The sequence below is a fragment of the Tauraco erythrolophus genome, chromosome 10 (assembly GCF_009769465.1).
Source record: "Tauraco erythrolophus isolate bTauEry1 chromosome 10, bTauEry1.pri, whole genome shotgun sequence".
Taxonomy (NCBI): Eukaryota; Metazoa; Chordata; class Aves; order Musophagiformes; family Musophagidae; genus Tauraco; species Tauraco erythrolophus.
Window position 1 is genome coordinate 17,125,791 of NC_141474.1, and position 135,336 is coordinate 17,261,126.

Sequence of the window (135,336 nt, forward strand, 5' to 3'; positions counted from 1 at the left end):
TGAAGGTATCAGATATACTGTTTTTTAGAACAGGAGCAGCATTCTACCATCTTCTCTGAAGTCATGCACTATGCCATTAAAAATATTTACTTAAATATGTGCATTTCCAAGAAAGAAACTGCTCTTCCTGTAGCACAGATCCTATGAAGTCTTATATTTAAAGGAAAGACAATTTAAAAAATTTATTGGAAACTTCTAAACAAAACAAACCAAAAATACAAAAACCAAATCTGGTAGAAACAGATGAAACAAGCTGCTGATATTAATAAGGCCCAAGGCAGGTTCATATTGAAATGTTTTCTTTGAACATAAGCTTATGTCTCTGTTATTTAAAGCAGCATTGGCACACATGACCTTTTGACACAACCATTCTGAATCTTTATTGTTGTAAAATGAAGTCACCATATAGAGGGGGAAAAAAGGAGGGGAATAGCTCTACTAATTGTGCAGTCATCTTTAAATTCTTGCTCAATGAGAATATTAAATGTCAGAAAGGAAGATAAAAGAGAGGGTGAAAACCAAGATTTTTCTTTCATGTCATCTAATTTTTCTAACAATTCTAGAAAATACATGCTCAAAGTTCATTTTTAGAAAAGACGTACATTAAGTATTGAAAAATTATTGTACTTGTGATTAAGTCTAGATTATAAATTAACATATTTACCTCATTATATCAGAAAGATTGCCTCAGTATCAAGAATTGCTTGTTCTTGACTGATGCAGTATTTCATTATTGTATGGAAACAACTCATCAAAAATAGATTTGGGGAATGGGTTGGAGTTCAGTTGCAAACATTTGATCACCTTAATGATGGGTTTCCAGTTCAAGAATTGTCCATTCCCCTTGAGGGGACGAACAGTCTTCTGATGAAAAGCTTGCCACTGTAATGCTTGCTGAAGAGTCATCAAGTGGAGACATTAGTTCAGTCCACCTACTGAATGTGTCAACTTGTGATGTACCCTGAGGATTCGAACCATCTCGAGCCAGAAACAGTGTCTGATTGATAAGACATTGTGCTAAGTTAAGGTCTTCAGGAACAGAGTTTTTGAAACCTATAGTTGAGTCCTGCTCAGATAACAATTGCCTGAGAAGAGTCCAGTCCTGTTCTGCAAACTGCTGATCTTCAAAATCCACATCTAGAACTGCTGTTTCTGAATCCATCCTCTGCTCAATTGCTTCTCCAACATCCATCTCATATATTGGAGAAAGGGTTTTTGAAGGCCGGTGCTCATATATGCAGGTTTGTGCCATTGTGTCATAATCATCTATGTCTCCTGAAATAATTCACAATACTGTACAATGTAAAAATTGCAGATGATCCTCCCCTCAGGGCTGTGTAGAGCAAAATTTTAACTCATTCAGGAAGGGTAATCCAACCAGGTTAAAAAAGGGGGGATGGAGGGTTATACAAAATTGACAAAATTTGAGGCATTTATTTCCTATATAAAAACCAAAGTATGATTTATAAATTAAGTTAAAGCAGCAATCACCACTGGTAATTAACAATAACCTCCATAATTAAGTTTCTGATACAGAAAATGACAATGTAAATATACACTTAATGCACATGAAATTTCTCATTTACTACATAAATTAAATTTAGACCAGGGGGTGCATGGAGGGAATTAATAGAGAATGATTACTGAATGGTGACTTAAGCTATGTCAGCTTAGAAGAGAATTAAAACCAAAATTGTTTATCCACAGGCTTATTTCTACACTGCACATGCAAGGGCAGCTGCAGGCAAGGGCAAGCAAACTTAAAAAAAATAGTACAACTTTTAATGTCTTCTTGTTCTGTGCTCTGGCTGAACATAGATCATCGTCAGCATTTCATTACTCTTGAATACACAATAGCTGTAATCAGCACTATTGTATATTTTTGATGGGATAAACAGACTGAATTATTGGTATAAAGAAGACAAAACACAAAACTAGACAAGTATTCATCTAGCTACATGAAACAAGTTAGAACTTTTCTGTATATAAGCATTAGTTCTAAGTATAATCTCTCTTTTAGGAAATAAGCTTCTACTGGTAAAATTTAGAATTTTAGACATCTCATAAGCTCTAAATCAGAGTTCAAACCTGCTCCCACTGATGTATATGGCAAATATTCAGTTATATTCAGTGGGAGAAGGATCCAAATTTGTATATAATATATAAATAAATAAATTACAACAATAATGCATATAGCTGTTCAGGTAAACAGTTCAGTGCGCTTTAGTTAAGGTTATTACCATAATTATTGCACATCCCATTCAAACATACTATATGTTGTCAAGCAGACAAAACAAATACTAAGGTTCCATCAAAAGCTGATGCTGTCTATGTTAGATTGGATCAAAAATAACTGAAATACAGACAACTGCATCCAATCTTTCTTTTAGCATTACATAAAATATCTTCTCTTGTAGTCGAGTTTCTCATTGAACAGCAGGGTATTAATGGATATTTCGAACAGACAAGCATTCTCTACCCAAGTGAAATACTTAAAAATAATTAAATTTAATATAATTTCAGCTAAAATTACTTCAGTTCCAGATTCAATCCCAGACAAATTGCCAAAGCTTTCCCTATTAATGTGTTTTTGAATGACTGAATGTTTCTATTTCTGTACATTACCTGGAAGTAAATCAGTATTAGCGCATTCAGTAGTTGCTGGTTGACTGTCTCTCACTTGACTTTCCCGAGTCAGTATCTGATTGTTAATGGCTTCTACAGGTTTTGCAGAGCTGCTCTTTTGCACATCAGAATTAGTTTCTCTCTGATGAAGATCCAAATGACATGGTCTTTCTTGAGATTTTGCATCATTGTCTAAGTATTTATTGCACTGGTGAAATTCACTAGCCACCTCATTCTTCGTATTTACTTTTTGTTTTTCTCCTGGACACGGACTAGCTGCTGAATGCACTTTCTCTGGGCAATTTTGTTCGGTCATTGAAGCACCTTGATTCTCCTTCCCTGGGGTTTCAGTGACATGAAGATGCAGGAGAGAACTTTCACTTTTATCTGATCTGTTGTCTCTATCCTTACGCTGTTTGCAATCCAGGAATCCGTCTTCAATTTCCAGTGAGTATCTTGAATAGAAAGTCTTTCCATGGTGCTCTTGAGAAACACTGTCAAATACTTCTGAAGGAGTAAGAGAATCTATTGAATGCTGACGTGAAGTATGAGTTTCCACTCTATCATCCGATCCCAATTCTTCGCATTCGTCTACTGAAAGTAAAACAGATCGTTTGAAATTCTTAGTTTTAGAAAACTCTTGACTTGCAGTGTCATTTTCTGTTGCATCTTCAAAAGCTAAATTATCAATTCCTTGGAACTGTTGAGTAGGAACATTTGATGGAGGAAAGTTTTCTGCAACATTCTCTGCTTCAGATCTGTCATCTTCTGTTTCATCAGCAGAAGAAGAAACTGGGTCTGCTTCCTGAGTAAATTGCGCATTGCCAAAAGTAGAACTTTTGCTTTCTCTAGTATTGGTCCTTGCACTGCCTTGATGGGACCAAATTTCAGGTCTTTTTCGTGGTATTTCATCATCACTTGTTGAATTAACACGAAAGAGATCAGAACCCTCTTTTTTCATTTTCACTTCTATTCTTAGGCTGCTGTCATACATTTTTAATTCCTCAGGTGTACTTGTGTCACTGCTGCTTCTTCCAAGAAAATCGTGGCATAACATAGTGCTGCATTTAGAAATGCCTCTTTCATTGGATCCTTCATCATCCTGAGAGCCTCCAGCATCATAATCTTCTGATCTTGGTTTTATGTCATCAGAGGATGTGGTTGCACTGCCAGTATCTGATTCAGGACTCTCTTTTGGATCTAATGCACCAGTACTCCAGTGGTCCACAAAGGGAGTATCTGCATTTTCATGGTTTTCTGGCATTTCTGCAGGATCTATTGGCTCTGTGTAACTAAGTGAACATTTTTCTGTTATCTGTTCTGTGGAACATTCTGAAACATCATCTAAATCTGCTGTAACTGATTTGTATTCAGTCAAGGCTGACACATCACACAGCTCATCAGCTGTAAGAAATCCTTCCATATCAATCTGAGGAGATGATGTCTCATGTTCTTTATTGGTTATTGCTCCAGAAAAGCTTGGTAAAGCATTTTCACTGTAGTTAAGACCTGTTTCAGAGTTTAATTTCTCACTTTGTTCAGTACAGGCTTTTGTTGCTTTTGAATGTTTCACCAGTTCTCCTGAAGCAGTAGCTTTTTGATTGGTTTCCTTGGAAAAGTCTGAGTATCCATCACTGGAAGACTGTGTATGACCCTGAAATTCATCTGTATTACCATCTTTCTCTCTGCCTTCAGTCTGTTTAATTCCAGTCTGATCTCCACAGATTTGTCTTGTTTCCATTTCATTTTGCAGTGAAACATGCAGTTTAGAAATAGTTTCTTTTGTAATTAGAGCAGGAGAAGATTCAGATTGTATTTTGTACTCCGTATTTTCAGAAGGATCTGATAATTTTGGTTTATTAGGTTGACAGGACACCAGCGGTTTATCTTCGCTGCTACTTTCCACCACAGATTTTAAAGATTTACTTTGCTTGCTAGAATTGCATTCATTATTGTCACGAAGATGACCTGCCATAGCATCAGCCATGTTTTTTTCAAGTTTCTGTCCTGAGCTTCTGTGCTCAGAGGTGTGCACATTCTTTGGGACAACAGGAGATTCACTCCTTGAATGTTTTTGGGCTGAGGACTGAGATTTCAATACAGATTGTCCAGCTGGTTTTGGTTTTAGGTCTTTATTATTTATAGTCTCAGCATGCTTTGATGGGGACGGAGTTTTAGATGTTGTTTTTGCAGTGGCTTTTGCTACAGGTGTTGGCAGCTGCTTAACACTCTTCTTCTTGGCTGAAGGATGTTTTTCCATGAGTGTTGTCTGAACCAGATGTTGTAACACATTTTTGTCTTCGTTATGTTTTGGAGACATTCCTGATTTCAGTGAATGTGGTGATTCCCCCTGAGGTCCTAACAAACAGTGAAAAAAAGACTATAAAGACTGTATATGCCAAAGTGTATTCACCAATTTATCTTAGTGTTTATGTTGAGAAGCAAGTTACTCAACTTTTTACGTAACTAAAGGATTTAAGGCTTGTTTAATAATTAAGATCTTAAACAAACACTAGACAAAAATACCATCTTGCATTTACATGCCATCTTTAAAGCACTTTGTAGATTATACATAAACGAATTGCTTCAACCTGTAACTGAAGCAGTCATCAGCTAATAGTGCAGAAACACTGCACAGCAGCTTAGCACAGGAAGCCATGAGTACTTTATTCAATTTATATTGTAGAGGAAATGAAAGTAGGCAGAAAATAATCACATTAGTTATAATGTGATTAGAATACCAGAATTAATATCCCTACTCACTCAGAAAATACTACAAGATCTTTAATGACCACAAATTGACAGGACCTGTGTTTTCTATATCATAATGCATTTAAGATAATATATCTTGAATATTCTTTCCCCCCTCAGTAAGTGCCAAGTCCAAATGAGATTAAAAATTGCTCCATCCTTAATGCTTTGTATCTTTATAAAGCAGGGTTTCCTCCCTGTGGTCTACAGTGTCATCTCCCACACTTGATACAAATAGCTGTTGAAGTCGAGTACTCGTTTGTGGCTAGGTCAGTATCAGTAGTGCTGCCCCTAGGGGGGACAACGAAAATAGGGAGGCATAAACTAACAGTTTGTAAAGCAAGTCTGCAGTCCAGATCTTTGATGCATATTATAAATGCTTGACCTACAGAAATTTCTGTTGAACTCATGTCATGGTTCCAAGTGCAGAAGTGCAGGGGGTCAGCAAAAAAAGACTCTGCAAAGCAGATTAAACAATCAGAGAAAACACCAATTGGCAGTGAAGACCATCTTTTAAATATTTTGAAAGTGACACACGTTCATTTGCATTTTACAGTTTATGATTGTCACCAAAAGTGAAATATGGAAAACAAACAGAATTGTTCAGGAGATTTTGCCAAATGCTTGCACACTAAAAAAACCATAAACCACAAAGCTTTTCATAATAATGGTAGACCATTTCATTGCTGTATGAAACTTTACCTTGGTTCTTGGGAGAACAGGTAGGTGTGATTTGAGCCTTTTGCTGTGCTGCAGAATTGCTACTCACATTCCCTTTTTTCTTTAGAACAGCTTGTACATTTTGTTCATTACACCCTTTTCCAGTTGATTTTTTTGTCAGACTGCAAAGAAATTATTACATCCATTATTTCCAAGCTTAAGATCCAGCAATGTTTAATTATATTTAATCAAACAATATGTGTTGTAATATGCACATATATATAAACATTGAAAACGCAACCTAAAAGGTATACTTTTTGAAAAAAACCTTTATATGTGTGTATATATATTTTTTATATATACACATATATATAAATGACCCATTTCACAATTTCACAGTTCCAGCTGTCTTCCTGTCCAGTTTAGTCTAAGCTATCCCAGAAATGATAAGTTCACAACACCTTGTGTAGTCATTAACTGTTCCAGTGTGCAGAATTCTGAATGACCTAAAACAACTTTAAAACGATTAGCATGGAACAATCCAACACAAAAGCCAAACTAATTTTATCTTTACAGCAACATTTTCAATAGCTAACTCAAATTGTTTTGCTAATAACATGCAATAGAGAACCATTCTCAGATTAAAAAGAACATGTTGAATTAACACTAAGTTTAATAGTTCACTTGCAACTTTTTCACAAACATACACACATATATATGTGTGTGTGCATATTGATTTGTAACATACCTGCTTGTTGTGATGTTAGCCTCAAGCTCAGTCTTTTTTTTTTTGTTGGTGACTCCATTTGGTGTCTTCACAGATGATATTGATTTCACTATTGTAAAGTACATTCAAAGTTAATTTTAGAGGGAAATGCATTGCATATAAGTACTGAAAAAAATCTAATATATGAAGATCAGCTATTGAAAACAGCATAGATGCTAAACTTGTAAAACTTTTACTATTTTATATGGCTATTGGTTGATCATGAAGTCAGTTAATAGAGGAGAAATTTAATATTCTTATCTCAAGTTAATAGTAATTTACAGGGGAAAAAGATGACTTTTATCAATCTATAGTAGATTTTTTTAAAGCTTCCCGGGCTGGTTTTCAATTTATGACCAGCCTGGGACAAAACAAAAGATAACTTTAAAAAACTAAAATAAAAAAAAATTACCGGTCTGTTTTTTCCCTTCCTCTACCAATTTATCCTCTTTGGGTTCCTCTGTCTGTTCGCTGGCAGTCTGGATATCTATGCTTGAGTTTGCTGACTTGATGGAAGTTCCTGCGACAATCACTAAGGAGGGAGATTCCTTCCCTGTGGTTTTTTTCAATGGTTTTGTTTTGATCTGCACACTTGAGGTTACTGTCAGCACTTTAGGTCTGGCACCTGCAACTTTTCCTTCATGGTTCTTTAGTCCTTTGCCACTTCCTGAATTTTTTTGTCCACTTGCAGATGATGTCTTTTCTGTGTCTTGCTTGGTAAGCATGCTCTCAGCCTTCACATTTCCATTATTTTCTATTTTTGTCTTTATAACAGCTCTAGCCTTTGGTGAAGCAGCTTTTTCCCCAGGCTTTGAATCTTTAGTAATCTTGGAAACTATTTTTTTGCCATCTTTTCCCTTTACATCCTCATGCTTTGTAGGCTTATTAACAGTGTTTCTATTGGTGCTTGATGTATGTCCAGATGCTCCTAATCCATCAGATTTCATTTTATCCTGATTAGTGGAAGAATCTCCCCAGCAATCTTTCTTGCCGTGTTCTGTCCAGGAAGTATTCCTTATACCAACAGATTCAGTAATAGATTTGTTTAGCTAGAAAAAAAAGCATCAGGGAAAAAAAAAAAAGCCAGAAGACATTTATAACACCAAACTATCCATAATCTTTCATTTCTAGAACACAGCTACTTTTAAAGTAGTACGTGAATCTAAAGCAACAAGATTCAGCATAGGAACAATACAAAAAATATATATTTTAGCTCAGATTTCTGGCTTTCAAAGATATAAAAGAACCAGAAATAACTAGTGCGCCTAGTAAATCTCATGTGAAATACTGCTCTATACAGAGGACAGAAATATCTAAGTAGAGTTTCACTTTTACTTAGGACAAATTACTCTGTAATATTTATTTATATTATTAGTGTCTGCTGATGTAAAAAACTTTTTTTGAGTTACATGTGCATATTTTCCAAAGATGAATAAAGACTATGAATTATTACAAACATAAACACAAAACTTAATTTATAATACATGTGATGTTTTCAACCATTGTCAACAGTGTATCCACCAGATAAGTGACAATATTCATTCTCTCTCTCTTGGGTAAAGATATATACTGAAACATGGAGAATTAAGTGCATGACATTGAATCTTTGTGGTATCAGTGTCATTGCAATGTATCCGAGACTGTCAAATCATGTGAAAACCATACTATTTTTCTACCAAATAGTAATGTAGTTTTGAGTGTGAGTGTCAATAGAAGAGCAGTTGAGGGTACTAAAAAATATTTTTTCAGGGCAGGGAGTGTTAACAGACTGGGTGCTGTGGTGGCTTGTGATAATAGCAGAGATTCATTAGCTCAGTAGCAAACCATTTGCTCTGGGAAACAGATCAGTTTCATTACATAGCAACAGGGGAATGTGAGATTCTGAAAACAAATTCCTGTCTTTTATTTGAGCTTATCTGTTTGAAAATGTAGGACTCGACTTCTGCTCTGCTAAGATGAACATCACTGATTCTGCAGAAATAACAGTTCACCAAAAACCAGAAATTTTTCAGAAGCAAGTTCCATTAAATAATATGGCAAATTGATACTGAATTTAAAACACATGATGAAAATGGTTTTGTTTGCAAGCTTCTGAGTATTTCTAATGTTTGGATATAAATGTTTACCTGAGAACTAGTGAATACAGGTTTTTTGCCAAGTCTTCGGTCATCACCCTTGTCAAATGCAGCTGTAAAAGGAACAGTAGATTTTTACTATTTAGCAGGAAAAAAGAGAGACAGAAAACAATCCAGCCTACTCAATTAACGTTATCTGAAATCTGAAAGCAGTTCTTTGGGTCGAGTAATTATTCCAGGAAGGCTTATTTTGGTGACATGGCAAATGTTAAGTGGAAATACATGGTTTTATGTTCAGAACAAAAAATGTGGTATCTGTATGAGGTCATATGGCCGTAAGCAAGTTGTCTAACTCTTCTGTTTCCCCATTTCTACAGTAAGATACACTTTTGTTTATCCAAGCTTAGCTTGCTCAAAGCTTGCAGTGCACTGAGACCTTTGAAAGTGTACACAATTTACAAAAAAGAGGGACCTTCAAATTTAGAGTACTAATGACTTTTAAGTGATGTACTGTATGTAATTTATAGAATATTTATTTATACTATTTAAAGAAGAGGTTAATTCCATTAAAGTAAATTATATTAGTTTTCAAAAGTGGTAAAGTCAAAATATCTAAATGTACACAGTAAGATCATAGTGCCTCTTTAAATAGCATGCAGCATAATGTCATGAGAGTTATCCCTGTGATTGTCATGTGGAATTTTCAGGCAGTGAATGCCCCCTTTTTTTTTTTTTAAACTGGTCTACTCTGGGAGGGAAGCATTTTTCAATAAAGCCTTTAAATCAATTGTGCTTGTAGAGTACAAAAAGGATATTTATAGACACTGTACAGACCCAGAAACGATAAGGTTTTTTTTTTTTTGTATTAAATGTTTCAGCTGAAAAAGGTTTTGCAAAACCTATTAAAAATATAAGCATTCAGTGCCTCATGTTCTGACATATTATTTATGCATACAAAAAATGTATCCATGTATAATGCAAACAAAAATTCTGCTCAATTCTTCTTAAAGATAGTAAAAATAATTTTTATATAGGTCTGTGAAAATCACACAAAAGGTATGCTGAAAATGGCACCCCAGGGATCTAATCCTTTTTCTAGCAATGACTCTGCACATTCATACATACCAAAATATTAAGAAAAAATCCATATAAACTTATGCCTAAGAAAACACAAGACATGTTGTGAATGAAAAAACCCACAATATTATCTGTCTTCTTTTGGCATTTTTCCTCCTCTATTATAGCCTTGTAATTCTATATGGGTTAAATCTCTAGAAGATAAATGACTACCAGAAATCTTGAAGATTAAAGTTGATTTAAGTTATCCTAGACATATTTCACCTGAAGATTAAAATTTGTCTACTGGTACTGTGTGATCGCTTTGCCTGTCATGAAAAACAGATAATTTATGCAAACATTTCAGCCTGTTTACATATAAAATGTGTGCTAGCTCTGATTATAATTTAATCTAAAAGAAACCAAAACAATTTCTGGCAAGATGGAGTTCGGACAACTAAGGCACACCTCAGACTTAAATATTTTTTTGTACTGAAAGTACTAATGCAAAGCAGCCTAAACGTTATTTACAGTAAGGACATGATCATCCTAAAAAATAAAACACTCCAAAACAAAAAAACCACCCTTGTTTCTGAAGCCAGTTCCTCACCTTCTGAAGGATTTTATAATGCAGAAAGAAATAATAAACCTGTTTATTATTAATACAGTAGCAGTGAGATGTTATTTGACTATATCCCGAAATCGTGCTTAGAAAGACTGTCACTGCATCTATCTCTCAGCATATAATTGTATAGTAAAATTTTTATCTATCTATAGGCATAAACAATTTTATAACTATCATATCCTAGTTACTAATGTCTTTAACAAAAAGGACACTAAAATGTTTATTTCTCCTTTGAATCAAAAGTGATTTGATGTTAGAGAAGTCTTCAACACATTCTTTTCTTTTATAACACTGTACTGTCCAAGCTAATATTCAGCCATAACCTGAACTCCATCATCAGTTCTGCACCCTCGGAATACTTGTGTACTTCAAAACAAAGAACCGTTCAGAACAAAAACTCCTTTTTGTTGGAAGTGCAGCCTGTTAAAATTTTGAGAGAACACTATGCAGCTCCTTAGGGGCTCTCTGCAGTAGCACACACAATATCACAATACCAATCGACTGTGAAGTCAAGCTATCAGCATTTACTCACAGTGCATGAGATAAGCATTATGCAAGAGACAAGCAATATTTATACATTATGTAGAAAACAATAAAGCACAGAATCGAATTCAGAGAACGGATAATCTGCTTTGTGCAAATTTAATTCATCCACAGTGCTTATCTCCTTAAAAATGAGACAGATAATGTTTTTAATCCTACTGCAGTATTTTCAGTAATTTAGAGTAGGTGTAAATAAGAATAGAATCAATCGACATGGTTTTGGTTCCTATTATGTACACTCTTAAAAAGAAAAGCAGGGACTTTTCACAGCAAATGACTTACTGATTTCTGTGTTTGAAACTAGCTAAGCACGCTGTTATGCTTCTATTCTAAAATACCACTTCAGAAACCTAGAGCATCACAATTTAGCTTTAATTTGTATCTCGCTCCACAATACTACCTGTATTTTACCTACTAAACAAACTGCTAAAAAAAAATCTAATGCCATTTGATGTCAGACGTACCTGCTTGTATTTTCTGTTGATGGTCTGGCCTCATCAGCTTCCAGCTTTCTGTGTGACGAACAGCATAAAAAGACTGTACCAGGAAGACCCAGAGCTTATCACGCAGAGCCTGGATCTTGCACGTAAAACCCTGTGTTCAAGTAACAAATCAGCAGCTGGCGAGGGGCATATTGCCATAGCAACCAGTCATTATTCCTTTCAGAATCTACTTACTCCCTAAGCTAGATCAATGATGTCATCACTTATATTTTATAATGGCCTGGTAGATGAAGATGCTGTTTTTGAAGGATTATTGCCCACCACAGTAATTTTTACAATACTTTAAAACCAAGTCACTCCAAGGCATACTACAGCACTAGAAACCACCACATTGCTCTTTTTTTCCCCTGCATTTTCTTTCTTTCTTTTTTTTTTTTTTTAAATGAACCCTTTCACAGCTCTTTACTGTCAGCTGTGTCACAACAAGGTCAAATACTCTAGGGAAAAATAATGTATCTGATTAAATTTTCATTGCTTTTACCAAGGAGATGTACAATAGCACCAGATTGCAGTAATTCATTCTGCATTTATTTTTCATTCTTTGCTTGTAGCATCATTCTGGATTTTAATCAGTGTGTCCTATTATTCATGAACTATTCTCGACACTATAGTCAACCACAGCTAAATATCATTGTTTAGATTGTACGAATATACACAGCGTATTACACACATGGAGACTGACACCTGCACCCAATCCAAAAAACACACACTGGATTAGGAGGCAGTCCTTGCTACAGAGGACAGTCTTAAACAAAAGCAAATGCATCTGTGACTTTTACAAAAAGGGAGGAAAAGATACATAGAGAGAAAAAGAATAAGCTCTCTTCCCCTGTAAGTTTAAGGTAATGCAAGATTTTGATAAGTTTTTTCTCATCATAAATTTAAAGTGATAGTAGAGAACAACAGAGCAGTGGTGCCCATGGGACTTACATTCTCAGTAATACACAATGATTTTTTTTTTAATTATTGTTATAGATAAGGTTTCTCTTTAAAAGAAAAAAGTGTTACTATGCAGTAAACAAATGCTAAAGTTTTCTGCACTTCCAACAGGACCTTGCAGAAGCTTTTCTGTGTAACCCCAGCTGCAGGAGTGAGCCACCTGAGCTCACACCACAATGGTTCTGATTTGAACCATTACATGAAACAATACCAGAACAGTTTTTCCTAAAACACTGCACATCGAAAAACCTACCATCTCTTTCACATTTGTGGAGTCCAACAACGTATCCACAGCTACAAGAAGAAAGCAGCTATTTTCATTATTAATACTTTTTTCAATTGCATTAAAAATTAGTTCTAGAAGGTCAGGTTTGCTGCTCATTGCCTGTGCCTGAGGAAAAAACAAAAGGCAGCCGTTTAAAACAAAAGAGTGTACTTTGTATGCGAAAGCATTACTGAGCAGAGAGGATGTGCTATCTCGCTGTGCAGGAGGTATTCCAAAGCTGAGCATCTTCCTTTGTATCCGTTCTGTAACCCCACCCCTCTCAAGGCCTCTCGCAAATCATCCTGAGGCCTCTCACTAACCCAAATTTTAGGAACAAGCACACTGTGATGAATTTACAGCCATAATGCAACTCTTGATTCAAAGACAGACTGTTTTAACATCTCCTTATTTATTTTTTTAATCCTCTATACATATTTTAAAAAATATTTAATGGGAGAAATGAACCAGCTAGATGATGAGATACGTTCTCAGCAGGACCTGCAGCATTGCCACATTCCTGCAACTCGCAACAAAAATCAGTAGAAGTTTGAGTATACTCCTAATACTCATAATCATTCTTGTAAGTACATGTTGTCGTACTTACAGTATAGGGGTCTGAAAGCTTTTTGAAGCTTATGAATATACTTACCTCTTTGCAACACAGAAACTGTCCCACTAAATTCATTGGAACTTTTGCTTAATTGAGACACATAACCTGAACACAGTATCAACCCTGCATATTGAAGTATTAATAGGCTTTAAAACAACACTGAAAAAAACCCCACCCCCCAAAAAAACCTTAACACTGCCTAATTTTTTAAAATTTTCCATAGAATTGTACTTTAAAACAAAGGTTGAAACTACTTTGATTATTTAGCAGCCTGAGCTATGAAAAGTGTGATATAATTCAATTTATTTGAAAGCATACAATAACTTGAGGGCACTGTTACCTGCAACAAAATAGAGAAGCCTTCACTTTGTACTACGTGCAGGAAGTTTGCCACAATAAATGTTACGCATTCTTCTTGTAGCCTAGATGCCAAGGCCACAGCTGTCTCCGTCCATTTCACTTGGGGAAGACTATTGATCAGCCGGTCACTCTCCATCAGAAGGAAAGCAGCATTCTTGTGGTTCTGAAAATAAAAACAGAAATTAGCCTGTTGCCAAGTAATCACCTAAAGAATTGCTGCTCATAAAATAATTTCTGTTCAGTTACTGAACACTTACACAAGGATCGAGCCATGTATTAATTTCCCTTATTTAAATAAATTTGGATGTTGATAGTTCTGAGCATTATACCTACCTTTGAAACTAAAGCAGAAAAAGAAAAATCTACTGCTCCTGTTTCGCCTGCTGAAGATAGGCAGTTAAGTTTTGAGTAAGTTTTATTGTATTTTTTCAACTGTCATTACATACTGCAGTCCTGAACAAAATAAAGCAAATGTTAACTGGAGAAACTGAATAGAGAAAAACCTTTTAGGTCACTGAAAGATGTAAAATGGGTAAGTACAATTTTTAGATGTGTGGATGGCCTAGCATCTGGGATACATAGATACCCAAGCATTTTCATAGTTATGAATCCTTTTGCTTTATTTAAGGGAGTCAGACATCAATATTTGTCTTCCCAGATGGAGTTTTAACTGAACTTACCCTCTTTGTTGTCTAACATTTTTCTAAGAAACATAACTCTTACGTTTCTAGTTACATCTAAAATGAGCAAAAAGATTTTCTTATATTTATTGCCCTGGTTTGTGCCTTTATTTCTTTCGTACTTGTCTACGTATTTGCATTATCTCATCAGCACTGTACCTGAGGGTAACTGGCTAACACATCACTTAAAAAGAACTTGCAATTTATTGTTATCCACATTAGAATGGATTGAAAGCTCTACTCCACATGACCTAGCAGGTCACTGATAAATTATGCAGTAAGATCATAACACTGCAGAAAGCAACAATTCAGATAAATATTTGACACAAAAAGCCTTACTGTAAATTCAGATTATAATCATGTTTGTCCAATGCAAAGTAGAAAGCAGGGAGGATTTTCTTCATGCATAGTGTAGTTAAAACATAAAATCTGGCCAGTCATTGTTTAACTAGATATTTTTAAAATTATTTTATGTGGGCAAAACCAGTTTGCTTCTATGCATATAAGGTAAATTAAGGATTAAGTATATGCTTATGGTTTGATCTTGCTCCCACTGGACTCAGTTACAAGCTTTTTGAATTGTCCCACTCAGAAGGCAATAAGCATTTACTTCCATTAGACACTTCCCCTGAAATATAAAATGCATTCATTGACTTCTAATTAAATCAGCACTTTGTAGGAGTGGCTGTAACTGAATTTTATTTCTCTTGTTATATTTTTTCCTAACCATTCTAAAGTGGAGTCCACTTTACTTATGTAAAAAAATGGCAATTTTGTTGCATGTAGTTGAGACACCAGGGATAAGTACCTGAGCGGTGTTTTAAACTGCACTCTCATTTTAATGTTTGTGTTCATCATTGTGGCTTCCCAGATATTTTTCCGATCAGCAATTTCCTTTTTGTTGTTGTTGTTGTTTTTTGGTTTGTTTTGTTTTTCTTGGAAATTGTACATTTCCAAGATTGGTAAATCAAAGGATCAGTACAGTCATACTATTTAAACTGAGTGTTAACTGTTAAAAAGTTTTACAGCATAGAACTGTAGCAGCAGAGACTTTTTATTTTTTCTCCCTCGAGCAGCCTTAAGCATATTTACAGATTGTGAAAAACTCCACTGGGAATTCCACAAGTGTTTGGACTGGGTGTCTTTAAGAGCTCAGAGTTCACCGGTCACTCACCAGAACTGTTCTGTGGGCAGAACAGGTTTATGCTTTATTTTTCAATTTTGCAACTCTAAAAGCTTTCTAGGCTTCGGTCTATAAAATAACAGTGAATCTTGCAAAGACTCACCAACACAAATTTTAAATCAGTAAAATGGGAACTGAAACACGCTTTAGTCCAGACTGCAAAAATCTTCCAGAGAATCTGGGTTCACAGCTGGAGCAGTGCCAGGTACTGCAGTGCCATGACTGTTCTGCAAATGCTCGTAGCTTAAAGATAGCTCATGTATTTCAACACAAACTGTAACCACAGCGTCTTGATATAATAGGAACAGAGAGGAAGGAAGGCCTGAAATGGCTAGAAATGACACTAAAGGTGTCCTGGAGGGAGGCCTAGAACTGCGTCTACATACGCTCTTGTCTACACTACACACCTGAGCTAGCCTGGAGATGGGTGGTGGTGTAACTACAAACACCTGTAGATCAGAACAACCTTATCTATAATCCTGAAAACCTTAGTTAAAACTTCTCAAATATTTACACAATGTATGACTTAGAAAGCTATGTATATATTCTAGGAACAACTGAGTATACTGACCTAATATAATGATAGAACACCTAGTATCTTAAGAGCTATAGCTACTATCTTTATTCTGTTAGAAATTACGCATCCTCCTAGCAGGACTGTTGATGTTTTATTACTCTGAATACTCTCAAGCTTCTCCTGATACAGCCACATAGTTCTGAAATCTCTTGTTTTTCAGGCTTTCACCAGAATATGCAGTAGCAGCTGCCACTCACAGCTGACCTGCTGGCCTCAGCACTTGGTGGGGTAAGTACTCCATTAAAGAAGTCCTGAGAAAAAACAGTCTCAAAAAGCCTTCACAGCCTTTTCAGCGAGGGGACAGCTCTTGGCCAGAACCAGTTAATAATGCATCTCTTGAACTAGGGGCATGTTGGGCAGTGTAGGTAGCCAAACCTGAGCTATTTAGATTGGATAACAACAGTAACGGAGACAAGGACTTCAGCATGAGATACAAGAGACATCACATACTTACGTATTATACAAACTGTCTGGTATGTGCTAGAAGCAAAATCGTCCTGTGAATGCTACCTGAGCTAGCTAATCTTTTTGCATGCCAATCCACAGTACAGCCACACACACATACAGTCATGCTTGGCAGCAGTTGTACAGGTTTACCTTTAGCTCCTCTACCTACTCTTCATATCTGTTACAGTTCCGTGTATTTATTGCTAATTACTGGACCAAATTTCTGTTAACAGGTCTAGTTCAAATCAGTTACTTTTCAGTCAGTTCTGGGACTAGTTTTATACAGAAACACAAATAGAAAGTATTTAAGTTTAGGCAGATAAAAATTGGAACAATGTAAACACATGCGACAAAAAACGAATGCTAAGCTTTGAGGGGACCAATTCAGTGCTGTTATCTGAGAAGCAGAAGATACCTATACTGCACTGTTACTTTGTTTTTGAAAAGTCAGCTTGGCTGTAAACAAATGGCTTGTGATCACTGATAGCTAGTGATCACCTGAAGTCTGAAAAAAAAAGTACATTTTTTCGGAATTCAGATACAGGCAAAGAGGAAAAGGCCATCACAAATGATGTGTGCTGCCACCTAACATAGAAATTGACACAGCAATTTGCTGTTTTTTACTATCTGAATACATAATGCTGTGCTATGATGTTACAGCTGTGGTTCATAAACTTATTTTACATTATTATGCTGGACTTGGATGTGATTGTCACTAGACCGTGTGCCGTGAAGCAGAACAATGACATCTGCACATCAAAATCTGTTTTTAAATTGTTATTTTAATGGCAACTTTTATATAGTATAAGTGTACTATAAGTGTACTACAGATTTAAAATACTGTATATATTATTTCTTAAATTACATTGCACAGCTTAAATAAGGAAAAAAATTTACATTGCTCTATTTTTATATAAAGCATACTATATACTACTTACCAAAGAGTTAATCAACATAACAAGACAGTTGTTCTGAAGTTCAGTAGGTAAACTGGCAAAGCTTCTCTCTGACAAACATTTTGCAAAATGTTTTCCTACCCATCTGTTGAAAAAAGAGCCTTTCTTAGGTAAGGAAGATGAAAAATATTCTATTTTCATTTGTTACCATCAGTGATACTTCTAAAGTATTGGGAAGAAAAAAACGTTTAAAATGTGAACATTTTACATGCCAAAATAAACCCAATCTTGCAAAGTAAAATAATTTCAACAGAAAGCAGAGAAATGAAAAACATAAATCATAGTTTATTTTATTTTACTTACTTCATACAAGCAGCATATAGGTTTTCCACTCCCAATGAATGAGCAATAGCCATGCATTCTAGTACAGGTTGCTGTTTTCCAGGAACAGGCTAGAGTTGTTAGCAAATTATCACAATTATTGTACATTCTGACTTACAGAAAGGGTACAGAAGTAAAAAAACTTCAGTTGAAACAGAAGTACTGTTAGCCACTATGATATTTAAGTTTTTTTGCCTTTATACATAATAGGGAAGTTATTTCCTTCCACTCATATCAATAAAGTAGTATTCAACCCAGTGAGCCCAATGCATGAAAATGCTCAACTCTGAGCAGTTGTTCGTTTTAAAACTGGTTTTAATCGAACAGAAATATTTTCTAAATACATGACAATGAAATGTGATATTCGAATATATATAGTATTTCCATATTCCTACTAAAAACAATTACACATACAATGGAATGCATTAAATTATACTCCATGTATATATTGAATTGATCATGTGGAATACTGCTTTTCATTAGTTGTGGTTTACAAGTGTCTATAAATAGGTGGATGATGTCACAGGCCTTACTCCCATCATCAATCTCAGTGAATTTTGACCACACAGTTGTTAAATATCTCATCAATATGACATGTAAGTAACAGAATGAAAATTCTTAGACTTCACAGTTCACAAAGTAGCACGAGAACTGACATACCTTTTGGAAAAAATTGCAGTAATCTCTTTTCAAAATGTAGATAGCTACTTCTTTCAGCCCATCTAGCCCATACATATCTGCAATGCCCAACATGCGACTAAAGAGAAAGCAGTAGCAACAGGAATCAAAAATCATTTTCATCTATGCATTTTGCTTACAAGACAATTTACATGCTAATTTCACCTCTTTGTTCAGTCAGAATTTACTGCAGAAATAGATTGATAACCAAGTGTGAAACTTGCCAAAGAATAATCTTCAAACAGGAACGGGTATTGACCTGATAATAATCTCCCAACAACCAAGTCCAGTCTATATAAAAGCAAGCCTCAGCCACTGGCTGAGAAACTGTTTAGAAGATGCTCAGTTTTCTATTTTAAGGGTAGAAAGTGAAAATTATACTTGTGCCAGCAGAGTTTTGGCATTTTGTAGGTTTTTACCAAGGATTGCATAAAATGTTATTGATGATGTTGTATCTGAGAATCCTGTCCCTTCCAAATACTAAAAAGCACAGTGATTAAACTATTAATTATTTTACATGATAATCAATGTCATAGTTTTATTTTCTGTTATCAATTCATTATCTAAACACTGACATTGGGACATATTATAAACAATTCTGTATTTTTATTGTAGCTAGATAAGCTTTGAACAACAATTTCTAACATGAAATTGTAGTGGTTTAATATTTAGTGGCAGAGCTCAACAGCTAATATATAAATGGTTTCAAGGAATAACTCACACATTTCAGAACTTACTTCACTAATACAGGATTATATATAAAACTGTGATTAAAAACTATCCTAGAAGAAAATGCCAACATTTACCTTGGTTGCTATGTATCATCTTTTATGGATCTAAGACTAACTACTTAGCCTTCACATCAACTCAAATGATTATTTAAAAATAAATTCCAAATATTAACTATTATATATTATCACACATTGTACATATTATTCTGAAAACTTAAAGGAAAGTACAGGCAAATTGGGAATTATTTTGGTATAAAACATCCTCCTGTTTTTCACTCTGCTTATGTAATATTCCAAAAATGTCTGGCCCACCTTTTGCAGTAGCTGCCAAATAAACAAGATTTCTTCAATAGCTTTATTTTTGAAATTTCCTCGAGTATGTTTAGGTGTAGTGATCATTATATTTGACATCTTTGTCTTATTTATACTACATGAAGAATTTTCCTTTTGACTTCTAATGGAGGAAATACAGAAACAAGGACAAACTACAACTAAAAATAATAAAAGCTGACATATACCCAACATCAACTTTGTCTGGAAAGTCCAGAATACCTCCATATATGAAATGCAAGATGACACTCATTTCTACATGGCTTATGCTGCAAAAAAGAAAGACAAAAAGTACAAATAAAGACATGTCCAGAATAAAACCCACCACATTTCTTAGGCAAAGAAGTTATTGAAAAGGCTGATATATCATCCAGCCATTCTGTGAATGGAAGGTAAACGGTCTGATAAAATTTAAGCTATTTTCAAATTACTGCAATGTAAAAATATCTATATGGACTATATTTTGGGTGAATTTTGCTACTCAGTATTCTTGCTGAAACTCTGTAATACTTCAAATCTTTGAAATTAAGTCATAAGCAGACTAATACCAGTATCTAGATTATTTACACTGATAATATGTAGAAGGCATTTTTTCATCACCTCCAAGCTCTGTATTACTAATAAGTCAACTATTAAGAAACTACATAGTTAAAAATTGTTTTAGAATAATTATTTTTAATTCTTGATCTTAGGAATATATTTAAGCTTTTCTCACAATAAAAATACATTTAATAGTTTTACTATTAAAAAAGTAATTAAAATAGTTTTACTATTAAAAAAGTGGGAATGTTGCCTCTCAAAATGTTTAGAAAGAGTCTTTATGCCTAGATTCAGATTAAGAAATATGGAATTTCTACAGAGTTGTGTTTGCATCCTTGCATTGTCCCAGCACCATAACAGGGAAAGGCACAGAATATCTATTTTAAATGATGGACATGATGTCCTGAACATGTTATTGTACTTATGTATGTATGTCTCAGTGTGCAGTCTTCAGAACCCACACGTGCTGTGTACATTAGTATAAATGGAATATAGTTATGCAGATTGAGCTAAGACCTTTTAAAACATTTGACACGTTTAAGCAACAGATACTGATGACTAAAAACAAAAGGAAGAATCAGGTTGTGACATGGTAAAAACCAAAATCAACACAGTTCTCTCTCTATGTATTAGTATACATGATAGCCATAAAATCAGAAAGAAAGAGTTTCCCCACAGTCTTGACAGCTGTTCTCTTAGGTAGAATTTTCATTATTTCAGAATAAGCCATATGTACTTTATTTATAAGTGTTTAAAAAGAGAGCACGGAAATATTACCAAGCAGAAAACTGAACTAGAAAAGGTAAAATAAATAGATAGGATTCTTAATAACATAAATTATGAGACATTGGCATGAGAATATACTCTATATATAAAGATTAAGTACTTCTCAGGAGAAAGCCTCTACTGAAAAATAGAGATAAAACTTTCTTAGCCATATAGAAATCAATTACAGGGAGAGAAGTGTGAATATCAGAGTAATTGTTGACTATCAGCCTCTAAAACATACTATTGTATAGCATAAAAGCTAAGGAATTAATTAAATTAAAAGTGTATTGTTTTACAAGGATTAGGAAGTTATAACCAAATCAACAGATAACCTTCCTGATTTTGCACCATTATTACACTGACAGAAAATTAAAATTATGAAAATATGAGAAAGTATCCTTGGCCAAGCAATTTTATATTAACATAAAGCAATTATATTTTGCAACACTAAGGTACACAGTTCTTTCTGGAGAAAGCTGAGTCTGCCAACATCATGCCTGAATTAAAAAGGCTAACATGTACAAGTATCAGTATCAGTTTGCCGTTAAAGAAAAGTTAATTTCAATTGATTTTTCTGATACTGAAAAGAACTAACCTGGCAGTCCTCAGCTTATCTCAAAGTCTTAAGTATTCATCCTACACTGACAGCTCCATTATTTTTCAGCTCTCACACAGAAAGCAATTGCAAACAAGCACACTAGTCAAAATTGGTTTAGTGTCTGATGCTGAAATATCATTAAACTATTTAAGAAATGTAATTGTTTGTCTTTACATTGTAAATATACTCCTATTGTACAAATAGGTGTGAAAATAAATTACACTGTTCAGACATTCATAATACTTTTCATGACATGTACAACTCAAAGTGAGAGAAAAGAACTGTAAAATAGACCATGCGTACTAAAGCATACTCTACAAAAAAGGATTAGTACTCTTCTGCTGATCAAAAAGATTTCTTCCCTGAACCATCTGACAACATTAACAAATACACTACACACCTTGTTTCATATGGAAGTCAAAACAGTACTCAGGCAATGTATCAGGTTGAAGAAAAGAGTCAAGGCAGATTAATCTTCAGTGCTCTGCAGACAGCACAGTTGCTACATATTTGCAGTGATGTTAAATTGCCTGCCTTTGCTCCCACACGACTTGCAAAGACAACACTTACCCTTGAAGAGTGATGTGCTCTTGGGAGCTTTCAGCCCAACTTCCACTCAGCATAGCAGCAAAATAACTAGATCTGGCACATAAAATGGCCCTGAGAGACAAAAAGTAAACATTATTCAGCTAGATACAAATATTTATTATGAGACTCTCTGCTAACATTGACTTAAATCTTTGGCCTTTATGCATTAAGGTGTCACCTGTATACTGCATATATATACTGCCTTTTTTTTCCAGTATGTTTGGAATTTCAAAACATGCTAAATGAAAAAACAAACAGTACTCTAAATTTCTCAGTTAAAGCTTCTTTCTAGTATAACTTTGACATAACACAGAGGAAATTATTATCACAAGCATTTTCCTTTTATATAATACAAAAATGCAAATTTATTTCTTCTGTTTTATTTAGCAAATAACTTTGTTTATACAACCCCATTTTAGCCAAATAATTACCTCCCAAATATCTTAAATTCTTTTTATACTACAAAACGTATAATTATTGAAATGAAAAGACAGTATAAAACTTCTCTTACTTGAAATTGGCTGGCCACCTACCAGCATATCCTAAAAGTCAAACAGACTTGATACTGACATATGATACAACAATATGATGTGCGTTTCCAGCACTGTTTGAGAAGAGCTGTCAATTACTTCTGTTTAGACTTACTACCCTTGTATATTTAAAAGGCCTAACTGGCCATAAAGGAGCTAATTCGATTTACTACTACTTCATCAGAGACAATATCCAGACCAGTAGTCTGTAGCTCAGTATTTCCACCAGTATCACAGTCTTGAAAAAAACAGATGAGAAGAGCTTTGCAACAGGAGCTGCTTAAGGTGGAAATGGAAGGGCAAAAAGGAAGAGAAGACAGTGGATGAAAACTGCTTTGTGGTTTCAGTCTTCCAGATTTTTACCAGTTATAGCGTTAGCCTTTATATATCTTATCTGGGCTACTGCAGCTGTATATAATATTGTCATACATACAATTTTTTCTGACATTTACTAAGCTTCCTATTATTTATAAATTACTTTATTTCATGTATTTCCTGTGGCAGAAAAAGCAAAGTGTTCTATTAAGCTTGAGAATCCTTTCTTTTACATGTATTTGTTGGCTCCTAAAATGTTTCAGAGCACTCTAAATTTTGTTTAGGAAGAAGTAAGAATGCTATTTATGGTCTCTTTTCTAGGCATTATATATTGTGGAATCTCTCATCTCTCTTCTCTCCTCCTGCTTCAGAAGGAAATTAGGAACTTCTTGCACATTCCTCCTGTGATTCATCCAGCGATAATAATTAAGAAGCTTTTACAAAATGTTTCATATCTCAGTGAAATATGTCCACATGTAAATGGGTACTACATCACAACTTTGAATATGTGAATAAACACAAGATCTTGTTCTTACAAGATAAAGTTCAACAATATCATGGAGATATGAAATACACTATCTCCAATTTTGTCTTCTTCCAAATAAATATTAGTAATGAATAGGGCTAGATGAACTGCAAGGACAGAGTTGAAGTAGGTATTTCAAAGACTCATTTTAAATAAGACAGCTACTCCGTAGAATATGGACAAGACTCAGGGAACTACAGGCCAGTCAGTCTCACGTCTGTGCCTGGCAAGATCATGGAGCAGATCCTCCTGGAAACTATGCTGAGGCGCATGGAAAATAAAGAGGTGATTGGTGACAGCCAACATGGCTTCACTAAGGACAAATTGTGCCTGACAAATTTGGTGGCCTTCTATGACGGAGTTACAGCATTAGTAGATAAGGGAAGAGCAACTGATGTCATCTACCTGGAGTTGTGCAAAGCATTTGACACTGTCCCACACAACATCCTTGTCTCTAAATTGGAGAGACATGGATTACATGGATTCGATGGATGGACCACTCAGTGGATAAGGAAATGGCTGGATGGTCACATGCAAAGAGCTGCGGTCAACAACTCAGTGTCCAAGTGGAGACCAGTGAGGAGTGGCGTTCCTTAGGGATCAGTATTGGGGCTGGCATTGTGTAATGTCCTTTGTTGGCAACATGAACAGTGAGATCACGTGCACCCTCAGCAAGTTTGCAGATGACACCAAGCTGCCATGGTATGTTCGACACGCTGGAGGGAAGTGATGCCTTCCAGAAGGACCTTGGACAGGCTTGAGAGGTGGGCCTGTGTGAACCTCATGAAGTTCAACAAAGCCAAGTGCAAGGTCCTGCACATCAATCGGGACAATCCCAAGCACAAGTACAGCTGGCAGAGAATTGATTTGGAGCAGCCCTGAGGACAAGGACTTGAGGGTGTTGGTTGATAAGAAGGTCAACATGACCCAGAAATGTGCCTTGCAGCTCAGAAAGCCAACCATATCCTGGACTGCATCCAAAGAAGCGTGGCAGCAGGTCAAGGGAGGTGATTCTGCCCCTCTACTCTGCTCTTGTGAGACCCCACTTGGAGTGCTGCGTTCAGCTCTGGGGCTTCAACACAAGGAGGACACGGAGCTGTTGGAGTGAGTCCAGAGGAAGACCATGAAGATGATCCGAGGGCTGGAGCACCTCTGCTATGAAGACAGGCGGAGAGAGTTGGGGCTGTTCAGCCTGGAGAAGTCTCTGGGGAGACCTTCTAGCAGCTTCCCAGTACTTAAAGGGGGCCTACAAGAAAGCTGGAGAGGAACTTTTTAAAAGAGCATGTAAGGATAGGACAAGGGGCATTGGCTTTGAACTGAAAGAGGGTAGATTTAGATTAGATATAAGGAAGAAATTCTTCACTCAGAGGGTGGTGAGGCACTGGAACAGGTTTCCCTGAGAAGCTGTGGATGGCCCATCCCTATAAGCGTTCAAGGCCAGGTTGGATGAGGTTTTGAGCAACCTGGTGTAGTGGAAGGTGTCCATGCCCATAGCAGAGGGGTTGGAACTAGGTGATCTTTAAAGTCTCTTCCAACCCAAAACATTCTATGATTCTATGAAGTATCTATTACCTAAATATACATTTTATAAAATTCTAACTTATAAAATACATGGAGATACCAAATGAATTTGAGGTAAATTTATCTGTGCTTTTCTGTTATCGTGGTTTGTGCCACAAGTTTATTACTGAACAAACTGACTTGCTCCACTCAGAGCTCTGTAAGAATACAGCACAGCAGCAGGAAGACATAACTTGGAGCACTGCTGCTCACACTGCGAAGTCTATTGGAAGTTCATAGGACTTCATGAGAAAGTAAGGAATACTGAAGATAAGAGGGTGGGAGAAGGTGGGGGCTTAAACTGTCTCCTGTTTGAGAATGTCAGATAACCCCTTAATATAAAGAAATCATACAAGTGCTCCCACCACAATTATACCTCAAGTTAAATTTCCCTTATTCGCTCCTACTGTTCACATGATGCACTACTAAAACAAGCAAATCTTGTGCCTATTTCAGAACATCCTTGTTTTCTCTGTGATTTACTGCCATATTTTTTGATGCTGGTTAGACTAGACACATTGCTCCAAGCAGTAAATGGCCTAAATTAAAGAATCTCTGCTGATGGAATCTTTTGTTGACTTTCCTTTTGCGTTAAATTATTTGTTTCACAAAGTTATGAACCTGAGAACATATCATCTTATAGTGTATACTAGAAGAAAAAAGCATGCCTAACTACACTACATTCTGGAAATGTAGCATATATCCTAATTCTGTTATTTTAAAAAATAAAATACACCCCCCCCACCACTATTATGACATCTTTTGTAAAGATATTTGTAATGTCAGTAATATAAACCCCTCTGCTGGTTTCGTGTTGAGAAAATACTAAAAATAGCAGAAGTTTTTTTATAGTATCTCTCAGTTATTTATGCACTCAAAGGGAACAAAATACAATCTATCTAGTTTGCTATCTCAAGTGCAAACAGATTTATAAAAAAGGTACAAGGAATGGTACTGACACTTTAATTTGCTTTCCCAAGCTACAGAGGTCCAATAAGCCAAAATTCTTAAATGGTCTTGGACTTCAGAGCTAAAAAAGGCTGCTGACAATCTTTACATCTACATGACTGAAGTAATGAAATTAAAATCAGATTCTATATGCACAGATTCTGAAGAGCAGGAAACAAAAAATAATTACTACTCCAAAAATTTTCTACCTGTATGCTAATTTTATTCAGCATTAATAGCTGAATAGTTTATTAATAGATTTTTCATTTTCTTCAGATAGCAGAGATTATTTTAAAAAGGTTAGCAAAGAAAACCTATGCAGTATTTAAACATGAGTATAAACTCATTATATGAGTTTACAATGTCAATCTTAGGAGTGCTAAAAACACAATTGTTTTCACAATAGTTGCTGTTAATGAGATAAGTAATTTTCATTAGTATCAAAGTACAGCCAGTTCTCACATAAGACTGAAAAACTGTAATGGTTCACAGCTAGATAACTGCACCAGCAATAACTTACTATAGCTATACAGTACCAGCAGCATTTTATACTAAAAGGATTTCGGTTGAAAAACTTTACAGTAAATATTTAGGTACCTGTGAACTTGAAAATTTTTGCCTTCTATGCAAATACTAGTGTCTGGACAACAGTACTTCTTGTAGAGCATCATTAAGTCTTCTCCTAACACAGATGCAGTTTCTAACTTGGAATTACCTGCAGATAGAGAGAAATAGGTTTTTTCACTTTGTTCGGTCTAGACTAGACAATTGACCGTACACAGACAACTTAAAATATCTGAAAATAAGAATCTGACATAATGAAAAGTTTTAATATTGCATATTCAAGCTAGAATTTTCCTTGAAAGGTTTTCCAGACCTTGCGTTTTACTTCTCATTTTGACTTGAGATATTGGATATTTGACCAATGCTTCATATTTGATATCTACAGAAGTGCTATAGTTACTCTTTCATAAGATTTTGTAGCTAGTTCATTTTTTCTACAGAGCTCTGGTACCTCTGCAATAAAGAAAAGTAGACTCTGAAGAAGTTCAGAGTCAGGTAGTACTACAAGCTTCTGCCTGAACAGATTTGTTGCTTGATCCTATCTTACTGACACAGCTGTAGCAGCCAACATCTCTGGTGCTGATGCAGTTACACATTTCCTTGTATTACTTATTTCATGCACAGTTGTAGTGGAATCTTCTGAAAAGAGTCCAAAATCCTCATGAAACAACAGCGGAACTAGTGTGATTTACTAGCAAAGGAAAGGAACAGAGAGATTCTGCTCTGTGGAAGTCCCATGTGGTGAGGACTCAAGTTTGCTGTATTATAGAGAAAAGATGGGACACAATGCTGATGAGCATACCCGATGCCTGGCAAGTCATCTCAGATTTAATACGCTACACATTGGCTGGGAACAGCTCCCGCCAAACTTCTGCAGCAATTCATTTTTTTAAAGTGTGAGAGAATGAGGTAGACCAGAGCAAAGAATATCCATCTAAGCTGTGTACAATAGCTTTAATCTTTGCCTGCATTTTTACATCTGTATATGTCTTTAGATAATTATTTAAAAGAAAAAAACCCACAAAAATAAACAAACAAAAGTAGAATTCCAAACCTACCTGCAGTGGCTTGGTTGCTTTCTGCATCAACAGCTACTTCTGGAATTTCCTCTTCAATACAAGATGAACAAGCAGCTTCTTTCTGCACAGCTCCACTTGGAGTATTCTGATCAACAGGTGTTCTTTTGCCATCTCCAAGACAATTTACATTTGTTTGAGTGTTCTGAGGAGTAGCAGTGTTGTTTTCTTGTATTAATTTGGGTTCCAATACTTTTTTCATCATAGCCAGCTCCTCAGCTTCTTTAAGATTTTTATCAGATGAATATACAAGCCTAGAAGGTGACACTGAGTTTACTCTTGTAATTTTTAATAGGTCAAACCAAACAAATAATAAATGCTTTTTTTTTTTTTTGTCTGACAGAGTTCACAACCAGAAAACAAAAGCTGGACTCGACAGTGCTCAATAAATACTGCCCCCCACCCCTTTAAAAACTGTATCTCTGGAAAGCTTATTTCTGCAATGCTTGAAAAAGCATAAACAAGCATTACCAGTAAAATGCAATATCAGGTTAAAATGAACAAAGGTTTCTCCCCCTTAGTTTGTGTTTTAATTAAAGAAACTTTTGCCTGCTCTGCTCTTCATAGCTCATCTTCTATAATAATCTACTAGCAAAAGCAGAAGCAAGCTGTATCTGTAATGATAGATGACTGATTTATAAATGTCAGTATGGCCAATAAAAGGCATTTGATTGTCCTTTAATATCATCAAATTCACAAACCCAAAAATATAAAAACCTTCTAACATCGTTTACAAGTACAAAACCATAAGAATGGTAGAGATATTAGTGAATCGTATTAGAGATACAAATTTTAATTTCAAAGGAAGTGCTTGAAAGCATGAAAATTTGCAGTTAAGATTCCCCAAGTGCTTTCACTTTGCCCATGTAGTAATTCCAGCTTCCCCCTTTCCCATCTGTTTCACCAGCTTATTTTTGGCTCAAGATCTGGAAAGGCTAACAAAGCCCGCAGTCTGTGACAGGAAAGATCTCATATTTATAGAAAGATTCTGCACTCCAGCAACTTAACGGAGCCTTAAAAAGTCAATGTGAACAGATAACATGCTTTATCAGTGGTTTCATACCATATAGATGAAGTTAGCAAAGTTTAACAGAAGAGTTACAGTTACTTTGGATTTAGCAGACATGTACTTACAGATCTGCACTTAGTCACTCATTCCATGGCAAAGAGACTTTATTGTTAATACTGGAAGCATAGTAATTTCAGTATGTAATTTGAACACTGTCTTCTAAAAGGGCAGAGAAAACATACAAAGAAATCATCTTCCTTCTTAAGTCCTGTATTTAAAGGATTGAGTTAGGTAGAATTTTTTTTGTCTATGTGATACAGGTTCTCACCAAGAGAGAGTGACAAGAAATGAGAATGTAGGGAATAAGAATTTTATTATTTTATTAGATTTTGAGAGCAAGGGCCAGGAAAATGTGATGACGGAATAATAAAAGTCCACATTGAAAGAGTAACATGGTTGAGCCTCTTAACATGGGTTTTTTAAGGTTGTCGTAACTGTATGTGCTTTCATAACTCCTAACCTGATGACTTGGCCTGACCTATTCCTTCTCATATTTACAGTGCTGTTCCAACCCAGACGAACATAACATGAGGCATGGGGGAGAGACAAGTAATAACATGTCTATTACCATGAACAGGACATTTTCTCTGTTCACTATGCTTCTCAGTACTTGACATCTGTGTTTTACAGCTCTATGACAGTAGGACTCCAGAACAGAAATTCAGAGTAGAAACCAAATTAACCTAGAGATTTCAAAATTCCATAGAAGTATTCTGAACTTTGGTCTTCAAGGTGTTTCTCCACATTAGATCTTTCAAAAGATGTCACTTAAAGACACATCGACAATGCCACTACTAGACAAAAATGCAGTCATATCCCATGTCAGCAGATGTGAGCAAATACCACACTTACAGAAGTAAACTGGTAACATATACTCAATGTGAAAAACTGCAGGAAGATCGCTAGTAACGGTTTATTGAAAGAAATTGCCATTCATAACATGTTAGGTTAAATTTGCAACTGGAACTTTACTCAGTCACCTTTCTGTTGCTGTGGAGCTATTGCATATGCAACATGTAGACAGTACAATTGACTTTGAGGGAGAAAGAAACTTAGCAGCAACAGATACACTACTTTGTCATAAATTAATTATTTTAATATACTCGCTTACTTTCCTGCCAGTAACTGAAAAACATAATTCCATAGGGAATCTGATAAGATAGGCAATAAGGCATCAATCTCCTGGGAATCCTCAGAGTGTTTTTCAGATAATCTACATAAGAAACCTCAGGAATGCAATTCTATTATCATTAGGACTTAAGTCAATTAAAATGGCACCCTTACCACAACTGGGAACTCTGTAAATAAAACAAGTGGCATGTTGTTAAACCAGAACTACGTAATTGGTTTCTAGGAACCTTGATTATTTCAGTTAATGTTTAAAACCCACAGTCCTGAATTCATTATTTCCAGAAACTCAACAGAGTATCTGTATATTAGAGTCCTGCTTAATACAGACTGTAAATTTACAAGGAAGGCATCCATTATTCTGCTTCACAGACAGCACTGATGTTTTAGCACATCTTTTAGAAGTTTTTCTTTATCTCTGTAAAATCCCACTAGATGTTCTTTCCAGAATGGAAGATTCTGCAGTTTTCCTAAAATTTGTTATAGAAAACTTTGCTTCGCACCACCCTTTATTTTATAGGCGCGTTTCTAAAGGCAGAGTGAAGTTTTCAGGAATGTCTTCTACAGAGTATCAAATGGCACCCTCCTGCATAAATAAAAGCTAGGGAAATCTTTCATCCACAGCAAACGTATAGCTCAGACGTTTTAGTGATAATGTAAAACCATCGCTTTAAAACACAGTTGCTGTAAGAAACCAGGACCCTTACTGAAGAATTATGATATGAATAGTTTTTACTGTTCCAAACCTCCTGAGTAGGCATCATTCAGTATGACACCTTAGTTTCATAAGCTGAAGTGCAGAAGACTACAATTCTATAAAGTTAGAAATTTCTTCTTTAAATTAGATAGAGGTATCATCAGGAGGTCTAAGAGCTTGACCAGTTTTGAAACTGAGTTCAAAAGAAAGTAGTTTTCATAGTCATCTAAACAATCTAAGAAGGCATAAATATGTTCCAATTCTTCCACCATCCCTAACGATGATCAGCAAAGGACTAGAATGTACTCACTGTAACCAAACAGCTTCCTAAACCATATGAAAAGTATGAAGTTATTTTGGTTTTATAACAACACACAGCCTACATAGACATCTCAAAATGCTCTTTGAAGAAAAGTACGTACTTTGTGGGTAGTTTGCAAAGCACTAAAAAAATGCTAAGTAGCCCAACCAAACTTACTTTTGAGCATCTAAAGATTTCATTCACGGTTCTGATTTTAAAGGTGTCCTGAAGTTATATCTCCTCTCATTCCAAATCACTTAGGCTAAATTCTTTGGAAAGATTCTCAGCCTTAGAGCTCTCTTTAAGGCTCACCTGTCATTTGCAGATGCAGGACTTCACAGTCTTGAGAACCATACAGTCTCATTAGAAGAACAATCACGCAATTCTGTTCTCAGAACAGCCAGAAAGCCAATATTGATTAGAATCAGTAAGACATTATGCTTACTAAAAATATATTAAACAGGATCATAAAAAAAATCCTCAGATAATATTTGGGTCAAAAAAGAATTTTGAGTTATGATCCACTTCTGTAGTCCTTTAAGAGGTACCTTTGCTTACTGTGGGCCACACTCACTTGTCTGCAAGACTAACAAAATTCCAAACAGAAACATTGTATGTCACTGATGATCATGGAGACAACACAAATAAGAAGGGAAGTGAGAAAAGGCAGGTTTTCTTTTAATTAATACCATACTTAACAGCATGAGGAACCCATTTTTGTTGTTATTTCTGAGAACATCAGAAGTCACTGAAATTAACACCATCATGACCAAACTATACTGAAAGCTGTTAGGACAGCCTCTCCTAGTATCCCAAAGTAGTTGTTAACCAAATAAATAAATAAATAAATTCTCAACAAATTAGAAATCCACCTTGGAGAAGACAGTTACTCTTCTCCTTACCCACGTTCTCCTTAAAGTTATACACGTACACACACGTATCGATGTCACTAGAGAGGTGCTTTTGAGTTCTTAGACACTAGCTATTTTAACAGACAGGATTTTGTACATGTTGTTATGGATATGTTGTGTTTATGCCCAGATTTGCAAAGCATTAGTAAAGAGATCACAAAATAAAAGCCACTAAGGCCAGAGGAGAAGATTTTTTTTTTCTGTCTTGATGTTTTGTTTTGTTTTTTTCTATCAGCTAGCAATAGAGACTGACCGTTAATGCTGAAGTCTATCAGAAAATCAGAAACTTCACCATCATAAATATTACGGATGGCACGAAGCTGTCAGCAGAAAAGTCTGACATGAGTGAAAAGGGGAAATTCTGCTGTTTGGCAGTGCATCAGTTTAATTGCCCTGAAAAAATGATACTATGGTAACTTTAGAATAGATGTACAAGTACAGATGTCCAAAACAGGATACTTACTTGGTAGTGTAGGGGATAATACAATTAATGAAAACAGACAAAACAAATTATGTTTTTCTTTTATTTACAAGTTGTACAGATGCCACGTGTTGTTTTCAATAGCAACTTGGTATAGCACATACCAGAACTTCACATAGTAACAAGATTAGCACTGAAATATCTTCTGCACACATGTAAAATACCATATTATACAGTTTTACTTAAAGCTGTGTATTATCACAATTAAATGCCAAAATAAAAACAAGCTCTATTAACTTTTGTTAATAAAAATAGCACTGAGAATGTAGGAAGTCTCTGAACCACTCCCTGCCCATAGTTTTAATGCACTGATGTCTTTAGCAAACCCAGCTACACCAAATACTCTCATGCACTGCATTTAATCTTGCAAAATTATTTCAGCAGTACACCTATGGCAGCGAATCTTTGTTAGTGCAAGTTAGGCATGTCATGCGCACAACTTCAACATACCTTAATCACTTACAATTCTTCCATTTCCCTTTAGATTTGCTAAAAGAATTGTCTGCTTGATTTCTGCAGCTAAGACTGTTATTTTAACTTAATTGATTTACTGAGATAAGTGTTTCAGTAAATTTCTTCTCATGAGATGCAACATCAAACTGCTTTGCTGCCTCACACAGATGGTGATTAAGTCTTCCAATTTCTTGTGAAAGCTAAGCATTTCAGCAGAAGAATCTAGCCCTTTAGCAGTCATGGTGCCAGTGAGAGGTTTCTGCCCATTTCTCACATATTTTTTTTTTTTCTTGAGGCATAGACCCATGGCATTAAGATACTATGTTTTCCAAAGCAAGATGTTAATATCACACACATACTGCATATACTGCAACTTGACAGTTTAGCTTCTCAACTTCCTCTGAGAAATTGAGATTAGATATAAACATGGATCAAAAAAGAAAAAATCCAATAAGAAAAAGTCAAACTTATTTTTTCTGTGTATGTGGAAAAGAGATAAGGTTGCCCTTGTTTGGCATGTGTTTAAAGCCTTTTTGCATCAAAAGAAACAAGTCACCATGTCTTCCCTCAACAGGATATATCATAAAATCTAAACTACAAGATTCATGTAGTATCTTACTTATTTCCATCTCTCTCCCCTTTCTTGTTTAGCAAAGTATAATTATTCTTGATGATTAGCTTAGCTTGTATTTATAACCACAACAAACTGACTTGGTGCTGTAGTAACAAACTTAGACCAGAGAATATGGTTGTATGAACAAAAACCATTAAGTTAGAACACTTTAGCTATTCAGAGGAGAAAATTCCTTAATCCCGTAACTTGGAGATAAACACTTTGGTTCACGGTAATTTGTTCTCACTTTCTCAGCTTTCACTGTTCACTGGAGATAAGCCTTTACAGAGCATTTTAACTTCCACAATTCATAGAATCATAGAATGGTTAGAGTTGGAAGGGACCTCAAAGATCATCTCGTTCTAACCCCCCTGCCATGGGCAGGGACACCTTCCACTACACCAGGTTGCTCAAAGCCTCATCCAACCTGGCCTTGAACACTTCCAGGGATGGGGCATCCACAACTTCTCTAGACAACCTGTTCCAGTGCCTCACCACCCTCAGAGTGAAGAATTTCTGCCTTATATCTAATCTAAATCTACCTTCTTTCAGTTTAAAGCCATTGCCCCTTGTCCTATCACTACATGCCCTAAATTCAGGATTTATTGTTTGACAAGTTTAGGACAGTCACATTAAATTTCCCATGTTGTCTATATTTATAGGGTGGGGGTTGTTAATTCCATTTTTTGGGGGAGGGACAATTTTTTCAGCTGTATTGCTAATTCCCTTATATCTTAATGCGAGGGAAATAATAGTTGTTGTGTCATAAAATGCACCTGCAAGCGCCACAGAAAGCTCTTTTTGCAGTTAGCTTGTTTTCAAGTTACATCAATCAGTCACTCAGAGAAGATGCTCCTTGCATGGTAGGGTACACCACATCAACAGGCATGAGTGGTAAGAGGATAAAAGGGAAGGATCATATCAGAGTAAACTGTATAACCCAGAAAATTTCGAGATCATGGGAGGCATGCTATTCTTCTGAAATAGAGTGGTCTGCATTCGTAACCCACTAGAGGGTAATGCAGAAGACTAGACATAAGAGTAAGACTGCTGAGGCATAAGCATAAAGTCACATTTTTTTCCTCCAAAATAGCCAGTATCCAATGGGGACTATGATAATGTAGCAATTACTAAGAATAATCTCATGCACAAGTTGTTTAAAGAAAATATTGCCCTTTTTCACCACTTTGTAATCCTGTGTTACAGAACCGTAACTGGGAATCGTATTTAAAGAGCAATATTCAAAAGCAAGTTGTGTTGTATTTGGTGCAGCTACTTCATGAAAACCTCACATGCAAGAGAAAGTCAAGCTGAAAATAGAGCTAAGCCATCACCTTCTGTAGTGTCAGTCTGATGTCACGTAACTTTAACAGGTCCCCCACCTTCTGGCTTTTTTTCCCTGCACACAGGAAAGTTCTGGCAGACATGAGCAACGACATTGCAAGAGGTGTGACTAAGTGACAAGTGAAACTGGAACAATGCTATAGGGTATCTGTTATATTAATAGCAGTTGCTATAGCCTGCAATTTACTCTACAAAGGAAAGGTGTACATAGAGTCTACAAAAAGAAGTTACTGTCATCATGCTGTCCAGGAGTTTACCTTCAAGAATGCTTTTGTCTGCACTTAAGCTAGATGTAGCATCATTCTGCTGCCTGGTATAGAACTATACAAACATAACACGGTCGAAGCCTTGGATGGTCTACTTTACATCGACTGCTGGTGCTGCAGATTAACCCCCGTGGCAGTTAAACATCACAATGACAATTGTATTCCTTTGTATTCAATCTGTATTTATTGCTTTTTAACTGGAACTGACTGTCATTAGGTCCTTCTCTATCCTTCCTTAAGTCAGATCCCTTTAACACAAATATCAGGCGACAATGAGAATGGTACTGGAGTTTTATTTCTAAAGCTATATTTTTTCAACTGAAATGGTAAAAGCAGTTTGCCTCTCAAAAGACAAGATATTAATGATCTGAGACAGACTATTGTCCTTCAGGGATGCTAAGTTGCTTGCTTCTCGAGGCAGATTGCAGAACCCTGCTTGAGCAGTCATCTCCTGCCATGGACATACTTGCAATTGTTGACCCTCTTCTAGTTGTGTTACGAAGAGTGACATAAGGTTATTGGAGGGCAGAGTCTATATTACATTAGATTCATTGGGAAAAAATGTAGGGTGAATAGTGTTTACAACATGGATGCTGCCTTCCTGGTGACCACCAGTTTCTCTCTGGTGTCCCCAGAAAGTGCAAGTATAGGGAGGAAAACAAAGTAGTGCTCAGTCCTCTATTTCGTGCTGAGGCTATGCAGCAAGATCAGCATGAAGTTCACCATGTCCTCCGTCCTGCTCAAAAACGCTCAGAAGTTTGGCAAGAGGAGCTGCTCAGTCTTCAGCACACAAGTGACACGTAGCCTACATCTCTCCTGATTAAGAAAAACAGAGGCCCAGAGGAAGTATGTCTCACTGAGATGCACGCCAGATACAGCTCGTGAGAAAAAAAAATCCCTAAATCCCCAAGGAAAGACCATTTTTACTTGGGAAGCTAAAATAAAAGCTGAACACAAACAGGAAGAGGAATGAGATTTCGTTAGAGCTTTGATGAACACTTCAATACTACACTAGTATTCTACTTCTGATCTACAGAGTAACAGTATTTATAAGCAGAAAACTTAGAACTTTTGTAGAAGACTACAACTTTCTCTTGGGAGCTAAACTGCAGCAACAGGTCTTTGTAATAACTCATCATGGTGATTCAAGTGCTCCAAGAACTAGGCTAGCTTTCAGGCAACCTCAAGCTGTAATTTAAAGCACTTGTTTTGGATTTGCAAAGATCTAACTCATTTGCATCTTAGCAGTAAGAAACCACTGAGATTCAGTAGTCACTGACATGAGCAGAAGTCATCAGTCCAACAATGAATTAGGCTCTTTTCAACCAAAGCTGTTTCCTTTCCTCACAGTGATCAAACTCCAGTGCATCCTGTGATACATTTTCACAAAATATGTTACTTAGATGATTCAAAAGCTGAAGTATCAAACAGCTCTGATGGCTAAGTTAAGAAGAACCAACCATCTTGCAAAATGCTCTTCATACACAGCTTAGAATATATGAGGAGGTGTGGAGAATCTAAACTCACAGTGAAAAGACAAAAGGTTTATAATTAGTTGAGCCGTTTGGAGTCTTAAGGTGTTTTTCAATTCCATGCTTTTTGGAGAATGTGCAGGACTGTTGGGATTATTACTTGTCTTCCTGCACAGACCAAATTGAAATCAAGTATCAATGAACTGTAGGCATATTAAGTGCTTACGTTAGGAAAATAAAGGAATGATATAATAGATAAATAATTAATTATTCCCTAAAATTATTTCCCAATTCCAAATTAAAATAAAATGAAATTTTTAAAATTTGCATTATCATGCTTTTATACGAAAGTCTTTTGTACCACCACTTACGCGAATGCGAAGCAAATTAATGAAACTGAAGTAATAACGGAGTTAAGAAAAACACCAGACAGAACCCATAGATTTCATAGATTTTCTAGGTTGGAAAAGACCTTAGAGATCATCCGGTCCAACTGTCCCTAATCTCCCATTAAACCATATCCCTAAGTAGTTCAGCCACACTTTTCTTAAACACATCCAGTGATGGAGACTCAACCACCTCCCTGGGCAGCCTATTCCAGTGGCTGACAACCCTTTCAGAAAAGGAATTCTTTCTAACATCCAACCTGAACCTCCCCTGACTAAGCTCATACCCATTTCCTCTTGTCCTATCACCCATCACTAATGTAAAGTGCCCTTCCTCCACCTCCCCACCATCCCTTCTCAAGTATTTATAGGCTGTAATCAGGTCTCCCCTCAGCCTCCTCTTCTCCAGGCTAAACAGCCCCAACTCCCTCAGCCGCTCCCCATAAGTTGTATTTTCCAGCCCTTGACCAGTTTAGGCGCCCTTCTCTGGACCCGCTCCAGGAGACAGGACCCGCTCTATGCTGTTTTGTTTCTTCCCGCTTGTTTTGCTAATGCTCCTGCCAGACCTTGACAGTAACCTCACAAATGCCAGTTCATCGGCCTGTTCCAGTACAAAGAGTCTGTGTTTTAGCTATTACTTCAGTTCAAAAAGGTTTCTTTCATACATTATAACGTTAGTACCCTGAATACATATTTTTAGCCGTTTGCTGCCTTACTTACAAGTTTAAGGAGAGAACGTGCGAAACCAACAGGGCGAGGTCAGCCTAGGTTATATTTTAGGCACTAAACTTCAAACTGCAATACCTCCCCCTTCCTCTTGCCAACACTCTCAAGAGGTTGCAAGTGCATACATTTTCTAGGCACATCCTGAATTCATCTGAAATCCCAGAGTGCCTACCTACCACTCTGCTCCTGCGCAGGCCCAGAGTGCTGATCGGCTCCAACATCAACTCTGTTTTTTACAGATGTAGGTGGCACCACCACAGCTTTGTAAGAGAAAAGCACTCGCTGCTCACTTCTTTGAAAGAAGGATTAGAGGCACTTACAGGAAAGGAGGATTGCATGGTCTGGTGGCAGCACAAGCCAACGCCCCTGATGTACTCAGTGAAGCTTTTGAGCAAGACAAGCGAGATTCCAGATACATGGTGATAGTTGGCAATGGGAAAACACGCTAGCCTTTGCACCAGTCCCTGGGGAGCACCCAGCCCACGCACTGCACTGATGGTGTGGCACACCTTGCTCTGGGATCCCCGTTCAGTGGGAAAGCTGTCCTGTGTTTGGCCTAGCCCACGGATCACTTAAGACTTCAGTGATTGATAACCACACAGTTTCTGACTTGATGCATGCTCTTGATGCATCTTCATCCAACTTGATGAAGTCCTCCTAGGCTTCCAAATCCATAACTTTTTTCCTTCTAACATGACACTAGAGTGGTTTTTCTTGTTGTTTTCTATTAGGTAATCTTAACAACAAGGATATTAGCAGGCACAGACAATTTTAAAGGATACATTAAGGGGTTTTGCTGCTTCTTCTCTTGTCCTATTACAAAGCCTTTACATACTTACATACTGTACAAAACACTTTATGGCGGAGGGTACGTATAATTCGTGTGCTGTCAGCAGAGGAACGAAGGCAGAGGAAATAAGGAAGTTACAAGAAAATCCCCTGCAAACGCTGCAGGGAGGCTGTGAAGATACTGCTTTGAATGGGAACGCTTTAAAACAGGTGTTAATAGCTGAAAAGAGAAGCGGAAGGACACAAGCTGCCGCCAGCCCACCAGCCCGAGGGGCACGGCCGGTGCCCGCTGCTCCCGCCCGCCGCGGCCGCGCACTCACCGCAGGAAGCGCCGGACCTCGGCGGGCCCCACGCCGTCCAGCTGCAGCACCTCTCGGGGCGGCCGCCCCCCCTCCAGCCCGGCGAAGAGCCGCGGCGCCCGCGCCAGCAGCACCGCCCGGTGCGCCCGCAGCGCCGCGTCGCCTACACGGATGGTCACGTCGGAGCACGTCCCCTCCGCCAGCAGCCTGCGGGAGCGTACCGTTAACACCGTCTCCCCGCTCGGCTCGGCCCGTCCCGTCCCACCGCCCCGCCTGCAGCCGTCCCGCCGCGCCCCCTCCGGCCCCGCGGTTACCTGCCGAGGTCCTGCCGGAGCTGCTCGGCCAGCGCCTCTTTCAGCCGCTGCCGCTCCACCGCCGCCGGGCCGGGGCCCTTCGGCGCCGCGCCGCCACCGCAGCGCGCCATGTGCCAGCAGCCGTTCTGCTCCGCTCCGCGCCCGGCACGGCGGCAGGAACGCGGGGCGGCGATGGACAGACGGTCCCTTCGCGACACCGCCGAAGGGGCGGCCCGCCGTATTCCCGAAAACAACCCGCGACAGCGCTCGTCGCCGCGGGTGGCGTCTTCCTTCCCGCCAACGCCAGCCCCGCCGGGAGCCGAGGGACCGCCTCGCGACGCGACGCGGGAGCCCCGCGGTGCGGGCTGCTGCCCCTTCCCCGCTCCAGCTCAGTGGGCCGTGGCTAGCAGTGGCGTCCGCCAATGAGGGCTAGCGGCGCTCCGCCGGGCCCCGCCCTTCCCCGCGGCCCCCGGGGGGGTGGGAAGGCGCGGCCCTCCCCGCCTCCCTCCCCTGCGGGGGGCGGCACCGCCGTGCGGGGGGCGGCACCGCCGTGCGGGGGGCGGCACCGCCGTGCGGGGGGCGGCACCGCCGTGCGGGGGGCGGCACCGCCGTGCGGGGGGCGGCACCGCCGTGCGGGGGGCGGCACCGCCGTGCGGGGGGCGGCACCGCCGTGCGGGGGGCGGCACCGCCGTGCGGGGGGCGGCACCGCCGTGCGGGGGGCGGCACCGCCGTGCGGGGGGCGGCACCGCCGTGCGGGGGGCGGGGCGGGGCCAGCGGGAGGGGTCTTCCGGTCCGGCCCCGCCGAGCCCCGGCTGCCGCAGGCAGGGAGCCCTCTGCTGGCCGCCGCCCTGCGCCTCGTAAAGACTCATCTTTCCCTTTCCGAAGAGTAACGGGATCGTCGGTAATCGCTGCTGTTTTACAGACAGTCTGGTTTGCTGTTATTGCCTGTTACACGTCCACCCTGCTGCACTCCTCAGCAGAGAACAGGAGCCCCCGCCCGCAGGCCGGAGCTCCTGTGGGCAGCTCTCCATGGCTGGGCTGGCACCAGCAGGTCCCAACGATCAGGGAAAAACGTACTCCCCAGTGATAGCTTTCTTGCCGAGAAATTAAACTGCTGTGTAGATGACGCTCTACAGCACCCTCTGAGCCAAGGAAGAACCTTTCCAACCTTAAAACTTGAGAAGCATGTAACGATTTCAGTCAGTGAGTGCTGAAAATACTTGGGGGAAAAACATCCTTGAAAGACAGGTACCAGCCATGGATGGAAAAGGCGAGATCAATACTGTTATCACAATATTGAGAGGCCTCTTCCTCAGATTTTGTGAGCTGCATTCCAGGAAGCGGATTGGCAGCCACCAGCTAATACTTGGCTGACAGCACCCCTTGGTCCGCTTTCTTGTGAGGATTATGTCGAGTGAGATGTCACCAGGGGCTGTGCCAAGTACCTGTACGGGACACAGTGGCTCGAAAGAGATGACACATGCAGCAGCATGGAACTTGTTGGGACTCCTTATTAATGGTCAGCTGTCTTTGATGTGGACAGCTGGTTCAAGCCCACCTGGCTCCGATGCCTCCTCTGATGGGTCCTTGTTGATCCCTGCCTGTACCCAGGGCACTGCACTTGCTCTGCAGCTGGAGGGGGACTTTGAAAATCATACAGGTAGGTGACTCACCTCTTCTGGGGACTTGCGTTTTGTGTTGCTTTTTTCTTTGTAGTTATCATCCAGTTTCTTCTCCCTTGCAATCACATGCAAGTTAATTCTACCCTCTGCTTCCGTCATCACTGTGTCTCTTCCTATAAACACAGGAACTTGGCAGCAGTTCTTGGAGACAAGAACAGTAGTTGCTAACATAGGAAGGATAATGCCAACAAAGAGGCATTATTTTCAAGAAAATACAACAATCATAGCATGAGGAAGGCTGCACAGTGGACAGATGCTTCAGCTATTCAAACCTAATTCTTAGCTTCAGTAAGAAATCTCCCCATAGGAAGTCAGATAAAGGGAGTAGTGTCAGTTACATTTTATTAGACAGAGGTGGATTTGATACATGTTATATCTTAATTTTCCATTCTTCTTGTTCAGACATGTCAAGTGTACAAGTTTCCCATTTTTTAGTCAAGAAAGAAAAACACATCACACAAAGCAGCTGCATTCAACAATACAAGAAGATCATTATTCACTTGAAGACTAGAAATGCGCCCAGAAATTTTTCAGTCATTCAGTATGCTAAAATATAGATAATAAAAAGAGTTAGTTACTGTTTAATGGTAAAATACATTAAAAAAATTCAGGTGATTCTAGAATGAAAGCTCATGACTTCCTTCAGTATGGCACCACTCTATTTCTTCGTTATAAATTTGTAAAAGGCACCACACATTAAAACTATAAAGCAAGGGAGAAAACAAAACCAAGCAACTTTCCATGATTTTTTTTCTGTACAAATACATATATATCTTAAGGCAGGTGTTTTTATGTGCAAAATACAAGTATACAGGTAAAACCAATGTTGGTATCATATATTCTCATACTCACTTCTTTTAGCAGTAACATTGGTGTCCAAATGTACAGTACATTGAAAACACTTTTCTCTAACAGAGCTCAAAATAGAAGGCAGGCTGGAAATATGGCCCTGATAACAATTAGTTTTTAAATCTGAAGAGCTTTTATGTAGACCCCTTAAAACATATACAAACAGTCATTCTCTTTTTCTTATTGTCTCTTCCTTTAGAAAGGTCCATATCAACTTGTTGACTATGTCAGGTTGATCCTGCTGGAGCCAATGACTGGCTTCAGACAAAATAGTTAATCTGAAATGATTTTTAACATAAATCCGTGTAATTTCTGCCATCTCAACTTCCATAAATGCATCTCTTTCTCCCCATAATAGCAGGGTTGGCATGATGACTTCACGGTGCTGCAGAGGTAGGCAGCTTTAAAAATAAAACACACTTAGTTAGGTCTTTTTTTACAAAAATCACCAAGACAGGTTTCAGTCAACTTAGCTTTTGAAATCAACACAGTGAATCTCATTGCAAGCTTTCTGGGTTCCAAGATACCTTCTACAATACCAAGAAAATGCTCCTGAGACTCAGAGTCCTTTAATTGTATTTAAGAATGGTAAAATTGTTAGAAGATACTTTTCCTGTACTGTGTCTGTAATCAGCAGCTGATTGCAACAGAGGTCTTATTTTTGGAACATGACTGATGCTTCAGCATGGTGCACAGCTCAGGAGCCCCATGATCTCTGTAAAAGGGAATATGGAACAACACGGCCAGAATTTTGTAGGTCAGTGGCTTTCGCTTGTTTGATGAATGCCATGGCACATTTCTGAACCTGCATTATTTACTGCAAGGAGGTTTTGATGAAACATGATGCTTTGAATCACATTTAGACTACGGTGTTCAAGGCATCCAGTTATCTGAGTAGCCAAACCGCTTTATGAGAAATGGTTGTCCAGGAAATGGCAGGCTGCCATTTTTGGACACTATGGAAGAGACCAGCTAGAGTGTTTCAGACCCACTCAAAAATTAAATATCATGTAGTACAGCTAAAAATAAATGTATCTGTAGAGGAAGATATTCTATAGAACACTGATGTCTGAAATGGTGAAGTCAGTTACATTCACTCATCTATGAAATTCATGCTAACATTCAACGTATATCAGAGTTCCCTTTACAAAAAGCTACAGTATGTTTTTGAAGGCCTCGTACTTACATACCTATTTCTGTTTGCAGTGAAAGAAAACTGTTCCTTAAAAATTTGCCTTTCATGGAGTCATAGTCTCTTTAAAACTACAACATCACAGCCCAGAGCTTTGGCAGACTAGAAAGCGTTTAAATATAGGACATTTTACTGATACTTTGAAGAAAAGCCCTTAGAAAATAAAATGTCAATAAAAGTTGAACCACCACAATGACCTATTTAAACTTTCAGTAAAAAATTACTATTTTTTCTTAATAAAATTATTTTAAATGGAATATTTTATAAATGTTTCCTCACATTAAAGGTAGACATTAGAAAAGATACAGGTTGCTAGGAATGAAAGACTATTTCAACATAAACTATATTAACCCACCAGTATTTATTCCAGTTCATCTGTTTCAGAGATGCTGAAAAATTTATCTAATTTCTGCTTGAATTGCTTAATCTTAGCCACATATTGTAACAGACCAGCTGTGACAATCCAAAACAGATTCCATCTGATCAGATACAAATCTGTATTATACTAATGCTCAAACATGATTATTTTAAACCAGTAACGTGTAAAGATTTTCTGACCAAACTTTTATGCTAGGTTGAAACTTAGGAGTTAATTAATGCTCTGTAAAAAGGTAAAGACAAGAAGACGGCATGCATTAGTTTCGGATAAGGCAAAGAAATGGAGACTTTGAAGACATTCCTCCTTTCTACTGATACATAATGTCAAGAACTATTAATAAAAAGTCACTTTAAATAATAATTTCATTTTGATTGATGAATTAGGAAAATTCTTAAAATGGCTTTTGTAGCAGTGGCTTTAAAATCTCATTTTTCAAACAAACTAACCTAACTCACCAAACCATAGTTTATTCATAGTAATAGTTTTAAAAATTGATAATACGATGATCTGATTCAGTTCATTTAGACTAATCTCATTACATTTTAAATCCAGTATCCTGGATCTCTTCACTATTTATATGTGTATTTTTTTCACTACTGTAGGGTTTACCATTTCTCTTTTGTGGCTAAGTGCCATGCAAGATTTGTAGCCTCACTTAGGAAAACTCTACTGGGCTTTTTACACACACTGCATAGATAAAGAAGCTGACATTTTTCATTGCCTATTAGCTACACTGTATTTCTTTTCAGTCTGGAATATGGCACATTATATCGTGCTTGAAGTTTCTAGAGATCTCCTTTAACAAGGATTAACTCGCAGATTTCACATTTAGAAAGGGAAATTCCACTTGTGACATTTAAGTCTTTGAAAAGCAGACTCAAACCTTCATACAGCACTGTTAGTTGACCAGCAGTTTTTCTGTAAACAAATACTGAAGTACTTCTTAACTGCTATGAGAGAAGTAATCCCATTTTCTAAAAAATGGCATATCAGAAGAATTTCGAGCTTCGGCTGCTTACCTATCTCTCTCAATCAAGCATAATACAAAAAGCTTTATGATTTTTATTACAAAAGTGTTTGTAATCTAAAGTATAGTGAACAGCTGCTGTGCTATTTATACAAGGATGTGTTGGTGATGGATGGAAGTAGGTGATTTCAATTATCTCTTTGGAAATAACTTTCCAGAAAAATTATGTTCTGAAGAATGAAACTCTAGGTGGATAGTAATGAGTTGGAAACCTTTAACACGTAGGTCACCAGTGCCAACCCACTGGGAGTTATGGTGAATACAGTTCATTAGCATCTAAGTTCTCTTCAATGGCTTATATGAGAGGAAGTGAAAATTTCAATCCAGTTTTAATATTTAATGATTCACATCCCATAAGGTGTGACCATCAGAATGGGTGACAAGAACTGAATGAGCAGAAGACCAGTCTTTTCCTTCCAGTCCAAAGCCTGCTGCATTGTGGCTGATGGCACCTATAATAACATTTTCTAAATTCAGTACAGGTATACTTTCACATGCAGAGAGGAATTAATAACTCTGAAGATACTTTCTGATTAATAACTGATACTAAGTTTTTTTTGAGCCTGAAAAGGTCTGAAACAATAATTTAAATATATGCAACTCCTACGTTCGTCTCACCTGAATCCCACAGCAGTTCAGCTATCAGCTATCACAGATATTTCACTGTTATTGTCAGAGAAGCATCTGGTTAATGTGCATGCTCACTGATGTGAGGTGCTGTGGCAAATGTAATGAACGAGGCTCAAGGTGCTCATGCCTCTCCAGCTCCTCATTAGCCCTACCCTGGGGGCTCCTGCAGTACAGTTGCAGGGCCAGGGAGCCACCGTGCAGCCACACAGCTTCATCACACTTGGGCATCCCAGCTGATGGCATCACTGCTCTCTGCACAGCTTTAAATAAGTATACTGTTACCAGCAGCCATCTCATTTATTCCCTATTGGTGTGTGGGCTTAGCGTTACCTCGTTTAGAAGAAAACATACCATCTCTCTACTTCCTTGTTCCAGTTTTGTCTCTTAGCCTGTACAAGACAGCAGCTAGCTCAGATCTCCACCTTCCTCCCAGTGTTTCCCTGCTGACTGCTCTCCTGACAGTGACAGCATGAAAGGTGCAGAAAGAGCAGTAAAGTTAGCACTAAATTTGGACCAGGGAAAATGAAAAGTTTATTAATCTACGTCAAACATCTACTGTCTGAGTTTAGGGAAAGAAGAGAATTGTCACTTTTAAAGAACATTGGGAAGCTGGTCCTGTGTTAGAGAAGCATGCAGGAGATTTAGCACTGTTGAAGACTTGAGGTAGTAAAGGAAAAAAGAGTTCAATCCCATTCTTCTTAGTATAGTCCTACAAGTTAGGGCTATAAGTCATAAGTAGAGTACATGCAGAGTTAAAAGACCTTCTGCCTGTTCAATTTTTTGGTAGGTAAAAAGAGGGTGTCATTCTGTAAGGCCAAGCCAACTCCTTCCAGGAAAGTTAAAATCATTAGAAAACTGCTTGAGAAAATAAAATAAATTTTAAGCTTGCAAAAATATTTCATATTATGATGCTATCTCTCAGTTTTAATCTATGCATGCTCCCTGCTGTATGTGCTTACTGCTGCCAGTGAGTCTGCTGAGACCAGTGCAGGAACAAAAAGAAAAAATAAATTAGCGTTAGTTTTAGGCTTAGTCACAAAAAACCCTACCCTACCTTTTTATAAAAAAACCAGCTCAAACACAATAAAATTCAAGTCAGATATGGTTTTGTAAAGTTACAAGAAGTGAGGGTAACTTACTTGGATGCCATGTTATCTAGTAGTATTATCGAATAATAAGCTCTTTGTACAGCTTATTATGAGATAATATGAACTGTAATGCAAACAATTAATTGACGTTAATTTTGTAAGTGTTATTTAGAGATGGATTTTTATGACTGCCATGGTTCTGTGAATGAGGAAGGGTCTTTTGCTTTCTTAAGATTTAGAAAGAAAGATTTTCCTTATCTGCACTCTGGTTGTTTTGCTGCTTTGTGTGTGGGTCTCTCTTACAATTCACTTTGCGTCATATTGCTTGATGCTGAATGCATTTGTTACCTGCTGAGACTTCCAAAACAGATTTGCCTTTTTTTCCTTCTGCTTTAGTGACAGAAGATGCAATAAAATTTTTGGCCTCCAAGGGACTCTACAATATTCTACCTTGATTCAGAATGTTCTACTCACCTGAAAATATTTCTGTAATGGTTAATGGGTCCACTTAGTGCTCCAGGTTGTGAAAAGACATAGAGATAAGCTTCAATATCCTCTGCCGTTAATCTGCAGCCTTTCCTTCCAATTCCAGTGGCCTGGCTGGTGAATAAGCTTTTCAGAACCTAGGAAAGGAAGAATAAAAAGCCACCACATAAGACAGCTAGAAAATGTGATTTCTCTCCTTCAATAGGACACATCTTTCTAAAATCTATTTATACATTATTTAGAGTATAATGAATGGTTTAAATGGTTTTTTTAGAGAGTTATGTGTAAAGCACACAGTAAACTTATTTCTGGTATAACTCACTTCAGAATAAACACAAACGAGCCAATACCAGTATGACCAAGTTACTCAGTTCTGCGCCCTGATGTGCCACCCGTGATAGGCAACGGCAAGCACAGGCACATACTTTTCTTTGGGATGGACCCCAGCAGCCAAGAGGGTGGGAGGGAGAATGGCTCAGGACCTCCGCGGCTTGCTGTGCCCTGTGCGCCTGCAGCACCTGGAGCTCTATCCTGGGCTGTATGTGCATGTAGGAGGATGCATGCCTGCAGCTGCTTTTTCCCTTTCTTTATGCTTGTACAGATTTTTTTAAGGTTATACAAGGTGTTGGCCTTGTTGGTTCCTCAGGCAGAATTAATCACCTGGCTGAATCTGATGCCCAGACTCCCAGGCTGCCTGCCCTGTAGCAGACTCTGAGGGATAAGAGGATGTCCCACTGCACACAGGAGCTTCATCTAAGTCAGCAGGAGCTCCCCAGGCACCAAATGTGTCCCACTGGCATGGGCACAAGTAAAACCAGCTGACTGTCTAGGTAGAGTAATGCACAGTAGTGCTGGAAGTTAAAAGTATGTACCTGAATGCCTCCCAGAAATGCAAAAGCAAGAGACTCTATGTACTTATATCCTACTTTATATAAATACATAAAGTTAAGAAGAAAAATCAGTAAGCTCTGTATTTTTTCCAGTAATTACAACTATGCCAGAAGGGATCAGCGTAGGTGGCAATTCTTCTCTCACTCACAGTTAAATATATAAACAAGAGCACTCATTTTGCTCACCTTGAAATCATTTACTGTAAACATGAATTCAGGAAACCATGGCATTTGGAAAAAGAAGTAGTAACCAGATTTAATCAATTGTGATGGATGTCGTAGAATGTATTCTGAAACAAAAATGCCCATGAATTAAAAATGAAAACTGATGACTCAAACAAAATTACTGTTAATCTTACTATTTTTTAAACTTAAAGGAATGTTTTAAAAATATTACGTTAGAGCATGCTATGTGACAGAAGATGATTATTGTTTCAGGAGTAAGTAGATGATGTGGCCATTAAAACATACTTCTTTTAGACGTGTTAATAGGAACAGTCAGCCAACTGGAAGCCTGCTAAAGATTAGGTGAGGGCAGTGACATTGAAGAGTTTAATCGCATGATAGTTTTTCACTTAAAGATCTATTTGTGCAGCTAGTTCAAAGCATTTTTTTCAGCTGTGGAACAAGAGGCATAAATACAAGTCTTTAAGCATTTCTCTCATCAAAGATGCGATGCACAGAAATCTGTAGATGATAATCCACTTACGTTCTAAAGACAACATCAATCCTGTTCATGAAAATACAGAATTTTTCCAACAGTTGTCTTCTTGGCAATTTCAACAACCATAATCAAGATTATATAGCGTCACTTTTTAAAGACATTGGAGCATATATAACAAAATAAAATGACATAGCTAAATTTGCATATTTTTTTAATTGTAATTTTGTGTCTCCAATGAGTTGCAAGAGCCAACACTGACATTCAAATATCGAACTTCCTCGAAGCAACCACAGAGTGTATGCAAGGAAGTCTATAACCTATCCTTTACAGATGCAAATTCGGAAAGGCAAAATTGCACTCCCAACATAGGAGATATCTCTGAAATATTAATTCTGACAGTGAATAAAAATGGGTTTTAAAACAAAGTAAATTGAAGTGTCAGCTGTCTTCTACGCTTTCATATCTCACACATTCTTAAATTGCATCACCCATTATATTTTTTCTTGATGGACCATCATCAACACTGCTCACTTTACTGTTCTACACAATTTATGAACTGTGTATTTTCATTTAATCCACAGTAGAAGAAATTTGTTCCAGGGAGACTTAATCAAGCTACAGAACAGATTTTGTACTTTAACAAATATGCTAACAAATACTAAGAAATACTATAATAAAATGTATTTGTGTTCTATACAGCCTGGCTCCTGCTCTCAGTGAAAATACTGCAAAAATCTCCTACTTGCTCAGGTGGTGACGAACAGACCTTTCCTTGGGTAAGTGAGCCTTAACTACCTGGCAAAATGTTACTTAATATCTTTGAAAGGTCCCCAAGAACACTGTGAATTCACCAACATGCGTGAATGGTTCTGGTTCCACGGTGGTGTAAAGTCAGATATACATTCAACTGAAACGAAAATTAAAGCTGCACTAAATATTCCTAAGTATTTCTGGGGAAATGGAGTAACTTTTAAAATGGAAATAGGGTAAGGTTGGCAATTGAAGAAATTAAAAATAGTGAGATACTACTTTCATTTTAATTACTGAATGTTGATTTAATCCCTATGAAATGTTCTGTAATTATTCGTAGTAGACCAGCTCAAAGCCTGTCACATAACAAATTTTGCTAGTGCACCTAAATCCTTGTTTCAGCTAGTTACTAGTACATTCCTGAGCCTTTAGTAAGTAGCCTGCAAAGGCTGTTTTGTTCCAATTAATATTGTACAAGATCATAAATTGTCACTTACCACCTAAATCAAGATTAAATTCTAATGTCTGTTTCACATTTATACAATGGCTGTTTCATGCAGATTTAATAATGCAGTGAGGCCTTAACCTAGATGTAATGTAATATACATTCTTGTTCAGGGAATTTTATCCTGCCAAAGGGGTATAAAACAGATTAATGTATATGAAAATTATGTTTGTGGACCTTCGAGGATTAAGAAAAACATCAGTAAGTTTGGCTGCAAGCACTCCTGCTTCCTACAATACCTTATTTCTGAAAGTCAAATACTTGATACCTTACTGCTTCATAAAATACAGTCCAGATTATGAGAGGCACTGAGTACTGGCAACTTATCTACTGAACATCTGAAGAGGCAAGTAGCTGGTTCTTCTTTAGCAACCTCAAAGCAAACACAATATTAATGAAAATGCAGATACTCAAGATTAACAAAAAACTACTATAAAACTCACCTGTAAACACAGAAGGATGAGGGAAATTAACCACAATCAGCTTAGTCACCATTTCAGGGTAACATATAGCCACTAACCAAGCGATCATTCCTCCCCAGTCATGGCCAATCAACACACACTTGTTGTATCCTACCACATAAACACAGATTTGTGGTTTTATTTCAGTGGAATTCACATCCATACAAATTATCACATACAATAAAATAACTATTGGGCAAAAAAGGTGGTCCAGCACATTTTTTAATGTAACTATTTAATACGGCACTGCTTCCATTACTAATGGCCAGAAAAAAATAGTGCACTATTATACTTTAAAAATTAACAAATAATTGAAATTATTTAAGAGGACTTCAATTACCCTTTAGCAGTACTACCTCAAAGTCAAACTAAAGTCAAACTAAATGTCAAACAATGTCAAACTAAAGTACCCAAATGGCCACCCTGTTCACATCTTGGCCGATTTTGGGTCAGATACACAATTCAACTTGTAGTCATTATAATGCATGTACATTTGTCATGTTAAGGGAGTTCGGAGTTTGAAACTACAGACAGAAAGACTGAGCAATCTCCTGAGCCCCTCCTGAACAAAATTAATCCTAACGAATTTCTCTGAATTTGGGAGGTTATCTAAACACTGAACATCATCATTATGCAAAAAGTGGGCATTATATTTAATAGCCATATATATATAGAGAGTGCATATATATATATACACATATAAATACACATATTTATATACTTGTTAGGTCTGTAGCTTTACTCCATATGTTGTGGCAATTTTTAAAGTTCTCGGCATTCACGTACTTATTCTTGCATCAACAAAAATGGTAATTTAACAGCAATAAAAGGGGGGAGAAAAATCGTGACTGTTTTTGAAAGCCTAACCCTTCCTCCTTTAACCACTGCTGGCATACATACTACAGTGTCAGATACCATCACACTCCTCCATTGAGGATTATAATGCTGAGCACATACACTACAAATGAAATGTATAAAAGCCAAACTGTTTAGAATTCTGACATAAATTTGGACACAGTTGTCAAAGCACCTTACAACTGCTTGAATAGAAACTTTCTGGAGCACTTTTGATATAATCAAGTTCTCAAAAATAATTTAACTTGGGGTTAGAACAAACAAAGACAACAAGCCTCAGAAATACTTCTTCCAGAAAATTTTGAATTCTTATGAAATAGAATTATGATGAGAGCACTTCACAAGTGTATAACCATGGCATTACCATGGAGATTAACACAACCAGCAAAGGCTGGAAAATGTAAACACAGTGTGGGGATTGCCTACCCAATCTTTTGACAATATTCAAACATCACAAGCAAAGCAATTCCTAAATTCAAACCTCAGAATTGGAATCACTGCTTTATTATTTCTTCATGTGAAATGCAAGAAGTTCTTTCACTATCCCTGGAGTATCCAGGGAATTAAAATGATTCAGAGAAGGACGGTCTACGGTCTAATCCCTAGTCTTGCTATTGGTATGGAAGGGAAATACCCTTCACTAGGTGTTACAATTTATCGCTGGAACAGCTATGCTTCAGATTGAACTGGAGGGACAAATTTTGCAGACGAGCTTCAGCTCTAGACTGTTCGTTACACTGCATATTTGCTACAGGGACCAACGTGTCCCTTGTTCTCCCTTCTGTTCTCACTGTTGTGTAAGACAGAGTGATTCAGCTCTAGAGGACTGACTACTGTGCAGAAGTAGTATTTTGGGATTTTTTTTTCAAATACAGCAGATGTACTGTCATCATCTTTATACAGCACATAATATTTATTCTGTCTTGTTTGTGCAAGAAAACATCACCTGGTTTAAATTCTTTGGTCTGCAAGTGCTATTAGACTCTAATTCATAACATTATCCATTAAGTGCAACAGCTGGGATTAGGCAAAGATGTTCTTAGGGAAAAAGACCATAGGTTTGTATGCTGGATTTCACAGCACATTGGGATGATTTTTTTGAACTCAACGATGGAAAATCATCTTTACATATTGTTTATAGTGACATACAAATCATAATTAGAAAACAAACTTTTTCATTAATATTGATAATAGTCCATTAAATATGAGTATCCTTAGCTTAATATCTACACATATCTGTAATGTGTATATATTAAAGAGAATGTAGTTTTTAAAAAAAATAGTGCTAGATCTTTATGGTTTTTTTCCCAGAAAATCAAGTCATCTATGAGCTGAGTAGTTTGTCTTCTACTAACGCACCTAGAGATTCCAAAATATCCTTTATATCTGTTATCAAGCAATCTAACTTGTAATTTTCTTTGTGAGAAGGAGCATCTGTTTCTCCATAACCTCTCAAATCCAGGGCCACCACTCGATATTCACTTTTAAATTCCCGCAATTGATGGCGCCAAGAATACCTAACAAAGGGGAGAAAAAAGTTGGAGTTATAAGGTCAAGCAGTATGATACCAAAATGAACTCAATGATTTTGCTCCCACATAGTTGAGGGTAAATTAACACGGTTTGTTTGCAATGAGATTCTTTTTTCTTTCTGTGGTACGCTGATGGTCCTTTGTGGCTACAGTAGTTTTGTGCTCCCTTCTTGAATTCCCCGGTAAGGAAGTGCAGCTGCCAGAAAGGGGGCATGGCCAGAGCCTGGGTGTTTCAACAGTTCCTGAACTCTGGCACAGTCCTTTGCTGCAAAGGAAGCAGGCATAAACCACAGCACACAGAGGACTGTTCTGTTTTATCCTTGGAGCCACAGTATTGTCAAAAAAGTAAGGTCTGAAAAGCTTTATCTTCTTCCTGGATTGCTCACACACATTTTGATGTAGTAGGGAAACATTCCTCAAGGCACGTTTTGTGGTTGGTTGTTTTTTTTTTCTTTTTAGAAAAGGAATGTCAGATAACTCATACACTAAAGAAACCAAAGAAAGAAATACAATGAATAACAAATGAACTTGGTGAAGTTTATATTTCTATTGTGTACACTTTAATCTGTGTCTATACTGCCAGAATTGTTCCAGAAAAATCTCTCAATGTGTTGGTACTACACACAGTATTTCATTGCTTGTGTTTCTATGGAAAAAAAGTGATAACATTACACACACGAAAAGACATACAAAATCAAGAACTCAGGCAAAGGCCTGGGCTATTCCTCATTCTGTAACAGTATATAGTGACTATATGTGTGTTGGGAAACAAAATAACAAGAAAATGGTGGGCCTCATCCTGTAAGAGCTGCCTGTCCCTTCAACCGTTACTGAACCAAACAAATTTCAGAACAGCCAGTACCAAGACAGACATGGCCTTATCTTATACTGTAACAGATACATAAGAAACGTGATCCTTCTAGGCATATATAATAATGGCTGCATCCCTCAGCGCTAGGATCTAGCTTTTACTTCTGCTCTTGCTTCAACAATCTTAGATAAATGATACGTAACGTTTGGATCATCGGCGATCAGAAGTGATGCACAGAATTCTACCTTAAATCAAACAGTGTCTATATCAGACCATTGGCTCTTCCACTTTAGCTCTGTCTCGAGCCTATTAGGGATTTGAACATAAGTAATATTACAGTAACTCATTAATTATAGAAATTTGTATTCCTATAAACAGAACAGTCAGAACCTTTTCATTTCAGTGCCATATAATGCAAATACAGGATTTAGCTGAGCTCTCCAGGAATTAAATTTTTAAAGGCATTATACAATGACTTAGGAGCTGAATTTGCCATGGTAACTGTTGTAGCTATCCTATATACTTCACTAAGAAGAAACAATGATACCTAAACTATTTTGTTTTCAGAAAACGTTTACTTGCTATCCTCATCTTCCGTTTTCACAACAGTCCATCAATCACCAAATGTCTGACCTACCAAATGGGTACGCTTTATATTCAAAGAAATCCTTTTACCACATACAGAATGTAACTATTGGGCAACTGTTTTGCAAGCAGAATTTGGAAATGTTGGTGAATGCTTTCATATTCATAAGGCTGAATAATGAAAAATATTTTGTGACTTTCTGATGACATTATTTCTGAAAGGCAACTTGTATAAAATTTAGCAGCTCACATGTGTCTTACAGGTACCCAGCTGTTTCAATACATTATGCCCAATTTAAAATATTTTATTATTGTCTTTGCACAACATTAGTATTGACTTTCAAGTTTTTATGCATTTAAAACTTTTAATGGCTCTGGTCCATTATATTCTTAAATGATCTATCATCTTCAGATATTTTCAATCACTCACTAAGATCAGTATTGTCTGGTTATAGTTGTCCTATTTATAACCTTGAGACATTTGAAGGCAGACAATTTGTTACAATTCAGAATTGTAACTGTGAATCATATGTGTTTTGTTTTGTTTTGTTTTTTCTAGCTAAAAGACACAAATTTGATGCTGCTTTAAATATCTCTTAAATTATGATTATTTTATCTCGTGCTCTCACAACAATCTGTATTCTTGGATTAAAAATTCATCACTGATTGAATTAACAAACCAACATCAGTACTGGTAGTGCGACTACTTTATACAACATTGAGATGTATTCTTTTTAAAAACAGTTATATAAACTATGCTACTGGTGGTCCCAGTGACCTATATATCAGTTTCTTATTCATTCCTTTTGAATGGTCAGATAATACAATATATTAACTGTCACTTAAAGCATGACTCACCATTCTAAACTGTAAGAATGGCTTTCTGCTTTATGAAAATAATATACCAGATCTCAGTAGAACATGTATATAAAATGCTAAATTTTGCATTATAATTATCGCTGTAGGTGAAATTAGCTGTAGTCTCAGCTGTCTTACTGTGTTAGAATACGCATTATGCAAACTATGCATACTATTTGCATAAAGTATGCAAACCCCCAATCTAACTGTATTTTTAATCAAAGTTTACAGTTTTGATTCTTTTAGATAGCAATTTATTATTAGAACAATCCACTTCTTTGAAAACTATTTTAAAATAATACGACTTTATACCGTAATCCTCGAGGCTGTTAGTATCTATAGAAAACTGCTAAGGGAAAAGAACTGACTGCTGGTTTACCTGGCACAATTTATCATGGTATGACCTGAGTCCATCTTGAAAGACCACGGTTCCAACAGTGGAGCCTAGCTCCATATCTGAGTTTGGAAAGGAAAAGGACCGTTTAACTCGCTGAATTACTGGCATCACTACTTCCCCTATTCCCTTATGATTTTTTTGGTGCAAGTTTTGTAAGCCGTGCTCCACTAGTTAAACCTGGCAATGACAGCCTGAGCAATTTGGTTAAATCATTAGACATGACTGCTTTTCATTGTTACAAACAAACATTTAGGATTGGGTTTGATTCATCATTCATCTTATGATGAACTAATAATAGAACCTTTTTCCCTGAGTAGCATTCTGAAATTAGACTGCACAATAGTCTATAGAACTCATAGTTCTTCTTCCCCTCCCCAAGTTAAAAATTATCATATAGTATTTTTAACAAATGCAGCAATCCATATTGCACTTAACATATAATGGATCCTCATTTTAACACTCTCTGCTATAATTCATAAGTTTACCCATATTAGTACAAATGTTATCCAAACAGGAAATTAATTAAAAATGAGCAGTTCCTCCCCAAAGTTTAAAGACAAGGGGAAAAATGGATTCATGATGCAAAAAAGATGGTTGGTTTGTATCAGCCTGCAGGAATTTTTTGTGGATGCTGCAGTTAAAAGAAGTTTCAATGGTTTGTCCTCTACTAAAACTTCATGTCATTAGTTATTACTCACGGATACATAAACCAGATCATATTAGTTATACTTAAGCTGAGATGATCACTCTTGGGTCTCTTAAGCTGCCTCTTTATACAAGAAAAGTGCGTAGGGAGTTTTACCAGAATTCTGGAAAGCCATGAAGCAGCAGCATGAGTGGTTTACCCCTTTCTCCGGCAGCCACATAGTGAAATCTTAACCCTGAATCCTAAAACAAGAGAAAAAAGAAGTGTGTTTTTTATTGCTCCATAGAACTGCTATACTGGGATTTGAGAATGAGTACAGTTTCAGACAATATTCTAAGAAACAATGTATTGCCCTGAAAAAAAATATCAACTTGTCAGTTCTTGAAACTGAAATCTTCTTCTGTGATTCTGCGATCAGGTATCTGCTATGCCCTGGCAATGCTGAGTACCCCACACCCCGTCTGCCACAGCTTCTTCCAGGAAGGCCCATCTTTAATAGATGTCAGGCTACGTTGCCTGTGTGCTGGTTCAGCCATGAGCATGGTAACCTTTCTGAAAAAGAGCACTGCCTGGCACAGTGACTAGGAATGCATATTATTTTCGCAGCTAGCACCTTGCTTTCACATGGACACCAGTCATGTGCTTTATGGAAAGACTTCAAGACAGAACGCTTTAAACACACTTGCAATCTTTCAGTTAGTTTCTAAGATTATGCAACTATTTTAAAACCGTCGCATTGGATTCTGGCACAGTAAAGGACTGCATGGATTTTATCTTAAAACCCAAAAGCAATCAAAAATAAGTAATCAGAAGGCAAGCGGTTTCTCCTTGTTTTTATTGTTCAAAGTTTCAGATTAATATCAGAAAAGAAAGCCTTCGTGCAATCATCTTCTTTCTCCCCTATCTGTAGTCACTATTTCTGATGCACCGTTGAAGAAAATAGGTCTTATGAGAATTACCAGCAGGCAAGTTACTGATTGTTAGCAGTGCAGAGGCTGAACGTTGAAATGCCACTGCAATGAATGGATGTACACAAGCGTACATTAACTCAAGGTCAAATCCAGTAGAATCTAAATAAGCTGAAACTATTACCTATAGGGTTTACTGAATTCTGTCACAGAAGTAGATACAGAAGTCAGGAAAGAGTTAGCTCAAAATACAACATGCTGTTTAGGAGTCATGTGAAGGAAACTGCAGGAAGAAAGGTTGTAGGGCTCCTGAACAAATGTCAGAACCTGCACTGCCTCTGCTATTTTAAAAAGGGAGAAAAACCCCATGCCTTTTCTGTACATCAAGAGCTTATATCATGCCAAGAATCACAAATGCATAGAAAAGTTTTTCTTGCCAGAGATGCTTCAAATTCTCTGAGCTACCTTTGCACTCATAAGTAAGTCACCAACCAGCTACAAAACCATTAACTTACATCTTGAGTCTTGAAAGGGCTCCACAAAGGGAACATCCGGGGGTTTTATACTCAGTATGGATACAACAGGGACTTTTGCTCTGTTTGGCCCAAAATTGCATTGATGTTTCTCCTCTGGGATGCCAATGAAGTCCCTAGAGGTAAAAGTATCTATACATTTCTAAGTACTTAATGGTCTCTTCCTAGTAAATTTTAGGGCCGTTACATCATCTTCATCATTCTCTATATTACTCTGCCTTTGACCCTTTTAAATTGAAAAAAGTCAAAGTTTCTCAAGTTTCTTTCACAGTTTCTCTTGTCAATTTAGTGAGCAGTGGGTAAGCCTTCCTCCATCTCACTTCTTTCAGTTAGTGTCCTCTAGGGATTTACCTTCAATATTTTCATTTTAATCTATTTATTGCTTTTAAGGACATCCCCTTTACTCATACAAATTCCATCACCATCCAGAACCATCCAGCAGCAGTTTAAATGTCACACGCCCCAAACTGAGCCCATCCTCTACCTTTTTAGTTGCTCCTTTCTGTCTTTTTTTCTGCCCCCCAAAACAGCCATAGGCTGTTGACGCCTTTCTGAAACACACTTTTTCTTTTTTCTTTTTTATTAATCTGTACAGATCTGTAGGATACATGTATTTGGAAAGTAACACATTAGCCTGCTGTTATCCAACAGCAAGAGGGTTTCATATTTCCTGGAACGAGTGACAGACTGTCATATTGACAGCAATTCGATTTGCTCCCACACGCTTTTTTATTACTGTCACCCCTCTGACTTCCTCAGCAGCCCATTCATTTACGGCCTGGCGCTATAGGAAAAAAGAACGCGGCATACAAGTGAAAAAGCACACACATGCCTCCAAACGACAGAAAAAAAGCCCCAAGCAAATCATGAGAAACTGGGAGGCTCAATAATTTACATTAGTACTGCCTGGCACAAAACCATCTGCACAGATCCCTGAGAACTGAGATCTTTGTGCTCATTTTATTAAAAATAACACTTGACAAAACTCACAGTGCGTTCTTTGCTCACCTCTAACTACCAAAGAAACCAAGCCGATACAACTTCGTCTAGAGCGTTTAGTGGAAGAGCAAATCACAGGTAGAGAGATCTGAGACGAGCCTAAGAATTGACCGGTGGCTTTAAATACACAGTCGCAGAGGCAGGGCTCATCTCTGTACGTTCTCCCTGCGACCCCGACACACGAAAGGGGCTCCCGGGTGCAACGGGACAACCCGTACCCAACAGGGAGCGCACGGCACAGGAGGCTGCGGGGCGCGACGGGGCACGGGCCCGCACACGGGTCGCGACACACCCGGGGCCGGCGAGCGCCTCTCCCACTCCCCGAGCCCCCCGCCGCCGGCCCCGCACCCCGGCCGCCCGGGCACCGCTTCCCCCCACGGCGGCCGGGCCGGGCCCGGCCTGCGGCCCCTCCCGGCAGCGCCCGAACGAGCCCGGCCGGGCACGGCGCGGCTGCCCCGGGGCAGCAGAGGCGGGCGCGTCCATGCGCGCGGGTGCGCGAGCATGCACGGGGGGCATGCACAGGTGCCCATGCAGAGAGGAGCATGCACGGCGGAGCATGCACAGGTGCCCGTGCAGAGAGGAGCATGCATTGCTCCGTGCACACGCACGCACAGGAGGGCGGGCGGGCACGGGTGCCATGCAGGGCAGGGGCGCGCGCAGCGGTGCGTGTGCGCGCGGCGGGGCCCGCTCCTCGCGCCCGAGCCCTCACCTTGATCCGGACGTAGCAGTGGGTGCCCAGGGAGGGGTCATTGAGGCAGGCGGGGGGGTTCTCCCGCACCACCCAGCGGAAGGTCTCGCCCGGCCGCCGGCCGATGCTCCAGAGCAGCCGCAGCCCGGCGATGCAGGCGCACACCCCGCAGTAGCTGTACACCAGCGCCCAGAAGAGCAGCGCCCGGGCGGCCACCATCACCCGGCGGGCGGGCGGCGGGCACGCAGCGCCGGGTCTCGCCATCGGGCCCCGCCGCCGTCCTCGCCGGCCGGGAGGGGCTCGCAGCGCCGCCGCCGCCGCCAGGAGCCGCCCGAGCGGAGGCACCGGGAGCGGCGGCGCGCCCGCCCCGCCGCCCCCCGCGGCCCTCGCCCCTGCCGGGCACAGCGCCGCGCCGACCGGCTGCCGCCGCCCCGGCGGCGGGTGTGTCCCAGCGGCGGCCTGGGCTCGCCGGCCCCGGGCGGCGACGGCGCTCGTGGACGCGGGTGCGCCCACCAGCCCGGCCACGGAGGGCTCTTCCTCCCCAGTGTTTCGTAGTGAACGGAGGAGAGACCGTCCCTGGCGCGAAGGAGCGGTGCTGTCAGCTGCGCGCTCTGACAGAACTGCCAAATACACCAAAACTCCCTCGAAATGTCATTGCGAAAAGCGCGTCCGGGGCACGCGGACAGCAGCCTCCCGGCGGGGCGGCCGGAGGTGCCGGAGGCGCGGGCTGTGCCTGCCCTCACACGTGCTTGGTCCTGCTCACCTTACTGGCGTGGGGAAGGGGGGATGTAGGAATGGGGCTGCGTGGCTGCGATTTAGCGTTTTTACGACTGCACGTTCTTTCTCTGCTGTTTCACCGTTACCCATTTAAAGGTGATGTTGTACGTGTATTACAATTTTAGTTATTATATGCTACTACTTTGAATATTTCTTAAAAAGAATTTTGAGCTCCAGCACCAAAATTTGTAGTTTTTAACACTTATTCTAATAGGGAAATGCGCTAGTAGATGCAGTGGGATCATCATTACTAACTCTGTTCCAACAGAGTTAATTTAGTCCTGAGATCTCAGCCACCCAAGGCTGACGTTAGAAGCTGAACAGATCCTACACCTGTCCATTAGTTGCAAATGGCTACCTGCGCAAGCCAAGGAGTCGCAGAGTCACATATGAGGCCACAGATGCTAGGGTAAGAAGAAAGGCTCCTGTCAGCACCTATCTGGTATTAACCTACTGACACGCAGGGTAAAGGGTAATTTAGAATGGTTCATGTAACATTGATTGTAAGAAAAAGCATAACAATACTAAGCAATTGATTTTACAGGTTATAAAAACGTGGGCTATGAAAAATTAGTTTATTAGTTCTGGGAGATAACGAAACATGTACAGAGTAGTTGCTAACTACAAGAAAAGTAGAATTGAGCTTGCGTGTCAAATCTTGACAAGTCCTGATCCAGCTCACTGCACAGCCTGCCCACCTTTACTCCTTGATCTAAAAGTCTTGCTTCCCAGACTAGAGGCTACACGCAGGTTCCAGACTTGTAGAGGCCATGTGAGAGTCACAGCTAATAATGTAGGCCTGTGAGCAACTGCTTGCCTTTGTGAGAGGGCAGATGTTTGCCAAATTTTACTTTAATTCGACGAAGACCAGAATTTGTTCTTGGTCCAGGTGAGCTTGGAGGATTAGAACTTAGATTCCAATAATTTTTCTTTGCTCTGTCCAGTAGTGCACGTAGAAGCTGGTACAAAGACACCATGCATCTGTTGACTCTACGATATGTAATTTAATGAGCTATTTTAAAAAAACAAAATGGTTAAGCATGTATACAGACAATATGTATCATTTTTCCACTATGCGTGGAACACAACTTGTAGACAGTTTTTATCTGTAACATACCAAATGCTTTCTCCTACTTGTTCTAAATTCAGACTTACAAATATAGACACTGATGTTGAATCCTAGTCCTGTTGAAGGCGGTAACAGAATTAATGCTGTTTCAACCAGTTCAAATTTTTTCTTTTTTAAAAAATCAAATAAAAAACTTCAGCAGCAGAAAGGATTGTTATAAAGAATTGCCCATTACTGCATTTTCATGCATTTAAAAGTTTACATAAGATGCAAAAGCATTATCTGGATTTATTTTTGAATACTAAAGGTAACATCTTCAAGTAGCTGTAAAAAGCTGCCTAGCTTCCTCTTATCAATAACACAAATGAAATACCAGTAACTGACATCAGCTGGCAACGCTGAATCATGCTGTTCGCCATCCCTGCTCATTGTCTGAATGTGAGCCCTACAAACTGAAAGTCAGGAGCTTCATCAGGCTGCTGGGGAAAAAGGTGCTGGGCTGTTTAAGGCTCCTTCCTTCTTTTGGGCAAAAGGAGAAGGAACAACATCAGAAGCTGATGATTCAGTTAAGACACTAACCTCTGCAGGCTCCAGTAGGATTATGAATCATGCCTACCAAGCCTGAGCCTTCCGCTCATGCTCAGATTACTCATGCCGCCGACCCTAGGATTAGCATACAGCTATTTTTTTATGCATCAGACTTTGTGCTAATAGCCCTTTTTGAAGGGAAGAAGCCTGCGCAGCTTCTCAATATCGGAGTAGCTGCAGCAGGATTTTCCCTGAAGTGCACCTCAGTAAAACGGTGACCCAGTTAGGGAAGTTAGAAACTTTGGCAGGAACAAAGCAACCAATGTTGTTGTTTATACCACAGTAGTCATCAAATTCCTTAATAAACCAGTAATCAGAGTGAGTTGGTAGAAAACATCCCCTAAGAAAAATTGAAAAACCAAGGTTGGAAATCCCACTTACCTCTAAAGAAAGGTGGATGAAAGCCCAGTGACAGGTTAGACATAGCATTCATGAAATGATAGTAGCCATCTAAAATATAAGAAGGATCAAAGATGGAACCTTTATTGACATGCCTTATTATAAGCAGGTATTTGGCCAAGCTATGCAACATTTCTTGTACAAACTCCAGAGCTATTTTTCCACATTAATAGAACTAAGTCTATTTTTAGTTTATACCTCACTAACTACCTAGGTAGTTTTATGTCAAACTTCTAAATTATGCAAACCTTCTGCCCGTGGAGTTTAGCTATGTCATCTTCAGATATTAGATACGGATCCAGTATCAGAGCTGGGAAGAAGATAGTGCTGGGGACCTAGCAGTTTCCAGTGGCTTTTGCACCATGAAATTGGTGCATGCCCTTCTGCATGCCCTTCAGCACATGCTGGCTCAGCATTCATGGGCATCTCCAGCTGCACTACCTTAGCTGTCTTGTTTGCCAGGGAAGCAATAGAATTCCTCTTTTATTGAGGAACAGTATCTTTGTACTCCAGGACCACACTGTCTACATATGTGTGGCAAACTTGTTTATTCAAGGCAAATGCCTTCCACACGTTTCCCAGCACTTCACAGAAGAAAGCTTAGAATTTTCTATATATCTCATATGAATAAGAAGAATCGAGAACTGCAACAATTATTTTTTGTCTTCCTTATATTTGATTTTCTCATTTTCTGCTCTAAATTGTTGTTCTAATGGGTGCCAAGCCAAACCAACCCCAGGGCAGATTGTCTTACGAGCTTTGACAATGTGCTTTGCCCTCCGTGGCGTGCCATCTGCCTGCTAATCTTTTGTCAGTTCAACTAATCCTGTTTCTCTGAGAGACAAAAGAGGACAACTTTGCACGTCACTGACTCTACCTCTGGCCTGACCAGCTCATAGTTGATAGTAAAAAAATTAACATATTCTGTTTATTAGTGACAGAAGAACTTTTAAAAGCTTTTAACTATCTTATCCTTTGTTTATGTGTAGATACAATCTACTAGTGTAGACACAAAGAAATTATCAAGGTAGCTTAATGATGTAACAGAACTTAGTACACATTTTAACTGTTAGGTAACCAACAATACTTACTCTGTTTAAGCAGCTTTTTGTTTGCAGGCCGTATCTGCACAAATGGTGTTCCTGCTTGCTTGAGTGTGGTGACAGCTTTGGGCAAACACAGCCATTGCAGGCTTGCTACTCACGTTTGGAGGCATCTCCCTTTCCTCTGAACTCAGCCTTCTGTCTGGAGGTAGGAACTGATTATCCTCTTTAACTGACTTGTAGGTTGCATATAAAGAGTTTATCAGATTAGTGTTAGCAGCACTGACATTGTGACTTTAAGTCATCGTGATGATAGAGAGTCACGGAAGCTGGAATTAGTTTTTGAAGAGGCAGGAGTACCAGCTCATACTGCTAGAAATGCACATATGGTTACATAGAATGGATGTGTCATGGTTTGATGTGGAGCGGGGGGTGGTTCTGGTGGCAGGAGAGGGGTTTTGGTCCCTGTGACCTCCCCGGTCTTGGAACCGGGTTAGGCTTAGTTCTGGCCACCAGATCAGACTGCCATCCCCCTCGGGATTGAGCCAATAGGGCGCCTCTGCGAATTGCCCTATTTAAGTCAGGACAAGGGAACCGGAAAAGGTGCTTCGCCCGGGATCGAGCAGAGAAGGGAGGAGGGCACTGCCCCCGCTCCCTGGCTCCTGGCCGGGCAGCTGCCTGCGTCGGGCTGGCGCCACCCACGGAGGATGGCAGCGGCGGAGCCAGCTGGGGAACTCGGGGGCACCCCACTCCCGGGGTGCCCACTGGGCTGAGTTCACCTGGAGAGGACTGAGACCTGAGAGAAACAGCCGCATCGACAGCAGGTCAGTGAGGATGGAGCGGGAGGAGGTGTGCCGGAGCCGAGTTTCCCCTGCGGCTGATGGTGAGATAGCAGGCTGCCCCCCTGCAACCAGGACGGCCTCGGTGGAGCAGAGACCCACTCGCAGCCCGTGGGGAGAAGATACCTGAGCCTGAGGATGGTCGTGTTGGGGTGCACAACACGGCAGAGAGGCATCTGGAGTCTGCATGATGACCCACGCCGGAGCGAGTGGCTACAGCTCCCTAAGTACCCGAGACTGTGGTATAGCCCACACCGGAGCAATCTGTGGGGAAGGATTGTTTCCAGTGGGCTGGACTCACGCTGGAGAAGTTTGTGGATTTTTCCTCGTGGGTAGGGGATCCATTGGAGCAGGGGAAAAGGGTGTAAGGACTCCTTCTCCTTTAAGAAAGAAGCAGCAGTAACAGCATGGAATGAACTGACCTGTACTCCCCCAGTCCCTGCCCCCTGTGCTGCTGGGGGGAGGAGGTAGAGCCGGGAGGAAAAGGAAGGGGGGGGGGAAGGTGTCGGTTTTAAGATCTGGTTTTGTTTCTTTCTGTCCTCTCAAGTAATCGGTTTTTGTTTCCCTTTATCCTTCTAAGTAATCATTAATAAACTGTTTTGCTTTGAGAAAAGCTCTGCCTGTTTTGCCCAGGACCATGGTTGGTGGGTGCTCCCTCTGTTCTTGTCTCAACCCTCAGTCCCTTTGTTTTTTTTTTTCCTCTCCTCTCTACTTTACTGGAGAAGGAGAGACTGTGTGAGTTTTAGTTGCTGGATCAGCCTAAAACCACGACAGGATGAAATACAGGGAATAAATTCTTGCCCTTCCCTCCATCACCTACTGTTTCCAAAGCAAGAGATCTTAAGCTTGCATTAACCCAGTCAGAAACTATGTCCAGATGACGGCAAGATAGTCCTGAATGTGAACTGTAATATTTTATTGCAGGACAAAGCACTATTAATGATGTATAAACTACAAATGAAGGCAAGCCTAAATCACTTTTGATGTGGACGTGATACAAGACATCCTAAGAGCACCGCTTTATATTACAACCCATCTTTCATCCCAGATCTCCTTCCCTAGCCAAGTTCTCAAATCTCCCAAACAGCATGCACTTGAGCATGCATCCAGGCAAGGCTCATGTAAGAGGACTTCCGTAGACGTTTCAAGGGGTGATACCCCAATCTGAGCATTTGGCAATATATGCTCTTTCTGCTATTGAGTGAAATACTACCATTCCAGCAATGGCGGAAGTAGAAGGTGCAGAGCATTATTTTATGGCAGAATAGGTGTTTTCGAACTAGGACTAGCTCATCAACCTGCTACCTGTATGACTAGGCTACCATTTTTAGGCATGCTTTAGCCGTCATTTGTGATTTTAAATGCAGTTTATTTCCTTTACCTGAAAATTCAGTTATTTATAGAAAGTCTTGTCCACTTAGTTTACCTGGGTGGTGGTCTGTGGCAGAATCTCACCACAGCACTGGCAGCGTTACCTTCATTTTCAATTTTGATCCAGGGACTTGACAGACCAGAGAGGGGGAGGTTCAACTATATCAGTGGTCTCCAAAGTGGATTGTAGGAAGAAAATATTTAATACAAACCACTTTTTAAAAAATTACAAAAGAAACGTAACTAAGCAAAATATACATGTATATTTATTCATTTATAAATTATATACATACTGATGTGGTGCTTGATGAAAAAGGTTTGGAGACCACTGAACTAGATAATGTCGAGGGGCCCCTTCCACCCAAAATTTCTGTAATAGACATTGTGTTTTGGTATTAATTCTATAAAACAATGTTTTAATAGTCCTGTACTTAATTTGAGATAGCTATATGTAATCAACAAGAACGTAAGGTTTTTACACTCTAGTTTCTACTTCAGACAAGTATCCCAACATTAATAAAATCTTGCATTAATCAGAAAGCCTTTCAAACTGGAGCCAGAAGTGGAATGTTTTGGATGATTTCTTTCTGTGAAGAACCAGAACCATTTAGCAAACATGCTTTCACCCATATCCAAATGTTGCGTTAACATAAAATACATTAAACAGAAGATCAACATGTCTGGGCCTTAATAGACATGCAAATATACAGGATTTGCTGCTGAAATTACAAAGTTCCTGGAAGCGGGTTTTTTACGATGACAAATAACGCTACGCACCCTTTAGAAGTTATGACTATTAGAGACATCTTTTGTCACAGCCCAAATTCTGTGCAAGCATGTCATAGTAAAATGATTGTATTAAGTCATGATATACTAAATATGCACCTATAGAATCTACTTTAAACCAAGGTCTTGTCAATGACTGCTATTAAAACAAACACAAGAATTTGGCTATGCTCAGTATAACAGATACTCAAATGTTTCTGAAAAAAATTGATTTTGAAAAAGCGAGGAAAAAAATCCAGAAGCTGATATTTTCTCATATATATATATCATATAAAACTAATCAAAAGAACAACTACATTCTACTGTGTAGCAGACTAGATTACATATGTTGTAAAAAAGCAGCAAAAAGATCTCACAATGCTTCAAGCGTCAATAAAAAAAGCTTTTAATATTAAGCATTTTAGAGGAGCTTACATGCTCTTTAAAGCAAATGTAAAGACTTAACAATTAAGCTTGTACCTAGTACATTTTCGAAGTTGTATAGTTTGTAATAGTGATGAAGTTGACTTCTATATTAGCTACAGCTTTCACTCAAGATATTCTTCGAAAGATGCCATAATGTCACTCTGCTGATTAATATCAAATGCCATCTGCAAGAAAGCAAATTAGTATATTTTCAGAGCAGTTGGACATTAGTTAATACTATGCAGGTTGAATATTTCATAAAGATTCAAGAAAAACTACAAAGCCTCTTAAAACGTGTATGCTTCCTCTGTTATTACAGGATTGAGTGTGCATGTTAAAGTCTTCTCTGAAAAGAGCTGAACAGGATGAAAGCTTCAATAGACCTTATTCTGAATCTAGCATGATCTCACATTGCAGTTCTTAAGTTCCATTGTACAATATTATGATTTTTTAAAAAATTAATCTAAAAAAATAGAAGCAATTAAAAAAAATTTGTTACCTACACCAATAAAACCAGTAAGTTAGTTTTAAAAAGGATCAGTTCTGGTATTTCAGACCAGAACAGTATGACTAGCGCTTTTGTTGACATGGAATACGTTAAAAAGGATAGACAGCTTGCAAGACTTGAGGTTTGAAGTTATTCTAGGCTTATGGGGGTAATGGACTAAGCAGGTAGTTTCCCATGTTCGACCACTTGAAGACCTACTTTGAGTTTCCTATTTAATGTTCTGGACTAACTCTTCAGGTAGCATAGTTCTGTTGTTTTCAGTCATTCATGTGTTTTAAAATAAGGACCTGAGCTAAATTTTTTTTTATTCTCTTTTAAAGTTGAAACAAAATTAACTGGCAAGAGTCAGCAACTTACTGCTTCCCTCCTCCTGCGTTCTTGTTCCATTTTTCTAGCCAAGTTACGGTCTTGAACAAGAGCATGTTGTTGAGCTTGGGGCAGTTGTTCGCTCCTTTGCTCTTTTTGGGGCTCACAGTCTGTGTCTGCCATGGCACCCAAGCCTGGGTCTTCATGGCCCCTTTAAAGAAAGCAGAAGAGATTAGTAAAGGATAAAAGTCGTTTCTTCTTTTTCTTCATAACAAGCCTTTGCACCCGAAGAGAATTCTGCAAATAATTTAAAACAGTGCATAGCATTCAAACCACGGTTCTGTTTTACATGTTGATTCATAGTAATTTCCCCTCCCAAGAGGTATGTGCATGCAATTGTTAGGCTGTGGTAGGATAAGGTTTCCCATGTTTCATTCCCAATTGATACTACACAGGATTTATTATGCATGCTACATAAAGCTTACATGCCCTTTCTTTGACAGACACACACACTTAGATTTCTGTTACTTTCTTAGCCTGTGATGCTTCGGTTCTACCTTCTTCCTCTTTGACTAGTTATTTGAGTTAGATTTCACAAACTTCTGGCAAGCATCTGTCATGTCTTATCTATAGAGCTACATGAGCTACATGCCCAGTTTCCTTCTCATGGAAACCTGTATTAGCTGAAGGTGCTTGGACTGTTTATTATACGTTCTGAACAAGGACTTGACTCTTAAGTCTCTCAGATGATCTGTTTATTAAAATGATACACTCCAAACAAATGACCTGTTCTAACACAGCCAGCAAGAGGCAGGAGCAGGAGAATTTAAGAACAGGCTCAGACTTATCTTTTATAGAGTCAAGCAAACAAGAAAAAAATCAAGATTACTGAAGAGAGAAATATTACAGAAAGCAGAGTTTGAAAGAGATGGCAAACAGCAATCTAAGATATTACTGCAATGCAGTAATTAGTAGGCAGTCACTTATCCCACTCAGTGTAATAATAGACCTCAGACTGGGACACATATGTGGGCACTCACTAAAACTGGCTGCAAACAACTAGGGAAGAATGCTACAGCAGTAGCTTATTGAATATGTTTCTCTACAGTAATTCAAAGAATTCTCCTGTCTGAAGTGGTGCACACTGGAACTCCTTTAGCTGCGTTAACATCAAGTCCTTGAAGACTAGATTATCCTGCTTCCCCTTAGGATAGCAACAAGATGGGGATTTTCCTGGCTACAGCTATAGAAAAGTAAGATACTGAGGACAAATGTGAATTCTGGTCATGACCAGAGGAATTGAGTGCTCTAGGGGACCAAAAAAAAGAAGTTTCTTTGACTGCTGAAATGATATTGATTTGTGAGGGAGAAAGCTGCTTGGTGTTTTGGATATGCAGTTGTGTTTGAGAGTGGTACAGCTCCCCTCTTCATCTAACATGTGGCAATTACCTAATCCAAACCACTCGTTCCTGAATAACTAAGCCATCCAGTACCATACAAACAAAAAATAGAATAATATTTAAACATATGTGGTTACGAACCTCTCTTCTTCTTGAGGAAGGTTTTGCAGTTCTGTCTTGGATTGCACCAGCGACCTTTTTAACTCCTGCTCTTGCTCACTTCTCCTCTTTAATGCTTCTTTCCTGAACTGTTCGAAGCATTCAGCAGATGTTTTTATCGGAGCTGGAAGCGTCATCGTTTTACATAAGCTTACCCAGGAATCTAAATTCTTAAATCCTGTATCCTGAAGTTAATAGAAAAATGAAAACATAAAAGAGGCAAAAATACTCTACAACTACTGATCATCTATTATCTACCGAGTTCTTACATTAGGACTATGTTGTAAGGCTGGAACTATTTGGGAATATCTACAACAAAATATCCTTATTTCGGCAGAATATTAGTGCAAATACGGCAATCTAAGCAGACTTCAATATGTTTTCTCATCAATTTTGAGGTTCTTTAGCAACATACTAAAAATCATTCGCATTTGTAGCGCTTCTTACCCAATCCTTTACGTCCATCTATTTTTTAATTCCAGAAAACATGAATTCACAAAACTGAGTTTATGCAAGGTTCATTGACAATATTTTAATATGAAGAACATCCATCTCATTTCTATACATAGTCCTTACATAACAATAGTTTTGTATTAGGCTTGTGGGTTTTGTTTGTTTTAAATACCTGTGTTTTCTCACCTGACATTTTCTTCACAGTGAAAAACAGCATAAAAACAGTATTCTTAAGAAGTACTGCTTCTAATAGAAGGTCATGTGTTTATGAAGGAAATACATATTTTTGGAATTTAATTCAATAAAAAGCTAATAGCTTTCTGAAAGCTAAGTGCCTAAAGAAAATTCCTAGGAATATTTTAATTCAACAGATTATATGCAAACATTTTAGGTCCAGAGACTGACATGATCAATTACTTAGACTGGTAATTTCAATTTGATGTTTTCAAATAGCTGATTACCACAGAAGAATTTAAATAATAAGTAAGAAAATTCCTCTGTTCCTCCATTTAAGATAACCTATTATATGCTAGGAAATATTTTGCTTAAATTTCATAAAAGCCGTCAGATTTTTCCCCAATTGTAATAATGTCATCAGAAGTGTATCATCCTGTTTCAGAACAGGCTTTTCAATAGTTCCCAAGGCTGTATTCCACACTACTCTTATTTTTGTTACCAGATCAGCAAGGGAAAGCACACTATTAGCTTGAACATTAGAACTAGATCAAGGAACACTAACAGTTTAAATATTAAACTAGGTGAGATAAGCCGTATTTTTAATGCCATATGAATATGTTATTTTTAACTTAATCTTATATAATTTACCTTCTGAAGTGATCAGAGCCCATAGATTTGTGTGTGTGTGTGTTTCTTTTTAAGCACTAGAAATAAGATAAATTCTTACAGGTTATAACAATGCCCAAGACCTATCAGACACTAAATATTTGAATAGATCAGATTTTCAGATAAGATCCTAGGACAGGGAATTATTGATCCTAGTAAGTATACTCAAGCTCTTTTCAAATAGGACTTGAGCAACACTTACCTTTCTTGGAAGAATTTTGGAATTTGGCTCTAGCGTGTTTTTACCATTTTGTTTATCATCAGGCATACAATGACCTGATGGAAGAATAAAAAAGATTTTTCACTCATGTTGTTTTTATGAACTATGTTTCCTCAAAGTTACGTGATAAAAATTTAGTCATTCTAGAAATTTACTTAAAAGTTTACGCTGCAATTTTTTCTTATTGTTACTATGTGGTTCAGAATCACAGAAACGTTGCCAAACATACGCTCAAGTTGAACTGGACCACTTCTCTCCAGTTTAGGACAGGGAAAGGAATGGTTAAACTCAACTACAGCTGAGAAGTTAACTCCTTGTTAATTCTAGAAGAGGTCCCAGCAGAATGCCCAAAAAGTTTGGTCAGAAAGTCTCAACGTAGCACCTTGCTAGTTGCACACCACCTGTCCCCTTCCCACCCAACCCTCTTCAATTTTGATTCCAGCATTATTTGAGAGTATCTCCTTCATCATGTAAACTAATTTTGCCTGAAGCTCTTTAGCCTATTTCCATTTTTTTCCCTTTTTTTTTTTTAAAAAAAAAAAAGCGTTTAAGTCAGCCAGTGAGGGCTAATCGCCACATTTCCAGTAGCCTACAGGATGTATGAATAATATGCTGTTACCTCTTTATTACTTGTGAGGGAAAAAAACCCCAACACTTACCAGAGGCAAAGCGGAAGTGTGATTTTGACAATACTAACTTCAGATTAACAGTTCTGATATACTGTGTTACCATAGAAGATCCATAATATTTTGTGTGAAAAACACTTTCGCCAAACCTTTTAAGACTTAAAAAACCCCTTTTTAAATGCAGGAACAGATACGGTTTCCTACAGTCATCATAGTAAGCCTGAAAATAGATTTTTGTAATATTAGGGACTGGCTGGAATACCATGCAGTTAACAAAAGCCACATATTGTATGATAGTTGTTTGTTTGGTTTTGTTTTTTTTTTTTTAATCTTATGCATTACTTTGTTGTATTCCTTTTCTAAAGAGCTTCTGGGATTAAAATCTAAGAGTATGCTGAAAAAGCCACTATTTTTGAACCAGATATAAACAACAGAGATATTTTATATTATTTGGCAATGATCCTCTACTGCAATTCAAGATGTTTCAATATTTATTTTAAGTAAGTGTTTGATAAGAAACTTAAAAGAACGTGTTAGGGTTTTTCATGCAAAGGATATAGTTTTTGGATGTTTGAATCTAGAATACTGCAGGCAGACTACCAAAAACTCAGCTAGTTTGTCATAAAAGACGTTTTCAGAAAGACCTCAGAGCCACCAAAAGTCAAAACAAGGCCTTTACCCTATGCCCCAAGGCATTGCCTCTGAGATGGTATAATTGCAAGTGAGCAGGACAGCTTTTACTATACAGTGGAATAAAATAGGATGAAAGATCTCTAAAGTTCTCTCCAGCACTAGTGAAGAGGGTTCCAAATCCTGATATCTCCATTCTCGTGGAGGTCCAGTTAAGCAAAGCCTACCTATATCAAATTCTGTTATCAGAGACTTGTTCTTCAGAGTAGAGAACTAGTGTATTAAGATACTCCTCCTAATGCAATAGGCATCTTTCATCAATTGTCCTTATACAGGTAGCTTGAATCTTCATACAGAAACTTGACAGTCTTGAGCACCAAATACTCCAAAATAAAGCAAGAGCTCCACATACCCCAAAATGTCTAACCCCATTGTTAAGATCAATTTGATCAACCTGTTACACCCCACCAAGATCTACCTGAAGCAAACTTAAGGTGAACTTAAATTTATAGTCACATCTGTCTTAAACCTCTAGATATAACACAAGCATATGAAACTGTGTCAAAAGTATTTGCAGCTGTGGGCTTTAAAACACTCATTTTAGAGCTACTTACAGCAACGCCAGCCTTCACAGAACCTCTCATTGAGAGACACTGCTTTTTAATCGGAAAGGAAGCTTGTGGTTACCAGTTTCCCAAGTTAAGTTTCTTAGCAAGCCACCACTGAATTCAGTACTACACCCAGCCTGCACTCATACCATGAGAGATATAACAAGTTTAAAATCAAGAACTCTCTTTTCACAGATGCAGGTAACCTCACAGAAATGCCTGAGACAGCAGTATTCTCTACAAAATTCGGAGCTGCACTGAGCATCCAATTCTAAAATGAGTTTTCACTGGTTTGACCTAAGTAGACACATGTAGCACTGAGCACTCTCTACACTTTCTATCAATAGATTACAGGCCCTACAACAGTCCCAGATTAGCAAAGTTTTTGCTGCTGTATTTTCCCCCTTCTCCTTCCAGTTTTCTACAGGCGTTAATAGTGGAAAGGTTAGGATAACACTGAGCACAGTTGGGGCACGTAGCATTACAGGAACAGTCAAACACCACTGTGTTATGGAAGGGGGCAGATAACTACACTCACATAATACCGTTAAAAGCTCTGCTATGCAACATAATGCTGAAGTTCAAGTGGACTCAAAGGCAGAGTCTCATTACTGGATAGTTCCCATATTAAACACAGGAGCTCCTATACAACTGTCAACACAGCTGTCCCTTGAAAAAGGGGAGAGGACAGAAACAGTACAAATTAAATGAGGATTAGGAATAGAAAGTGAAGAGGAATAAAGACTAAGCAGTAAACAGTTAAGTATGGAAGGGAGCAAGCTTTCCCAGTAGTTTTGGCTGTGCTTTTTTTTCCTCCTGTAAATATTGAGACAGTGAGCTTGATTTGTTCCTGCTTGTTTTGTGGTCCCTTTAACATATGAAGATAATACTTGATCTTGATAGTTACAGTCATGCAGTATATATAGGACAGGAATTCAAGTTTTAGGCAGCCTCAAAACTTTCTAAGTGAAGATCATTAGCTGAACCCATGGAACCCAAGTACCAGCTCCAGCTGCTACAAGGCTGAACAAAGGGGGTCAGTACGTGTGTGCATAGGTGTGTTAAGACCATGAAAATACTGAATAGAACATGTTGGAGAATTAAATCTCCATTTTTCAAGTTGTTTTAATACAACTTAAGTAACAAGCATTATTCTTTGCAACAATTAAAGAGTTCATCAGTGAGAAGGCTGTGCCTTTTAGTTTCATTAGGTTTTCAGAAGCTTGTTCCCACCCCTGTTCAAGCCTATATAGATAGTCTAGAGAGAAAAGAGTAAAGGAGGAACCAAAACAATCATGTCTAGTAACACTAGGCTCTCAACCTGGACATTCAGTGTCCAGCTCAATTCTTTAGTTTGAAATACGCATGAAGTCTGATGCTTCTCTACATAGAATACAGCTTTCAGGGAACCTGTGTTCTTGTAGCAATCGCCATTTAGTTCCATGGTGAAAGCCTGTTTGACATTGCTTTACGGTCAGATCCTTGTCACCAAGAGCTGGAGACAGTAACTCAAAATACACACAAAGTGTCCTGGAAAAAGAGCTCCACGAAGCTTCAGCAAAAAACAGCTTAAAGACCGGTGAAGTTCAACAGATTGGAGCATTGGTTGTCTCAGATTTCCTATAAGACTGAGTTACTTAGCCTTCTGAAGTTAGTACTAGGGATAAGTTCTTAAATCAAAAAGTCCTTTGCTTTATGTATTTTTAACACAGAACAAGAGCCAAGCATCCGTTTAACTTTAAAAAAAGTAGTAAATCAAAAAGAAAGAGCAAGGGTGAACTGTACCCCCTCAGTTATTCTGTAGACTGATTAATGTACAGGTGTTCAGCATTTTATTTCTTTAAACCAGGCTCATACCAATTTGCACCTCTGATATCAGTTACAGTTTTTATTACGACAATACATACTTTGTTCTTGATTTATGGGTTTTGAATGAACAGTTGTCTTGCTAGCCTCGTTTTGAAGTTTATTTGATTTGTCTGGAGGTATTGTTTTCTCAGCTTGTTTACTCCAATCAGCACTGTCAACCTGGGAAGTTGTGTTGGATACCTAGAAGAGAAGTTAGACTTCAAAATATGTTCTGAAGTGCTAAACATGTGAATTCTTGTTATACAGCAGTAGGATTAAAGATTTATTAAAGATTTAGAAGATCAGAGCAGTAAATTTTTTCAGCTCTGGCTTCTGTAAACACCAGGGAAGAGTTAGATTTCATGCATATTATGGTAATCAAAGCAAGTTCTTGTATTAACACTTTAGATTTAGAACATGAACTGCTCAGATATCCCAAGTGGTGGAGTGGGTAGGATATGAGAAACTGATACAAGCTCTTTAATCCTTAGCATGGAACAACATGATAGAAGGTGGCTTTTACTGTTGCAAAGCCAGTTGCTCCACTCTAGCTTATGGGTCATGGTGAAGGGCAGCTGTACTGCTTCAGTTCAGTGGCAGTTTTTCTCTGTGCAAGACTAAGTAGTAATCCCCTTGAACTGGGGAAGGTGTTGCAAAAACCTGAGTCTCAACATGTACTACTGGCTGCCTTTGGATAGTGGAAAGGGCAAGTTGCTTTTCTTCCTTTCTTGCTGAACACATTCTTGTGCTCCTAGACTCAAGAGGTACTTTCTATCTGTTTCAGAAGATGAAAGCTATTAAAACTTGGCTAAAGCAGCTCAGTTTGAAACCATGTTGAGAAAGATAGCTAAACATCTTAAGATGGAAGAGATCATGCTGCTGCAGTTAACATCAATAACTTCCTTTGTAACGCAGAGGCCCTTTTAACCAGGATACTCTCCAAGAGCAGACTAATCAGCAGCGACTGAGTATTTTACAACCTCATCTATGACCCTGAAAGCCCCAGTTTCCATGGCTTTAGGAACAGGAAGAAAAAGTAACATGCTTTACCAGGATAGCCTCTAGAGTCTTCCGAGTATTACTGAGTTTGAGATTGATATTTCTAGACAACAAGAACATATACTATAAGCTGTCCATCTCTTTTGTGAAACCATAGGTTTACAGGGTGCGCTTTTAACCTGTAAGTGTGCAAGAGTTGTTTAAGTTTATCCCATAGCACTGAAAAAGAGATGAAATAAGCTTTATAGTACATTATAAACTTGATATATTGATCAGCCAAACTCTTTCATTTTGTGTTACAGCCAACAGGCAATACATTAATGCTCTATTAAAGGATAAGAATCACTCTGTTAGTGGGGTTTTAGATAACTTTTGTTGTAAACCTTAAGCAGCCTTCATCATATCAAATTCAAGCCTGGAATGTTATGTTAGATCTTATTTAAAGGAATAAGAACATGCTTTAAAGAAGTTATTTCAAATGAATGCATTGGAGACAAGCATGTATTCACCTCAGGAAGAGGATGCGCGCACTGGGTGACAGAAGACTGATTTGTCCTTGGAGTACTCTGAGGAGTTTGCTGGTCTGGAGCATCACGCAGAGCAGGTACAGCTGAGATTATACCTGAGGAAGAAATAGTGTATGATTTCCCCTAACATGCAAAGTTCAATCCTACATCTCAAAATTAGATCACTGTTTAGATCTGTGGATTAACTGAATATGAGGATATGTATCCTAGCTGTACCATTTGAGACAGTCATTTTTAATTAGTTTTTAATTGATTTCTCAGTCAATCAGCTGCCAGCCGAAGCTGTCTTTCACTAAAAACTCAGAATGTCTGAAGGTATTAGGCCTTTTGAAGTGAGGAAGGGAAAAGAATAGCTCCTTGGATCTAGTTTCTAAGCAACTTAATATTTGATATGTCTAGACAGCAGCAATCAATTCAGAGGGCCTATGGTACCAAACCTTAAATTCAGCTAATAAGCATTTCAGACATGAGCTTGAGTGGTGGTAGTGGGTTGAAGCATCTAATTCCCATCTTAAGGTGTTTAGCATTTCCTGTAACCCTGAGTTCATTAAGGTATCATTCTCCATCTTATTGGAGGGAGGCACAAACATCTCCTCCTGTTTTAACACTGTTCTGTCCCACCACAGCACCCCGGTAATCTGAAATCTGAGCCAGTTCTCAGTGTTACCATGCTTTTATTTACATCATGTTCTTTATAATCCATACCCTGCAAGAACTTTTTGTATTATCCACTTGATAATCTCCAAAACCCCAAGATAAGCTTATTGGGCAATACAAACTCTAGTTCTGCCATCCCTTCTTTCCTCAGCAGTCAAATACAGCCATGCTTCTTGCTATAAATACATTACCTGAGGGAGACTGAGAATTTTGTTCAGATGGTTTAAGTGATTTATTCTGTAAAGGCTGAAGCCTCTGCAGTCTATTGGGAGGTGGCTTCTGCAGTTCAGATGATTGAGGATTTTGCAAGCTACTAGTAAGAGATGAGGGCCGTGCTTGCAGAACAGCATTGCAGGATGTCCTCTGTAAACACAGTGGTATTCTCTAGAAAGAGATTGCATAGTTAATGCAGCCAAATCTTAAATTTTTGTAGCTATTTGGTCTCCTTTCCCCACCACCACTCTATTTCCACTGTTTATAGGAATCAGAAGTCCTTGCATTATGATACTAAATCTAGCATTTTCTAAGAGTTTAGATGACAAAAACCCATGAGGTGAAGTGCACTGCCTTGGTCTGATAGACACAGAAAACCCACGAGAACAAAACGTAATGAAAGAATTTGAAGTATGATGTTTGTTGTTACTCAGAAAGTCAGTTAGGGCTGTTACAACTGACCAAGCTGAAGCTTGATTCCTGTATCCTGTTTTCTCAAGTTTATTCCTGTCATTCTGTCACTGCAGAGGCTGCACTTTTTGAAACAATAGTCTTTGCTTATGAAGATGCAGAAGGAGCATCTGAATAATAAATTTGCAGCCTAGTTTCCTGTATCCAACTGAGCACTTGAAGTGAAAGCAAGTCTATTGTAAGAACAATAAAGGCTTTGCTGTGATCTTGCTTTGAAATACGAGGTCTCTATCTCTGGTAGCTTCAAGGGAAATTGTAAAGGCACCTAACTCTGAAAAGAATTAACACCAACTGTTTATACTGGAATAGAGCAATTCAATCTTAGAGGCATTAAAAAGTATTTTCTAGATAGAACTTCTCTTCCTTATAATAATACTATAGTAATAAGTAGTATAAAGCATCCTGAAAATGACTAACATATTGTTCAGGTGTAGAAGTGATGTTATTCATAGATAAAGAACAAAATATTGAAGGGAGGTTTGCACTGTTTATTAGGTCAATTCTATACTCAAATATCAAGTTGGAGAGGATTTTCTTTTTAGGGTGTGTGAAACCTTCTCCCCTTCTCTTGTTTTCCCTTCTTCACCCAACACAATTACCACAGTGATACTAAGAGGTAAAAGCCTCAGGAGTTCTCCTAGTGTATCAGTTTCTATACAAATAGATAAGCTACTTTAACAAATGCCAGATTTTACATCTCAATGTAAATCAGTCTTACAGAAGAAGTGGCAGTCAAGCCGTATTCATTTTTTCCTGATAAAGTTGTATAATTTCTAGTACCATTGTATGAAACAAATAACTTAGTTTAGAACAAAAATGTTATATCCATTCCAGTCAGTTTACCTTAGGCTTTTTCATAAAATCTGGACAGTTCTGTCTGGCTCCAGTCTGTTTTGAGCAGGTTTCTGTGACTGTATATACAGTGAAGCAGGCAGAAAGAGGAGGATGGAGAAAAAAAAAAAAAAATCATTCACATATGTTTCATTATTCACACATACAAGATGTGAGTTGCAGTTATACCTGGAGAGCCAAACCTCCCAGTGAAAGGAAGATTTTTGACTTCAGTTTGATGCATTTAGAGAACTTCTCCCAGATATAAAAAAAGACCAAAGATTCCTGCAGGATCAAGGTCTTCGCTGCCATCAATGACTTTGCTGTGTTTGCTTTCCCACACTGCAAAGAGTTGAGCATTCATCTCACATTACACTGTCACCTCATACAGATATCTACATTGTAAGACCTCCAGTTTGACGGATCTGTTGTCCTAGAAGAGAGTTCTGTGTATAGAGAGAAACGTCATTCTGATATCCTGATGCTGTAGCACTGCAACATCCCTTGAGCAAGCTTGAGACAGCTTAAGCACCTGAGTAGGCTTGGGCTCTACAGTCAATGCTGTTGGGACTTTTGTCCCTCAGCTTAGGGACTAAGCCTTATCCACAAGATAGAGCACCCTTCATGCTGCAGACCAGAAGATGAAAATAAAGTAAATCACACTTCCAAAAGGGAATCAAAGCTGCAAGAGTAAGGTATAGCTTAATAGTGAAGGTTAGATACACAGACCTCTTGCTAGCTGATTTCAGTCCCTAAAGTTTTTCACTGGTAAGTTGAGTGGATGTTGTAGCAGTTTAGTTGTGGTGTGGTTCGGGTTTGTGTTTGTTTTTTTTTGTTAATACTGAGTTTGTAAGTAATACAAACACTCATTTAATAGCACAGGAACTGAGCCTTCAACATGGAGCAAGCCTACAAGGGTAACTGAAGTCCATGGTAAGCACATGGAACAGTAGATGCTAACTGAAAAGGCAGATATTTTGCCTACACAAACACAAAAGGAAGCTTTCTGACCCGATTCAGAGTCGCTGCTATCTGAGGAGGTAGAATCACTGCTAGTACTGCTGCCAGAGTCCGAGGAGCTGCTGCTGCTGTCACTCAGTCTGCTTGGTCTAATACTGGACTCAGTGTTGTTTTCAACTGCAGGAGAAAAAGAAATAATTTAGACTAACCTGCAATGGAGCAGTCTTCATACACAAGACTACAATCAATCTTGTTAGGTCTATTCTCCCATGTGACAGTTCATCTTCTGCTGTTTCCTTGTCCACTGTCCATTTAGCAGTGGATTTGAGATCTTTATAGAGGAGGGAGATTTACCAGCAGCAAGCTACTTCAGTGAGATAGCCAAGGAGGAGTTGTAATCACACAACTTGCAACTCTAAAGTAGGTTATAACTGTGCTGGTTTAAGACAATTCAAGCAATTTTCCCTCCTAAGTTTTCCTGCTGTTAAGACCCTGTTTCTGTGCTAGTTGCTGCTACCAGACTTGCATGCTGAGGTCTTTATCTCTAGCCAGCTCTCTTCTTTCTCAAACCATATGTAGTCCAGAATTGTCATCTTCTGCCACCTCCCCACCATCTGACTATTTTGCATCTGTAGGGTTGATTTAACTTAGTTTATGGTGATTTTTCCCTCAAAAACTGTTTTCAAATTGTATTGCTGTGATGGAGGCTTTGAAAATGAGAAGCTACGTAGATGGCTACCTGTTTCCCTGGACACAAGTCCTTGTTAAGTGCCAGCTTAAGCTCTTCCTTATAAACAAGGCAGATGCCAGTTGTAAAGATTCCCTGGTCTGCCTCCTCCCTCTCACCACAACATATCCTTCACAATTGATTTCAGCTGCTGCTTTAAGCTTTTCTTTCTAGAATATTTTCTAGCTATCATGCGTACCAGACAGGAAGATTGTTGCGTGAGCTAATGCTGGATGCAAGCGTATCTCTTGCAGGGCTGCTTCTATCATTTTAGCTAACTGGTTTAACATAGGAGCTTAACAGGTATACAATAGAGGGCAATAACAGTACTCACTAGTTCAATGAGTAACAACTTGACCTATAATAGTAGTGTCAGCTGCATTGATCCATCCTCAGTCCCTGACAGAAACTACCAGTAAATGTAGGTATGCTCAAGTATGTACTGAATTTCTGGCTTTGATACTGAAAAACTGAATCAATTCTCCTAGGGCACTTCCTTAAGAGTAAGACAACACAGCACACCCGCCATTGATGCAGTTTTGCCAGCATAACAGCTAGCTGCTATCTAACAAGTATGACTAGAGTTTGGTATTCCTGAATCCTTAAGCCACACAAAGTGAATTGCAAATATACATAGACTGTGGGACACTCTTCCCCTGCCATATTTTCTTATGTCAGCATAAGGGAGAAAGTGTTCAGTGTTCCTTAAGCTCCGAAGCTGTTATCTTTATCTGTTATAAAGGATTAGGTGCAAGAATAAGGAAGATATTTTAGACAGGACAAGTAATTGACCAAGTTTGCTGCTGTGACTCCAGCTCATTCAACATAGGAACAATCTTAAGACTAGCAATGGGAAGCTTAAGAGCTCAACTGTTCTGAGAAGAAAGTCTTCAGCTGCATAACAGTACACAAACTCAAGGGGAAAATCCCACTTTAAGCTCTCTCTGTCACAAATGACTAAAAGTAAGAGAAACATTACACTTGAGCTTCTTCTTCTTTGGGTTTAGTTGACCATTGACATCCAGTAGTCTCTTCTCTAGCTCGCGTTTCCTCTCAGAATTAAGTTGTTCTTTTGACTTTGTTGTTTTTTTAGCTGCATGTGAAACAGAAGTTAAACACTGTAGCAAAATGGAAAACAAATCTGGTTTTGGTTGGTTTGTTTGTTTTAAAGCATCATTTATGCTACATACCCTGCTGCTTTCTTTTCATCTTCCTTGAACAGATTGCCACATATTTCTGTAGTTCTCTGAGTGTTGAAGCCTTTAAAGTTTCAAAGTCTATTTCTATCTCATCAGGGTTAGAATTCCTCAGCGAAGGCTCTCTTGACTGTATTATATGGACTACTTTCCCAAGCTTGTCTCCAGGCAGTTTATTTATGTCCAAACTCAACTGTCTCTTTTCATCATAATTCATAGGCTTGGCACCATCTTCGTCTTCTGACTTATGTGCCAACAAGACCTGCTGCATAGTTTTCTTTGATTGACTGCAAGAAAAAAGTGTACTGCAGTAACATGAGTTTAAAATAATTTGACACCCACACAAGTCCCCCACACTTACATGTTTAAAGACAGCTTTTCCTTAGATTTCATCTGGTGTTTTAGATTTTTCTTCTTTTGAATCAAGCTTTTTATTTTGGCTTTTTCCTCGTTCTTACTTTTCTCCCTTTTAGTTTTGCTTTTTTTCATTTTCAGCCTATATAAGTATTCTCTGGTCAAAGCCCGCAACCACTGGTGAACAGTTTTAAGCTATCAAAAGCAAAAAAAAAAAGCTGATAATCTTAGGCAGTGTAGGATGAACAATAAACTGGCCCTAAATATCACAGGAGACTTGTGGCAGTTGAGCAGATATTAATAGGATGTTTGCTTTCCAAATGAGCTTTATTTTCCAAGCATCTTACTATATAGATTAGTCATAGTCTATGTATATAGAAGATGTAAAGCTACTTATTTTATGCAGACATTTCTAACAGTCTGTCTTCTAGCATCCTGTGAAGAATTAAAAAGCAAAAATAAGTGTAGGAGTATCCAGCAGCTTCTCTTTAATTTCAAGCGTTTGAGAAGCACCTAAGTGCCTTATTAGGTTAGACCTCTACAACATTACTGAATTAGGCTAGTGGGACTGGGCTTGTGCATCTTCAACCCCTAAATCCCAGGTATTTTGTGATATCAAATGACCTAAATGCAGTTTGTTTAAACCTCATAGGAATTAGAAGGAAAATGGACAGTCAATGAGAATTATAATTCAGACACGCTGAAATGCTTCCCTATTGCTAAGGCTGTCATCTAGACTTTTGGTTGTCCTCATGCTTACATTCATAAATTCATGATGATGTATATGCTACTCCGACAAATACTGAAAACTAAACTGTCACTTGTTTGACTAGCAGAACAAATGCTAGTTTTCCCCGTAGTTTAGAGATACAACAGCAGCAGGTTAAAGTGTTATGTTCAAACAAAAGGAAGACCCATTTCACTCTTAGGCAGAGAAGCAAAGCCATGCTTTGTTCACATGAGCATGAGATTCCTACTGTTTTACTTCCTACTGAGCTTTCTGAAGTAGAGTTTAATGACTTGCTTTTGTGTGGCTCAAGAAAGGCTGAAGAAAAGAAGTCTTCAACCATATGAAGGAAAAGCCATTGTTAGAAGTATATGCCGCTAATCTACATGTGGAGTATCTGGATGCTCTCATCATACCGCAGCAATACAGTTTGTTTTTTTTAGAAGTTTGAGAGTCATCTGAAGAAACAGTAGGCAAGAGTATTAGAGCAATGATTCACTAAAACCCGTTTGTATTTGCTGAGGTACTATTCACTAAACATTTCCTTCCAAGCAGGAAGAAAGTTCTATATTAAGAAAAGAAATTAATACAGAATCTTTTAAATACTGATTCTTGGTGCTAAGCCTTAGAATGGATAATCGCAAGTGGCACACTCAGATTATAAGTCATGCACACTGAGTACTAATGCTTACTTGCTCCTGAAGCTTTGCAAAGTGTGCTGTTCCCTCCAGATCAGAGTCTTCAGATGATTTTTCTTCTGAAGAGTCATCATTACAGTTCTCACTAGAATAAGCTTCTGTTATTTCTCTTGTAGGCTGTGGCAGATGAACACTCGCAACAGGTTCATCAGGAATTTTGGCAAAGTGCACCTCAAAAACATCCTAAAGTGTTAGGATTGGGAACAGCAGAGAGGTCAGTATGTTTTTCAATTTCTAAAAGCATTATGAAGTTGCTGCTTCTTTTCTAGAACTACACAGCAACATAGTAGTTGGTAACATTAGTAGATGCTACATTAGATCATGAGATGACCACAAAGGAATCTTACAGTCCTACTCTTTTTCAATTCTGACTTAAGCGATAGCTCACCTGAAGTTTTCTTGCCATAGCAACTATTTCATGGTCTGGAGAATAACGTTTGTAGCAGCTCATGAACATCAATCTAACATCAGTAGCAAATTCTTGTATATCTCTATATTCAAAATTATCCATTTTCTTCTAGAGGAAAAGAAAATTAATGCACATTTAGGCCTTAAAAGTAGAAAGCACTGCCATGAACTGGCAGAAAAAAAGAGGAGGAACAAGAATTTCAACATCCAGTATCAGGTTCAGCTTGTATCAACACAGTAAATATTGAAGGAACCATTATGAAAACACTTGCTTCTCATTTCAACGTTGTCCCTTTAACATAGTAAGAGGATTTCCTCTTTTAAACAGGTTTGCTAATTTTAATTGCTGTAAGGACTTTGTAGTACTGGTTTCAGCACCAAGTCAAGACAACAATATTCAGGTGATTTTATTTGGTCATGTGCTCAGCACTTGTTTTTGAATCTAAGTAGTATTTATACAAAGCCTATTCCATAATTGTTTGAGTCAATGTAAGGGATTGAAATCAGGAAATAACCTTTATATTTTGCAAGCCAGTTTTCCAGATAATTAAATAGACTACTGGAATTCAACCCTCCTTACAAAGGTGGATCTCAACTTGGCTAAATACTTCAACCCCAGACAGATGTGCCCAGTGTTCGCAAGGCACTGGCCACATATCTCCATCTAGAAGAGTTCCTTTTCACAGAAAGTGTGAAAGGTGTCAAGTAAATATCCAGTGTTGAGGTTCCAGGGCACCTCATCAAGGATAATTAGATTCAGAGAGAAGCAGAAGTTTACATTACAAAATTGAATTTTGTCTTATAGAGCATTAGCAACAGCATTGCGTATACAGACTGAAAGATATTTAACATGCAGCCTGCTTGAAGTGCTTCATGGAGATGGCAATTACCTTGCTACTTACATTAGTTTGTTCGACAGAGAAGTAGGTTAGCAACTATGCATATAGTCACAATGAAACTTAGGAGACTTTCTTCAGAGAGCTGTGGCTTAGTTTGTGGAGAGAGGCAAGCGTATATGGTTTCTATGTTGGTTACTTCTTTCAAAGGAGAAGTAGCTTTTGTGACACCTTTTCAGCTAACACTATTAAAATCCAGTCATTATACAAGTTATTCAAGCAAGCACACAAACAATCCAATTCCCTCTGAAACATACTTACTTTAATGGTTCCCAGGTCTGGTGTAGGGCATCTGGTGATTCCTTGTTTCTTGCCAAATGAGAAGGATGCAACATCTACAGGTTTTAAGAAAGGCCATGCATATGCCGCATGTTTCTTTGAAAACATTTCTTTAAGTATTTCATTACAATGTTTTAGTTGTTCTGACAACTGAATCTTTTTAAAAGTTTCAGGTGACTGTTGAGAATCTGGCAAGTATCTCTTCAGAAGCTTATTTGGTATAGTATGTTCTTTTTCACCTCTGCATGCTTTAACAGCTTTTCTTTCATTAAACGTTGCAGAAGATCCACCACTTGCTGTGAATAATGAAGTAGTAGGAGTTGTAGTGTCAGCCTTCCTTTTCACACCTTTTTTTGCCTAGGAAAAGAAAATTTTACAGTCTAAAATACAGGATGCCTATAATAGTGAGAGAATGGTCAGCTTTCAGACTATATAAAAAAATAAATTTTAAAAGTGTCAGAACTTTTACAGCTATTGAAGTCAGAGCAAAATGTAGCACTTCCACAACTTCTGACTGGAAACTTACAAGGCACTACAAGATCAGCATGCCAAGCTCAGTCTTAGATGTAAAGGAAAGAACAGGGTTTGTGCTCTAAGTCAAATTGTGGTCAGTTTTTAGCCATTTGGGAAGACTCTGGTCTTCTCAAAAAAAAAGCTAGTAGGTTAGGAAGTTACCACAAGATGACTGTCATGGGAAGGGGAAAAATTACTGCAATTCATTTTAAGCCTGGTTGAGGGCTTTATGTACAAAGTTTATCTCTATTTTTCTTTAACCTGGGTGGTATTTGGTTTGGAAGCGATACTTTGTGTGCTTTGTCATCAGTGTTCAGTCTCTTCAGTAAAACATAAATATACACTGTATGAGAGCCTGGCACATGTGCCTATTCCTCACTGGAAGAGCAAAACCAAAACTAAGTCAAGACAAGAATGTTTGTCTAATGAAAGTGTCAGATGTTCACATACAATTCAGATTGCAATTAACAAGAATTTGCTTTTGTGAGCTACAAACACCTTCCAGGCTAGTTACACAATGTTTAAGCAAACATGCTATTTTTGGGGAATCAAGCATTTGATTTACATTGAAAATATGAGAAGTTATTAAATAGAACTTAGAGCTTTATTTTCGTAATAAAACTTTTATCTACACCTCAAGGAAAGAACAGTTTCTATATCAAGGTGAAGCTTGCAGAAATACAGTAGTATACTTCAAGAATGACCATCTTGAAGTTCACTGTTTCTTTGAGAACATTTTAAAAACACATTTATAAGAAGAGATATACCCAGCAGTCATCCCAATTTCTGCTTAGTTTCTAGAATTAGTACTGTCCTAGTTACTTAGCAGAGACCTAGAAGATTTAATAGAGATCTCTTACTGTCTCCTATCACAACAGAAGTTTTGAAAAGATACTGCAATAAGCATGGTTCCTATGGTTTTGCTGTTAGGGCCTGAAGCAGCAATTTCAATACCTTTCTTTCTGAAAGTTACATGGGGAAACTTACTTTTGTTATAGGGACTGCAGTTGGCATTAAAGTAGTCAGCTGAGCTGCAGACAAAGGAGCTAGTGTAACCTGATGTAGCTCTTGAGTCATTGCTGCAGTCTGCTCACAGCTTTCAGCTTGTTTCTGCACTGTGCTTTGTTCATTTGAAGTCCCAGGGCTGGGCTGCTGTGTTTCTGGTTATTTTAAAACAGAAAGTTTTAAAGGTAGGTCTTAAATGTTTCAGTTAATTTCTTTCATGATCAAATTGAACAGTTGTCAACAGAACCACTCTTCCACACCCAAACTGTACAAATAAAACCAAACAAGAACATTGTTACATATAGCGGCATTGGTATCCTCCTGAGCTAGCTAGGATCATGGCTCCATGGCTATCAGAAGGCAAATAATTAAGAGGTATCAGTGTGAAGAAGTGTTGCAGCTCTTTCAAGACACAGCTAATATTTCCCCAACAACTGATAGCAGTACCTCCAGGCCAATTTGAAATACTGCCTTGGAGATCTCCAAATTAACCCACTGAGATGTACATGGGAGTCCAGGCACTGCATAGTCTTACTCCTATCCATATAAATCTTTATTCTTTGGCAATGTTGAGAGCTTAGATGCAGAAATGAGCACTTTGTGCAAGTGAAACAGGTTATAAGAGCAATTGAAAAGACATAGGAAGTCAGTGGTGAGTAATAACTTGCAGCTAATCACCTGTGCCCTTGCAATTAGGCTTCCCAATGTCACTTCAAGCACTTACATAGTAATTTCCTCATAAGTTTCAGATGCCTTGACTGAATTGTCCTTTTTGAGGGCAAGAGCACCACATTTTACCAGAAGTTTGCCTGTGAAGCTATGTTGTTACACTACTGATCAAGTTGTTAATTCTTATTTTTATCCCCTCTTAAACACACTTCATTAGCAGAAAATAGGAAATTTAGCTAGTACTTATAAAAAAAAATATATTATGACTGCACTCGATCTGCTAAAGCCTTATAGCAATGTTGTTACTTGTCTAATATGTTCTGGGAAGAGTGGAGAACACCCCGACTGCTACAGGGTTGAGTTGTGACGAGCTACGGAGGATTCCCTCTTTCCAGTTTTTGCTTGTTTAATGTGTTAACAATTCAACATATAATACAGGCCTTACCTTCTGGCTTCTTTCCTTTTCTCTTTCCTTTGTTGAGAATCACTACTCTTTCTTCTGGTGGCATTTGGGCTATTTTCTGCATAAACACTTTTTCTAGTTCTTGAGCCATAAACACAATGTCATCACCTGGCTGCAAAATATTGTCAGTAACATGCAGAGTAAAGGAGAGGCTGCGGTAATGGACGGCTGCCTTGTAAAATAAGCAGTCTACAGAATCTTGCTCCTACAGATTGAAGCAAGCTATCAGTACTATCAGTACCAGAAAGGTCTATAAATCCTTGCCATCCCTGCCTCCCAACTCACTTTAGTATAAGTTGCTTCATTACTGAAATACTTTTTCCTCCCACTGTCCCATTGGACAGCTCTACATACTTCACACAACAAAAGGAAAAGGGGCCAGATCTGGAACTCGCTTATTCACACTTAAGTTCTGAAGAAACCTGTTGAATCTTAAAGAGCTTCAACACAGCCAACAAACATCCAAGTGCAGGGAGATGCTCACATTTTAAGTTAGGTTAAACTTGTTGGAGGAGTGGAGCATAGCTCAGGGTTGTGAGCCTTAAACTTCACAACAGTTACCTGGTGCTTGCTGTTCACAAGCTTTGCAACTAAAACCTAGAGATTTTGCAGGCAGAATCCCTGTGCAGGCTGCAATAACAGTTTGCCTGTTTTAGACTAGTTTGTATTGTTCAATAGAACTGGTTATTGGTAAGAGGTTGTGTTTTGCATACCTTATTATATATGTAGCAGTTCGAGAACATAATCTTAAAGTCTTCAATGCATTCTGCAGCTTTTGTGTAGTAATTGTGTTCCAGACGCTTTTGAATGGTGCTCAAGTCCATAGGTTTCTTTATAATACTGTAATAATCCTGCGGTTTTGAAAGAGTTAGTCACACAACAGATATCTGTAATGTTAAGACATGATGATTCTTACACATTTAGCTATGGATATTTAATTACAAGACAGAAGAATTGCATTATGGTGGAAGGAATATTTTCTTTAAAGGAAGCCTTCCCCCAATAGTCATAGGTACCACAGAAGTAAGTGCTCGGGAACTCTTCACCTCCTATTTTCTCCTTGCACTTTCATATAACATCCACCATTCGAGGTCCCAAAGAATATTTAGAATAGGATCCAGAGCTATACTGGTAGTAGTACTTATGAAAATTATATGTACTTCTCATTTGTTATCTCAGAGCCATTTACCTGAAGTAGCACTCCAGTTTACAGAACAAGGGGAAAAGAAGCCAACAACTGACTTTGACAAAGGCAAAGACTCAGTCACTGACAAAAAGAAGCCACCAAGTTTTCACAGTCGCTGATCAAATACTTCATGCCCTGGGTTATATTGGCTCTCCTCTCAGGGTTAGCCTAGTGAAGATGTGGCAATATGACTGAAAGGCAGCTGGAATGTGAACTATTGTGATTACTTTAGTAGCATGGCTAAAGACTTGTGATTAAGAGCATGAGGTAAATTCCTGCTGGTGCATTTAAGAAATCGGAACAGGAATATCCCTACAATGTTCACATACACATTGTAACTGTGTGAAGTTACTACTACTTCAAGAGTCTTCTAAAGCTGTCCTAAAAACCTGAAATAAATAAAAAAAGCTAAATGCATCATAGTGTAGACAGTTGAATTTACCAAAACAAAGCCAAGAAAGCTTTTAAATAATGCAGCTAATAATTAAGTATTGTCCATTCTGCATCTTCTAACACCTGGAAGAGAGAGGCAAAAGAGACAAGTACCTTCATTGTCCTTGCCATGGAGCCAGAGGCTTGCTTGTTATTGTGCAGGGGTTGAACTAACACATACTTTTAGAAGTCAAGTGACTGCCTTAGAAATCCAGAGAGGCAGAACTGGCCTGAGGCCAGCTGCAAATGTTGCTGCAACTCTGATTGAGTGACCCTTAACATTAACCTTAAGTGACAGTTCTTTCCAAGAAGGAAAAAGGGCAAGAAAAGATGCAGAAGGACAGTAATTTTGACTGTGCTTTTGGACAAACTGACCAAATGAGTTTGTCACAAGAATCAGCTGCAGATAAAGGCTTTTGTCTGCACTAAACAGAACCAATGATTTTGTAAAATTAGTCTTGGAAATTTGAGAGAACTAAATATAATTGCTTCAGCTGGAGGAAGTGAAAAAAAAATCAAAGGAAAAGTACTATGGTTTTATTTATCTTTTTTACCTTTCTACTTATCTACCAAGAACAGTATCTTCCAGGTCATTTGAAATACCATTATGTGAATAAGCAATGTTTTCATTTGAATGAAAAACCTGGGGTGATCCAAAACTGGAAGGAGTCTAAAGATACCCGACTTAAGACAATTTGTCACAAGACATTCTATTCATTCACTTTGTTGCAATTAATTGGTAACATAAAACCCACAAGACAATACAGAACAAGAATTTGAGCATCAGATCTTCTATTTCCTAGAAGAATGTTCTACCACTGTGGTATGAGAACACCATATCTCCTTTCCTCTATTTTTGCAGGGATGTTTAATTCCTCTAGAAATGTCAGAACAAGATGCCAAAGTTGATTTGAAATTAAGTAGTACTACAAGTGTAATTACTTCTGTGCATCAAACTGGATCCAGATTTGTCTGTTTACTTTAGGGTCAACCAGATCCGCTTTTCCATCATAAAGTATTTTACATTGAAAGAGGCTGGCTGCCTACTATTAAAACTAAAAAACTCAAAGGCAAGAGACGGTGCTCATCATATATAGTGTTAAGAAACATGGCTAAACCAGCAGGGAGGTGGAAAGAAGACAAGACTGAATACCAACATCCAGAAACTCCAAGAGGCCTGTCTAAACATTCTTATTATCCCTTAGAAATATTGATTTACTACAGTATCTAATCAGAATGCAAATGAACAAAGATGCAGCATTTAGTATGAACCAGAGAAAAAACAGTTTTCTTGCAGACTTGGATTAATGAAAGCAGTTCATATGCAAAAGTAGTCTTCCATGATCTGTTGCATCAGAAAAAACTCTTTTAAACTAACATTAATTCACAAGTCCTGTAATACTTTACATACTAATACTCCAATTACAAAATGCTTCTTACAGGAAGATTCAGTGCCACTGCATCTACAGGCTGATGAAACGGCCAGGAAAAGTTGTGTCTCCACATGGCTTTCATGACCACCCTCTGTAAGTACTGAAGTTGGTTTGTTTGACAACCACTATTTTTGTTATTTATATATTCTGGTGGAGGAGGGTTAATAGTAGAATGGTGTTTGCTTGGAACAGACATCTTTACCAAGTTTGTACATCCACTTGTTCAAAGATCTTCACACATCTAACCTGGGGGAAAAAAAAGAAAAATAAATACTATTCAGTGAAGATATCTAGATTTAATGGTATTTACATGTTCCCTTTTGTTTGTAGAGTGTCAATACTGTAGTCACAGACATGCCTTCATGACTTAACCAAGACACATTTGTTTTGCAGTGCATGGTTGGATGTGCTGGACCACTAGAGGTCAGTTCTTTGGGTTATAAACAGCTGTATTTGTAAAGGCTTAGAGAGAAGGCAAGTTGAGATCTGTAAGGCTTCCCTAGAAATAAGCTTCCTCATCGAGGTTCATCTACTGAAGTCTAGGAATACCACCTCTGCCTCCACCCCTCCACAGATTGAGTCCTATAAAATAAGTTTAACCTATGAAGCAGCTTTACAGCACAGACTGCAAGTCTCAGCACACAGCAATAGCCAGGCATTACCGTCCTTATGCATCTCAGCCATGTCACTGCACAGAAGTCCTACAACTGCCAATAAAATGTTTTATTTCGAAACAGTGCTTTTCAAGTTTGTGTATGTTCACAACAGTATTTTCTGCTACTGTGCATCAGCTTTGTTACATACCAGAGGACTATAAAAGGTTTATTCCCCTCACCAAACATTTTGGATGATTTAAAGAACGCTGCAAGGAGTAACCATGGTAATTTGTCTTTAGCCAGCACAGCATTGCTGTGCTGGAGCAGAATATGCAGGTACTTAGGAATGGCAGAGGCTGTGTTTTGGGGTGCATAACACCAGTACTAAGCTAGGCAAGACCTTCACCAAGCACGATTACAGAAGTTACAGTCCTTGCCCACCTTCTTAGCTCATCATTGAGTGACAAAAACCCAGTCAGGAGTTTCACTTTCTTATCCTTATTAATACAAAAAAGTGCCTTATTTTCTCATTCTGACGTTAGTTCCTTGGTTTACCAGTGTAACAGTTTCTTTTTGTACATTCATTTGATCATTACTTATTCCATTCTCAATTTGTCTTGCTTTCCACTAAAAAAATCTGATAGTCTGCTTTTCATCATGGTATAAAGTATTTCATGAGTTTCAGGAAAGGTCATAATAAGCTAGATAGCTACTGTTATCAGCACACTACTGGAATAGTATCTATGTCCCACTCTTACAACTGTATCATCCCATCAGACATTACCTGTCACACATCTTACACTTTCATCTTTGTTCTTTATTCTAGCATTCAAAAGCATGCCTCTTCTTAAACAGCTCTTGAGGCTAAAGAGCTGTTCTGATTTCTCCCCCATCTGTTCAATCTAGTAATTTACAGAACGCAAATGTCTTTCATTGAACAGTACTGCCATCAAGGTAGAAATTTTCTTTTTTCTTAAATAAAGAAAAAGTATCAAACACGAGTTGTTAATACCAGGAACAATTCTTCACTATCAGCCAGCATATCTACACAGACACTACATCAGTAAAAAATTTAGTACAAGATCAGATTGTTTTGAGGTCCACAGTAAAGCAGGTATCAAAACTACGATTATTTTTCATAATCTAAAGCAAATTTTTTAAAAAAAAAACACAAAGGGAATCTAGTTTTCCTGGAATAAGATATTCAACTGTCAGGGTACTGTGTGTGCAAACCAGCTTGCACTCTACAGACAGAGAAGATAACACACTGTTAAGCACAAGGCAGACTAACTCTGAAGTTAGGCATTTCTCTGCTGCCTGCTTTTGCAAAGCTAGTTGATACAGTGGTAGGTACTGGAGTGTGCTGTATTAAGGAACCTGGTCTCTTTTTTAATCTAGAATTGACTTCACGATCTTATTTTTCCCCTCTCATTGCCACTTTTTCCTTCCAGAGGGGCTGAGAAGCACCATAACTCAGAATACCTCCCCTTAAAATACTGAAGTCCCAGCTACCTCCTTACAGAAAATTTAGCAGTTTTAAACTGTTAGCTATATGTCATTTTGGTCTCACATGCTGAGGCACTAACAGTAAAGCACAAAACGTGTTGCATTTTTGCAGTTGTCAGTTTCACAGCAACTTATTTCCTTCTAGGGAGAGGCTGGTATCATACTAATCTGCTCTTTTTGACCTGTACTTTGCTCTGTACTTTCAGTTGGAGATGCCCGTAGCTACCCAGAGGGAACTCAGCCAGCTGAGGTATTGAGAACAACCTTACTGGAATTGTCCTTCCCGTCAGTGCAGAGCCCTGCCTGTCTCCTAGCACAAGCCAGCAGCAAGCTCACCAAACACCTTCTGTTGGTGCAATACCATAGTTAAGGCATCCATATTGCTCTCCCTCTGCACAGGAAACATCCATTTGTTTTCCAGAGTTTGGTGCACACATTTAGAGTTTGCATGCCTTGGAAAATAGCAACACCTATCTGATATGAAAAGTGAATGTAAACGTAATTTATTACTAAGCACACAATGTCAGGCTTAGCATAACTTTTACTCAAATGGAGGCACACAAGCAGTAGCAGTAGCCAAAACAAGAAAGGAATAGAACTTAATAGAAAGTTTTAGGCTGAACTTAAAAGTCTGGAAGGCCAAGTAAATTCCAAATATTGAGTTGTCTTGTGTACTCTAGAAAGAGGAGGAAGAAAGGAAGGAGAGCACAAAGATTCAGGGAATAACAGCTGCAGAAGCTGCAGTTTCCGCATCCTTTCCAGCAGTACAGACGTACAAAGATTTTATAACAACATGCACAATTAAGTGGTATCCTCCATTTTCTCTACCCCAATATACGTTTCATATTTAAAAGAATATACACTCCCTCCCCTAAACAACATATAGCTGCATCCAGCCCCAACAGCATCTGCTTTGAATGTAAATAATTTCTACTGCTGTATGGCATTTCTTGCACCAGCAAGACCTTACAACAGAAGTTAATACAAGACAAAAAGCTGAAAGACTTAGGTTGAATACCATACATTACACCTTAGGTAAGAGGAGCACATATAGTTGGCACCACCACACATCATGCTAAACGTTAAGCTTTTCACCAATATATATGTCTCAGAATAGAAAAATCCAGACACATATGATCTGCTTCTCCTATAACCAGGGAGTGTTAGAAGAACTGGGAAAAGTTCTAGTGCAGTTTCAAGAACTTCACAACCCAGCCAAGTCCATCATCCACTGTTTTCATCTATTAGGCCAGGCTATCATTTTTCGCTGACTTTCTGCCAAAAAACCCACATTTTGTGATATAAAATGCAAATTGTTCACCTTTCCCATCTGAAGCACAGAGGCTAGAAATTTAACAGGAAGGGAAATACTAAAGTTTGAACTTTAAAAATCTCATTATAAAAAGCAGATAAATAACATCTAATACTGGAATAAGAACACAAAATAGCATCTAATTTCTTGAACATTTTATAAATCAACATGGTAGAGTGTCAAAGGCAGCTCTAACTTGACATCAAGAGTGCCCAAGGAAATCAGGAGATTGAAGCTTTGTGTACATAACACAGTGTCTTAGGCCTAGACATCTAGCTTTTAAAAATCTTAATTTGTGCTGTGGAAACTAACTTCTATGCCAACAGAAGAGCCAAGACTGTATCTTCTAAAGGACAGACAAGGCTTTATGTTTTGGTCAATCTCTCCTTTACTATCCCCACCCCTTCTCCCTGGTCACATAGCATTCTTCTCTAGCTTTAAATAAAATCCAACTTTGTATACTGAAGCAAAAGCGTGATCAGATTCTAGCCAGCTAGATTGTTTAATATTTTTTCCAACCACCCCTTCCCAGTCTCACCTGTCCTTAAGCTGCTGAGACAGCTCCCAAAGGTCAGGCAGCCTCAAAAGAGAAGTCTTCAGTGTTTCTTTAAGGCCCAATTTGAAGTTTTTTAGCTAACCTGATTGAAGTTTTAATTTAAGAGTAAAAAAAAAGCAAATGGCTCACATGAATAACATCACTGGAGAAGTCAAGGCTTTAACAAAACATCATATCTTGTGAGAATCAAACCATTATTTATTTTTTTTTAATAAAAGATTGTTTGCTGCCTCTGATAGCTCTCTAAAAGCAGGCATTAGCTAGCCTACTGAAAAGGTAGCTATTTCCCCTTGTTTTAGCTGAGCATTATAGTTACCAACATAGAACCCATATATACCATCCTACTAGTCAGGAACAGCAGCTCAGAGAAATATTAACATACCACATACAAAACAGAAACATGGAGTCTACCAGGCTCCAGTAAGTGCATTTCATTCTTCTAGGCCTTTGTAACAACTTTTGTTTAGCTGAGAGTCAATTATCACATACAAATTTCTTAAACAATATTGAACCCTCCTAGGCTGATATATTAAGGCCAGCCAGAACAAAGCACAGCACAGCCTTCTTACTCTAAGTACCACAACCTCTTCTTTCAGAAGGACAGCTATCCCCCTACAGACACCAATAAAATAGCATTTTATTATTTTTAGGGCCTCCTAGGACACATCAAACAAACATTAGTCATAGAGACAAGCCATGCAAATATTAAATCCAGAGAAACCACTTACTTACAGCAACTACCATAACCAGCCAGCCTTACTGGCATTAAGCAGTTCAAACCAAAACTGAACTGCCACCCTCAAACCAGAGCAGGCATCTTTTTACCTTAGTTTTAGAGAAAGCTAGAACTCACTTTCTCCCCACCCAAGGGGTGAACGAAGAAGAGAGCTCTAGAGGAAAGACAGAAGTCTTTATAATCTGCTCACTCCCTTGTTTAACTCTCTAGCACTAACACAGCACACACCTGCAACTCTAATAAAACCTGCCCTATCAGCAGTTCTCATTGGAAAGTTATCAGTATAAAATAGGAACAGCTGCTAAGGGCTAAGACACACCAGATGATTATTTATTCCAGAGTTACTAGTTAGTCCATAAAGCAAGATGGAGGGATGAAGAAAGATGAGTGATTCAACTTAGAAGGATTTGGGTTTGATTTTCTTATCTTAGCTTTAAAGTCTTAAGATTAAAGATAATGGAAGCTGTTATACTTTATCACTTATCTTGAGTCATACTGTGTTATGGTATAAGAGGGATGCATAAATAGTGTATCTGGTCAAGGGCTTTACAGTATTCACGCCTGCCTTTGTTTTTCAGATCCATTATTTAAATTAAAACCCAAATATATTTAGTAAGTGCTGCTGCAGGATAAAATTGAGGACCAGCTTGTTTCCTAATAAATTTGATTTGTTATCCTCAAAGCTATGAAGATTTGGAATTTAGCCAGCTTGTTTTGAATTTTGGCTGTTGACTATGCTTTTATTTCTCTCAGTACACCTAAAAAAATTCAGTCCTCAGCATGCTGTAGTACAAAAATCAGATTTGTATTTAATGTACTGTTTCACCGAAGGGTATGTGTCGACTTGGGACCAAAACCAGTTTGGATTCTTATCATGTAAGTGATTAATCTGCATGCTTTTTTCTCTCTTTCCCTCTTTTCTTTTTTTTTTTTTTTGTTTGTTTGTTTTTTTTAAGCAAGATATCCTGGTGACTGGGCCAACTTTACTTGAATTTCTTTGTTTTCCTGGCAAAAGCATAAAGTACTAGTATAAAATCTAAAATATCTAGGTAGATCTAGCATGTATTCTGACTTTAGCAGCCCAATCTGTTAGGAGCATATGGATGAAGTTGTTGAGGGAAGCAGCAAACAGCTGCTTCCTCTGGCACCTCTACTGAGCTGGGAGTAGGTAATGCAAAGTTTATTCTTTACAGGTGACAGGAAGGGGATATTTTTACTGGGATGGAAATGACTCCTCGTATTTGAAGCAGAGCAAGTAATAGAAACCTTGCTCAATGAAGTGAAGCAAGGAATGGGAGTGGAATCCTGTATAGCTAGGTCTCAAAGTGCGTTGAACTGAGGGATCTCAGTCAAAGACTGTCATTGGGGAGTGTGAGGTTTTGTTACTGTTGATGGGTTGGGCAGTGAGATGGGAAGGGTACTGGCTGAAGAAAAGAAACTGTTGTCTGTTAACTGTACTTGTTTGCCATCTTACTCTGGTTTCTGCCTTCAACTTCTGGCTGCAACTGCTTAATTCTCCTTTGAATCTGTTTTTGTCTTGTAAAAATTTAAGTCAGCTGGATTTGTTAGACTATGCTGTGAATGGGGAAACACTTTGAAAATTATACTGACTTGGTTTGTAATCACTTAGAAAACTGGGTTTTAAAAAAATCACTGCCTTCGTGCATCTGATGTTAAAATGAGCTGAAAAAAGAGTGTATTACAATATTTTTCATTTAATTTAAATATGGTGTCAAAAAAAGACTTGAAAAATATTGCCGTATTCCCTGCTGACTCTGCAGTCTCAGCACTTGCTACAAGTTCTGACTCTGGCCGTCTGTGACCTCTAGGCAGGTATCTGCTGGTAGCTGCTAACAGTACTTTTGGCAGTTCTCTCAAAGGTAATAACTGGGTAGAGAGGAGAAGAGGACAACAAAAGAGAGGAAAGAGGTGGCACCTCTGTGCTTTTGTCCTCACCCAGTATCTGATATTTCCAAAACAGGCCTAGTGCCATCCACTTACGTGAGAGATTAGAATAACATTCCCAACATGCTCCACTAAATGAATTTTTACAAGTCTGATAGGATGGCTGAAATGCAGTGGTATTTCAGTGGCAGACTTCTAGACAGTTTTTTCTTCCTGCAGTGGGTTAGACAGCATCTTTCTGAAGATATCTTATTCAACAAAAACTTTTAATCACTTCTGTTTGGGAGACTGTAGGATGATGTACGAGGTAGTAGCCTGAGACTCCATAAACATGGTGAGTATCATGGAAATAGATTGATAAGTCTGGATTGGGTATTATATTTGAAATGATTCATCTAATCAGAATGTTAAAGCAAGTTCACTGATCATTCTTAAATGTCTACAAAGGTAGAAAATATGTTATGAGTAGGAGCTGACCTACTGAACAAAGATATTTGAGGGTCCCATAGGCAGAAGGTGGATTTTTAAATGCTGGCTAAGGAGATGTGAAATAGTGAACTATCTATATCTTGTCATCTTTAAATAAATAACGGTATCTTGCTACAGGGTATGCTTTTCAGTTGCTATAGGTCATACTAGGTGAGGTTATAAGGTTTTTTATACATTCTGGTGAAAATTTCTATTACAGATAGCCATTTATCCCTGAATCATGATGAACTTCCTGATTATAAGCATCCATGTAAAAATTGTCTAGAGGTGATAAACAATGCCAATTTCACACTGGGTCATTATGTATTAATGACTGAGGTTCAGAAATTAAAAAACAGCATTATCAAAAGGAAATTTGGACACCCAGTCTGAGCTAACAAGGAGGGTTTGTTTTTTTATTTTAACTGTGGCTGGAAGGACCTCTTGGATCACTGACTTTAATCTCCTTTTATCACCAGAAACCATGTCCTGTTTCCCTCATAAAATGTTTAAGCTATGTCTTAAGGATAGTTGGATTTTCAGCCCCTATTCCTTAGCATTTGGAACCCTATAACTGTTTCATTCACTAATCTTTCTATCTTTCATATGAGATCATATTCCAAATATAGTTTCTAGAGTTGCCATAGTATGTGCCATCTGATAGAAGTTCTCCTTTATTAAAACCTTTGCATGCCACTGATATGCCTTTACCATATATCACTTTGAAGTGATAAATGTAGTCTTGTCTTTGGAAATGGCCATGTTTCCTTATTATTATTCCTAGACCGGTAGCAAGAGGCTAAGCAAAACTTTAGATGTACTATATACATGATGTAGCTTTAATACTGAATGTGCAGCCAATGTGAAACCGGGAAAGAAAGGTCTCTGGTTGCAGGCAAAGGAAACAGGAAGAAGGTGTCAAAAAGAGTTAGTTTGATTTAGAAGCATGAAGGTTTTTGTGCTTTGAAAACATGAAACAACAATTTTCAACTCTGGAGTCTTTGTGATAAGGAAAGTAATGTGTTTGGGTCAGAATTAAGTTCTTAAAAATCAACCTTATTCTTTCTAGTAACATTAAAATACCAAATGGAAAAAGAAGAAGGAAACAGGAAGCTATATTTTCATGTATGTCCATACTAAAAGAACCCTTTGCTATCCCTTGCTTATAATGTTAGGCAATATAGTGGTTAAGATACCAGCAGCTATCTATAGTCTTTCTATCTATTGTAGTTTTTCTGAAATGCTCAGGTACTTCCCTGGAGACAGTGCACTGGTGAGAGTGCTGACATAGTCGTTCCTGTAGCAGCTCTCTGAATTATGCCCACCTAGATCTGTTCTGAACAGGATTTCATGGCATGGTGTCTGAGCTACTGTAGCGTTACTTCCTACTACTAGTTTAAAACAACCTTCAAGGTGCTGCTGCTGCACATGTTACTGCATTTCAGCAATATTGTCTCTATGTTTGGAACAGAACATTGAACAAAGGCAAATGCTCTGCAGAATTGTACAGGCTGTGTTCTGCAAATAATATCATAGGGAGAAATGGGAATAAGTGAGACAAGATAATTTATAAATCAGATTCCTGACACTTTTTTTTCTTCTCCTCCACCTCCCTGCACTTACCTTTTAGCACTTCTAGGTTTAATTGCATATGGAGAATGCTATCCTAGATAGTAGCGTTAATTTGATGCATATGTTAATAATTCACATTGATATATGCTTACTTCGTGTTTTCGGCTGTTGCTCTGAGACTGCTGAATCAGCCTCATAACACATGAAATGCAAACAAAATTGAAACCTTGTGAGTGAAGACTTTGATTTGTTTTAATTTATTACAGTTGAAGGGTATTTCCCAAAAGTATTCACTTAGTGTGTTAATTTTGTTCTCTCAGTGAGCACTTAAAGCACTGCTTCACACTGTGAATGCTGTGTGACAGCACACGTTAACTATGCAAGTAACAAATACTTCAAACCCCATGGGAAACAGAGTAACAGGGACTGAAGATCCCCACAAACAAAACATGATTACAGAAGTCAACTCTGCATCACAGCGAAACATAGAAATTGAAGTTGATGACTACTGCTTTAATTTATAGACCAAATTTGGCTCTCAGATACCACTATAAATTTAGAATAACTCTACTAACTTCAACGGAGTTGCCTTAGGTTTCCTTCAGGGTAAATGATAGCCAAGTGTCATTGCCCTGTGCTGGTCTTTCAACTCATTGCATCATTTTCCCAGTTATTTATGAAGCTACATTCATCTGAGACTCTATGGCAGAGTACCCGTGAAAGCTGTACAGGCAGATCTTTGGCACATACAGGAAATGACAGTGAAAAAATTAATCCATCTCAGAAAGCAGCCCTATTCCTGCTTAGTGCTGCCTTTCTTACCCGTTAGAGTGGTCTCACTTGCTAGAGAAATCTCACACTTCATTAGTTCAGCCTTCAGCTAGTGTGCAACCAAGGGACTGCTGCAGGGTGATCCCTGGTTGGGGCCACATTATGTCATAGAATCATAGGATGGTTACCGTTGGAAGGGACTGAGTTCCAACCCTCCTGCCGTGGGCAGGGACACCCTCAACTATACCACGTTGCTCAAAGCCTCATTGAACCTGGCGTTGAACATTTCCAGGGATGGGGCAGCCACAACTTCTCTGGGCAATCTGTTCCAGTGCCTCATCACCCTCATTGTAAAAAATTTCTTCCTTATATCTAATCTAAATCTTCCCTCTTTCAGTTTAAAGCCATTGCCCCTTGTCCTATCACTATATACCCTTGTAAAAAGTAGCTCTCCAGTTTTCCTGTAGGCCACCTTCAGGTACTGGAAGGCTGCAATAAGATCGCCCTGGAGCCTTCTCTTCTCCAGGACTCTCCTATGAAGATAGGCTGAGAGAGTTGGGGCTGTTCAGCCTGGAGCAGAACAGGTTGCCCACAGAAAAAATTAATCCGTCTCAGAAAGCAGCCCTATTCCTGCTTAGTGCTGCTTTTCTTACCTGTTAGAGTGGTCTCACTTGCTAGAGAAATCTCACACTTCATTAGCTCAGCCTTCAGCTAGTGTGCAACCAAGGGACTGCTGCAGGGTGATCCCTGGTTGGGGCCACATTATGTCATAGAATCATAGGATGGTTACCGTTGGAGTTCCAACCCCCCTGCCATGGGCTTCATCACTGGCCTCCACTTGGACATTGAGCCGTTGACCGCAACTCTTTGAGTGTGACCATCCAGCTAATTCCTTATCCACCACGTGGTCCATCTGTCAAATCCATGTCTCTCCAATTTAGACACAAGGATGTCGTGTAGGACAATGTCAAATACTTTGGAAAAGTCTAGGTAGATGACATCAGTTGTTCTTCCCCTATCCACCAATGCTGTAACCCCACCATAGAAGGCCACCAAATTTGTCAGGCACTGATGGAGCTGGCAACTACCTATTTCTCTCCCTGAAAATTAATTTCTAAACTCTTTCATTACAATCAAGTCAATTATTTCTGACATTCAGCCAGTGAGATGTGACCTGTACCCCTGGCTGCTGGTCTCCACCAGCCTGTGGATGAGCAGCCGCCTCTGCCTTGCTCTCCCTTCTGGCACTTCATCTTCTCACTCGAAACAAATGTGTCCCTCCAGCTGTTTGCTCCCACCTGGCCTTTTTGTTTCTTGGGTGGGTACGGGATGTCTGCTTACTCCTTGGATCCTCTAGGCTCTTTCTTTACCCACATTCCCCTCACTAATTGCCTCCTCAGAATTTCTGTCTGTTAGGCCTTTGCTTGTGACAGCCAGCTTGCTTCTGTGCTTCAGAGACCACACCTGAATGCGAATGTGGGGGCTAGTCTACTTTGAAAGGTACTTTTTCTACTTCTATCCTGTAGAAGTGCCTGTTCCTCTGTACACCAAGCATGAAGAGAAGCCCTCAGTCACTAAAAGACTGATGTGTGATCTTCCCTGTACAGGACTTTATTCTGAAGAGTTCAAGTACACATCAGTTCTTTGTTCCATCCCATGACATATAGGCATACAGAGAGAATGAGGAAAAAAATTACCAACTCCTCTGACATGGAAAAGGGAGTTTTTTTCCTGTTGTGCAAAACTGGCAGAACCAAATTCTCAGCATGCTTTCCAGAAACAAAGATTTAAATAGGTTGCCAAGGGAAATTGACTGGGTTGTTCAGTATATTTTTGTACTCCCTGGAATGCTGATACTCCATATCAGCATGAAATTTGTGTAAAGTTTGTGGTTATTAGAACCAAGTAGGGTGCAAAGAGCAGGAGAAACAAAACAGCATATTGAGTATCAATTTCACCTTTTTCTTTTCCTTCATGGAATGACCTCTTTGAATATGTCAGAAAGGGACCTGTTCTTTTCTAGGACGTATGCAATAGCGTATGATAAAATCCTATGTGTTTGGTCATAAGTTAGGGATCTAATTTTTATTGTGTAAAATATGTTAAATCACGTAATTTAGAGTAGTTTGGACAGAATCTGCAGCAGTAATTTTCAAGTGCAGCTATGGTGTGGCAGTGCTGCTGTCATATGATTGACTCTAGAGAATTTGCTTGCTATTTTCATGTGTATTGAAAGGTTTGGATGCTCCCAGCACTGTCAATCTCTTCATTATGCTATGTGAGAAACTGAGAGTGAAAAGATGCATCTTCAGCCTTACCTACATATTGAATTGATTTTGTTGAAGTAGTGTTCTTTTTCTGATTTAGTAATGGTTTATTTCAGTGTAATTTGAATTTTTAAACCCTCTTCAATGGTGGCTTTATGCATGCTGGGTTGACTCTGTGTTGCATCTGGCTAGGAGAATATGTGTGTTATTAATTACTATACCTCAGCTGAGGCCTAGGAACTTTTTGAACTGCTCTAACGCAGTTGCAAGCTATTATGTGTTCATATGCTTCATGATCTAATAAACCAAAGCAGATCTGACTAAAATGAATTTCAGCACAATTGTTCACATTAATAAAATTATCTCAAAGTTATGCTTGAAATGCAAAACTTGAGGTGATGATTGAGGATTTACATCCCCCAGCTATGTGCCTGATCCCTGTGCAAGAGATTAATACCCTCACAGCAGAATTGCATGAAATTTATACTTCTACAAGCTCTCATCCTTTCCAATCCCAGATTGTTCACCAAGTACCACTTGGAGATCCTTAACAAAATATCTTGCTATGTGTTTCCTGATTATGTCCAGTGTCCTACACTGTTGCAATCTTCTACCAGTAGATGTCAGCTCAGAACTGATGAAAGTTTATTCTGTTTGTTTCAAGGTAATTAAAATTAGTGGTTTTGTGGCTTGGCGTGGACTTTGGATATCAGATTGCTTGTTCAGAACATCAGAAAGCATGATGTCACTATTCAGACATTCAACATATGACCAGTGCAACATTTGCTCGCTCTGTGCCATTTGTAAAGATAGAGAGAATTCAGACTTAGTAAATGTGTGGTTGAAAAAAGCAAGCCATTTATTCTGTTTGTTACGAAACTTTAAGGAAAGATTTTTCAAGTTCAGACTCCAGTTCCAAGTCAACATACTTCTAGATAAAACTAATAAGCCAGAGCAAAGGAACCACTGTGGCACAGAGAGAGGTAGTAATTTGTGGCAGCCTCTACACTGCCAGGAACAGAATTACTGGAGCATTTGGAAGAGTCTCTGCCCCAGTGAGGCTGGTTACCCCTGCGAGACAATGTGAGTGGGGGATATGCTTGGTCTATACTGCTCTGTTGGGATTGTTTTTTCTTTTTTCTTTCCTTAAAATTATAGAGCTATATGCAGCTTGTATATGGTGCTGGAACATGATCTGAGAGGCAAAAATTTGACCATCGATCTTTAGAGTAGCATGGCACTGTACATACAACCACAAGCTGGAACAGGAAGAGACATATTTCTCTATAGACTGTGGAGACAGGTGCCATAGCACTGTCTCTGTTTGCTTTACGGCATCTGCTTTCCAGGCAGACAGAAAGACTTACTACCATGCTCTTGGGCCATGTTCTTGCCTCAGTGTGTTGCTGTGTTTTGTGAGCAAGTATGCATGGGACAGTCTTACGTTCAGAAATTCCTGCTTTGGGGATAGAAGGATGCTGTTAGCATATTCCCACACTTACCATACTGGTGTAGCTGTAGCTATTTCTCCTGAGGGCTTCCGGAGCCCTCCCTACCCCAGAGACCTCAGTGCCTCAGCCATAGAGCCATGCCGATCTGGGCTCTGGTGCGCCAGAGAGCTTGCCGTGCCCTGTGGGGCAGCGACTTCAGCCCACAGCCACATTTCACTGAGACTCCTCCTGTTCTGTGTGTTCCTGAGCCTTGCCTGCTCAAATCCAGGATTTATTGCTCCTGCTTGCAGGCGAGATGTTTATGCTGTGAAGCAGATGTTTGGTGATATCGGTGGCACTCAGAAACGTTTCCCCCCCTTGAAACACAGAAGGCACGGAGGAGGAGGACACAGACTCAGCAGGTGTGTGAGTGCTGCAGGTACCGTGCGTTTCCATGAAGGGAATGGGGCTTTGGGGTGGGCCGAAGCCACATTGTTGTATGCATCTGCGAGAGCCAACGGTGGGGCGTCCAGGAACTAGAGCATGGCCTCCTCGGGATCTCCCCTCTCACCTCAGGGCCCTGCGCTTCCCTGAGCTGTGTGGCACTTGTGCCCGCCTGGCCGTGTCCCTGCAGGTCCTGACCCGCCACTGGCCTCTTGCCTTGTCCCGGGACCTGCCTCCTCCCCGTGAGCTCGTCCGATGTCGCTGGGCTGTCGGCTGACCCCACTTACCCTGTCAGACCGGCTCTGATCCCCTTGCTCGGGGGCTCTGGGTCAGGGACCCTGCTGGTGCGGCCGCCGTCATCGCTGGCTCCGTGCTCACCTTTCCTGGTGGAGCAGCCAGCTCCTGCTGCTGCCCACAGGTGCTTATCACAGGCTGGTTTGTGTTATCTATATTACAAATTGCAATTTTTATATACAAGTTAAAATTAAACTTGTGTTGGCAGTTCACTTCTCTGTACAAGTGCCATGGAGTCTGTGAAATGATTAATGATGTGTCTCCTCAAAATTCATGAAGAAATAATAGATGATTTTCAGAGATTAGGCCTCGTGAACTGATGAGTGTCCTACAGATGGCATACCTCCTCTCGTTTGGTGCTCTCAAAAGGAAAAAACAGATACCATCAGTTCCAAGGGAACATTGTTCCCTATTTTTGCAGACAGTGGCCTAGCTCAATGCACAACTGCGAATGCCCATATATTAAATTCAGGAAAGTTGAGTTGCACAGTTCCACTGTCTTTAAGAGATTAACTGCCATTTTGCTTAAAAATTTGACTCTAGCGATGTTGCTGCTTACCATGTGTCGTCACTGTTTTGGGGGGGTTTCCTCACCATTGCCATTGCTCAACAATTGGTAGTTCTTTAACATCAGAGGACCAGGCACGGTAGAACTGCCTGTAAATGTTTGACAGTGGCAAGAGCGGGATTTTGTTGAGCTGAGTGAAGGTTGATGCTGATGACAAAAATCTATTTGGATACCAGTGTGGTCAGGGCCAACAGTCAGATTGAGCTAACAAATGCTGCACTTCTAGACACAAACGTGTTTTCATATGAGGTGTTTCCAGGAGCCTACTTGCTTACAGAGCTGATATGGCCAACAAGAGAGACTCCCTTCGTTCCTGGGACTGAATCAAGGCAGGTGGGGAATTAACAGACACCCTGCATGCCTACATCCAAGTGACATAGGATGTGAGTTTCTGAGGGAGGCTATGGTGGTTTGGACAATTTTAATTAATTTGTAATTAGAGTTTACTACACAACCATCAGTTAATTTGTCACAAGCTTTATGGGATTATAGGTTTAGTGAGACTTTAAAGTGTTAAGGGATCATATGTTTTAAAGGCTTTCAGGTGATTGTGACATTTTGCAACTTTTTTAAAATTTAGTAATACTATTCCTTGGCTCTTCTGTATGTGCAGAACCCATGTAGCAACATAGTTTAAAACCAAACCAAATTATTAACTATTCAATTAAAGCCAAACCATTCAAAGCCTATTAGCTTCTGGTTCATATGCAGAGAAAACAGCTCATGTGCAATGTGAATTTAAATGATCTGTATGTTTATGTGCTCAAAACATCTAAAATGGTTATAGTGAAGTTATATGTGTCACAAATAAGATTATTTAAATTCAGTCTCATTGGTAATGGCCAATGGTAATAGCCATTCCACTTCTTGGCCAACCCCAGACTTTAGTAGCTCCTATAACTGCTTGTATGAAGTGGCTCGAAGCTGAGCATATCGAAGCTGGTGCTTCAGAGCAGCAGCACTGATATTGAAGCTGGTAGAGAAGCTGCTATGAAACCGCAAGCATAAGGTCCTGCTCCTAAACCTGTCCTACTGCAAGGAACCTGCCCCATCGTTTCTGCCTGCACAGCACTACATTCTGCATCCACTTCTATGGAAAACTCATCCTAGGCCTGCTTGCCTCTCCTCCATCATTAAACGCTCCTCCCTCTGTGCATGTCAGCAGCAGCTCTTGCTATTAGTGTCTACAGGCACATTACGTTAAGAACAGTTTAAGAATGTTAGAATTTGGCCTGGGAGAGCCTCTGTTACCAGTGCTGGTTCTAACTTTGTTTCAGGACAGAGAAGTCCTGGAGAGTATAACAGTTTCTAAAATACCACAATGGAAAAAAGAACTAATATTTGAGGCCAGTGGGAATATTCCATCTCTCTGTGCCAAAAAGCCTGTGAAGGGAGCAGTGTATCAGCAAATGGAGAGGCTTAGTAAGTGACCAGCACAGTCCCTGGGAGTTTGCCCTGTCCAGAAATCTGATAGACTGTTACTGCTCTTGCTCTAATAAATAATGCCAGCATTAATAATAATGCCGGTATTATTCATTAGGGAGGAGAAATGGTGACACAATACTGCACTGGGATGCAGATGCTTGCTATTGGAAGATGGCTTCTTCTCCTTCCCCCTTTTACCCCAGCTATGTTCTGCAAATAAAGAAGGAAGGGTAAGCAACGTGGGCGTACAGGTTTATACAGCTCTGTTTTTGCAATAGTAAAGCTCCTTTGTGAGTCGGATGTTTATGTCTGTCGCTGTGTCAGTGTGGTGATACGCAACTTTTGCACGGGGTAAGATGTAGTAACTAAAACTATGGTCCACAGCAAGAGAACAAGGAACCTCACATGGGAGGAGATGAGAGTTCTTCGCTGAGCGCCACTCTTGCAGCTAGGACTGTCCCAACTTCTGCGTGGCCTTGGCCGCTGCCTGAAGCTGAGCAATCGACACAGGGGCAGGTTTGAAGGTGACAAAGGGTCGAGACTGCAGCCTGGATGCTGATATTTCTGACCCAGCTCCGAGAGCTGAAGTGCCTTTAGCTGGAATGGGGTGGGGAGTGTATAGAGAGGCACGTTGCTGGGGATGACAGAGATGTGGCTAAATTCTGAACTCTGCTACTGGTGGACAGTGAATAATGAGAAGAGAGAAGAGGGTTTTGGTACAACCTTTCTTTTAACTGATGCTAAATTGAATGTTTGTTCAGTAACATGATATAATAATATTTAAATAAATGTGGAGGACTAGCCCTTCCACAGGGTGTGTGCAGCAACTTCCCTGTCTGATTCTCTGAATCCTGCAGTTGATCCTCCAGTATGGAATTGCACTGTGCTGATCTGATTTTCTTCATGGGAGGGTCAAAATATGTTAAAATAATATTTTAAAACAAAAAAATAAAACGTTGAGGCTTTGAGGGGGAGAAAGAAGCTGAAGGCAAGCTGTAGATGGGAAAGCTGTCTTTTTTTTTTTTTAAGGTAGATGGCTGGCTGGAGTCTGTGTTTTAGCTTAAACAAGGGTAATACAATTTCTGCAAGAGTGTGTCAGCAGAGCATATTTATCTAACTTTTGTTTATTATTATCTAGTTTTGTGAATTTCTAAACTTCTATTTCAACATATTTAGAATTCCTATTTCATTTTCACAAGACACATTTTGTGTTATGTGTTTGGCTGTATTACATGTGCAAGGGTTACAGAAAAGGCACTATATGTGCATTACTACTGTACCTTTATATTTATCTACATGCCAAGATTAATCGGAGATGCGGTAATGTTTTGCCTTAGAGCAATTGTACCAATGAACCTTAACCCTGATCTTAAGAGACTTACTCTCCGTTCCTGTGACAGTTTGTTTATTCTTCACTTCAGGGCCTCTTTTGAGCTAAAACAGCCATTAAGAGCAAATTGTTCTGGACAGCTTTTCTGCCTCTGAGTCACGAAAACTGTGCAACTTCTTTTCATTTCTTCCTATACCTTTTCCAGGTGATTCCTGCAAACATAAATCCCCTGTAGTATCCATCTAGCACCGAAACATTCTAAATGCAGAGAAATGATGTGACTCATTAACAGTGTGACCTTTCAGCATTCTCTATTTGTAAAAATTGCTACACGCAGGGGCCAGATCCCACTGTACATCATCATTGTGAATACAATGTGTACAATGTCCATACTGAAAGAAAAAAAATACGACCAGGTGCTTTGTATATTTTCAGTTACTTGTGTAGGTTCTTGTACTGCATGAGTGGCAGATAAAATTATAGCCATACTGTAAAAGAATGTTACATGTTAAGGGTTTAGTCCTAAGATAGATCTAAATACCTCTAATTCAGTGGAAGGTATAAATGCTCTGTATTTCTTCATGTATTTGATTAATCAAATTAATACACTTAGTTATTAAAAAGAATAAATAATCTCAAGAAATGACTGAGAATATATCCCTGTATTAAGCAGGAAATATTTTTTTTTTACTTCATTATAAACAAATATATTATCTGTGAAAAGTAAAAGAACAGAAATGAAAAAGGATTGTTTGCCTGTAGTACAGTAAAGATATCAAGGGAAAATGGAGCCCACTTCAGCTGTTGTTGAAGTTAATAAGAGCTGGATCAAACCTAGGATTTCTTACAACTCTTATGAGGCACCACCGCTCTTGACTTCACTAATCAAGAATTAAAACTGAATAATTATGCACTATATCTTTCTATTCACTAAAGTATTAGTAACACGGTAAAACTTGCTTTATTAAACCTTTTTTAATTAACCAAATACCTTATATTATTTCAGGTCTTGCTATACTGTTTCTTCTTACAGGAGTACTACTGAAACAGAGACAAAGGTCAGTTTAGGAATATAAAAAAATTTATTTTAGAATTGTATCTAAAATGAAAAGAAGTCAATCAGAGATGAAGATATCAAGCTTTATCAAGCTGAAATCTCAGGCTGACAGTGCAAATAGGTTTATAGTAGAATAATAAATGATGCACTGCCCTTTAAAAAACATATTTTGTTGAATTGTAGCTGTGACATAATTTACAAATTGCTGGAAAGCAGATAGAATTTTTTTGCATTTTCACAGAAATTTTTCTTTCCTTGTTACTGCCACAGAACAGAGACAGCAGTTACTTCTGTAGGGTGGTTAAGTATTTTTCCTTTCTGTTTGCATAATCCTAACATAATTGCTTAGAATGAAGAAAAAATATTATATATGTATAGATCCATACAGATAATGTTTATGCCATTTCTAATTTTTTAATAGAACTATTTGTATTGTTAACTAATTGGGGTTTCTATCTTGTCCCCTCTATTTCTGTTTATTAGAAATTATGATCTAGGAAAATATGAACAAGTGAAAATCTGATTCAGTGTTTCATATTGCATCTCATTAATTTTCAAGTTGTATAATTGTAAACTCTTGTCTACATTTGGCCTGTATCCAAGGCTAAACAACAGCCAGCTGTTCTATTTACCCAATGACCCCTCCCCACTCAAGAAAGGGAATCAGGAAAAGGAAGGAAGACCCATGGGTTGAGATAAGAACTATTTAATAATTGAAATAAAATAAAATGGAAAATAAAAATAATAATAATAAGACACACAGGCAAGTGATGTACTGTGCAATTGCTCACCACTCCTTGACCAATATCTAGCCTGTTCCCGGCTAGCGATCCCAGAGCAGGAAAATCCTGAAACTGCAATCCTGGAAGAGAGACAGCAGGCCTTGGGAGCAGAGTGACGAGTGAGACCCTCCAGGGATGGTGACCATTGAGAAAGAGAGCCTGTCCCCAGCAAAGTTTCCAATTTGTAGTGAGCATGATGTTACATGGTATGGAATACCCGTTTGCCAATTCAGGTGTCAGTCACCCTGGCCAAGCTCCCCCAGGTTCTTGGACATCTGAGTCCTTGACAAAAATGAGTTGAAAAGTCCTCGATCCCTATGGATACCTGCATACAGTGGCTGGCTACAAACTAAAAAAAAGTGTCTTATCAACTTTGTTCTCACCCAACTGGGTGCTGCAGTCTCCTTAAAAATGCAGCTTACTTCAGAAACACAGATTTTTCTGAACAGAAACCTGATTCTATGATTCTATCCCAGCGAAACCAGGACAATTCTACAGTAATAATTCTGAACAAATTTATTTATAGGTAGTTGAATAGATAGATTGAGGAGCTGAAGTGGAGTCTTACAGGATACTTAAGATATTCTGTGCACACTTTGTACTACAGACATTAATGGTAAATTTTGGTAAGTGTTAAGTGTTGTTTGGAGCTACACGTGTTAATGGTAAACAGATGAGTAAATACGAGGGTTATGACAGCTTAGAGAAGCTGAAACCAAGGAATTCTTGCAGAATAAGCACCTGCTCATCAGCTATGCTACCAAGAAAAACGAAACACTGAGAGAAATCTCAGACTGTTTTTTTTCTACGCAAAATCTGCTTATCTTCAGGTATTATTGTCCTGAGGACTTAAGCAGATTTTACAACATGAAGAAATCTTGTCTTATCTGTATGAATTTACACAGAATATGTAAATTTCACAGATGGTGCTCAGCTGTAGTTTTCAGCAAAATTATGTAGGAACATAAATAATTCTGATATTTCATTAAATATGAATAAAGGTCTATTCGATACTTTCTTTTTTTGAGGCTTATGGAAAACCTAAATTGAATGGTGTTGCGGAGTTCTTTTCAAGATATATTCTTTAAAATACTTTTCCTTTAATTTGAAATAGTTTTCAATCTTTCAGTGTTCCCTTATGACTAAAAATTTTGTCAAATGCCATTCCTCGGTTGTGTGAAGTTTCCACCAAGGGCTACGAGGCTTGTCCTAAAATGATTAACCTCAGTGCTGGAAACATTTCCCTTTTCTGCATTGCTGCTTCTTTTTATTACAGAAGGCAAGAGTCCTTTGTAACTATTGGGCAAAATATTTTGCCCCTAAGTAAAATTATAGAGATATCGTTACTTGTCTGCTTGACATCTATGAACACAGAAAGCCCAGAGCTGCCGTTTGCAAGGCATCCTCAATTCCCCTATGTGTCCACTCATGCAAGTGGCTTTCCCTGCATCGCATCGTTGTGTACTGTGAACACATCAGGGATGGAGAAGACAGAGTATGTCACATATGTTGATAAGACTCCTGCTGCCACGAAATCTTTCTTGCCCAAAATTACAGCAGGCTACAGAAAGATTAGTTTGGTCCAAAAAAAGTGATAAAAATGCAGAAAAGCTTTCAAACAGAGAGGTGAAAAACTCCAATTAAGGTAATTATATACCTTAGATGAATAAGCTGTGCCATGATGCATCTAGTATTTCACAAAGTAATCGCTAGAGCAGGAATGGCTATTCACTTTATCTTGTGAAACATGGTGAATAAGATATTCATAAAACTCAAATATTTTGCCTTCAAATTGAAAAGAAGCTTTTTTCATACAGTGTATTTTCCTTATGGAAATAATTATTTCAGGATACTGTTTGATATGTAGAGTTCAATGGGATCTAGAAAAGGAGTTGACAATGAAAAAACCCAACAAAAACAAACTCCAAGCTTACTCAGATTTGACATACTGTTAAGTAAAGAATAAAGCTTTTTTAGAAAAAGAGATAAATATGTATGTTTCTAACTCATAGGGTCTAGAAGAATCTTTACCTGCGATAGATGTGACCTAAGTACCTTTTGCAAGACTCCTTGAAGTTTCATGCAACAGCTGTTGCCAAGGACAAAGCTCTACATGGGTCTGATCCAGCACAACAGTTGTTACTCCTCCACTCTGATGGCAGTAATTCCCCTATGATATAGAATGAGGTCTACGCGGTGCCTTGACACCTGCTAGTTTTAGGAGGAACCTGTGTATGTGCAAAGAGGGCATTTTCCTAGGTTGTACCAGGTAAGAGTCCAGCTCAATCTCCTACATTGCATTAGCTTGTAAAAGCACCAAGTGTTAAAAGCTGCTACTGCAGTTTTGGAAATTTAAATGTAGCTCAGGTACCTCAGGTTCACAGGCTCTGCCCACTCCCATGTAGCTGGTGAGGAGCAGGAGCTTTCGTTCTTGCTGCCAGAAGGTGTGTGCCACTCCAGATGGTACCAGATACATCTTGGCATAGTCTGCTTAGTACTGGGGAAAAGGAGTATTGGGCCACATTCTGCCAACCTCCACTGCAGGGGTCTGTGAGACTCCAGGTGTGCCTTTTCTTTCCTTATCTGCTCACCTTTTAGCAGGTCTTGGTGCCAGACATTGTTGATCCTTCCAGGCACACTCTAGTGTCTTTTTACGGGTAAAAATGCTGATTGGCATCCTAATGAAAAGCTAATTGATGCAATCAAATTGTCTCTTGTTGATCCTGAAGTATGTGCGGTGACAAATCTCTTCTGTGGTGACACACACTGTAAATAACTTATTTTAACACTTAAAGGAAATATGTCACCTCTAGTGTGCCCTTGCTTTATATCAAAGATAAACTGTTATGAGTTTTGTCTGACAATTAAGAACCAGCATGAAGATCAAATGTTGATTTTAATTTATACAAATAATTTCTGTAAAACAGCTTCTATGAGTGAGACTCTGAAATTTAAGCCTTGGAAGTGTTTTATAGTAAATGAAGCATTCAGCATCTTTAGTATTTACTGCTGAAATATGATTAATTATATATTATACTATGTACTCTGAAAGCTGGATGCACTTAAACATAAACTCTCTTAGATACGTATGAGCTTCCCCACTTGGATGCTTTTTCATTCTCTTTTTGGCAGTGGATTTCATATAATCTAAGTGAAAACGACAATCTTTTCTCATTACTCTTGCATGTCTAAATTCAAATATCTCTCATATAATGCTGGGTGTAGTTTTACTTGCTTTATCATTGGCATTTCGAACAGTTTTGTGGTGGTGATTTGGAACCTAAATGGTAGAGACAGCTCACCTCTAAACTAATGATAAAATCATAAGAATAACTGAGTGTGATACTACAAAATTAGGCCCCTTTTACTCCCTTCGCCCCTCCCTGCCCCCAGGGCTGAAGTTGGCTGAGCCACAACTAGTTTAGTCAAGAAGTTTGTTTACAGTCTTATACAAGAGGCTTTTATTCTGCATATGTTACAAATAATAGCTTTGGACTAATAGGAAGATCTTAGAACGTTTCTCTGACATCTGTAAGTCGTTACTGGAAGTTACATTCCTGGTCTAAAGATCTCTCCAGCTCTCCCCTCCTCCTCCCAGATCTCTGCTGGAAAAAAGCCAGCCCCTGTATGTTTGAAGAAACTGGTTCTGATATCTCTTATAGTAGCTATGCAGATAATCCTTGTGGTAGAAGTCCCATCTCTCTTCTATGTATCAACAATGGCTTAACTATATGACAATTACAGCGGTAACAGAAAAAACCTTAACTTTTGGGAGAGCAAATTGTCTGGTGAACATACATCTAAATGCTGAAGTTCACAGGCTCTTTAATCTGGAGTGGCCTGCTTCAGCCACTCTTACTTGTGTCAAATAATGTGCGAATTTTCCCAATGAGCAAAGCTAACAGGACTGGAGCCTCAGTAACGCAGTATTCTACAAGGAACAAAATGCAGCAACCTACAAAGTAGCAGGTACTTTTTCCTTTGCTTATTTTGGCGTGAGTCTCATCTTTCTTTGAGTCTTGGTCTTTGCTGGTACCACTAGGAGATCTGAACTCATATAAGCTGAAATAGTGAGAGGTTCCAACTTAGGCCTCTCCAGGCAGATGACCTCATTATGGCTTTAGTCAACACAACTTAGGCACTCAAGCAATTTCATTAACTCTGAGGAGAACGACTTATTAACTTATTGGTAAACACATCAGTAATTGGCTGAACTGGGGCTTGGCAATCATCTGTGTTACGGATAAAGGTCCCCAAAAACTTCACTGGCACAGATGAGTACGATGACATTCTAACTCAGAGTACCAGAATAACCAATGCGTTGTTCTGGCATGCCAAACAAACATAGGTTAATACTAAAAGTAGTAAAAAACCTCCACTTTGTAAAAGTTGGTTGTGGGTTTTTTGACATGTAGTATACAGAAAAGGGAGAGAGCAATGTAATTAGACATTATAATGAAAATGTTTTGTGAAATTTCTCAAATTAGCTGACAATTTTTGAAAGCTCTTTTGTCAGATCTGTAAATCAGATTAAATTATTTTTTTAAACTGAAAGGAAAAATATTTAAGTTTAATCTGACCAGTTTTAGTGTATGTGCTAAAAAAAGATAGCTCACATTTACATAGCTAAATTAACAGTGGGCTTATATGACGCTTTCCTTTCTCATGTGTGATAAGCCCCATGTGCAATATCTGTATTTGTTGGCAGATGGAAGATTGGAGCAGAGGGAGATGTTTCTCATTTAAATGGATCTGCTGTCTTTTTTTTTTTTTAAATAATAACCAAGAAATAAGGTATCCTTTTATTGTGCTTGACTATACGTACTTTGTTGCTTAAAATTGCCCTGAGCATATTAATAGTATAGCACAGCATTCAAATAATATCATTTGTGGTGGGTGTGGGAGTGAAGACCTCGTAGTTGGGTTTGGGAATATCTACCATGGGAAATCTCTTATGAAATAACTGTTACTTCGTGCAGTGTGGTCTGTTCCAAATGCTAACCATTTACTCTTAAGATATTTTTCATGAGCCTTGCAGATAAGGCATCTCTGCAGGGATTGATTTAGCTGCATTCAGAAAACTAAGCTCTCACCGGAGATGGGGAAATTACCCCACCTTTCTTTCAATTTGGTGGTAGAATATTAACAGAGGGGTATGTTAGTCTCTGGAGCTTCCCCCCACCCTTTAACACATCAGATTCATAATAGCAATATTTATTATCTAGAAGGGTGACTCACTGTCAGCTGTTTTCAATTTTTGCTTATAGCACCCAGGAGAAAAATGTATATCTAAGTAATAATTTACATTTTCATTTCTGCATTTTATTGCAGTGGGGCTAGTCACAGTACCATAGTAACAGTTGCTTTGCAGATTCACGTTTGACAGCATTTGATTTCTTTGCCATAGTGGAGGTGGCTAAAAGGCCTGCTTGTGGTAAGAAGTGGCAAACCTGCAATTCTGAATAATTAAGTGCTATTATTTTGTTGAAAGAATTTAAGCATGAAACATTTGTCTTTATTTAAAGAAAGCCAAATATTTACTAAAATAAGTAAAAAGAAATATTCAGTGCATTATTTTGCTTCAGGACTTCCTTCATACATAATGTGTATGCATATTATATTCAACAGCATATGCAATGTGTAAAGACAATTTTACCACTTCTACAGCTGTTCACCACATGTGTGGCTGCATGGGGAAAACAAGTATGAGCTAAGAATGCTCCCCAGCTTATGCCCCTATGAGAGATGTATATGGTTACAGTAAAAAAACATACATCTAGGCATTGTTAATAAAATGCTAATAGTTACCAAGGACTACGTTTTGAGTCGTACAACAAACCTGTATTTCAAAAACTATATGTAGAAGAAGAAAATTCAACTAAACTGCTGAATATGTTGGTTTGGACTTTTTCTTACCCACAGAAATTCAACAAATTCACAAAACCCAACATGGACTTTAGTTTTACTACTTAGCATAGGAATTACTCTCAAACATTAACTACATTTCTTGTAATGAGAAAAGAGAGCAGTCTAGTCATATGTTCTGTCTGTCTTTTGCTAATTTGACCTAATAGATGCTAATTTAGCCTTTCTGCTGGATGGATGGTTTCATTTATTGCCATCATGCTTTTTTACCTAAAATGTAAAAGGAAGTATGTTGCATAAGAGAAACTACTTGTGGTTTTGGTTTAAAAAAAAAAAAAGTTCTCATACCTATGCTAAATAAGTCTATTTATCATCAATGTATGTTGGATTTATTATGCAGCTGTTAAGAAATTACCTTTTTAATCCCTTCTGCATTAAAGAGAATTTGCTACCTTTTATATTTCTAGCACTGAAACTTTGGACCCAAAGGATTCAGCTGATTTCTCTTCAGGGATCTGAATTCCATCCCATACAATGAAATAGGACTGTGGTTGCATATTTTTACCTTGAAGAATTAAAATCATTTAAGAAATAAAGGTAAGCACAAGACAGTATCTCCTCTGGTATACCTGCCTCACACGTACATGCATGGATATGTAAGGTTCCAAGAGTACTGGAAGAGTCATTTGTGTTTTGAGAGGAGAAGGAGGAGGACTGGGAAGAAGGATTCTACAATCCCTCCATGGTTAGTCAGTGAAGTTCCCTCTAGCAGAAGGCCGGTACAAAGCCTGGACACCACATGGAGTCAAAATAGGAATAAAGAAGGGCAGAAGGGTACACGAAAGCTCTTTCTCTGCATTGGCACAGATTTCAATCCTTAGAAGCCGAGATCTAAAAATGTTTTGTGAATTTGAATTCACTCTGAGTGTGAACATCTTAGAATAGTATCAGATGCATTTATTTGGCAGGCAGCAAGTGTTAGTGCTGTCAGTGTCCTGCAGCATCTTGTCTATAAGTTTCTCTGGCCCATGTAGGTCCCTATAGAGCGGTTAGGCTAAAATTGTGTCCTGTGAAGTATTTAGGATGTGCCCACTACAGCATTTTATGTTGTATCAGGAGTGGGCTTTGGAAATGAACCTCCTGGTCATTCCCACACATGGGGCTTTGGTTCGCAAGACGGTTTGCAGTCTGAGAGTACACAAATGGGATTCCTCCTGGGTGAACTTAAACTGTGACCCAGGACCTAACATGTTCCAACAACTTACACAGTCCACACTGGAACTGGTTGGAAATAACTCCCCATAAACTGTGTGTAATGCAGACATCACACCCTCAATGCATATGGTTTTGTTCTGTAGACCCCTTCCTATTGTACTATGCTCGTTGTTAGTAGAGAGATACCCACAGTCTGATCATTAACACATCTTGCTCTTTTTAAAAATGGTTATGGGAATTTGTTCTTGTAGCTCCTATTCCTTCTGGAATTAATTACTGTTCATTAACAAAATGGTTTGTCTATTTCATGGGAGAAACAGGATGAGACAGATGGAGGCCAGCCAATGTTCTTTAGCATGAGGCCTTTCTCACCCTCATAGTGATAGTTTTGTGGCTCACACATTAGGAACAATTTTCAATGTAGTTAACTATTGTGCTGCTTTTGCGTCTTGATATCAAAATATCTTGACGTCTAAATATATAGGTATCTAAGTAGCATAAAAAAATGTGTTCTCTTTATCTGTGAGATACCAAAGAGCTCTCTGGCTTATAGATTTTCCGGTCTGTCTGTGTGTACTTGGATGTATCAGTATACTTTCTAGAGTAGGTAAATGTTATCCTTCCATATTTTTAAAAGAGTATGTTGTGTAGAAATGGTTTGTGGGTTTTTTCTCCCCCCACTCCTCAAAGAGAAATTGAATGAAACAAATGAAGTATCAAAAAAGAAAATGCAAGCACATAATGTTTCTTTCTTAATAATTTTGTTCTCTTACACCATATGAAGTTGAATTTTTAAGGTAAATTTTGGCTAGTTCAGAAAAGCATGTTTTTTCAGTATTTTTCAGTATAAGCTTTGAAACCTCCTGGAGATCTATATTGCTATGGTGGACACCTACCATGCCAGCCTGTAAATACCTCAGAAAAAAAGATTCTGGTGCAGATGGAACTCCCAGTCCTCAAGATAAAATTAATCCTTAAGGGAACAGCAAAATTGAAAGACAAATTTACTGCATACATAAATTTATAATCTCTGCTAAAAGTATAACTTGGCTTTGATTGTTTCTTTTTGTCCATGGTTTTCAATAGCACCGAGCGTGGAATTTTGTTATCTGTCTGATAAACTTCAGATGGTTCAACAGATGCACAGCGCACACGTGGTGAGTGTAAGCAAGCTGTTTTGTACAAAAGGTTCTTGGCCCTGTGATACGGCGGGGCCTGGATTGTCCCTGCTTTTAAGCAATTTCCACATGATAACACTGGGGGCACTGACTCCGACATACTTTGCTTGCTGATATCCTTCAGCTCGTTATCGCCTTCATTTTTGACATTGCCAGTTCTGTGGAACAAATAATTCAGAAATACATAAAATTCTTGTTAAATTGTGCAAGGCAGGGAACGTTGGTGGGTTACAAGAAGCAGCTGTGAGAATTACCAAGGCTTGTGTTTGGGCTTCTAGTGATGAATATTAATGAAAATACAACTAGTTGAATATACTCCGGACTGCTTGTGAACTGGTATTTCACATTTTTTGTATTCGCATCTGTGCTATGATTGCTGTTGTCAATCAGTTTGTTTCAAGGAGCTTTCAGCTACTTTCAACTTAACTACCTGGACTTCTATGTTGAAAGATTGTCTTTCCCCACAAGCCCTATTCTCACTAGTTCAGTCGTGAGACCCAAGAATTGGAAAGACTAATCTTTTCTCACAAGGTTTGGTAAAGGAGCGGATAGGAGGTTAGGTCATTTTTCTTCCCCTCTCTCTTTTCTCAAGACCTCTCTTGATCTTTTGTGTATATGTGGAGGAAAAAGAAACTTGGATTTGGCTTTTTTTATGTATAAATGGCAACAAAAAATTGATTTTTATAGCAATCCACACACATCTACACTAAATAATTGATACTTTACGAATCAATGTATGACATGAAAGTCTTCCAGCAGCAAATTATGTGTCCAATTTAAGTGTAAACCCTTCAAATATTATACGTGTGCACTTGTCTTACATCTCCACTCAACTCAATGAAGGACAGCTAAGATTGATAGGTCACATTCCTTGGCACACGTGTTATTGTAATTCCAAGGATGATGAACTAATATGTGGGAAACACAAACAAATATCCAACATAAGGCATTAATCAGTAGCAGTAAAGTAAAATAAGGAATGTAATATATTACAGATCACTTTTAGGGATGAAATTGAGATCCAACGCTTGCAAAAAGACTCTAATTCTTATATATATAAACGAACACAAAAGAATATGTCCTCTGAAACAGTTAACACTCCACAGTGCATGCGAAGGAAAAACTTTTACATTAATTCATAATTCCAGCTAGGTCTAAACTGTAAGTCACATAGGAAAGTATAAAATTAAGCACTTTCACATGTTTCTTTTGTAGTAGTATTGGTAATTTCCAGTGCAAAAGAAAAATAAAGTTGTGTTCTCCAGGAGCAGTTCTAAACCTGAGCATGGGACAGCAGTGCGGAATTCCGTCCTCAAACTTTCGGAGTTCAAACAAGAATTAAATTGGAGCCTGTACAATACACTACTCAGTAATTCCCAAATCCAGAAATTTTGCCACAGGTTGATATTTAAGTTCATATAGCTGGCAGGTTTAAATGGGTAACTCTTCCTTGTGGGGAAGCAATTTTGGAAACAAACTGTATACAAAAGACAGACTCGTTTTATGGTTCTGCTTTAAAATCGGGCTCAAAAAATATCATACTGTATCACCTTATAAACATCTCGTGACCTCCTCACTCTCAAGCCCCTTTGCAAACAGACTGATTAAAAAAATGGTAGCTTTATTTAGTAAAATAAGGATTTGCAATTTCTGGTTTTTTGGTTGATTGGTTTTTAGGTTTTTTTTGTTTGTTTGTTTTAACTTCACATGAAATTTTCTAATTCACTGGGATTTATAGCTAGATTCTGAACATCTAGACAATTTATTTTGGGACAGAAATACAGCTTAAGCAGTCTTATTTCAGGCATTTTTACTGTGCTGGATGAAACTTCCTTTATGAAAGATAACAGTGTATTTAGCTTTTTGATTTTTGGCTCCGCTTCATCTGTAAGGCAGGCTGTACTTGAATCTCCTTCCGTTTCTATGTCATGATCCAGTGGATCGCGTCCTTGTAATCAAATCAGATTGAGAAGGGAAGACAAAAACAAATCATTAAAAGATCAAAAGGGCTAGAAGAAAATATCCAAGCCACATAACTAATACAGTGTGTCAAACTTCAATGCTCAATTACTTTCTCTTGCGTTCCTTTCACTTACCTTTGCTAACTGAAATTGTTAGCTCTCTATGCAGCAGCTTTGTCTTGATGGTTTTTCAGTAAAACATTTGGCACCCTGTGGATATTATATAAATCAAAAATAATAAAGTAATTAGGCCATTGTATACATGAGAAGATTTTAGCCTGATATTTACAACTTGGCTGCAAAGAATTCCACCCATAATATGGTCTTGAAACCACAAGCATGCAGTATAAAGTTCAAAACAGAATACAGCAGTTTGGGACCTGATCCTGAAAACCACATGTGCAATTTTAGTCATATGTATAATTCCATATTCTAACAGGGGTGAATGTGAGTTATTTAATATCTGGCCTTGAATCTGAAAGTATGTGTATATGTTATTTATTAAATAGCTTTTTTTATATGATTAAGTTCTAGGTGTGTTATGAAAACAAAAAGAGAATTGTCCAGATCTGAAGAGTTCAAAGTCACCTATTGACTTCTGGCTATTTGATTAGACTTTGAATTGGGCTTTAAACAGACAACATGCAATATGAGGAATGGGATCCAGACAGAAAGAAGTGATTGAGCAGTGAAGGTGTGCTAGTTACACATTTTTCTTCTTTGATCTTTTGTTGATTTTTTCCCTTCTCTTATACAATCTCTGTTTCTTTCCTGCCTCTTCTGGTCTGTTGTGTTTGCACTTCTTAGGTTGAGAGCTTATAAACATCTTATCAGAAAAATGTTGGAAGGAGGGTAAGGGGCGTATCAGAGTCAGTAAAAGAGGAGTTCTGCGAATAGGGGAGCCTGTGCAAGGCATGCAGGTAAGCATGGGAGGCACAAAGGGGATGGTTAGTCATGCTGGAGGGTTTTGATCTTTTTCCTTCCTTTTTTTAATCTGAAATCTTTAAGAATGTGTTACTTGAATTGGATATGTAGCATCAGTTTTGAGCTCAAAACCCAGGGTATCTTCCAGGATTGGGTCGTATATGACTCGTCTGTGTTTGGAATTATTCCAGATTTGCTGCTGCACTTGAAATTCATTCCCTGCCTTAATCCAAAGTAACTTTCAAGCGTAGACAAGCCTAACAGTTCAACACTAACGTTTACTTACCTTTGGCAAAAGTTTTAGGTGTTCGAGGAATGCAGGATCATTCAGTATGGAATGCAGAATCTTACCTCATTAGTTTATATTAATGAGTTATTTCCTAAGAAGCTTTTAATGGCTTAATTTTGTTAACTGAACCTTCATATTAAAGGTTGCATAGGTAGAGTCATATAACAGTAAGGATGGAGTTACAGCAGCATAACAACACATACCTAGTCAGCAACCTATGGTTAAGGCTTTTAGACCTTTCCCTGCCTCCAGCTGCACAATAAAATACTTCATCTTAAACCACAAAGTTAATTTTGAATAATAGCATTCTATCTCAGAGGGGGACAGAATGGGTGACCTGGACAATAACTGCACTTAATAATAACTTGTGCTTGATCCCAACTCCAAACCAGTGTTATGTACAAGATATCCTTGCAGGATGCCTATTAATCCATTCCTTTTTTGAAATTTAGTGAATTAGGATTTTTTTTTGAAATTTTTTGGAAAGCCCTTTTCTGGACTTTGAAAACTTCCAATGCTTCTTTAGCATTCCAAGAGCCTGGCTGCTGGCCTGTTTTCTGGATCCAGGGTTACAGAACCTGTATTGACCTTATGTAGAACATGATTTATAAATTTAAAAGCAGCCAAACAGTTCTTACAACAGTGGTGTCCTTCCTAGCTTTGTTTATTTTTTAATTTTTTTTTAATGCTACAGTGGCTGGGACAATCTTTTAGCCTTGAAAAGATTCTAGACACTGTATGAAGTAAGACAGAGTTTTGTGAGAATTAGTCCTTACTAATATCTGAAAATAATTTCTGTGATCTTGAAATACTTTGACAAGAAAATATTTTCATACTAAGTTGCTCATTTATGGAAGTCTGTGCTTTCATGATTAGAATCTTGAAGTCAATTTGTGAATAAACATTTTGTAGAGCTATTGTACCCTCCATTTCTTTTGGTGGGGGAAGTACTTTTAAATAGTGCTATAAATAGTCAAGTGATCATCAGATGCCTACATCCTGCAGCAACTATTTAAAGCCCACTTGTACTCACGGCAATGGATTAATCATAAGAACATGTTAATTAGCAGGAAGTATATTCAATGCTGTACCAACTACAGCATGTAGTCCCTAGCTCCAGGTTTAGTCCCAAGGCCCCGGTCTAGCGTCATTACAGAAGGCAGAGAGGATTCTATGTTGCTTAAAACTGTGGAAATCACCCAGACAATAATGTTTTTAGTATGGCAAGGTTTTGAGAACAAGAGAACTCTACTTCTGTTGTTAAAGTCCAATGTATTAAAAAAAATGTTAGTTTATATGAAATTTGATTTCACAAGAAGTTGAACGCTGTGGCTTTGGTTCAATAAATCAGCATTTGTTAATATAAATGATCTTCAGTAGTGTCTGCTTAAAATTGTGTGCTTGAAGTTACCTGTTGAATCAGTGGTAAATGTGCTAAGCTGAGCTCCCTGCTGGATATCCAGTATATTGGGCACTCAAGAACTTGGATGATGCCAAAGCTGTTAGGCTCATGTAAACCCAGAGTAACATGGAATGTGTCCGTACCTTGTAACAGTGCGATGTGAAGACCTTTGGCTTAGGGCTGATGAAGGCTGGTATATGTATGCCGCTTATTACTGTACTGTAAAGACCTAAAATAACATGAAGACAGACTGAGAGAATTGGGGCTGTTCAACCTGAAGAAGAGAAGGCTCCAGGGAGACCTTATTGCAGCCTTCCAGTACTTAAAGGAGGCCTACAAGAAAGATGGGGACAAACTTTTTAGTAAGGCTGCTTGCAACAGGACAAAGGATAATGGTTTTAAACTAAAATAGAGTAGATTTAGACTAGGTATAAGGAAGAAATTTTTTACAATGAGGGTGATGAAACACTGGAACAGGTTGCCCAGAGAGGTGGTGGATGCCCCATCCCTGGAAACATTCAAGGTCAGGCTGGATGAGACTTTGAGCACCCTGATCTAGTTGCAGATGTCCCTGCTCATTGCAGGTGGGTTGGTCTAGATGACCTTTAAACACCCCTTCCAACCCAAACTATTCTATGATTCTATGAATATAGAATGGTATCCAAATTAATAAGCCCTGTCCCTGGGAAAGATTAGTTAGTTAAGGTTGGATGCCATTTTAATGGATTGGTACTGCTTCTGGCTTGGGTGACACGAACTCAGCTGACTTTTCAGTGCAGGTTAGAGATTTATGACCATAATGTGAAGTTAGTAATTGAAGTTGGCCCTTAATTTTGTGTGAGTAGTAAATTAGTAGTTGTTATCCACAGAGGTATCCCTACTGAACTTCATAGGCCTGTGCAAAATAAAAGCATTGATGCTAATAACTCAGAATTGATGCTGTCTAATATACAAAAAGGAGAAAAAAAAAAAAAATAAATAAACCTGCCAAGTGATGTTAATAGTTTTAACTTAGTGCATAGTTTTTAAGATTAGAATATATATTTACTTAAGCTTAATTCTGTAACACTCTGAAAACCTCTAAAACTCTTGCAAAAGTGAACTGTCACAGCTTCATGCATCTTAGTGAGGATAATACATTACATTGCTGGATTGAGCCAATGCCTGCTAAGTGAAATAATCCTGCCTTGGACAAGAAGTTAATCACTAGATTGACAAATACTTAAAAAATAAGTAAAAATGTAAATTGTGTATATAATAGTGTTTCATAACTGCAAAGATTGAACAATAAAGCTACATTTACAGGAATTTCCTTGGTTTTAATAGGAAATTAGGTGTTTTCTGTTTATTCTGCCATGAAACGTAAAAAATTGCCAAAGCCAACTGTATATCATTAGATTCCTGGGTGAGCCAACCCATGCACTTAATTGTACATTTATGTGGCAATTTTTCACATCTTCAGTCCTTGAACTTCATATATATCCGCTCTCATCTGAGCTACATATTAGTTTATAACTAAAAATCAGTGTTGAGCATGCCTTGGAGAGTTTTGAACTTTTTCAGACACCAGGGGAAACAGTGTAAAATCTGAACTATGGTCAAGGGTGCTCAGTACCGAACAGAGCTGGCTCCAAGGACACGAATCAGTTCTTAGCCAACATCAGTGAAAATGGTGGAAATAATTTGGCTGGGGTCAGACCTGCGTACAAAGAATTTGATTTTGCCAAGGCTTGTGCAGACATTTGACTTCACACACTTGAACAGCTCTCATGGCTGCTCATCTGAGTGAACCTAATCTGTTTAATCTTTGTGGGATTGGGACCTAAATGAGTATTTAAAATACAAGTAATTGGTTTGCTTAAGTTTCAATCCCATTTTTAATCAGCACTCTGGAATTTCAGCTAGCGGAAATATAGTAGACACATAATATGCATTGAAATACATACGTTGCATTTAGTGTTGTAGAATATTAATTTTCTTCTTTGTTGAAGGGACTTCCCCCACCTCCACAACTCTCTTGCAAAGATTTTGCATCCTGCATATGACCGAGAGTGATAAGGGAGGAGTATGTCATGCTGCAACATGCGCAACTTTTCAAACACTAAAAATAAATCAAAAATTGTGTAAACGGGCTTAGGCTGCCAACAAGCAGTCTGAACTTGGATTTTACTTGTTTCTGCAGGTTTTATAAGCCTGTTCACTGAAATATTTAATGTAAATTAAATGCGTATTATAGCAACCTTTGATTTACTTGCTAGAGGTCTCTCATATACAGATAACATTGAAGTTTTGAGGCCTGGTCTTTGGGGGTGCTCAGCACTTCTGAGGTCCCAGCCCTTTACTGACGTATGGTACATGCAGCAGAACTGTACAGGTAAGACTTAGCCAAGGAAGTAGAGATCCAAATTAAGTGGCAATCCATTATTCTAGGTTGCAAATTGGCATTTCAAAAGTGGCTAAACTGTGGCTGAACTCCCTTAACACTGTCGTGGTTTAGCCAGGACACACACCTCTTGGGCAGATGTAAGAACTCAACATTAACAGTTCAGGGACAAATGGCCTGATTGTTAATGAAGTCAAACAGCACCACAAAAAACCCAACCCCTCCTCCCCACCAAGTGAGAAAGCAGATTAGACAAGTAAAAGGTTGTTGAAACATTCTGAAACGGCATTTCGCTGTATCTCTGCATCGTCTCCATGCATATACAGGAATATTTGCTTATTTGGATAATAACAGGATTTAGGACTCAATTTTGTGCTGTATTAACGTTTGCAAAGTGCCAGTAGTGCAAACAATTACCATGACTTTTAAGGGAGATATATATAGGTAATGACAGGAAAGCAGCACAAACCTGTCCTTGTAGTCTCAAGAGACTGTGTCAGGAACTAATTCCCCACTCATCCTTGCTGAAGGAGAAAACTGTCTTTGAGCTGGGCTACGGGTGGAAGGGCCTCACCCATCACGCATCTCCTGTAATGACAGCTCAGTCCAAATTTCAATAGTTCTGACGCTGAAATTGGAATTTTGACGAACTTAAAAAGTGTATTCTGTACTGAACAACATTTTATGTTATTTTCTATCATAAAGTAATAAACCCCAAATGATCTGGAAGTTCATCAAGAAGTTCTTCAAATGACTGTACGTGTCCACGATGTCAGCTGTCTGGCGTCGCCTGAAGCCCACTTTGACTCGGGCTTTCCGACGCCCCTGGCGCGCACGCCAAGGCAGCGCGCTGGGATGGCTGCGCGGAGGGGCGGCCCCCGCCTGGCGCCGTCCCTGCGCTCTCCCAGAGCGGCTGCACCGGCCGCGGTGGGAGCGGAACCGGTCCCGGGAGGCCTTTGCCATCCGCCCGGGGACGCTACCTTGGCAGTGCTGAGGTGCGCAGGTCATCGTTCGCAGCTCAACTTACACGTAGCATCCGATGTAACGCACAAGCCCAAACTGACGCAACTGATGCGCTATGCCGCCCGCCCAGCCGATTTTTTAACGCAGATCATTTAAAGCTCTTGCTGATTAGCGGCCGGGGGAGGGTGCCGCTGCCCGGAGATGCTGCGTGCGGGGTCTATCACCGTTGCGCCACTTCGCCCCAGTTCACAGCCGTGATTCTTTGAACCCCGAGCGGCCCGGCCGGTCTGCGCTTGTTACCGGGCGCCGCTCCCGCTGCCCCCGCGCGGTAGGCGCGGTCTCAGGTGCGGGCCGGGGGCGCGCCAGGCCCGGGCCGCGCACTCCGCGCGCACGGGCGCGCGCGGCCGTCACGGCGCTGTCCCCGCCCCGTGCCCAATGGGGGCGCGGCACCGCCTGCCACCTCCGCCCCCGCCCCGCCCCGCGCGGCGCTGCCCCGCCATGGGGCTACTCGCGGGCTGTGGGCCGGGCGGGCGGCCGCGCGCCTCCTCCTCCGCCGCCGCCTCCGGGCCGCCTCCTCCCGCGCACCGCGGGCCGGGCAGTAGTGGCCGGCTCTGGGCGGCCTCCGCGAGGGCTGCCCTCCCGTTCCGTCCTCTCTTGCCCCGGCCGGCCGCCGCCGCGGTGCTCATGGCGTAGCCGCGCTGCTGCGCGCCTGCCACCGCGGGACGCGGCGTGGACAGACCTGCTGCCAGGTAGGTGCGGCGGCCGCGACCCCCCGCCCCATCGGCGGGCGGCCCGGACCGGGCGGAGGCGCCCCGCGACATGTCACCCTGCGTGGGGCTGAGCGGGGGCAGCGGCGGGCGGCGGCGCTGGACACGGCGGGAGGGTCGGTCCCCGGGGGGGCCGCCGGCCTGCGCGGAGCGGCCGAGCTCAGGGGTGCGGGACCTGCCAGGGGGTGGGGCGGGCGGTGTCCGCGCGTGCGGTGAGGAGCGCTGGAAGCGCCTCGCCGGTGCGGGCTGGGTGCGGGGTCAGGCGGGGAGCCGCGGGGTGGGCTGGGCTGGCGGGTGCGCGGTGCAGGTGTGCCGGGGAGAGCTGTTTGTGCCAGGCTGGTCGGTACCTGCTCGGCCAGGTACGCACGGGCGCCGAGTGAAGTCCTTTACGGATGCTGCACCATCGTGCGCACGGCGGTCACCGTACCCGTAGGGAGGACAGCTGGGAACTTAGTAGTGTACCAGCAGAGTGTAAATCCCGTGTGTGTGAGGATAATACAAAGGCCACAATCGTGTCGCTTCGTCTCAGTTTCGCTGAGGAGTTGGTGACCTGTGGGATTTACCGTTTGCAGGGGATGTACTGGAGTCAGGTCTCTGCGGCCTTCTGAGTGCACCTCTCCTAGCAATAGCAATGATGTGCCATTAAAGTTAGATGTAAACTAAGTAACTCTTCCAACTTTCCCCAGTTTCAGATGCATTCTCTGTAATTCCAAAGTTATTGTCATTGAATGGAAGGGAGATGGTGCTTCTTGTCTTTTTCAAACTAAAAGATTTCAGATACAGCTGCTTGTGTGGTTACGCCTTTTCCACGTGCTGTGGATGTAACCAGATGTGAATCTACTTGTCTCAGTTCTATTAAGCTGTAGCTGTTATAATTTAATTGCCATCATTTATTATTTTCTTCTCAAATGCATGATCATCAGCACAGTTCAGTTTTAACAGGAACATCTTGATAGGGTTTGTAACCTATTAGAGAGAGATTTGGATGAACGAGTGCCATGATTTTGTTCTAAGAAAGACATTTTCCTGGTTGGGACTGTATTTATGCCAAACTAAGTGTTTGTTCACTCTTTTTTTTTTTTTTGCCTGAGGCCAAACAGGCTGATCTTAGACCCCTCTCTGGGGAGAAAACCCAGAGTGAGAGAGCTGCCTGCATTTTGACTGCTTGTGGGACCAGTTAGGTTTGGCTCACAGTGACCTAGAGCGCTATTGCTATCGTAGTCTCACATGCAGAAGACTTGAAAACTACATGTGTAAATACAACTTCTTCCAAAGACACAATCTATTTGTTTATCACTTCTTGCCAGGAATACTTTATTTCCCTTACAGTCTATGTTTTTTTCCATGAATGCCAGGGACAACATGGGTTGGCAGCTGGGTTTTCAGTAGCACTGCACAAGTGTCCTGTCCAAGTATTTCCAACAGGAGTGTTAGCAAAAAGTTCGTGGAAGATGCTTATTCATTTGAAGAGCTCCACTTTAGCCCATGAAAGCTTACAGGGCTGGGATTCTAGCTGAGGAGAAGCTCCTCGTGTGAGGACGTGGACCTGGGCCGACACCAATGGCTGCAGCTGGTGCTTGGTGTTCCCGGCTGGCTGGGGGAGGAAGGGAGGGACGCGCGTTGGACGAGGGGCAGGTTGTTGGCTTCCTTCAGTGAAGAGTCCTTTACTCTGCAACTTGCTTCCCCCAATTGTTTGCTGTAGTCCGACCTTGTTAAGTTTAAAGTGACACTTCAGATTTTTCTCTTCTACCACGTGTTCTCTCTCTGGGGACGTCTTCCTTGGTTGTTGATGCTGATGCGCGTTTTGTGTGTCCAGCGTGTGTAAATGATAGTCAGAGCGTGTAAATGATAACTGCCATGGATGTGGTAAGCTTCAATTTTTGTTTCTCTGGCATGGAAAACATCTTTTAATTCCCCAGTGTCTTGATGCCTACCTCAGGAACAGTGTTTTGAAGCTAATTGCTAAACCAGCAGGGGGAACACAAAACTCTGTCTATGAAGTCGTTCTTCTTACTGCAGTTGCAATTCGCGAAAACTTTTGGCCTATACTTTTGATAGTGATTCTTTAGAAGATGAATGTCTTTCTTTTTTTTTTAAGGAAAAACCTCCACAACCATCCATTGGAATAAACACATTACTTTTTAATGCTTGTTTATTAGTTTCCTCTAGCAGGCATGTCTGCCACTCTTTTGAATGGAATTTTTGTCATGTTAGCCAGAACTGAACTTGAAAAAACATTAGAGGTTTATTTAAGTGAAATTTCTCTTTGAAGATGTTTAATATGAAGTAATTAAACCCAAGAAATGATATTTTGAGTAATCCCGTAAAGTTTTAAATAATGAGCTAGATAATATTTTCACAGTAAAACTATTACTGTATCCTATTTATGATTGTATATAGAAATCTTGAGAGCTAAAGTTGAGTTGCAAAAAAGTTATATTCTCACAAGAAACTATTCCTAGTATTTAGGGTTTCCATAAGAGAGAATATTTTTAGATATTCTCTTAGGTTTTAAGAAGTCATTACTAGCTTATTTTTGTAAAGGTCAACTGACGTTCCCAGCATGGATCAATGATGATGTTTCTTTTTTGATTTGTATTGACATAACAATTGATTATGTCTTTTGTGCCAGGAACACTGAATGTAAAGGCTGTTACCAAAGAAGGTTATCTGGATTGCTTGCATTGATCCATATTGCTTTGTAGTTCTGAAGTCTGGTGCAACCAAACAGCAAATACTTAAGGTGTCAGTATACAAACAGATTGCTGAATGCTAAGTGAAGATGGGAATTTGCAGCATGTCAGCTATTCCCCGGTAAGAGCCAGGGAATGGGCTCTTACCCTACAGTAAATGTGAGATATCTTGCTGCATATACTTTGTGGTTAAGGTGTCTTTCACTGGTGATGGGTAAAAACATGCCTGGCAGCATTTGCCGTGGAGTAGCCAATTTGCTACTTGTGAGTGCTAACAGTTATATATTCTCCTAGACTTAGGTCTTGGAGCAAGTAGAGACAAAATATAGTTCAACTGAAATTAACAGTCCCAGGTCAGGTTTAAAGGAAGAGAGGTAAGCTCCTCTCACAGAATCACAGAATGTTAGGGATTGGAAGGGACCTCAAAGGATCATCTAGTCCAATCCCCCTGCCGGAGCAGGACCACCTAGATCAGATCACACAAGAACGCGTCCAGGCAGGTTTTGAACATCTCCAGAGAAGGAGACTCCACAACCTCTCTGGGCAGCCTGTTCCAGTGTTCTGTTACCCTTACTGGGAAGAAGTTCTTCAAATGAGTGGTTCTGGAATGGCACTGACTGCATACCGAGGTATTAAATGAGTATGAATTTTCTTCCCGTTTTTTCAGTGACCAGCTATAGGCGTATTCCAGTGGCCACATGTTCTTCTCTAAAAGCATTATCTGATGTTGCCGGATACCAAAGGTATTAAAGATGCATGTTAAATTCCGTTGATGAGCTCCCTCTTCCATCATTTTTGTGCAATCACAAAACTTTCTCCTCTATGCAGTTCTTGGAGATGCTGAAGTATGTAGTTTGTAAAGTCAAAGTGAGATTTTTGTTTTAATGTTATTGAAAAGAATGCTAAAGCTTTCCCTAATTTGTCTTATAATTCTTTTGCTTGGTATCTCCAATAATGTTCTGGTAATGTTTAAGACATGAATTACTAAGTCTAGAGCAATTTATGCAGATCTCAGAAAATACCCTGTGGGATACAGTTTGCAAATGTCTTTGCAATCACATTACTTTTGATCTAGTTCCACAAAATATTTGTGTGTTATAAATACGCGTTACTTCTAAAGCAGCAATATTTGTGGTGATTAGCAGCGGTATGCTAGTTTCTAGCCACTTCATGAATAGAAGCATGTTTTGCCATAAAAACGTACTAGCAAAGAAGTGGTGCAATTGGGATTGCTTTATCCATAACTGTGGATTCACATTTTTATGTGCTGGCAGTCATCCAATAGAGCAGCATTTCTTGTGCTGTTATAGCAACAATTAACTCTATGATAGCCAAAATGGAACAGACTTACACATATCTGGAAATCACTGAGAGAGGGACTTTAAAGCTGCTGCTTAGTATATATCCCGTATTTTTTATTTCCAATCTGGCAAAATAAATTTTGTAAAAGAACTTCCTTTAAGACCTTGTGTATTTAAATAGTCAGATTCGTCAAGTTCAGCAGAGAATGCTTTAAATATTGCATTATAAGTGTTATATTGTTGAATTGTGCTGCTGAAAAATAATTATATCTGGCAAAATATGCTAGTTTATGATGTATTTTTAATGAAATAAATGATTTTATTGAGGAAACGTGAAAATCATTATTTCATATTCATTCTGTGAATAGGACTTTAAAATGAGCTATATCTGTTTATTGTTAATAAATTGAGTTCCATTGTATTTAGCACTTTAATAGTCTGTCTAATTTCAATACTAATTTTCAGTAGTTGATCAAGTTCAGAGGTTTTTTCTTTTTTTTTTTTTTTTTTTTTTCTGTTGCGACATGTTGTGAGATTTTGGGAGTCAGGGCCCCTCTTAAATAAGTTTAGTTGTGACCTTGCAAAAGACCTGTGTAGATTGTGGGAGAACAGCTTATCTAGAGGTCATGGGTCTGAAACAGGTTAATTATAGAGCTAACATGTATAGGTTGTTTTTCTGTCCAGAATGCCACAGGGACTGTGATACATAAGGTAACGTTAATGTTTCTGAAAAAGAATGGCAATTCACTATGCTCTGATTTCCTTTGTAAGCATAGGCATTTTCTGTTGGAAATAAGTGTAGGTTCATTGTGTGAGTCCGGGATAACAAAAAAATCCCGAAGTATCCAATGAGCTTACTGTGTAGTATAGATCTGCTGAATATATGCGTTTCTTTGCCAAGAAGCTGGAGGTGGATGGAGGACTAATATGTCCTCTTTTGTCTTAGAAGTAATTTTATTAGACTGTAGCTGCGTTTGAGAACTATGGCAGTATTTTATCACCAGTGCAATGCTTCGGTTTTGACAATGATTTGAGTGAAGCAAAATTCTGGTTTGATTAATGGAACAGCTATTGCAGTATTTGAAGAGATGGGCCTTTTCTTATATCAAGACTATTACATTAATGGACCAAGTCACTCCTCCAGTATGTACAGTAGGTGTTACATGATGAATTAGTTCTTCCCCCCCAGTGTTTAAAATGGCCAGTGTTTCTAAATACTTGTAGATCCAGTGATTTGGTTCACTCCAGTGATAAGGTGTAGTGATTTCCTTCTGACACACAAGATGCACAAATTGGAATATAGGAATTTATTGTGGCCTTCCATCTCCCTAAACTTGTGTTCAAAGCTTTTTACAGTCTTCATGTATACACTTAATATAAAATAATGAAAGGCAGGAAATTCTGTTTGGTAGAAATTATGTGGGAGTTACATTCTGAGTAGAACATGCCAGCGATGCGTATCTTGATCGAAAAAAGTCCTCATCACAGTGCTTAAATGATAACTTTTATGAAAAAAGTTTTGCCTCAACCTGAACGTGTTTCTCTGCCCAACAAATTAAATGACACTTTTTTTTGGCAGACAATTAGGGAGAGAGTAGATTACTCCTACACAAAGGGAAGCTCCTTTTGACTCATTCTTTTAACTGTGTAGCACTTTAAAGTCTTCCCTATATACGTGGGAGAAGTTTCCTGTCTTACAGATGTGCATCTGAAAATTTAGTGGCTAATGGCTAACTTTTGATAAATGTGTTTATCTTGTGTTCTTATTTAGCAACCTGTAGAAATAACGTATTAATCTACCTGCTTTCTAGAATATGCCTTATTCTAGAGTGCACAATTCAATATACACTTCTTGGTTGGTTTTTTTTTCAAAATATGGTTTTGATAATGCATGCGGTTAACTTTAAAGTATCTAGTAGTTAAAATATTAACGTGTTAATTTACATCTTGTAGTATCTTATGGCCAGTGGCAGTAGAAAAGGCAGATTTGTATCACCTCGTCCAGTTCCCCTGTAATGGTAAACACTGATTGTCAATCCTGTTCAGTTTGGTGACCGCTTTTTTCTTTTTTTTTCTTTTTTTAGCTCCCCGAAGAGGAGAGGATTGAATGTTTATATAGTGAATTTGTGCTCAATGCCATAGTCTTGCTTTTCATTATTACCCCTTGTGGGTTTCTCACAATTAACCCAGAGAGTTTTGGGTATTTGTAGGCTGCTTTTCTAAATATATAGAGGTAACTTCAAGATTTTAAATCCAACAGAGATTGATTTAGCTTTTTTTGCTGGTAGGAAGGGTCCAGCTAGAATATTTTTAGATACAGTTCTAAAGTTTTGCAGTTTAGTCTTTAAAAAATAACACCATCAAACATTCATTAACAAGATAATTTGCTGAAATCTTTTACCTTGAATGGAAGAAGCCTTGCTGAGTTGCTGGTAACTTTCTGTCCTGCTGTGGCTCCTTCTCCACAAGGAGATGCCTTCCCTAGGGTTTTATCTGTCATGATAGGTACTTTAGAGCTATTATCTGATTAGTTTAGGTGTGCAGTTAGAAACTGAGCCAAGTAAAACTTAAGATGAATGAAATTTGTGTGAGGTTGTTGGCTGCTGCTATGTTTGTGAAGAGTATGATAGTCCAGTGCCAGGAAACCTATTCTGTTTCCAATTAGAAACTATAAAAAAGTAAAGTAATCAGGCCAAAGAAATTTAATGATGCAGAGGAAAAGTTGTAGAGATTTGTTTGGTGCAATTTATGATCATCTTGTTCAGCTTGAAGATTCCTATGCACTAGAAGTGTTTTTATTTCAGGGTAAACTTTTCAAAAGCAGCAAGTCCCATTTGAAAAAAACATGAGGCTGGTTCCTGTTAGCTGTGGTGAGAGATTACTGGTTGAGTTCATTGGGAACCTGAGTTTTATTTAAATGTAGATTTGACTCAGATTTTTTTGGCCTGCTGTGAAAACTTTAAACCAGTCTTTCTGTATGCACATTTCCAGAAGTCTCTGCTTTTCTCCTCCTACTGCTACCTGAATGTTCATCAGGAAGATGGCAAATTATTGTGCCAGTGGTATTGCCTGGTAAGAGTAGTGGGTTTTTTCATCTATCTTCTAACTAGAAGACAGAAGCTGAACTGCCTAAAGTAGCGTTGTCTTTCTAGGTAGATCTAGGGGAGATGCTGTGGCCATGTCAAGGCTCTGTTACGACTGTTTTGCCTGTGAAAGAATAGACTAACTGCGAGTTGCACAGAAAATACTTGACTGTAGAACAGTTCTGATTCTGTACTCGAGTTGCATGTAGGGTGTTGGTCTTGTTAAACTCTTGTCTTCAGTCCCATGTGCACTCCTTTCTGTAGAGATTCAATAATAACCTCTAGGAATTTCTGCTGGAATCTGTTCCACTCTCCTTCTCGTGGAAGTGTCTTGTATGCTCCTTCCACTAAAAGACTCCCAAATGCACTTCCTTCCCTTCCACCTATTGAAACCCTCCTACATCCTGATCCTGTAAGAGGCTATTCTCTTGTTTATACTTGGTGAGCAAAACCTTGCCCCTCAGCCTGTAAAGACTCAGCCGCATACCACCCTGCATTTAGGGGAAGGGAAGTCCTGGGAACATACAACAGAATGATTTTTATCCTGTTTCTGTAAACTGTCTCTTACTCTCATGCTATGTTGTGCAATGATTATTGAGCTGAAACTTCCACAGTGTCTGGTGTCATGACTTTATTTTTCTGATCTAAACTCACAGCAATTCAAGTCAGGTGATTAAAAAAAGAAATGTTGGGAAGCTGAAGGGAGAGTTGATTGTGAAATGATACTGAGAATAGACAAATGCATCCAAACCTGAGCTTCGTGCCAGCTGTAGGCAAAGTATGTACCAGGTAACAAAACCAACCTCAGTAAACCATTACTAAAAAGGTGGAATGTTTTCACATCTTTTATGGACTCATTTGTGTGTATTTTGTGGCTTCCTGTAATTTGGCAGGCTACATTGTAATACACTAATAAGAAAATAAATAAACAGAATATTAAAACAAAAGTCACATGGAATAGAGGGGCACAATTGCTAAATGGCATAAAACATCTTCCCTTGGCACTTGTCCAGTTCCCATAGCCTTTAACTGTGACTTGTTGAAATGTCCCATTACAGGCACAGCAGCATGTGAACTGCAGGACATCCGAGTTACTTTTTCCTGGGGCTTTTGATATGTCAGGATTTTTAGTTTTATTACTATTCATATATTCCCTGAAAATGAAACCACTTTGTTGCTTCTAAAACAGAATCTCTCCCCTTAATAGTTTATGAATAAGTTACTGTTTTGAGTTCTGAATGGTGGAGCTTCATGTATATGTCTTGGACATTGGCATTTAAAAAAAAAATATACAAATCTTCAATTTCACATTAATATTTGTTAAGCTTTCCGACCTGTACTTATGCAAATCATGCAGAATTGACAGGGGATAAATGTCATCTAATAAAGAAATCTGCTAAAACACATGTTTAATAGGAGGGTTAAAAATTAATCTATGAAACTCTTTAAAAACTATTCTATTCCTAAGTTTATAGAGCTGCTTGTGTAGTTAACCATTTGTGGTTTGTGTGTTGTTTTTTTTTTAATTGAGCTTGGGTGTACTTTATTACAAATGATTGCCTTTTTTCCTTTTGCATGGAATGCATTTATTCATTGCATTCACACAGGCAACCAACATGGACAAATGGGAGAAAAACTGGTTAAATAAGTTAAATGGTTGCCATGCATAAAACAAACAAACAAAAAGTGCAAAAGCTCTGGCTGTGAAGGCCTTCTTGGATGGCCTAGAAACTTGGGTTCACGTTGCTATGGCAAAACAACACAACGGGACAGATCCTGCTGGCTTCGCTCAAGTATCCCCATTCACTTTGGTGGGACTTGTGATGTGACTTGAGAAGGATTTTTGGCTTGCTTTGGTAGAGAAGTGTTTGTTAGCAGTGTTGTAGAAAGCTGTGCAACCTCTGGCACTATGCATGGAAAGACGAGGGAATTACCAGAGTCCGTGCTGATAAGGAGGAGAGGAAGTGGAAGTTATTCTTCAGGCAGTAAAGGAAAAGGCTAGACAACGAGGAGGATAGAGTTAAGACAAGAGAAGAACTTGTATGGGAAAGGTAGGTGGTGATTAAAGAAACAGATGGTGACTATTGGGGAAAAGGCTTAAGGGAACAGAAATAAAACGAGAGAATAAAGCAATAAGAACCCAATTCAGCAATAAATGTGGCAAATTCCTATGCTGTAGAAGCCTTTAATAGGAAACAGGAACACTCCCTAATCTGTGGCTGTGGCCACCTGTAGGCATACGTATTGCTAGGTTTCAGCTTTGAAAATAGGCAAAAATAAATTTACCAGAAGAAAAGTGGGTAAAAATTGAAGCTAAGGAGACCACAGATCTCAAGAAGAGTAATGTAATAGGTCTTTTGCTAGAAGTATAGAAACAGGCTGCGTAGAAAGGCGCTCAAATGTTCTGAATACAGAGCTTAAGCCTAGGGCTTAGACTTGGTCATTTTCATTTGTAGTTCTTCAAGCGCTTTAGAGCAGAGTCCTTTCTCTTTTTTGGAGAGCAGTGAGCAGGTGTGGGGACAGATACCTTTCTGCTGGTGGCAGTACAGCACACAGTGTGATTTCTTAGTAACGTGCCATCCATAGACTACAGAGCCATATGTCCTGGTAGCTCCTGTCAGTGAGGGCTGGGAAATCCTTAGGGGGAATGTGTTGTTTTTTTTAGGAGTAAGCAGCATGCTTCCAATGTCTGAATTCTTTGGTCATGTTGTAGTAGTAAAGGTGACCTTTTAGTTCAAAGGATAGTTTTTAAAAAAATGTGCAAAATACTGGAATTCTGAGGAAGATGGTTAACAGATTTTTGCAAAGAAAAAGTATTTCAGTTAATGAAAGGTAGAGAGATAACAGTAGTGTACTGAAGTGACTTGTGTTTTGTGTTTACTGCTGCTGGCTCTAACAAAGTCAGATTCTTTCAAATACTATTGAGTTAAGGAGTGTTTGTTGTCCTCTAGCTTGGAGTAGCAGTGAGATCTGTCTTTCTGTGGCTGGCCACGCTCATGGGCCAGTCGGCGTGTCCCAGTGTCCTCCAAAAAGCATCATATTTTTCACTCGTTTCTAGTTAAGCATTATGCATTAAAATTCTCATTGATGTTAAAGGTTCCTGCTTTAAAGCAACTAAAACCTTATACTTCCTCCTCTTCTTGTCCTTTTGTACTTCAAAACATCTTTCGCCCTTTCCACTCACCCAGTCTTCTTTCAGACCTAATAAAATGTAGCAGCACTAAGATTCTTCCTGATGTTCCCTATAGCACTCATTTGTGATTGCATCTGCAAAATGGTACTTCTTAGTGAGACAGGCTCTCTTATGCTTTTTAGACCCTCATTTTTGTCAGGACTAGTGGCCTTTACAACACAAACTTGAGTGAAAATGATCCCAGCAGACTGTGCCTCTTAGAGTCTTCAGTGGCTCTGGCTGCAGATGGCCTCTTTGGCCAG

The 135,336-nt window shown here is 39.0% G+C and overlaps 3 protein-coding genes across 4 annotated transcripts; all 3 read right to left on the reverse strand.

The window, feature by feature from the left end:
* Nucleotides 1-613: 613 nt before the first annotated feature.
* Nucleotides 614-39,053, reverse strand: BTBD8 (BTB domain containing 8). The gene is made up of 18 exons (XM_086617255.1): nt 38,944-39,053; nt 38,651-38,836; nt 27,677-27,948; nt 26,652-26,769; nt 22,158-22,247; nt 19,870-19,950; nt 18,603-18,699; nt 17,925-18,013; nt 17,604-17,706; nt 13,759-13,941; nt 12,797-12,934; nt 11,566-11,695; nt 8,929-8,990; nt 7,215-7,851; nt 6,785-6,872; nt 6,079-6,218; nt 2,626-4,983; nt 614-1,275 (listed from the first exon to the last, which is right to left on the reverse strand). The coding sequence occupies exons 1-18, from the start codon at nt 39,051-39,053 to the stop codon at nt 806-808; spliced, it is 5,352 nt and encodes a 1,783-aa protein (XP_086473381.1). The 3' UTR covers nt 614-805.
* Nucleotides 39,054-41,619: 2,566 nt separating this feature from the next.
* Nucleotides 41,620-58,600, reverse strand: EPHX4 (epoxide hydrolase 4). 2 transcript variants are annotated; one of them, XM_086617581.1, is made up of 8 exons: nt 58,358-58,600; nt 55,365-55,450; nt 51,740-51,897; nt 49,508-49,636; nt 48,133-48,187; nt 47,332-47,437; nt 46,244-46,392; nt 41,620-41,854 (listed from the first exon to the last, which is right to left on the reverse strand). In XM_086617581.1, the coding sequence occupies exons 1-8, from the start codon at nt 58,598-58,600 to the stop codon at nt 41,620-41,622; spliced, it is 1,161 nt and encodes a 386-aa protein (XP_086473707.1). The 2 variants fall into 2 exon arrangements, with proteins under 2 accessions (XP_086473707.1, XP_086473708.1); XM_086617582.1 differs by lacking the exon at nt 48,133-48,187 and having other exon boundaries at nt 47,332-47,435.
* Nucleotides 58,601-65,735: 7,135 nt separating this feature from the next.
* On the reverse strand, nt 65,736-89,054 carry BRDT (bromodomain testis associated). Its single transcript, XM_086617306.1, is given in 19 exon segments — nt 65,736-65,796; nt 66,471-66,638; nt 67,930-68,171; nt 69,485-69,558; nt 73,274-73,415; nt 74,723-74,835; nt 75,589-75,760; nt 76,925-76,992; nt 77,924-78,049; nt 79,579-79,692; nt 79,790-80,082; nt 80,157-80,344; nt 81,569-81,757; nt 81,963-82,091; nt 83,140-83,514; nt 84,658-84,830; nt 85,790-85,919; nt 86,521-86,658; nt 88,866-89,054. Coding segments are annotated over 19 exon segments (3,084 nt in total).
* Between the last annotated feature and the right edge of the window lie 46,282 nt (nt 89,055-135,336).

What these genes read in the sequence shown, in the direction of transcription:
- BTBD8 (XM_086617255.1), bottom strand. Translation starts at nt 39,053, where the DNA reads ATGGCGCGCTGCGGTGGCGGCGCGGCGCCGAAGGGCCCCGGCCCGGCG. An exon ending in TTATGTTGATTAACTCTTTG is followed by an intron (nt 13,942 to 17,603) that starts GTAAGTAGTATA and finishes TTTTATTTTCAG; the next exon opens with AACCACAAGAATGCTGCTTT. An exon ending in GGAAGGGAAAAAACAGACCG is followed by an intron (nt 6,873 to 7,214) that starts GTAATTTTTTTT and finishes ACTTTACAATAG; the next exon opens with TGAAATCAATATCATCTGTG.
- EPHX4 (XM_086617581.1), bottom strand. Translation starts at nt 58,600, where the DNA reads ATGGCGAGACCCGGCGCTGCGTGCCCGCCGCCCGCCCGCCGGGTGATG. An exon ending in TCATCCTTCTGTGTTTACAG is followed by an intron (nt 48,188 to 49,507) that starts GTGAGTTTTATA and finishes TTAATATTTCAG; the next exon opens with AGATATCTCCTATGTTGGGA. An exon ending in TCCGAATTTGCATCTGTAAA is followed by an intron (nt 47,438 to 48,132) that starts GGATAGGTTATA and finishes CATTTTTGTTTC; the next exon opens with AGAATACATTCTACGACATC.